General features: G+C 41.9%; 1 protein-coding gene across 11 annotated transcripts; it reads left to right on the top strand.

Annotated features, from left to right (window-relative positions):
* Nucleotides 1-37,035: 37,035 nt before the first annotated feature.
* On the top strand, nucleotides 37,036-133,905 carry adgrl2a (adhesion G protein-coupled receptor L2a). 11 transcript variants are annotated; one of them, XM_070960359.1, is made up of 27 exons: nucleotides 37,196-37,886; nucleotides 59,011-59,175; nucleotides 77,664-77,877; nucleotides 90,081-90,190; nucleotides 91,691-91,750; nucleotides 96,094-96,108; nucleotides 97,226-98,026; nucleotides 108,657-108,953; nucleotides 109,740-109,843; nucleotides 110,802-110,987; nucleotides 111,571-111,609; nucleotides 113,644-113,827; nucleotides 114,570-114,692; nucleotides 115,112-115,317; nucleotides 115,966-116,136; nucleotides 116,703-116,912; nucleotides 117,695-117,915; nucleotides 118,579-118,645; nucleotides 122,598-122,689; nucleotides 124,010-124,054; nucleotides 124,359-124,385; nucleotides 125,619-125,787; nucleotides 125,979-126,107; nucleotides 126,861-126,957; nucleotides 128,539-128,667; nucleotides 129,419-129,436; nucleotides 131,351-133,905. In XM_070960359.1, exons 2-27 carry the CDS (start codon nucleotides 59,100-59,102, stop codon nucleotides 132,196-132,198), a joined length of 4,638 nt encoding a protein of 1,545 aa, XP_070816460.1. In that variant the 5' UTR covers nucleotides 37,196-37,886; nucleotides 59,011-59,099; the 3' UTR covers nucleotides 132,199-133,905. The 11 variants fall into 11 exon arrangements, with proteins under 11 accessions (XP_070816464.1, XP_070816467.1, XP_070816466.1 ...); XM_070960360.1 differs by lacking the exon at nucleotides 91,691-91,750; XM_070960362.1 differs by lacking the exons at nucleotides 91,691-91,750; nucleotides 96,094-96,108 and having other exon boundaries at nucleotides 37,193-37,886.
* Nucleotides 133,906-144,179: the final 10,274 nt, after the last annotated feature.

The raw sequence follows: 144,179 nt of genomic DNA, 5'->3' as shown, positions 1-144,179 counted from the left end.
ATTAGTCATCCAGGGAGCGATTGGATTTGGTGGTAAACTCAAAATGCAGATCTATCTCACTCTCACAAGCAGAGATCAGGAGAGAGTATCAGTCAAGACTGAGCCGGTTTACTTTTCATTCAGGATTTGTTGCATTTTTGCGACTCAGAGAAATATCCTCCTTAGAGAAACACAGAGGGGATTTTCTTATTCAATTCATCAACAGGGGAAAAGATAGAAAAAAGAGAGAGACTAGACTTAAGATTGCAGCAGCTGAATGTAGAAGTGTACATTCTTCTATGAATACAAGGATCCTATTGCATGTGGTATGCTTACAAATGAAAAATATGGCCAGTGTGAATACAAGGAAACAGTTGCAGGACAAGAGCTCAACTCTCCCAACATTTCCAAGCAGTGTGTTAACAGAGGGAGTAGCTTGGATTGTTTAGTTTTACATTATGTAAGCAACACAGAAGCCCACAGTCACACACCAACTGTTCCCCAGAGCACTGCCATGTCAGACAAATGTGGCTTACTTTGGTGAGTCACTTTTATTCAGTGTACTGCTGCAGCTACCATACATTAGTCACAAATTCAGACCAGAAATGTTTTAGTCTATTCAGCGGGGTCAGTCGGCCACCAGGTTGTTGCAGAGTAGGACGTCGTATCAGCCGTCATGCAGAGCTGGTTTTAGTTGGTTAATGGAACTTTTTGGTTGGCTTTGGGGGCAAAATTAGCACAAACACAACTGTTTCTGTTCCATAAATTAGCATTTTTTTTTTTTAACAAAGAGAGCTAGGGAATGCATGCATCTGTGTCAGTGAATTTATGTCTATCTTTGAGATTTCTTTCATTTCACAGTCTATATATTCAAATAAATCTACTAATTTCAAAAATAAAAAAATGTCTAACATGGAATAAAAACATATTGATCAAATGCTTAAATATATTGTGTGGTTCCTTCTGTTGTTGCTTAAATTGAATGTTAGCCTCTACTACACATCAGCTGCTGAGTGACTACAATATGAATTATGCAGTTAATGATTAGTTAATTTAGACTTTATGCGGTGCATGCATGGGCAAAAAGTCAATGATAAAATAAACCAAATTCAGCAGGAGAATTGCAGAGAACAAAGGGGCAATGCTTAAATAGAAATGAAAAGGAAATTAAACACATTTTCCACCATCTGCTTTATTTTAGGGGTAAACAGCTTTTTTCTGCTTCTGTCATAAGGTTTGCATCAGCATGTCTAAGCAAATACAAATCCAGTCCTTACATTTATGTTAAAGCTGGATAAGAACACAGTATGCAGATCCAGATAGCTGAATAAGCTTAAGGTCTTTTCATATTTACATGTACACATAAGATGTGCATATAATAGGCAATGCAGAGATAATGGTGGATACATATCAATTTATTTCATTTCATTTCATGTAGCAGAATTTTTCACTGCAGGAAGTACTCAGATCATTTCCTTAAGTAAAAATAGCAATACCACAGTGTAGACATACTCTGTTAAAAGTCATAGTCATGCATTCAAAATTTTACTTAAGTAAAAGTGCAAAAGTATTAGCATCAGAATATACTTAAAGTAAAAGTACTCCTTATGCAGGATGCCATTTTAGAATAATACATACTTCATAAAATCACTGAATTATAATTATTGTTACATTAATGTGTTCATCAATTTAATGTTTAATACAAGGCTGTTTGTATTATTTTGCCAAGTGCTCATTAAAGTTTTATCTTTATCCATAATAATACATCAGATTCAATTTGTTGATTATATTTTGTGTTTTTAGTCCGACTCTGTAAAGTAATTAGTACCTAAATGTATCCAAAAAATAAGGTTGAGTAAAAAGTACAGCATTTGTACGGAGAAGAGGAAGCAAATAGCAAAAAAATTGAATTACTTAAGTAAAGTAAGTCAAAATTGTAGTTAAAGTATTTGATTAAATCTTCTTAGTTACTTTCCACCTTTGCCCCTGTAAGGGTCATATATTAATGATGTATTAATATGTAAGCAGCATTGTAATGTTTTACTTATCGAGGTGGACCTTACTTTAACCAGCTCACATGTTGTTCAAGTAACTAAAGCTGTCGGGTAAATGTAGTGGAGTAACAGTACAATCTCTATCTCCCTCTGAAACGTAGTGGAACTGAAATATGAAGTAGCAGAAATGGGAAACACTTAAGTACCTCAAATTAGTAGTTCAGTTGAGTACTTGAGTAAATTTCCACACCTGTTTTTTGTACTCATGGTGCTGACCTTTAGTAACACACCTCGGATCATGTTAAATACAGCTTGATCGTCTATGTGCAATACATGTTCCAAGGAGGTGAAATTTGATTGAATTTCTTTTATAACGGAACATAAAGTCAGTGTGAAGACATTAAACGACGTGATCATAAACAACGCTGGCCTCAAATCAGAACCAGTCAAAGAAAAAAGACAATGTTCTTCAAAGGCTTCTCAGGGAAAGATCCAAATGTGTTGTTCATTATTCATTTCCAGGAAAAGGCCAAAGAATTCATTTTACATTCTGAGGCTATGATAAACCGTATTAATGGATAAGCTGTCGAGGTACCATACTGTTTCTTAAGTTATTGCTGAAATATTCTTTCACATATTCTGTCAAACACAGGATTATATGACACAATAACGCAGACTTTGGTTAAAGTTTCCCATGATGAATAAGCTTTGTAGAATATGGTACCAGACCCCATACATGGATGTAATTAAACAAGGCCAAGTGATAGTGATAATGTATCATCCACTCGAGCTGAGGTCCTGGCTTCCTACGAACCAATGTTACCAGAGACAAATGACTTGCAGCAGTCGCCAGCGTCGCTTTTAACTTTGCATGGTGCAGACACAGGGAGGGAGTGTCTCCCTATCCGTGGTGGCCCAGCAAAGACAAATGGACAGTCATAATCCCCCCACTGGTGGAGAATGTGGTTTATTAGAATACGATACAGTGGATGTGGAATATTTTTCTTGCAGCGCGATTCAGTTTCCAGCTCGTTCCTCACCACACACAAGTCATACTTGACAGTTTTCACTTTTTTGGAGCGGCTTAGCCATCTTGGAGCTACTACCTTCAAAGTTAGATAAGTTGTCTGTCAAGGAGGAGAGTCTGAAATATATTATTACTGCCTGTTCGCTCCCCTGCTTGAGAAACTGAAATGTGCAGATATAAGTAGGGCACAACATTCTGCGTAATTAAGTTGGACAAAATGCACAGCGGGTTTAACTAAAGAGAAACGTGCAGTCCTAAGTGTCCTAAATTTAGAGACGCATTCTGCTGTCTATTGGCAAGAACTGTTTATTCAGTTACAGGATGCTCTGTTTGGGCCATGCATGCAGGAACTGCTGACACAAAGATTTATCTATTATTGCATATCATTACATGAATAAAATATGTGTATGATTACATGCAAAAGTTTGTTCAACCATTCTCCAATTTAGGTTTGTTGAGTTAGAGTGGAGGGAAATGGAGAGGGTTGGGTTTTGTCAATATCTTGAGAAGTAATAGGTTTGTGAGTTGTGTTAATAATGAATAGAGAAATTACAAAAAGTAGTTTTGTAATTTTTCAATAGAGAAACATGTTGCTCTGATCAAAACTTTCCCTCGAGTGGTCTGTTTACCGAGCCATGTTCTCTGTACACATGTAGTCCAAGAAATCCCAAAGAAAAAACCCCGTCATACTTGGTATACCTACACATGAGAACCTCACTGACTTCCATTCACTTCCTCATTGTGTCTCCCTCCTCCTCCTCCTTCTCCACTCCTTCAGCCTACAACCTCTACATTGTCATTCATGTTACTCCGACTCTTGGGGCTCTAAAACACGTTTGCTTTTATCTCATACACTCTGGTCATTTCCTTTAACACAGTAAAGACCTGCGGTGCTAAGAAAATCATTTATGGCTTCTTATGTCCTGTCCGGTCCTCCAGGGGTCCTGCACTGTCAGGGGAATGTAGATGAGCCCACCTCAGACCTCTTTTCGCCATTTTTTGATAGACCTGCAGATGGTTCTTCGCACAGAGACCCCCGATGGGACCTTTTATCCTTGTTCTAAAAATGAGCATCTAAGCTCTTGATCATAGGTTGTTCGGGAGAGGATGAGACTTCATTTCAACCCATCATGTTTCAGTCATTCCAGTTGCCCATAAGCAAAGTTTCACATTAAGGCATATTTGCTTCAATTGAAAGACATCATTCACCTGCTTTTTAATATCTAAATGTCACTGAGTTTGTATGGAGGTGAAAGTTTTCTGTGAGGAATTCACACACAAAAGATTTATGTTGTAATTACTTGAGCATAATTACCAGGGAAACAGTTAATCAGCATAAATTAACAAACCAAATAGTTTGAAACATGCACTGGAGGAATAAACATACTATCAATTATAATGAAAAACAAGAATTCAAGGTGCTCGAAAACTGCTTAAAATGTGTTTCTTCCACATTTTTCTGGAGAGGAAAGTAGAAAACTTATCAGCAAGCATATTGTGTTGAACTTTTTATGAATTTCTTTTCTTGGTATTACAGCACTTGTGCTTTTTTTGGATTGATGTTACTATGCTGTTGTGTCCTACGAGCACATTTTTTGCATTTTCATGGCATCCCCACAGCCAATACTCATTTTTAATCAACACCATGTTAAATATCTACAGTGATGCAATGCTTCCAACTTTTTAATGCATAAAATAGTAACTGTTATTTAACTTTTAACAGCTAATAAATGATGCTCTGTAAATACATACTCTTGGTGAAAGAAGTTGAGGCGTGAATGAGATATGAATACAGTTTTCATTTTGATATCCAATATTCAAGTCACTGATATTTTGGTCCCAGTTTCTTCATATTTTGAGCAAACTCTGTGCCCCAAACCTCCAATGGTTCCAGCATTTTAAGAGTGGAGGGAAACACCTGCCAGTCTGTCACAGGGTGAATGCATACACATTACCTCTCACACGTACAGGCAATTTAGAGCCTTCCGTCAACCTGAGCTGCATATCTCTGGACTGTAGGAGGAAACTGGTGCAGCCGCAGGAAATACACGAAAACACAGGGACAAACACATGAACCTTTTTGCTGCAAAGTGACAACGTACCACCGTGCCTCCCCCACTTGAAATCCAGACTAGTGTTATTCTTTTATAGCAACAGCAGCAGCAACAGCAGCAGCAGCTCCATAAGGCACAGTGACGCTCTGCGCACATTCAGTGGAGATGCAAATTATGGGATACATTAATGCTCTCTCAAAAAAAAAAAAAAAAGAGTTTTTACTCAACTATTACTGCTCAGTCAGTCATTTTGAAGCAGCAGTTAGGTAGAGACAAGTCGTAAAATGTCTTTTGTGATGATATAATCTCAAAGGTCCTCTTGCTATCTTTTTTTTTTTAACTTTCAGTTCCATCTCACAGGCTTCATCAGTGAATGGAAGCGTTGGCTTAGCTGTCATTGTTTGGTTATAATTGGTGAATTTCCCTCAAGGAAGACTAAAAGACATTTTCCCCATAGCATTCATACCCAACTACTTAAATAAGTCTATTTATTTATTTCTATTTTTCATATGTTAGGTTTTGTTTAATCTAAATAATTTAATTTCATATGGTGTATTGCTGTGCTTCAAATGAATGGAAGAAAGCTACAAGAAATGTATCTACTGTTTTCTCTGTTTTGTCGACTGCCTGGTGCTATAATCCAATACATCACAATGTTGCAGGATTACTGAATTTATCTTAAAGTAGGTCTTTGCATCCTTCCTTTGCAGATTACAGAATGATCTTGCGAGAGGGATTTAGGGAAATATTTGTAGATTATGATTAAATCCTGAATTGTAATACACAGGAAGAGGATGGGCAGGAAAATGTCGGTGTTTGGAGTTAGTAAGAACCTCAGTATTTTGTATACAGAGCTTAGGTGGCATTTCATTGTAAATCCGAATATTTAACATGTTAAAAAGATCACCGGCCTTTTTTTCTCTTGCAGAAAGAGTCATGACTGCCCCAAAATATGCTTAAGACGAGTTGATTGAAACTGAAAATTGAGGTAAAACGGTTTAAAGTTACTAAACACAGATGAAACATGACAACCAAGCACAGAATATCAGTTTTAGAATTGGTAATTCACTATTTTAGAATATTAAAGGTGCAAAAGCCTTTACTCAAGAAGTTGCAGTAAAGCCCGAAATTGTGGCTGAGCATGAGATTGGATTTCATTCAGCATAGATTTCCTCTCTGAGTCAGGTACTGTAGCATGGATCAGCCCCCTTCAGAGTACAGTTAACAAACTTCGTGTGTGGCAAGGGTTAGTGCTCATGAGCTCAGACAAGGTGCTGCTTGTAGTGCCTCCTAAAGGAGGCTGAGCGCTGCGGATTACAAGCAAGGCTAACATTTAGCTCCCACCCCATACAACATGACTCATAAGCTCTAAAGAGCTGCCGCATATGTTTGCATTGTAAGTCCATTTGTGATATGACAACATGACCTTTGGATTCAGACCCATCTGTTCTGCCTCAGATGTTTATATAAGAGTGAAGACGTGCTTTGTGTTGTGCACTGACTGGAGTTTTAGAAAACATACTCCACAAACAAACCATTTTTAATAAATGGCCTGATATGTTCATTTTCCCTGCAATGTTATGTAAGCATTTCTCTATGCTACACCATCTTGCCATGAATTAATCCCCTTCACTATGACCTTCAGTATAGCTGTGAAAGTATGACCATGTACGCAGTCAGAAAATACTTGTGATCCTATTTGCCTTTGTTCATTTTAAAGGACACCATTATTGGAACTTTCTTTCAAACCTGCATCAGGTAACCCTGACATGTTATCACTTTATAAAACTGATGAGGTGAATGTGTGAGCAAACACTTGCCTGTTTACACATCCAGCACAGAGCAACATGAGCATTCTTTTGGAGTCGTGTCTCTGGCCACCTGCGAATAGAAACCCAGGATTATTTCTCATTTGCAGGCATTCGTGCCTGCTGCTTTTTAGCTGTCATCAGCAACTCCCAAAAGTAGTTGACTACTTGATTAATTGTGGCGGATGTTTTTTTTTTTTTTTCCCCTCAAATGCAGCCATTAAATGGTAAACTCATATAGGAGGGACCACCCCTAGGGATAGGTGAAAAAGCAGAGTCCTCGATTGGCTCTGAGAAGCTAACAGCTACAGCCCCCAGCTGCATATCTGTTGTAGATGCATTGTCACAGCTGTCTTACTGCACCATGCTGAAACCACAGACAGTCTACAGCAATGCAGTGTCCACTAGTGGTTCAGATATTTGACTTCTCTGAACCCGCGTCTCCTTTACCTCCGTTTTGGTCTCCACCAGCTTTGTTTATGTCTCCAACAGAGAGTGATCGTGCTCCAATTTCTGAACATCTTCCTCATGCTTCTCTTTATTTAACGTGATGTGGGTCCAGCTCCATTTATTTTTAAATACACTTCAAAATGCTTCAGGTGTATTTAACATAGAACTCTGACTAATCCTCAAGTAATCTCCATCTATTCTTCCTCCATCACATGACTCATTTCACAAAGAAGTTCAGCAAATGAAAAGGGGCATTTTTCATTAAGCTACAATAAATCAATAAATTGCATAGTTCTTCTCTTCCTGTCTGGATGTCCACTGAGCCCCATGTGCTTTTTCAAATAAATTGCCCAAACAATAAAAACAAGAGACACACAACTATTCAAATTAGAATTATGGTCTCTATGGGCGAAGTGTAAAATTGCTTTCACCTCCTCTGTGTTGACCCGCAGGCTGGGTCATTACTGTAATTCCACTGTGAAAGTATTTTGCTGCAAATCAACTTATAAACTGTGGAAATTAACAAATCAGTGTAGGATGGTCGAATTTGTATGGAGAGTACAAAGAGTGTCTAAAATTTATGATAAATAAGGTGAAGCCAACAAATAATCCTGGAGAAAAAAAGAGTACAATCGCCTCAGTCTTACTGCTTGTTCCTGTTTACCTACAATATGTGTATCACATGACAAAGAACAGTAAATATTACATTTTTTAACATCAGTCATTCCAGATGTGCAATGGTCTGTGCTTCTCCTTTGTTTTGACATTTGACATAAAGACTACACAAATTAAAACCTAGTATATCACTCATTAGCACCATCAATCAAGGTGTAAAAAGGTTTAAATATACAACACTGCTGACATGTGGAACTAGCTGTTGACGTAGCTCAGATACATTAGGCCCCAAAACAAACTATTCCTTTGGAAATCATCTGTTAACGTCACGCCTTTGGCAAAAATGTCTTTGTATTTTGTGGGTCAGAGGGTGCTCCGCTGTTAAATCAATTGGTGACCATCATTATTCTTAACTACGCTATCGGGGAAAGCTATTTGTTCTTGCCAAATCCGTATATATTGCTCATAAACCACCGCACGTTTGTCTGAATGAAATTAGTGGGTTGAGTTTTGTAGTAAATGATCTCACATTTACTCCCTCATTTTCAGATTTGTTGGGATCCATCTGAGTTTGATATTGCCATAAAACCATGAAACAGTAGTTAACTTTCTCATTCCTTTTTTAGAGATGTTTTGAGTTTATGCTGCACACAAAATGGAGACAATAACAGTTAATCAGCCAGCGGCGAGTGCCTTCCACTGACAGACATTGCAACAACAGGTAGACAAGCAAACAAATCTGCAGGAGCCCATCCTGCTGTAACACTGCCTTGTCAGCTGGAGTCATCACAGTTTATGTGTAACGTTTATCTTACTGAGGAAACTGATAAGTGAATAAGTCTCAGGGGAACAGGTCCTCTGATAGTGTAAAGGAGTGGTAATGGTTTTGATGCCTCATTGGATAGTTTGTTTTTGGACAGGAAGTGCCGCCTCCTCCCCCACCCTGAAGAAATTTGACCTGGGTGGGTGGGTGGGGGGGGGGGGGGGGGGAGGTCAGCAGCTTGTCACAATTATCCTCCAGGTTCTTTTCCTTCCACATGGAGGAAAAAAAGAGCTGGTGTCTCCTTGAGCTATTACTCTGCTTTTGGCCAATCAGGAGTGTCACAGGAAGGGAAGAATCCAGTTGGCAAAACCTTTATCAGCCCATCAGCACCACTGCATGACATGGGAAGACAGCCAGACATTCTTCTCACAGGAGATCAGTTTCTTGGCTCAGCCTGTGTTTAAGTGGGTCCTCTGCCACTTCTCTGTTGCTGATAGTAACCCATTTGGCAGCCAGACATGACTCGGCTGCCTGGAGGAGGGCTGAGGTGGAAGCAATAAGCAAATCCAGTCACTGTTAACTTCTCTGCAGTCATTCTCGGAATGTTTTGAGAGCACTTAATTTACCATATAACTCGCATGGTTTCTCACAGTTTCTCCCTTTACATCTCTGTGAGAGATAAGGTACATGTCTCTGACCCAGACCCAGCTATTCATTTCAACAGTGATCAGATGGTGGATCATCCAGAAACCTGCACACCTGGTGTACGACGGGCTTCAGGGTGTGAGCCGATGGACACGGTGACAGGGTTCCTGCTTCTGCAGGGAGCTGTCGCTGCTCAGTCAGAGACCGGTATTTCAAAGAACAAAGACCATGTGAAGCCACATTTTTCTCTTCCATATTTCCAGGACCTGGGACTTGCTTGACTAACTTTGATGAAAGACTTGACTTTGACTTGATATTCATAACTCAAGACTTGGAGACAGATGTTTTGAAAGGACTTTTTATTAAATATTAGCATTTATGTTGAGAATTTACTTTTTGTTTTTGATTGGGTGATTTCTAGTGCAATACAAGCAATCCTGGCAACCCGACATTTAAAGCAGCTGAGGCCAGTGCATGAGGCAGCTGTCAGGGAGGGGGCTAGTCCAAAAATAATACAATTTGGATTCAAGGATTATGTTGATATATGAGGATGGTAGTAGGAAGAGTTCAGCAGTATGAGGATCTGCAGCTCAGAAACCTAATTGGCTGGTCAAACGTTAGCAAGAAGGCTAATGTTAAGGTGGAGCTATGTTAGACTTGGCTCTCATGTCATGCTATTGTACCTCTGCCTCTGCTGTTATTAGCTCCTTTGATACACCATGTCTGGTCTTCATGTCTATCTATTTCTCCAGTTTGAGTAAACAATGCGTCACGTAGGACTGTTCAGCCCTTTTAAACGTCAAATGATTTGAACTCGTGGCATTGTGGGAAGTAAATGAAACTCAGGAGACTATTTCAGTGCACCATTATCAGCACATTGTTGTGCTGTGGGCGTATCATAAAACGACTCATACAGCATACAGTCGGCCACCTCTTAAATACATCACGCAGCCAGATCAACCTTTGACCATGCTGTTCATGTGCGTAAGGCCATTTTAGTATTTTACCGGTTCCCAATGAATAAACAGCTGTTAAACACAGATTTGTCTCTATTTATGTTAATAGACAAGAAGAAGAAAATAAAGTGAACTTTATTTATCACAGCACACAGAGTTACAGGGAGGGAACTGTACATACCATGCAAGTGAAATTATCTTCTCCTCATTTATCCCATCCTGGAATGTCGTTCCTCCGCGGCAGACCAGGAGCGGTGGGCTGCCAGCCGACAGTGGCGCCCGGGGACCCAGTTCTCCTTCGTCACCATTGGTCAGGTGGTGATCTTCTTGCATGTTTTTTGTGAGGGTACATTTTTTATGGAGGATACCCCAGGTGAACACGGGGGGAACATGCAAACTCCACACAGAAAGGCCCCTTCCCTCAATCAGCAGGCACCGAAGGCATGGTGGAGGACACGCCCCCAGTGCCCACAGCGGGAATCGAACTGGGACCTTCTAGCTGTGAGGTGACAATGTTACCACTTGTGCCACCGTGCCACTAGTCATTATTCTATGGAGGCTTCTTAAAACATGTAAAGGCTGCATACTATATCTTCATTTACGATGTTAGATTAAAGATTATTAGTCATTGAAAACACACACTATATGGCCAGAAGAATGAACTCCCAAGCGTTCCGCCCATGTGTGCTCTCTCAAAGTAAGCCTGGCTGCGTCCTGTTTTTAAGGCATGGCTGGCTGTATGCTGCATGAGTTGCTTTATGCTACACCTACAGCGCAAGACTGTGGTGTCCTGACTTTCATTTATTTTCCCACAATGGTATGAGTTTGAATTCCATTGAAAAAAAAGTATGTTGTTCCATGTAAAAGGGCTGAATGACTGTTCTATGTGACACCTCTTCCCCCAAAGAGGAACAGAAGTATTAAGAAGCTTAATTAGAGGTAACATTCACAGAAAGAACAACTCGCCTTCTTCAACATATTTTGTAATAACAAGCAATTTTCAAAACAGGACTGCGTGTTGACACGTTTCCTCCAACGAGACTCCAAAGACAAATCATGTATGTTTTGACAACTACACAAAGAAGCATTCACAAGGACAGCTATGTATTCTCTTCCTGTTTTCAGTAGTCGCCGTAACTATGACAACCACCGACACATTTGGCACAAAGTCGCCGGTTAACAGGGTCACTTGTGAAACTGCAACACTGGCATGTTGCAAGTATGTAGCATGATGTTTTCCAACTTGCTCATGTCATCTACTTTTCCAGTGAACAGAGCCGAGTGTATGGCGACAACACTTTCTGTGGGTTTGCCTGATGTATGTAAATCAATGATTTGGTCTTACTAATACAGCTTATTTTGTGTATTTGTTTCTTAAAGTAACTAGTAGTAGTAAGTCGCCACGATTAATCTCGCGCCCTTGGGCAAATCTTGCAGGCCCGCTCTCCACCGTTCATTTTTGAGGCTTGTTATGAAGACATGATTCAAAGATGCGCTCGTCCCAGTATTAGAACGGGTGCTGGATCAAAGGAGCATCCATTAAAGTCCAGATATTTGATGTGCTGATCTATTTGTTTCAACTCTGCTTACCTTACTTATCACCACAAAATGTCCAATATCAGCAAAATTCATGAAGTGTAAACAGGCAGCAATAATTTTAGCTAATGTTCAAAATAAAACTCAACATTTTGTCATCACTGTCTTTAAACCGCTGGTGGAATGTAACTAAATACATTTACTCAAGTACTGCCCATAAGTACAAATTCAAGCTACATTTTATGCAACTTTACAGTTCTACCCCACTACATATAGAGGGAAATATTGCACTTTTTACTCCACTCCATTTGTCTAGTAGTTACTGTTCAGATTACAATTTTTCATACCTTCCTGTCTAGTAAAAACCATGTATCTCCACATGTGTTGATTTTGAATGTTTGTGACAAACTGAAGAATTAAGTGTTCCTTAATGGGTTGAGGACATCCACCGATTTAAAATCCCTCTTGGATTAGCTGGAAAATGCATCATCACGAAGCTGAAAACAAAGCTATTTTTCTGGGTTCAGTTGACTTGTTAGAGATATGTGCTTCTCACAGAACTTGATGCATTGCTGTAGATTAAACCACCCAGCAATATGTAAAGTAGTTAAAATTAGCTCATCCATGAACATCTACAGCAGTAAAATGCAACATGTGCATTAATGCAGCTTAATGTAAATCCAAAAACATCATATGTAATATTAAAACACTGACATTTTACTGCACGATGAGGAATTTTACTTTTCATACTTTGAGTCCATTCTGCTTATAATACTTAGGTACTTTTAAAGTAAATGATCTGAATATTTTGTCCACCTTTTAACTGATAGAAATGTGGAAACTGTAGTAGATCATCAGAACGTCATGTGACTTATGACTGACCTCAGCAATGACTCATCGTGATTCTCACCACGGTAGCTTGAGACTTACCTGTGACTTGCTCATGTGACTTCCACCTCTGCTCTTCACACATATGTACAATAGCATGTAAACCAATTATTATATCAATACGCTGATTTGAATTTTAATCAATTCACGACTTGCTCTGTAACGTATCAGCTTGATCACGGTTTCCTGAAGGCAGAGGTGACGACTTCATATTGCTTGTTCTTTCAACCAAGATGAGAAAACGCAAAGATATTTCATTTATTGTCACATCAATCAGGGACATAAAGCGAATCTTCACTATTGAAAGCTGGAAGGAGCAGAGAATGTTTGACATTTGTGCTTGAAAAATGATTTTAACAATGAATGGAATGCTCAGAATAGCAAATACATTTTCTGTTCATTAGCCAATCAATGAATCGACTGTCTTTAAGGTCTATTTTCAAGACAAGTCGCCAACTGAAAAGATGTATCGTGTAGGAGACATTTCAAACACACTTGAGTTTCTTGAAATGAGGTGAGTGAGATCGCTTCTGCCATCATACTGACATTTTCCTCTGAGATCTTTGCCAGTTCATAGCTAATGAGCCAACAAGAGATCAATAGTCATCTACTAAAAGTTTAAGTATTTCTGCAAGCTTTCTGTTCAATGAAGTGTGTCACACATAAAGCACATCATTCACTCTCTGATGAGGCCATGAGTATGCATGGCACAGTGCTCTGTCGTTCTTAATCAATTTAAATTTCTCAACTGCCCACGGTGTCATCATGGATGAGACATATGATGTGATATCTGTTCATCTAGTGCTAAATATATGATTGTCTGAGTTTTCTTTTGCCCAGTTCATGCACCATCTGTTCAGTGCACGCTTGGAAAAGGAGTAGGCCAGTGAATGAAATGATTGAAAATAGTGTGTGTGTGTGTGTGTGTGTGTGTGTGTGAGAGAGAGAGACTGCACTAACTTGCATACATGAGGACGGGGCCTGAGTCCTGGGGCCCAGGGCCACATCTTTTGTCAAGACACAGTCTTTGTGCTTGTTTGTGGCTTGTGTAAACTTCTTTTCACCATGAGCTTCAGCAGGATATGTCATGTCCAGAACCTGTTTGCTGGTTCAAAGCCTCAATCCAGCAAAGCACATCTCATTTTAATTTCCCCTTATTTTCAAGCATTGACCACTAATCAATAGAGTTTTACCATTTTTCATGGGAGCGGCAGCAGTTTCCTTTGAGGATGCAGGCGATGCATTCAGAAAATCAGCACTCTGTTTGTTTAACAATTTGTGGGCAGCCTCTGTTTATGTGCTCTTGTGTGAGTAAGGCAGCTGTTTGCTTCTGCGATCAGTCTGGATCAGTTTAGAGCAGCGGGTCCAGGCAACAATGAAGTTTAGAAAGCCGTCTTCGAGACAAATGCACCAGTCCAATGAATCCCAGCATACAAATGGCCAGCTCTGGCAAATAAGTGAATAACAATTACTTAAGAGGGAAAATAAAATTGGAGATTCATGAGACTTGGATTCAGGCTACTTCCTCCACCTTTCTCTACGTCAGCATCTCTCCTGGCTCCACTTAGCCACCTTCCTGTTGTTCCTCTGCCACTCTGCTGCAGCTCCAGTGCCATCCTGCATCCTGCCTCCTTCCACTTCTCTGTCAGAGAGGTAATTATAACCAGAGCGGTGGGAGAGAGTCAGTGCTGGAGGGTTCGCCTTAGACCTGCCCTCTGAATTGTGAGCCACACCACCTTTTCCGTGTCCATCTTCTGGGATGGCTGGCAGAGCTTAATAAATGACCTTGCCACCGGCCTTTCAGAAACCACGGCACAAACCGAAAGTGAAAGTGGCACTTTACAAGCTGACATTTGTCAGCGGCAGTCGAACGAATATTTCTCTGAGCATCGAGCCTAAACGTTGTAATTGGCTTGAGCAGTAAGTAATTCGTGAGATATGTTTTCAGCAACTGCTAAGCTGTCTTTGCTGTGGCGCTCTTCAATTTGATTTTGAGAGTGCGTCGATTGCGCTGATATTTCTCATTGGATGTGCTATTGATGTAAGTAAATACAAACTGAAATGCAATATTGTGCAGCTTTCCCCAAAAAGACCAACCGGAGAGTTGGAAAGAGCAAATGAACAAGCTTTCATTAGCTGGAGATGTGTAGGTGGAATTACCAATAAGTTATGCCATATGTTGTGTTTTCTAATAGCCATAGCTTGATTCATTGATATGATAATGCCACAAATTATTACTGTTTGCCTTGCCACTCAGGTAACTGAGGATGTTAATAACTTGCCATGCACTTTGTAGTACAACGAGCAAGGAGATCCATTCAACAATATTTACATTTTTTAATAAGCATTTTTGTGTGTAAACAATGTTTTTGGTCGCAGGCAACGTGTTGTACACAAACTCAGTGCTTCTGCTATTTGTAAGACATGTTTATCTAGAACATATGATCAGAATACAAACAGCACAATAACAGGAATAAAGAAAGCTAGCAGGGGAAATTATTGCTGCAACAAGCTGCGCAGTGGCCGATATATTTAATATTGTGCGAAAATGATGCTCTGTTTTGGTTACAGCAGTCGCAGGATTTAGTGACATAGCGAATTGGACGAAACCAAGCTAATAATTTTAAAGGTAAAATAATATTAAAGGCAGAGTCGGTGTTTTGTCATAATTAAATTATATTTGAGTAGTAAAATGAAACAGGAAGGAGGGGAATGTTTGCCTATTTCAACTTTAATTGAGGACAAAATCCATTCATTCTTGTCCCCACAGAACCAAGGTGCTATAATGTTCTGCTACTCTCATGACAAGTTTAGATCCAGGGCCTCTAGATCTTAAACCAATATACAGCTTATTAATAGAATTTATGTGCCATATACGTCTTCTCAGGGATGGGCTGCCTAATTATCCCACAAGCTGAATGATATTGGTGTGCTTTATTAATGTTCCACGGCATTGCCAGGGACAACCAATAAATACGGCACTGGGGATTCCACCAAATGAAATGGGAATATTTCAGTCTTTTAATGAAGCACTGTCAATGTGCACCACACCCTTATTTAAATGTGCACATGATCCTTCAAAGACATATTATACAAAGGATGGGTAAGTGATGGTAGCTGACTTGCTCTTTACAACCGGAGAGCTGCTTTGTGCCGCCTTGGGTCCTTCCTCAAAAGAAAAACAACAGCATTGCATACAGATAAGATTCGCCACATCTTTTTTATGATGATGATATTGTTCGCTAGGTGGACTTAATGAGCACCTCGGGGCCCTGGTATGACTTCACTGTGTTTTTCAGATTAACTAATCCCATTGGAATTAATGGGTAAAGTTTACATCACGGACATGGGCATTTACAGCATTGGGGCAAGACGTGAAAGTACCAACCATGGCTTCTCTCACCTTTCATTGGAACATAATGGAAAATCAAACATCATTATCAGCACATCGAGCCATAAAAGACAAATGTGTGTGTTACTGCTCACACTCTGTTTTCCTCAGTGTTTTATGTGCTCCCTTAGGAGGTGTTAAGGCCTGTTGCAGAACGGCCATAAATCCCAAACTTAGTCTTTTTTTTTTTTTTTTTATCGCAAAGGGAGGTTGCTGTCTGGCTGAAGATTGACCATGGCTCAGGGCTGGATAGAGACGTATATGACAGTCCCCACTGAGGACTGAAGGGACAGCGGTGTCTGATAAATGGCCTGCCTCCCTTCTTAATCACAAAGCACTCACACCAAGTGAGACACCAACAAAAGTAAGTGGGGTACTGCTAGGCCAGTCCAAGGTTCCCAATACACCTTTGGTAACACACTCTGACTTTTTGTGGTATATCAACGCAGGACCTGTTTCAAGACCGGGCTTGAAACAGGTCTTAGTCAGTTCAACTGGAAAATATTCAATGTTTTTCATACTGTAAACAAATCTTGTGAAAAGATCAAAGACAACTATGAATTGATGCTACGAACAAGTACTAGCCAAATCCTGGCGTAACTTGCCCCTCTGTGTCATAAGCCCACTTTTTTGTCTAAAAACTATTAAAAAAATAAAACGCATTGAGCCATGCTGCACTGATTCCTCGCGACGAACATGGTGGCTCCCTCTAAAGAGACACAATGCTTCTTCTTTTCAGGTGATTATACTCTAATGAAAACATGCTGATGAGGATTATATTCCATTTCTGACAATAGATTCCCCTAAATTCTGCAAACTGGACCTTTAAATAAAACTTTTTTTTTTTTTTTGCCTCTGTAGGGAGGAGTGGACCCACTGGTGAGTATTGAAATATGGACACGTAGTTGGTTTTGGTCTTTTCACAAGATTTGTTGATGTTAGGAAAATAGAAAATAACAGCAGTCTTACTCTAAACTAAAAGGCAAATATTTGGGTTTGTTGTTTGAACAAGAGATTTGAGCAAAATTTCACAAATACAAAATGCACGTTTCCTTAGTTCCTCCCCAAAATTGCAATGTATTTCCAAGAAAAGATTTTCAGTGCCTGATGTAAAAGTTATGTTATTTTGAGTCCCATTCAACATTTAATTGTAGAATGTAAATCCTAATAGAAAAAAGGTTTGTGTCAGTGGAAAAAGGTGACCCTGAATACATCCTTCACTGTCTGCACATTGATGAGTAGAAGGAAGCAAAATTGTCCTTCGGAGCCCGTTATTATTTGAGCAAGCTATTGCAATGCACGATGCACAGTGAGCCCAGAGCATGGCTTGCATTTGCTGTACACTCCACTGCAAAATGAGACTAGTCAAGCCCTAATGTAACCAGCAAAAGCTGGATAAAAATCTATACAAACTCAATTATGAATCAATTTGAGTTTGTGTCAGACAGTCTGGTGCCAACAGAGTGGATTTTTTATTAACTTATGGTCTGGGAAGAATGAAACACTTTTCATTTGTGTACTTCAGTATGTTGCTTCATGATTCAGAGGAAGGGTGTTCACACTTTGTCTTGGAGGGACTTGTCTTTCATGGTGGACCGGGTTGAGAGGCACAGCGTGTTGTGTCCTAACAGTGAAATCACAATGGTTTATTTTCAGTTTGTTCCTGCTCAAGATGGTCAGATTGTAAAGATGTGAGGAGATGGAGAGCCACTTCTTGCAAAGCAAAAGGTAGCTCAACGGTTGATTGAGCAATTAAAATTAAATCCCTCCCACACTGATTCATGTTACCATGTTGCTGTGGTGCGTTTGAGTTCAGATGGATTTTTACCCTGCACCCCACTGTCCTGCTCTTGCGTATCAAACTAGGTCACATGCTTGAATATTCATGATCCTCTATGACAACTTCCCGCTATTCCATGTCAAGACCTATGTTAATTCTGAGATTTGCACATTTGAGCCCACTTGAAACTCTTTAACTTCACTTCCTCAGATTTTGAGCGCTCTGAGAGCTGGTTTGACAACTGTAGACCCTCTGAAAAGAAAATATTGTGCTGCACAAGACTCCTGTAATATCACCAGTGCTTGGTGTCGTTATTTATTTGCTTTACTGGACATATGGCTGCCATTTTGGACGGTCATTCAGACTCCAGCTGTGATAGCCTGAGATGTTATTGATTTGAACAAGATAGCCAGGTGGCCAATGGGATTTCCAGAGAAGGCTGTTGTTTTGCACATTGATAGATTGTGCTCCAATTCTCATGTGTCACCAGAGAAATGACAGTTGAGACTTAAATATTCTGAAATGTAATGGCCAGTTAGACCCACGGCTCATCAACATTACAATCCGTCTGTCAGTCATTGTCCATCACATCATTATCATCAGCCAGTTGCTGTCTCTATTATATTGTAGCGTGCATGAGGGGACAAAGCATTCGTACATGCACACAAACACACACACACCCACAGGTCCCATTGGCTCCATTAAAAGTTGCCCTACAGTAGTTTGTCCTTTTTGGTCCCTAACTCATAGACCTGCCACTTGCTAGGAATACCTGGTCTGTCCCTTAAGGTCAATAAAGCACTGAAGAATTTCCCAACAGAAATGACAGCATTTTCTCCTGACACTTAAACCCACTGTGTGATGACCTCTCATTAGTAAGAAAGTGGGTCATATAGGATCTGGTAGTTATCAATTCTTGAGTGAGAAACGAAGTTGTGTATACTTCATCTTGGGAAATAAAACAACCCTCTTGGTAGCCATTTACTGTTTTGCTGCCAAGAGCAGCATCATTAATTGGAAATGGTGTGGAATGCTTGGCATGGTCCTTTTCTAACAAGTTGACTGAGAAGTGAGGATTTCACAGCCAAACTGTGGGTGCGCTCAGCACAGAAACAGTCGGGAGGAAGGCAACTGTGATGGCAACGTGCAATGTTAGATGAAAAAGAGGCAGCATTTTAAGAGGAAAGGTAGTTAGCAGAACCGTAATTCTACATACTGTACAACACCAAGGTGACTGGAAATATACTGTCCTGATGTTTTTTTTCCACTTCTCTCCATTGCTTTTCCTCTACCTGCTATATGCTGTTTTCACGTCTCGCTTTTTTCCCCAGTCTTTCAAAATTACAACCGCCCTGTTGATGTATCTTGAAGATGATTATCCACTGAGATTGGGCTTCTGTAGCTGAACATGCCCAGGGGAGCCTCATCACCCCCGCTGTAATGGACAAGAACAAAAGGAGTGGAGAGGGAAGGAGAGGAGAGAGGCAAGAATTCCACCGAGCTACAACAAAGAACACAGTCAAATCTTCAAAACCCCCCACCAAAACCACCTACCCACCCTCTTGCCGTCGACGGCAGCCGTTCAACCTGCTTGCCGTGAAGATTGCTCGATCCTCGTCTCACCCTGGGAGAGGGATATACTGAGGCATATTGATCATAGTCTGCTTACAGCTGTCATTAATTCAGACAACTCGGAGCTTAATGAGAAGTTTTATTCTGCCTCTCAGTTCCTTTGTTACTCACTTGCATTGGATGACCCCCCCAGCCCCCATCCTACTTAGTGTGACATAGATGCTGCCCCTCTCCACCTCCCCCTGCCAAATCCAACATTTAAAGATTTATCTCTTAAATGAGAACCTGTGGTAAACAGGCTAATCTGTTTGGCAGCACTCACGGTCATGGCTGAATAAAACATTTGACAACGCTAAGCCCCAGAATCTTCCTATCTCTCTCTGGCAAAAGGCCTCTCGCTGCCTCCCTTCAGGGCTCCTTCATTGTTAATCCTACCGATCGCATTCTTCTAGCTTTTTGCCGTGCTGCAGGGGTGTGGCCAGACTTTTGTTTCGTCTGACAGAGAGTTCATTATGTGATTGGCGAGGAGCTAATGCAATAACGCTCATCACGTGCCGCTACCAGGGCCAAGTCCAACCATTCAGGCAGCACTCTGTTCTTCTTCCTCTCCTCTCTCCTCCCTGTCTTGTGAAGGCAGCCTGCCACCTCTCCTGTGGTGACAGGTTCCCTCTGAGGTATTTAACCACTTGTCTCGCAAAACCCCTTTTAATTGAAATTACCCATTGGCTGATAAGCTTCTGGAGCCTTATCAGGGAGGAGATATAGTGGCTAGGGTCTTTCATGCTGGAAGGTTTTGCTTTGGCTTGCTCCTCTCGCTCTCTTCCAATCATCTCTCTCTGTCTTCAGTTCTCACCTATGGTCTGTCTCCTTCTTTCCCCAACGGATGATCTTTTATTTCTGTTTATTTATATCTGTTGCTCACTTTGTTTCACCACTTTTTTCCCAGGTTTGAAAGTTGCCCAGTCAAGCATCCTGTCCTGTCTCTTTGGTGATACAGGTGCTGTTGTTGTGGCCTCAGAGCGTGCAATATACTACATGATCCAGTAAGCACTGTGGTTTTTATCTGACATACACAGACCTATGAACCACTATGGCACGCCTACCCTGTTGTGAGCTGTCAGGAGTCACCGGTTAACAAAGCTAATGCTGCTCCAGCCAGACTCACCAGCCTTGTGTGTTTTCAAATCAAATAGCTTTGCAGTGGTGCCATCAGTCAGCACACATTCAGCTGGTTCAGGCACATTTTGCACTAACACAGAAGTACCATAATTAGGTCAGTAACAATCAGCTATTTAAATTCTGTCACAGTCAAAACTTGACAACCTCCCTCCCACACACACTACTTCTGAATCAGCTGCAGATTTTGTCTTTTTAAAAGGGACAGGGGAAATTTAATGATCATTTTGTATGAGACAACTCATACTCTCACTGTTTTTCTCAGTCAGCTTCTACTGGCTGAAACCATCTCTGTAGAATGATCTTGGACTGTGTCTCCTGGAGCATGCAGGCTTCCTTTGTATAACACTCAAAGAAGAATGATGTTATCAAGTCAAAGATTTCTACAGTGCGGTGGTTTGCCAATAGAAAAGCACATTAGTGTGGTTCAGTATCCACTTTCTCTGACTGCAGCAACAGCACACTGCACTTTTGAATGAGCTCCAACTCAGCAGGCAAAATTCAATATGAAAATGCAATCAGCATAAAGCAAGGTAAACAACCTCAGCTGTATCCTTACTTCTCCAAAGATGGCATGAATACATGCTCGGTAGGACGGGCTTATGAGCACACGGCTCAAAAGGCTGCTTGTATGTTTAACAAAGCACATCACAGCTACCTGGAAAGAGAGACTTAGGGATTTTTTTTTTCATAGTTAAATACCTCTCCTGCGAGTCAGTAAATAAACTTCAGCCTCTGCCCTGTTGAATATAATTTGAAGGCTATGGCCTGCTGAATATAATTTGATGAATACTTACTATGCTGAAACCCACATCACTCTTCAAGCATGACACAAATGAGCAATTCAGTGGTCATTTATAATGAAGAGGCTGTTTTTATCACAACTCTTGGTATGAACAAATCAATGTGACACCAGTGTTACATCTGAATAATTCATCAGCGGTTATTAGGCCCTTTCATTTACATGTACTAATTGGAACGACTGCTGCACACACGCCTGTATGATAATAGTTATGCTTAAGCTGTCAAGTGCATACAATGGCCGATAGATCTCTCATACTTTCTGCTTTGTATGTATGTGCTTAACTATTTGATTGCTGAAATGATGTGTCAAAGTAGGGGATGTTTGATTAGCAAGCAAGACATGGAAAATTGATCCACAAAGAGGATTTTCTCTCTCTCTCTCTGTTTTCTTTCAGAACATTAAATACAGGCTTAGTGGAGCTCGTTAAATCAACCTTATGACTACTCTTACAACTAATTGGTGTATTTCCAAATTAAAATATTAAACATTTTGATAAATGTAATATTGATGTAGAGCAATATATTTTTGCAAGTGTGGCCCTGTCTCCTAGAAAGACATTTATATAAAACCACTTTACAACAGCAAACACATTTTCGCAGAGACAAAATGGCTCTGAGACGACGTCTTCTATCAGCACAAGGAGGAAATGTTGCGAAATAACATATTTGCCAAGTTGCAAACTGTTGATGTTGAATACACTGTATCAGCAAAATGTTCACTGACTACATATTTTCATTTTTTTTCCCCTACAGTATCGGTCGTAGCTACTGAAGCAAGATTAAATGTTTTTCTGGTTATGTTAAGACACTCACAGCACTTGTTTAAGGGAAAAATGGATATATTGAAAAGTTGAAAAGAAACTTGAAGAAGTTATACAATACAATGCATCATGATAGATAAAGTCAGTTTATCCAATGTTTTCCAGATTGATCCTGTGACCCTCTGGAGGGGGCCCGACCCCTCGGTTGGGAAGCACTGACCTGAACTACCACTCGTGTGAGTTCATGCAGGACATAGAAATCATACGCCCCAGCGTGAGTCATTGTTTGTAATGAGTCACACCCCAGTCGCAGCCCATTCTCACAAAGCAGTCCATCTAAATGTGACTCCCTCCTCACTGATCCCTGCCACACCAATGCTGCCACACACACCACTGCAGCTGGCAAAGCATTGCCTCCAACACTGATGCATTAGAAAAAATCTAATATCATTTCTAATAATATATTAATCACCATTTTCTTTCACAGAACTACATAATACATTTTGCTGATAACAATTCTGCTCTTTTGCTTAACTGAGATTTCAAACGTTAGATGTTTACTTACAGAGGAGTATTTTTACTTCCTTACTTTTACTGAAGAAAAGGATCTGAATCTTTCCTCTACCACTGAACATATCACACCATACATAGATTCAGTATTTTCTACCTGCATGCATTCCAACAGATTAGCTTACAGCATAGTGGAAGCTGTAGTGGAAGAAGGTATTTTTGAGTGTGACCAACAAGCTAAATGAAAGCCTTGGGCATTCATATTTGCGATTTACTCAAGCATGTTGCGAAGAAACTAACACAACTACAGGGGTTTAGATGGTAAAACGGGCAGATTAAAAAAGCAGAGTAAAGAGTGGGAAAGAGAAGGAGCAATGTGCTGCAGATGGAGGCGAGTGTGGAAAAGTGCCAGCGCTCTGGACGGGCGTGACCTGAGAAACACCATGTGGAGGCGGAAGGGCCCGCTGGAGCCACCTGAGCCTCGACTCTGTCTGAAACAGGAGTGCTTCGTTGACAAGCCATCACTCAGAGACTTGGACGGGCCTTTCAGCAGACCCCTGTCCTCCCTGGCCCTTCTCCCCACGCCAGCCCCCTGACGCACACGCTCGAACCCTACACCGCAATGTGTGTCAGCACTGCCATTAGGGTAATTGCTGATTACATACACACTTGTCTCACCCAAGTCTTCCAGACGTGCGTCAATCCACAGCCAGGTTTTCTTACATTTGCTCGGAGAGAAGGTTATACAGAATGTTGACTTCTTACTTCTTTCATGGTGAAAATGGAGGATTTTTTTTATTTTTCTCTTCATGGGCAGAATTTGTTTTTGTGTAATGTGTGAGATATGACTGGCCAGACGTCGCAGGCGCAGGATGAAAACTCCCAGCAAATGCTTTCGTTTTGAGGCCTGCTGATGGATAAGTGGACAATGTGTCATGGACAGGTAGCTGTGAAAAATTGCCCCAGTTATGCCTGTAGACACTCAAGGTATCTGCGGAATTCAAAGTGGTGAAAGTCTTTGCAGGTTTTTGACAGTCTATCCTCCTTATTGGAGGTAATAATAGTATATATTAAACTTGTTGTTTTTTCTTTTCTTACTCGGGCTGTTACAGTCTGCAGTCTCTGAATTTGAACTGTCAAGGAATCGTCAACCATCCAATCATAAATCAATCTTGCTTTCACACCGCTAATGTCTAGTCAAATTACGGTTTTAATCATATCTGAATATTTTTCCTCTTTTAAAATGTTTAAATCAGAGCTCTGGCAGGCTCAGTGTAGAATGATGGGATTTAAATCATAACCAAAGAGCCCCTGTTCAATCAAACTCCAATGCCTCAGTCAATTTAGAGTGAAAAGAAAAGAACAGAAAACTTTGTCTGTCACAAAGTAACAGAAATTTTGCTTTGACAGGGCTGAATGATGAATAAACAATGCACATTTAAGCACACACACACGTTGAATAGGACAAAAAACAAAAAAAGACATTTTAGAGTAGCTTAGAGATACAAAAAAAAATCTTGTTTTTGTGATTGCACATGTGACCTTCCTGTTGCACAACACTCCCCTTTGATGGAGTCACATGACGGAGAACAGGTTTGCTCATGGGACTGAGGCAGCAGCCTCTTGCACTTGTCCAAAACATTGGTTTGAGCAGCTATTTTTTTTTTAAAAAAAGCTGGTGCAGTCGCGCTGATGAATATTTCAATTTGTATTTGGAGACTAAAATCAGCTCTCCTTGTTAAAAATGCATGATTTCATAACAGCTCCATGATAACAACATTAACCCATTCAAACAAAGGCTCACCTTTGCAATTACACCAATCAGGAGTGATATCAAAGGGAGGGCATGCTGATCTGGCCTTCTGCATTCAGGCAACGTCTCCGGTTTCTCTGTCATGTTGATTTCAGACGACCACACTTAGTTGCCTTCCAATGTGTTATTTATGGCTATTTGTGAACATCGCTTGAGCAGAAAATTGCTCCTGCCTCGTACCTGAGTGCTCGCCTCTGTGGTAAAGGCAAAAAGTGGCAGAGGTGGTGAGGGCAGAGGTATAGGCATGGTGGTTGAGGTCCTCCATCAGCACCAGGTGATGAGTTTATGTGTCCTCACTCCCCAGAGGCCCTGCAGCCATGACCTCCCATCCATCCCCTTGCACTCTTATTCATTTCACTTTCATAAGGACCAGTAATGACTTCCCTCCAATGAAAGGGAGAGAGGAGGAGGCTGAGACACTTGTTGGGGAGAAGTGGAATCTTCTTCCTGCAATGGCAATTGGTTGCGCTCTTAGAAAATGCTGCAAGGGGATATATAGCTATTACTGAGGTCACGTAGGACAGGAACAACAATCATTTTCACCTTCTCTTGCATGCACACTGCTTTATGCAGCTGGCATTCAAACAGATTGACACATGCCTAAACACACACATGCATGCACAGAGGCCGATAGCACGCACTTTCACAGCGGCTGATGGACCGATAGCTCTGTGCATTGTAATATGCTTGGGAGCCTGTACACGGATTAGCAGCTCATTTCAGTGGCTGCACTGTTGGCCTTCACAATCTCCCAGAGGAGGGAGACAGCTGTGTGGGGGTGCTGTTTAGAGAGCGGTTAGCAGTGTGTGTGTGTGTGTGTGTGTGTGTGTGTGTGTGTGTGTGTGTGTGTGTGTGTGTGTGTGTGTGTGTGTGTGTATGTGTATGCTGAGGGGGAGGGAGGGCACGGCGTATGCTTATCTGACACTAAGGGGCAAATTTGAGATGGTCCAATACCAGCTTAACCAATACACACCACTGCACTTAACTGGAACGGGACCAAGCAGCTGACTCCCACCTCTCAGGAGATGTCTTATCATATTGCTCCTCACTTTAAACAAACTGCAAGTTTGCGAGGATTTAGAAAGGCTTCGGCACAGACATGTGACGAAGCATGAACGCATGTGTCGGAGAGGATTTGCGATGATTAAAAAAAAAAAAGACCCTCAGAGATCCCAGTTAATTTTAAAGTAGGTTCCAGCTAATTCGAAAAGATAAACACAAACATTAGTGTCTTTTTTCAGCAAAGTAGTCAGGGCGCACAAGGCCCCGACTTTGTTGTGATAATTACTTGTGAAACCACTAACTTTAATTACATTTTGCCCAGACAAACCGCTCTGGTGACTTGTGGTGATGGGATCCAGGTGGGCCTTATTATGAAAATGCGAGAAAGGTCTTGAGTGACAAGGGGTCATGTGAAGATGTGCAAGTGTGAGCTCACACAAGCCTTGTCTGGAAAAAAACGGGAGGTATCTGCAGGCGCCTAAACACAAATAAATATTTAAGGGGGAGTTGGCTCCTCTGTCAACTGGAGGCTAGGTTTCTTGACTTATGGTTTCTGAAGTGACGAGGTGTGAATTCTCAGATTTGATGACCTGCACTTGAGCCTCTTTAGCTCTTCCTGCAGCCATTCTCTCTGTTTATGTAGCTTTTTCTGCAATATTTGTATGTTTTCATGGCTATTTTTAAAGCCATGCATTGGAGAAATACTGTTACAAAACTCCTCTGAAGAGACCTTAAGACAAGTTGACACCTTAACATGCCAACATGTTTTTAGCATTTACGGGCGAGGTTGTCACTGTTGCCCGTTGTATAAATGTTGAATCATAGTGACTTTGTTGTTACAGGTTAAGATTTCATGCCTGCTGGTGGGCTGCTTTCCGGAATCCTAAAACGTCAAGTGTCGGCTCCAAAGCAAACACCGCCGACTCCAGGACGGAAAGGAAAAAGGAAACAGAGAACAAATCCAGAGTTCAGCGCTCCAAAAAACCTCTAGCAGAGTAATACGCTATGGCATGAGGCAGGGACTCACTGCTCTGGTTATTTCCCAGACGCTCCAAGTGAAAAGTGAACAAAAAAGAAAAAAGATCCTCGCTAACTGATGTCACTGTTTGCAATTTTACGGACAAAGGAACCTTTTACTGTGTTGTATCCATTCTATTATGTCGGGCACTATGAACTGTTGTGGCATTTACATGAGAAATAGGAACGGTGGTGAGCCTGGGCTCCATCTCACAGTTAGTTGTCTCTCTAATCCAATCTAGCTCTATGGTGTTGGCATTGCAGTACCAAGGCTGCAACAGCAGGGGACTGCTTTGTGAAGAGAGGAAGGGTGTTATAGTTTTGAGACCCCCAAACCATGGAGAGGTCACTGGCTTTGCTTTTCTGGCTTCCTCTTACTGTGTCGACATGAGGCGTGAGATCGAGTGGGATTGTGATTTCAAAGGCAAGGGTAGCGTCGAATAACTTGAGATATCCAGTTGAGAAATAAGCACAGCAGTACTTTGTGCAGCAAGAAAGAAATTGTCCACTAACAAGAACATTTCCATCTAATGGACGAGTGGACTCCTATTCAAGCAAGACCTTCCTGTTTCTAATGCCTCTCAAACTTGTACACAAAACCCATAAATATTTACAAAGTCCTCCGAGACAAAGTTAAGACACAATTGCTTGCTGTCAGACCACCACCCATTGTAGTGCTCCCCCGCTCTGCAGCACATCTTCTGCCGAGGTTTTAATGTCTGCTGCTGGAGAGGTTTGAGAAGAGTCGCAGCTTCATTGTTCCGAACACAACAGCTGTGACTTAATGAATCCATTCCAAAGTGCTCACCCTTTGCCCAAGTCTGAGCTGCTTCCACTGCTGCCTCCTCATTGACCACATGACCATTGTCACCAAGGTATTCACTGGGTCTTAATGGTAAGACACACAAGAATGCAGCGGTGGCTGAGCCTTTGCCACCTCGCAGCGATGGTGGGAAAGCTCCTGAACTCAATTCCAACGGCTTATGTTTACCATGACAAACCAGTGACCTATGAGTTCACTCTAGTAATTTGGGGAAAACCTCCCACACACACACACACACACACACACACACACACACACACACACACACACACACACACACACACACACACACACACACACTCACTCACGCTCAGACATACTCACTCATCTCTCTCTCTGTCTACAGCTCCATTTAATCTGCCTTGCTGTGTTTCTGTCTCGGTATCCTAACAAGGACGTTTACAAAAAAAAAAAAGCATCTGTGTTTGTTACCTCATTTTTGAGAGCTAATAGTGTCTGAAATGGAGAATTCAGCATTCTGCTTCAACACGGACAAAATAACAAGGGTGAAATCCTTGGCTCTTTTTCTGTCAACAACATAATATCATTACCCGAAAAATGCACTAGTTTCTAACTGAAACCGGACCTCTGTGATCTTTCGTGGCTGCAGCTTGTGCTAAGCTGAAAAGGAGCGAGACATGAGATGTAGAACAAACCTGCAGCCTGGCAAGGGAAGTTGGGATGTTGCCATAGCAATTGAGATGAAATCCACAAGTAGTGTTTTAATTAAATCCAGCCTCTTTTGTAGATTTGACAGTGAGTAGCGTGGTGACAATAGGCGCCCATAATATTAAAAGTCCATCATTAGACAGTTCTTGTGGAACCATGCAAGTAAATTCATTTTACTCACACACTGAGGCGATTTGCCTGGACAGCTGGAAACAAGCTTTTTACAAATGAATTATTCACACAGATGTGGTGATCTTGGTTTGTAACGGAGTTGCAAAACAAAGCCTTTTACAACCATAAAGCCTTCTTACTGTCTTTTATTCCACATACACTTCAGATGAGTTATACTTACATTACAAGGTCTAATCGTGTTGAGTGTTTGGTTCCCGTTTATCCTTGAGGAGGGTAAGAGCGCCTGTCAGTCTGCCGCATATGCATACAAAGTGGTGTGCTTCTTTATTAAGGACTATACAAACAAGACTGTATTAAGAGCTGGGAGCACAGATGATGCTGAAGAGTCTGGAGTTACACACCCTTAACCCCAGGAATAACACAGCATGGAGCTGTCATTCGAGTCAGGTATCATTATCGCGGCAAGTCTTAGTTCTTAGAGAAGGCTGACAGCTTTATGATTTGAGATTCACTTGTGCTGTGAAGTAATTATAAAGGAGGGTAACACTGGAAACTCACGAATATGAAAAGTAGAGACCAGAAAGGGTATGAATCATGAAGTCCATACATTGAGTTACTGCATTCCAACCTTCTGAAATGATCTCTGCTTTGATTACACTGAATCCATATATGTCTGTAATCCTGCTGCATATACAGTGACAGATGCATGTCATGTCATATTTGTGGATTAATGAAAATCAATTACATGAACAGTATGCCTTGAATCTGTTCTGTTACCTCACAGCATGTTTAAAAGATTTCCATAATTACCTTTTTAAAGACATTTTAATTAATCTCAGCCCTTTTCTATCACTGAGATCATGTCATGAATTGAATTCCAGTCACGTGTCCTCTGTACTTACTCTGAATGAGCCGGGCCAAATGTCAGTGTTTTTGACTCTGGACATGAACCCCAGGGAGAAAAAGCTTGTTGGAAAAATCAGGCCGGCCAAATTCATGATAACCTTTCCCCCCCGAGGTGGTGCTGGAGAGGTACTCCTCCTCATCTCCTCTCACTCGTCTCCTGGACATGCCATGCAAAGTGAATGACATGATATTAAAGCACTTCCTCATCAAGATTGAAAGGCGTACATTCTTTTTTTGCCTTCAAGCAGTCAATTATTTGACAAGTACACATAATGAACAATGCAAGACTAGTCGGAATTTAATCAAAAGGCAGAGACAGGGGCCCAGTGCAGATGGGAAATGATTAACACAGTTAATCAAACATCCCAGCGTTAGGTTAAACATGGCAAGCCTATCCCATCATCTGCAAAAAAGATGGAATCCATTGCACATTTCCATTTTTCCATTTCCTTTTGCCTGTGGAACACTGACTGCATTTATAATGTTGACCCCTATTTGTTCTGCTCCTTTCATAAAGGTATTTATGTTAGTCCTGACATTTCTGACTAATTTCCTCTCTTTGGTGAACCTTAATGCAGACAAATTTGAGGTAGCTAACCTTAAAGAAATTGTCAAATACAGTCTAATCCAAATGGTATTTATGTAAAGGTTGTTTGATTCTTCTCTTCTCAGAGGGTTGCTATTGAGAGAACTTCTGACAAAACACCCACACAGAGTTTATAACACAAGCTCTCCAGAGAAATCCAATGCATCAAGCAGGTCAAAGCATAATAGGTGAGAAACCGTTCAGACACGGAGACATTTATCCTTGATCTATCGTTTTCCTTTTGCTTGAGACTGACAGAAACTCAGGGTCAACTTTGTCTGGTCGACCAAAACCTGTAATTTATCACTTTTTCACACTGGCAGCTGTTGCAGCTGTGATGTTATATACTCAAGTACAGCAAAATTCAACCTGCTGTACGTTTTTCCATTTTGGGCTTTTTACTTTTAATCAACTTTAATTCACATGGAAATATTGCAAGTTTTATATCACTGCATCCATTTCACACCTTAATTTACTTTATTACACTTCACAGATTTTACCTGAAACAAGATGACCTTAAAAAATTGACACACTATTACAGATGTAAAATAGTCTATTTGGATAACGTAGAGATAAGTAATAATAATTCAAAGACATACAATGCGACAGGAGTGAGTCCTCGCATGAGCTAGCATTGTTGCACTCTGAGTCCCCTCGCCTCGATCGAAGGGGACTTGAAGGGATTTTGGAGTAGGTTTTTGGTGAGATGCCTACAATAAGGTCCGTGTCCAACATGATTTTAAGAGATATTCCTCGTGTCTTAAAAAAGGTGGTTGCTAACAAGACGACAGAGGTCGTCGGGGACATCAAACGTCATTGAGCCAAACATGGAAACTCATCCACTCACAGGTTCACCTTCACAGCTGCAGTGTGCTTATGCTTGTACTCTTTCAAACTGCTCTAACTCAAGCTTTTCAACTTGTAGATTTAATGTTTCATAGTAAAGTGTGTCTGGTATAGTGGACTAGGATTGTAGTGGTGGTGACGGTAAAGTCGGTGTGGTTCATTTTAAACTCTTACAGAGCCTTTTTCCAGAGTAGACTCCGCACACTGGTGTATTTGGTCTATGTTGATTAATTAATGTCTGTTAAATTCCGGAGGTAGAGCTGTGTGCAGTGTGCTGTTTGGGGCATAAAAAGTTGAGACACATTAACAAATCGTAGAGATTTGAGTGATTGGCGCTGTCCTCTGCAGTGCTGAACTTGTGACAGTCTCATGTGCATCAATAGAAGTTTTTGCAAATCTTCACAATATCTCTTTATTTTTGCAGACTCGTAGTAAGTCTGAAACAACGACATTGTTCCTTTCCCACTTTACGATGCAACAGTAATTAGCCATGATTGCAAAGTATCTCTTGAGAAATTGGGACAGAACAATTTAGTTCATTGTCCTCAGAAATTGGAGTTGCCCTTCCTTTCCCTGTCTTTTCCCCCCATTGGATTCATGTGTTCTTCGGTGTACCGGGATGAGCACACCACTAATCAAGCAAACTATTTGATTGGCTTGGAAAGATTTCATTCGGACTAATTTGGCTTAATAAACAGTTGTGTCAAATGATTTGGATGGGTGCAATTCCAGACCTATTAACGGATGCATATTAAAGAATGTGCTTTTGGTCTTGGCAGTATTTACATACGACCTTGCACATTTGCAAAAGCCTTTGCTTCCTGAGGCGAGTGGCTGGAAACACACCTCTGAAAAAGTAATCAGCCCTCGAGAACAAGTTGTTTAGTCATATCTGCAAGTTTTGACAATTTGGAAACCTTCAAAGATTGTTGTTGACTTGGTAATATGTTTAAGCATCTACAGCAATAACCAGCATAAATTTGGCCATTTTTTATGCCTTGGTGAGCAGCCTCTGTATTTAGAACAGTAATGTTTTATGGAAATAAGCTATATGTATTTAAAACTTATAATTGTGTTCCTTTATACTGGCACAAAGCAGTTACTTTTAAATTAGTGGAATTAATCGGAATGCAAAATTGAAGGGAGGAATGTCTGTCCACAATGATGAATGCTTAAGTAAGATTTTGCTTCAATTAAAATTTCAGGCAATTATTCTAAAAGATTATTGACCTCTAAAGGGACTGGTGAGGTCACATATTTTCCTCTGTCTTTGCAGTATAGTATTCATCTTCATTAGAGAGAACAATTGAAGGCGTTTTCCTCTCATACTAGAGGGTATTAACACAGACAGATTATCCCCTGCACACTTCACTAATAAAGTTGATTTCTATTATTGTCTGTCCAGGTGAAGGCAGATTCTGAAGCACTGTCTTCCTCACACTGACCTGCTCCTCTTCATCGGTGCTTTTTAGACTTTTCTCTCCTCTCAGCAGGCATAAGAAGGTCATTTTTGTTATGGTGTCAAGATGAAGATCACTGTATCGTTGTTTTGTTATGTCAGTCATACTGAAACATTCAAATACTGTCGACAACGCTGATTTCAAAAAAGTTTGGATGCTGTGTAAAACATAAATAAAACAGAATGTGATCATTTGTGAAGCTTTTATATATATATATATATATATACACACACACACACACACACACACACACACTCAATTGAAAACAGTACAAAGACAATATATTTAATGTTTGACCTCATCAACTTCATTCATTTTTGTAAATGTCTGTTTATTCTGAATTTGATGCAGCAACATGTTTCAAACAAGTTTGGACAGGAGCAACTAAAGACTGGGAAAGATGTGGAATGCTCCAAAAACACCTGTTTGGATCGTTCCACAGGTAAACAGGCTCGTTGGTAACAGGTGATAGTATCATGATTGGGTATGAAAGGGGCATCCTGGAAAGGCTCAGTCGTTCACAAACAGATGGAGCGAGGTTCACCACTTTGTGAACACATGATTGTATGAAGGAGATTTATACATGAGCTCAGGAACACTTTGTACAATGTTTGCAAATGATTGCATTCTGTTTATTTGCTTTATACAAACCTCTTTCTGCAATCGGGGTTGTAGGTTCAGTGCAAGTTGATGCAAAACTCTTGAAAATATGTGTTAATGTTAGTGCATCGGATTGATGCATTATTGAAACTTGCATACCACATCGGGAGTCCGACATGTTTCTCAGTCGGAGACATACTCACTTTTAATCTGTGGGAAACAATTGAGGCATCACTATGAAACAAAAAAAAAAAATGTTCATTTATTATTTCAGAGTTCCTTGAAAGATGTGAAAAAATACCACAGATGTTCTCTGTTGCTGAACCACTCGAATTATAATGCATCAACTTGATAAAACTGTGATGACGTCGAACTTAACAGAAAACCTGTGGTTCCCAACGTGTCACAATCATGAATAAACGAAGCTGTCTTTCAACCCAGTCTTTTGGAAGTATACTGAGCATTCCCTTAGTTTACAGTGAACACGCCACAGAACGTCCACATTTACACAACACAGAGCACAACACGGCAAAGTGAAGCAAATTGGAACCGTTGGCCTCTGCTGAACCATATTACTGGTTACCATATATCATTTTTTATAGGTCAGAAGTGAAGCACATCTGTTTCCACTTGGCTACGTTTCCATACAAAACATTTGAATAGAGATTCTTCACCTGTATCTGTTGCTCCCCTGTGCTTGTTTAAACCAACACGTGTGTCATACATCAAAGCTCAGAGACTGTTTCGTACCAGTGTGTTTGTGAAGAGGTCTGATGAGAGAGCGCAGTCTAAAGAGCGCTACCATTCTTTAATGTTTACACCGTGACACAGTTTGCTTTAAATGATTTGTTTATGTAGTGTGGTCTTTTAACACTCAACTTATTTGACAGTTGTGCAAGCCAGAGCCCAACATGCCCACACCGGGCCTTGCTTTTTTCTAATTTGATCTCAAAGCCCCTCATGTGTTTGACTTCTTTTTAATTGCTTCCTGTCTGCTGGGTCAATTATAAGTCCTGGGCCCTTTTTAAAGGGGACTGACTATAGCAGCATTTTTGAACAGACGGAGTGATTGAATAACTGAAATCTGAGCAGAATGATGAGATCACTCACTGCGACTTGATTTGATAATATTTTACTTGGTGTGTCAGCTCACAGCGTACACATGTTGATTTACGTTCAGTCAGAGGCTGATTGCTTGGGATTCCTTTCTTAGGTCTGTTTAATGAAAAAAGCGGGAGAGACAAAGACAGTCTTACTCTTTAATCCATTATTGATTTTGGGTCGGGTGCACTCTAGTGTAAACACCCTCTTTGGTATTGTATTTAACACAAAATATGAGCCTTGAGAAAAATGCTCAAAAGATTAACCAGTCGTCAGTAAGCAAATTAAAAACACATAAAGACAGGTTTATATTAACATATGGTAATCCATTCATTTTTAATTAACCCCAACAGCAAAGTGAAGGCAGAATAATGCCTGTGTCAACCTGCACTTTCAGACACTTCTAAAAATAAAGGTGCTTGACGATAACGTGTTGTTTCCAAATTTCTGGCAGCGATTCATGAAATCTACCACCTTAAGATGTGACTTCAAAAGGAAATCTGTAATCTAACTGCTAAAGCCTGTTGAGTGAAGGCAGTATCCAGCTGTCCTCTCATGTCAAAATCCATATTTACAAGCAAGAGCAAAATTCCAGTAGAAGGCTTTTATTTATATATTATTCATGCGCCCATCAGCCACAGGTTGAAACTCAACACCCCGATCCATAACTTATAGAAAAGATGGAAGCATTTGAACGTCCAAAATGAACATTACGCACAATGAGAGCTCCGGTTTTTTAATAAGCATACACAAGCCAGAGATAAGCTCTGTGTCCAGCTCTACCAGTGATGAAACAGGGCAGCTCCTTGAGGTGCTGCAGAAGTGAGGTCAGAACTCCAAGCTGCACGGTTGCCCATGGCTACATAAATATTAACCGAGTCTCTGCTGTGTAGAGAGGCCTTCTTTGATTATGAGTCTGGTCCGAGAGTTTGATATCCAAGGAGACCACTAAAGCCAGCTTGACAAAATTGATGAGAGAATACCGGGAGAGTCGGTGTAGTTGTGATGTGGAGGAGTTTCACTTGGTTTTGAAGCAGATCAAGCTGCTGGATTTCATGCAAACGAAGCAGGGGAGGAAACATCACTAGCTCGCAGTTCTCATACTTGGAGCTTCACTTTGAACTTATGCTCCAGTGGTTGGGAGAGATGTGACGAGGGGAAAATAGGAAGTGCGACCCCTTTCAGTGTCCTAATGCTGAGTCTTTTGTCTGCACTTTGCACAGTACGATTTAGTAAACTGCACGCTGAAATCATGTTTAAATTAAATTACAGGAGCAGTTCACAACTTTTAGATTTTCAAATAAGAACAGCACGTGACGCAAGAAAACTCAGGCCAGAAGTGTTTAATGAAAAGAGTAAATAAAGAAGGTCAAAAATACTCGATGAACAAGTGATTGAGTGATCGAGCTTGGACGCGGCTTTGCTAATTGTGCTCTGGAGCATGCAACCTGGCCAAATCTCTGTCCGTCATTGGCAAAAGGAGGCTGGCTTGTTAGGGTCAGCAGCAGTCCTGTGACTGGTCATGTGTGCCTGAAATGTCAATCATGTGCAAATATTTTGGGAAGGAACCAATAAGCATTGTTAGGTTAACAATTGAAGGTTAAGAGGCAGGCTCAGTGCCACATGGGAAATGGGGAGACATGTTTGCTCTCACCATGGATGGCTGAGGTCCGTCTAAAGCATCTGCACTCAGCTGCTGTGAAAACAGGAAAAACGCCGCTGTTACATCTTTACTATCCTGCACCCACACGCTCATATCCTTCATATTTTGAAATGCTGGAAATTTCCGTCCTTGTTTTTCGCCTTCTGAACGCAGCATTTATCATGCACCATTTGGTGAGTGATTACGTGCAATATTGTGCTGCCTTTGCAAGATATGATTCTATCACAGTTTATCATAAACACTTGCACATAAACAGTTTACGTGGACCCGCTGTGACTCGTCAAAGGAACGACTGCACAAGCTGGGGTCACACATACAAGGTGGTCTGTCATAAGCAAAAGAGGCTTTAATTACTGTGTGATTGAAACTGATATCTCTGTCTTCACCTGTTTATTTCATCTGGTGGTGAATTTTACAGTCTGATGAATTATGTTCATTCATAAGAACAGCAATATAAGTCTAATGCCCTCTGTTGACAATCTCAGGAAGCAGATTCAAATGAATTCTTGCAAAATGGCAGTTTAAGCTGCTCAACACTGCAGCCACAGAGACACCACATGTGTTTTTAGTCTCAGCTTATAAATAAACATTTCCCCAGATATGGATGCCTGCCACTGGATGACCTTTTATTACATCTGTTTTCTCTTTTTGTCCCTCGCAAAAAAATGGCCATATTATTATGTAAAATTATGCTTATGAAAACATAAGTCTGCCCCTCTCCTGCGTTCACCTTCACCTGGCAAGCATGACTCAACTTCACATTTCCCCATAGTGGGTGAAAGACAGTTTTTATTGAAGCCAGGTGTGTACCCACGTCCTGCCTGATAATGTTTCTGGACAGAATTCCTCAACCAGATCATAACATGCTTCGACTCTTCACCAGATGCAGAATTAAACATGAAACAGTTGTGACCAGGCCTGTTTTGTTTATTTTTAAGATATTCTGATTTGAGGATAGAGGAAAATATGGAAAATAGCAGCTGCATTGAAAATTAGATTTCCCAACTTGGAGACATATTTCTTTTCACTTTTTTTGAAGAAAAAATTAAAATCATATATTACAACTCGGCTTCATTTTGAAAGCAAATGAGGAATTCTTGCACAGAATGAAGCGTAATCACCAGCATTGTACAGTGAATACCAAGTCTGGATCAGCAACGTCACTCTGCGGCTTACAGTAAAGAGTGCAGGGGTCAAAAGCCGACGCAGCCTGATAAAAAAAAATCCCCTGAATGGTGTCATGAATCATATAAAAAGAAAAGCACAGGGGGGGGGGGGGAACCACACACACTCACAGCTGAAGAGAGATTCTTGGTTTGAAAAACTGCTTGGCTCCACACACTCTTGGCTCTGCACGGCAGCAGCAGCAGCAGCAGCAACAGCCGCCTGACCACCACTGCCCGGGCCAGTGTGTTATCCTGAGGGGCCAGTTGTAGAGAGGGGGCTAGAAAAAGTCTATCTCTGCTTCCATGTTCCTTTTGATGCTTGGTAGTATTACAGTAGAATAAGTCCTCTGTCATTGGCTGAATAGGCTGGACTGCCTACTGTGACAGAGCGTGGGCCTCTCATGCCCAAAAGGAAGCCAGTGTTGCATCTCTAAGCAGAAAAAGAGGCCAAAAAAACGAGGAGGAGAAATATATTAATAACCTCCTTCCTGTTCACATGACGCAGTTGAATCTTCTCCTAAGTTAAAAAAAAAAAAAAAACTGAGCTGATTCCTGCCGGGCATGGTAATAAGTTGATGTGATTAGTCTCCTGCGCAGATGTAGACTCCGAGTCAGCGTGGATGTGGGAATCCATGCCGGGTTTTTAGTGGAGCCCTCCGCTCCGTCGGGCTCCTGCAGACGGCAGCCTGCTCTCCGCTGACTGCACTGGCGCTGCTGACTGGAAGCCCGCTCCGCGCTGCTTCCACCAAGTGTCTCAACACTGTGAGCGGGATCTTTTCCAGAGGCGAGCCGCTGAAACTTGTCCCAGTCTTCATAGTCTCACTCAGGAGGAGCCAGGGAAAGAGAGAGAGAGAGAAAGAGAGAGAGAGGTCGGCTGCCCGAGTAGCGGAGACTCTTCTCCCTCAACCCCCCCTTCCTCATCGTCAAGACACTGAAAGCCCCACTCTTGTCTGTCCCTCTCAGTCACTCCAGTCTCTGGGTCCCCGAGCTCCGCGTCTCCTCTTCTCGTTTGTTGTTGCCGCTGCGGCCGCTTCGGGAAGTGAAGGAGCCGAGACATAGATGAGCTGCTCAGAGGCGCGTTATCAGGTGTTGATGAGGCAGGACTGAGCGCGAGAGCAACACCTTCGCTTGCCATGGAAGTGTGTGTCCGGTGCAGGGGAATGTACGGGCTGAGAGGGGGACCCGCCGCTTGATCGCCAGCCTCTGTCCCAGATAAGGGGAGCATGCCTCAGACCTGCAGACTCTCTGTCTTCGCTGCAGAGGAGTTCCCACCAGACTGTCTTTCCACAATCTGACTTTTTTTTGTTGTTGTTTTTGTTTGTTTGTTTTTAAACAATCCACTTCCTGACTGTGTTCATTTCAGCCTGTTTGGCTCCACCGCTTTTCAAGAAAGGTAAGAGTGTTTATTTTCTCATCCACACTGTAAATCAGAGCCTGAGCAGCACTATTTTGACAAGTTGATGTGGAGTAGCAGCAACTTTTCCTCCTCTTCTCGGTCGCTTCACAGCCTTGCATTTGCTTTCAGGGCTCATTTGAATTAAAAACCAAGACATTACTCAAGTGTGGCAGTGTATTTTAGCTTCTTTTTTTTTAAGTAAAGCAAAGGGTCAGATTTGACTAGGAGGAACATAATTTGCTTTGAACAATGAATCAAGCGGGACACCTCATTTTGCATTGATTTAAATTGTCCGAGGGGTACCGTGGTTAATTGAAAAATGGTTAATCAAAACATAACCAGATGTGGATTGATTTGCTCGGCTGCCGAGTTTGGCTGAATGGAAACTATTAAAAAAAGTGGGGGAGCGACGCATTCATGTGAACCAGAACATGTAAAGCACCATTTAATGGGAATTTATGCCTCCAGAGTTGAAGTGCAGTTTGTTGGTGGTGCTGGTCACCAGGTTTTTTCTTTTTTTTTTTTTTTTTTTTTTTTTAAATTCACTGATGGTTTTTTTGGTTTGAATGGGGATTTGTACCGGGAGCTGTGACCTGAGAAGCGATGTCGGTGTGATTCTTGAGAGCATTCACAGGCTTAATCCATTATAATTGGGGCTTGTGCTATTTGTCCAAAAGAAAGAAAAGAAAAGAAAAACAGCCCAGCCTCGCCTACCAGTGTAATAATTAGTTTTGGCCAGAGAAGAGCCTGTGATGCAACGGGCAACAAGCGCAGGAAATGTCATGGAAATCAACCAAAGGGGGGAATAAAAATAAAAGCATGCATAAAAGAGGACAGATTTTGCTTCTTGGACTTAACTCAAACCCAGTCGGCGCAGAGAGGCAGTAAAATTAGATCCTCTTACTGCACATTTATTATTTAGGCCTACCGATTCCGAACGCGTCTTGTCAACCATGTGTTAAAGAGTAGGCAGCAGACGCGCACATGCGGCGCGGTGTGTGCCTGGCCCCGGCAGCACACAGCGGCCAGCCCGTGATGCATGGCAGCCTGGAGCAGAGCAGTAATCTCCAGTGATCGATCAGTGCATTGGGATAAATTTAGCTCCAGCTTTCAGAAGCACCACAGGTTTTTTTTTTTTTTTTTTGGTTTTGTTTTTAGGTTGTGCGTCTGATCTTAGGAAAGAGGGAGCTACGAATTCCTGCCTGGATGAGAGTCCATGAATGTGTCTCATTTCTGTGTTTGGTCTCTGATATCTCTGTGGAGTACATTCATCATAGCTGTCCATTAGAGGAATATACAGCTACCGTACGAGGTGACATTTGTCGAGCATGTAGTCAGAGGATCTTACACTACAGTCCTGGTTGAATACGCTCAACCTTCTCCGAGGCTATATTCTTGAGATGATAGAAAACAAGAGAATCAACCAAGTGTTTGGACGATGAAGTGGCTGCATCTCCCTCTTAATGTGCAACAAAGTGACATTCAGTTGAACACAAAAGCAGCCTGTTTATGAATAAGTATTGAGTTTTCAGGAATGTGTTCGAAATAAGCTAATGCACGCTTTTATCAGGCTGCAGGAGCTTCACTTCTTTATTCAAGCCTCTGTATTGGGGAACTCCATTTTCACATGTTTGTGCATCAAAAAAAATGTTTGAATTAATGCAAGTTCAAATTCCAGCTGTTTGGAAGGAACATATTAGCATATCAAAGTGGTCAGAGCCTGCACACAATGGGAGAGTCGTATTTTCTGCCACTGGTTTTTTGGCTGAGCCTGAAAGGCTTGAGAAGGAGTGTGTGAGCTGGTGCAGCTGAAAGACTTGTGTATCTTTCTTGTAAGTAGGTCCGTATGACATGTTGTGTATGGCATAATCTGACTGGCGTGTGCTTTCACACAACAGGGTAATTGTATAGTGACTCATAAAGTAGTGTAATGCTGGAGGGGGAGCATGGAGTTCATTTCACATGAAATTAAAAATTCTTAATTGCAAAGCGTTTTTTTTTTTTAATTTTTTTGAATTCTTAATTAATACAGAGCGAAATTTTAGATAATTGCTCGTCGTTTTTTTTCAGCATCTGTAAAAACAGGTGTGTCTGCTCTCGCTGGAAATAATAGAAACTACTTGTGAATGCGGCCGAAACAAGGAAAGTGTCTTCTCGGATGTCTCAGTGCTCCATGTCTTCAGTTCGAGCTTGCCATTACGAGCATTTTACCGTCGAATCCAGCGTGAGAGAGTACCTTTTTCAGTCTATAGCCTCGTTTAAGTGGAAGTGCGTCCGGTTTCAAAGAACTGCAGCTGCTCTTGATCTGCCAGAGCACCAGATTGCCCCTCTTTGCTTGTGCGTTCATGTCTACTCGCAGATCAATACAGCCCAGCACACTTCTATATCGGTTTTGGGGAGACAAAGTGCTGCATTTCACTCTATTCTCAAGTCTTTATGTCGCTCTATGGCTGCACACGAGACTGTTGTGACTCACTGAGTGTGAATGGGTGAGTGGGTGTGAACGCATCAAAATTTGTGAAATTACGGACTGTTGCTTCATTTTCTGCTGGCATATACCCCCCCTCCCCTTCCCAGAAGGAGCAGCTGAGGTTTTTTAGTATCTACAGATATTTGACTGGAGCATTAAAGAGATCATAACGCAGCTTTCATAGCCTCTCCACATTTTAAATCTCTAACAACAAGCCAGGCACTTCCACTCTGGCTTTATTAAGGTAATTTGTTATTGTTTTAATTCAATATAGACACACACACACTGACCAGTGACAGCATTTCCTCACTTTCTGTGTCGTGCGCTCTCACACGTCTGCTGTCTTTGTCTGAGCAGCGATTGGCGAGTCCATATGATTGATTTAAAGGTTGCATCGTGGCTGAATGGATAGTTTGTGCTAGCGTTACGCTGTAGGGATGTTGTGTTTTTACACGCTGAACGCCACCAAATTTAAGCTCATCTTCCTCTTTTTGTCCCGAGCATCGGCGTCTTTGTCGCCCAACAGTGTGTGAGGATCAAGGACCAATTTCAAGTTGCAGTTCTCACAAATGGTGTGTTAGCTACTCCATAGCAAAATCAAGCAAATGATGGATGTGGCGGATGCGTCAGAAGTAGAAGATTGCAGTGAGTTAAAGCATCTAGATTTACATCCCATTGCTTATTTGGCGTGTAAATTGTGGGTTTGTGTTTTCAGATGCAATCTTTTCTGTTGCTAAACCACCTACATGGAGCCATACTGTGCGGATAACTGCTCGCCATTAAAGGGAAGAAACAAGGCTGTAAAAGAAAGCTATGGCAAATTTGATGTAACGTGCAGGCCTTTGGTGGGCCAAAATACCTCCCCTTTCATGACTGATTTTATTTTACGATTGGCAATCAGTAAAATGCTGTGCGCCAGCGTGTTCTCCTCCCTGCCATTTTGTGAAACATTTGTTTCCACTTGCCAAAGGCCTCTGGTGCAGCGGGGGATTCGGTGCCCCTGAAATGGCAGGTGAAACTTTCTGCTTGCCTAAATAATTTCCTAGCAGAACATTACACAGCAAGGACATAGGCGGTGGAAAGTGAGGGTCAATTCAAACTCTGGTGACAAGAAACAACATGGATATTAGCCGATGGCTCTCACAAAGCTCTCTGTGCACTCGTTAAGTGGCAGCAACCCTGAGCTTATCTGGCATCTCTTTTTTTTTTTTTGCCTCACCCATTTTGTGTTTCTCTAAAAGGTATTTAGAAGGAGAGAAGTGCAAAGTGCAAAACAAAGCAGGGCAGTAAAACCTTGTCCTGTGGTCATAAAGTGATAGGGTGGAACATATTGACCTGGTTTCTAATCAGAACGTGTGCATTTTACATCCTGTTGAAATCATGACCTGTGTTTCAGATGAGATATGCTGTGTGCTATTATCACTGTGCGTGTGTCAGTACAAAAAAAAAAACTTTATCACAATTTATCCCTGTAGGCGTTTTCGAAATTATTTTACAGATTAAAATTAGAGCTATCACATCAAGTTTTTATCACTTGGGCAATTTTTAAGATAACAAGGAAATTACAAACACGTTTGTAATTATTGAAAAATGCTGTGATTATTTTCAAAATTGCGTTTTATGCATGATGAGTATTTTTTTGCTCTCATTTGATTTGCTGCGTTTATTCTTTTTCTAATTTACAGACTTAACATATACAGCATAAACAACACACACACACACACACACACACACACACACACACACACACACACACACACACACACACACACACACATGCGTTAGCTGACCCTGTCTCATTCTTTGTGCTATGTGAACAGGACTTGTCCTTATCTGTGCACAGCTGCAACACTATTTGGGAAAATATTCAATTTCTGTGTGACAGAGGAGAACCTGGGAGGCAAGGCTCTAAGCAAACAGCAGTTATTGCGGCTCTGCCATAGCAGCCGAGAGCAAGGCCTGGCTGGGAGAGAGGGGGGATCTGCGGACGTCTGCCAGGGGAAGGAGTAATGTCTCGGCTGGATTATAGGAGAGTGAAGCACATCCACACTTAAAAGCCCCTTTTCCAACAAGACAGGGCTGTTATTTAGGGATGGTGTGGGTAAACACACCAGAGCAATATATTTCCTCCATATAGGCTGCTGTTGCCCTTGACAATTGTGACTCATTGAAAGTGAGATAAGTTTTACTCCCCGTGCCTTTTTTTTCTTCTTCTTCTTTTTTTCAAAAATAATTTCACGTTGGTGATGTGGGCGTTCATCCCTACATTCAGACTGACATTATCCCAGCAAAGTGGAAAACTGGTAAGCAGTGTTCAACATTAGAATCTCGTTTTATTTTTGCAGAAATGTTCAAAAGAGAGTGATTTTTTTTTTTTTTTAATTCATGTTTTATTTTTTCCAGTGGTGTACTTCAGATGTTTCTGTGGGTGTCTATCAAATGCTTTACATACCTATTGTGCGGAGTACTATTTAGCAATTAAGTGAACTGTGATGCTCTTAACACAGCCTGTGATAGCATAAGTAGGAAGTTGCAGCGACCTCCTAAAACATAGAAAAAGCACCAATGGTATGTCGTCCAGTGGGTGCAAATGGAGCTGAGAGCAGTTTCTGATTCAGCATGAATCAATGTTTCGCTTGTTCTTCTTGCGTGTGTGCATACTGATGCACTGAGAGCGCTTTAATTCAGAAAACTACAGTAGACGCTCACCTGCATTGAGGTCTGTGTGTTGGAATGCAGTTTTCAAGGCAACGTGGATATTGGATGATCAAACACACCATACAGTAAAGTCGGTAGAAACATGGGAGTAAATGCACTTTAAAACACTTCACCTTCCAGATGCATATCACAGCTAATGCCTGTGCTCACTTTTTTAAGTGTATGCGCCGCCGCTTATTTAGCTCTATATGATTATTTGGTCGTCTGGTTGGTTTGGAAGTCTGAGGCTTTGATAAATGATATTTTATTGCACAGTATTTAGTTGGGGGTGTGTGGAAGCTTTGTTCTCCTAATGCAGTTGCCAAGTCAGATGGAGTTGAGCGTCTGGTCTGGGAGTTTCAGAGGAATATCACAGGCATGGTAAGTTGCTAAAAACTAAGCTAATCAACAAAATAATTGTCTGTTCAATTGCTACCATGCCAGAGACATCAAACACAGCCGAGGTTGAAAAAACAATCAAATTATCTCTTAATGATTGCTCACGCTGACAGATGAGTGCTTGCGAGTTGTTTTTGTTTGTGGGAAACATATGTGAGGAGGAATGAAGTTTGTGGTCGCTCTGTCATAAATTCAGCGCGCGTCTTCCTAACCTATACATAGATATCCATCATCACCTGTAATGAAAACAATTTTATCTTATTATGTGGTTTTTGGCACTGACACAGAGAGAGCTGTATTAGTTTATTAATTTCCTGCAGTTAATCACGAATCCTGCTGCTTTTATCCTCGCAGTGCCCTCCATGTGTGGTCCACAAAAAAATGTTTCTGTTTCCTCCACAGACTAAAGTTTGGCCCCTATGTCTGCTCTGCTCTCTCTCTCTCTCCCTCTCTCTCTCTCTCTCCCTCTCTCTCTCTCTCTCTCTCTCTCTCTTTCTCTCTGTCCCTCCCTCCCTCTCTCTCCCTGCTCTCTTTCTGTCTTTCTCTGCGTAGATAATGTCTCTGCAAATGATTTAACCGCCCTCGTTGAGGCTCCTTCCAGTAATTGAACAAGCAGAGACTGGGTGCTTTACAGGAAAACAATAGTCATATTATCTCAGATCTCCACTACTCTGAGATTCAACAAAACACTACCCTGGATTGGACTTTGCCGACTACTTCGATGGGTCTGAATTGAAGAAAGGAGCCAGGTTAGCTTTCTCTTCTCGAAAAAAAAAGAAAGTTACGGCAAAATGGATGCCATTCATTTTCTGTTGGCGCGGTTTATTGAAATTGTCGCATGATTGGAATGCATGTCTTACAAGATCCACCTGGGGGTGAAGTGCAGGCTTGGGTGGTGCTTGGTTGACTTAAGAGGCATGCGCAAGAGAGAAGCTTGGTAATAATTAATCAGAAATTCTTGTAGCAATAGTTAGGACAAAAAATGTGTGCTAGTTGTAGAATTATGTATCGTTAAAAGTGCGATGTTATAAATGAATATTTTTACATTTGTGCAGAATTTACACACAATGACTATTTCATTTATTTTTTATTATTTTTTTTTTTCCTCAGACAGACAAATCGCTTGACATGAAAATATGGCTCAAACGCCCCTGTTTCAATATGATTGCTTCAGGTTGGAATTTGTTTTGTTTTCTGGCAGAGCAGGGGGAGCTTTGATTGTGTTGTTGTGGAGCAGAATTGACCTTGTGTGTCAGAATGAGGTTTTTCTACGCCTTGTTTCATACAGAGCACTCTCAGACTGAAATGGCCTTAGGAGGAGCTGTTCTTGACAGAGATGCATTGTTTCAGGCAGCCAATAAACCACTGCACTGAGTGGCTACATCTGTGAACCTCATCTTGACTACAGTGTGGGGCTAGCAACAACACGGCAACTGTCACAGCTGCACCTGCTGCTGTCTCAGTACAGAGCCTCCCTCTCTGTTGCCCACAGAACCGCATCGCTCTTCTCTCCGTGACAAGCCAGAGGCAATGGTCTCTGCTTGGGTCAACTGGAGAGAAGCTTCTTGGGAAAACATTTGAAAACAGAGGACAAAATGTCAGTCCTGAAAAGAGATGTTAAAATAAAAAATTCTGCCCCGAGGGCCGGGATTTGGTTCCGTTGGAGCTTGGGTATAAAATTCCTGTCTGTAAAACATAGTGGGGTTTAAGAGTGCGGGCTCAGTAAAACGTGACCGCCACTTGAGCGTCCATTCTTCAGTGCATTTGTCCAGCTACAGTAACAGTCTGGGGTATGATATGACAGCAAGTTGTCTCTCCTTAATATTGTAAATGATGAACACAGATAAATGGAGCTGACTCCTCTGTACACACACACCGCCCTGCCTGTGTATTGAGGCCATTCAGAAGATGATCTGATCAGCTAAGAAGAGATTCAGGAGCATTAAAGGCTTTTAAATCTCATATGTGCTCATATTTGCTACGCTGCTGTTAAAAGTCACAAGGCTAGGATCTAGTATCGGAATAACATTAACGTTTTTGCACACGCATTATCTGGCTCAGTGAATACCTGAAAGCGAAAACAAGAGACAAGAAATATCTAGCAGAAAATGACTATTGGATCATCACGCTGTCTCAGAAAAAGATTATTGGAGGGGAACAATGCCGAGAGGATTTTCAGCCAGCAGAAGTGATGCAACATGTCCACTTTCCTGCCAAATTGAACTTAGGAGTGTGAAAAGCAATGCAGGGACACGAGGAGTGGGGCTGACGTGAATGCAGATAGTGTGGGATTAACACAGGGGAAGATTGAGCGACAGTGGCCGGTGACGTCTCTTTACAGCTTTGCTTGTACAGCTGTGCCAGGCCTGGCATTCACTGCTGCCTGTTGGATCCAACTCCTCCTCCACTGCCGGGGGGTTAGGTAATGAACATCTTAAATACTGCAGATAAGTTGAGCTCCTGAATGTGTGCGTGTGTGTGTGGATGGAGACATCAAATTATTAATGCATTTCTAATGAAAATTGGAATGCTTAATATTGACACCTCAGTGTGTGTCTTGATTTGATCTTTTTGGCATTTGCACAGGAAAAATACATATACAGGCTGCCCTAATAATTCATCATGCCTCCTTCTAAATGAGGTGTGAGGCGGCTCTGCTGGTGTGAATTCTGCTATAACTCACACATAGCCTGACTGCTTTATCCATTAGACCGACCTGTTTGTCTAATTCAGCGATGCAGTCCCGAGCAAAGCGGTTTTAGTAATTAAGTCGAGTGTGAGAACTGCAGCTTCTGCTTCACACCTGGCATGTTAACGCTGGACGCGAGACACATAGATGTGAAGAAGCAAGAAGAAATGGAATTAGCGACAAAATGGTAATCCGCTTGAGTAGATTCCGGCATATCGGGACAGCACATACATGCACACCCTATGCATGATCTGACGGCGGCAATTAAATAGTTGTTTTGGGTTAATATCAAGATTAGTTATTTTTAGTCTTAGTTTTTGAGTTGCTGGTCACCTTTCTATAAAAGTAATTCAAGAATTAAGTACCATTGTCTGCTATACCGATAATTTTTTAAATTATTAATTATTTAGCTGGAAAAAGCAGGAGTTTTTTCCCAGTGTAAAAACCCCTAATTTAGAAATACTAAGCCAAAAAAAAAAAGTATTTTATCTCCTCACTGTTCATCAGTTGTCATAATGATTTAAGGTGTTACATCCGGCGCTTCGCTGTGGCCCATCTACTGACGAAGGTCTGACTTGGACAGCGAAAGTGTAGTTGAAATTTGATTTAAACTAAAGTCAGGTTTCAGGTTTTACACACTGTTTTATGAAGCTGACTGCGACTATATAAAAACAGTCTATAAAACCTGACATTACTTTTTGAGGAGATAGAGATAGATGACACTGATTGGTCGTCATTGTCTAATTAACGAACTGCAGAAAAGTCCATCCATCCATCCATTTTCTATGCCGCTTATCCCTTTCGGGGTCGCGGGGGGCTGGAGCCTATCTCGGCGGGTGGGAGGCGGGGTACACCCTGGACCGGTCGCCAGCCGATACACACACATACACACAACCATTCACACTCACACTCACACCTAGGGGCCATTTAGAGTCACCAATCAATCTAATGAGCATGTTTTTGGTCTGTGGGAGGAAGCCGGAGTGCCCGGAGAGAACCCACGCATGCACGGGAAGAACATGCAAACTTCACACAGAAAGGCCCGACCCGGGAATCGAACCGGCGACCTTCTTGCTGTGAGGCACGCTGCACCACCGTGCAGCCCCCGCAGAAAAGTCAAATATCGCAAATGTAACATTGCGTTAATCCTAATCTGCATTGTACTTCTGTTTGCGCTCTCATAACAAACAACTGGGAGCAAAACATATGTTTTCGTCCTTATGAATCACTGTGATAAAAATCAAAGCAAGGTTAAATGATGACCAGACAGAAAGCTCTGAGCATGCTGCTCATTTTCACAAGTACTGCATCTGTGCCCGGCAACACACGTTTCATTTTTAGCCTCAACAGCCGCTGAACCAATGCCATGAGTGCTATTCTTTAGTAGTTGATGGAAATGGGAGAAAGCAGTGTAAAGAGGACAGTCAAATGGGGGGTCAGAAACGGGTGCATTTCTGTCATTGCAGTGGAGCCAGTGGCGTTTCTGTCATTCATCAGCCCGAGCTGATTACTAGTGAGTCTGGAGTGAGCTGACAGGATGCGGCTCCTGCAGCCATTACCATCAGAAATAGGTCTAGCGGGCCCGGGGGTAGGCGAGGAGCTGCAGCTCGAAGAGGCCGAGACCTGCCCAAAGGATGGAAAAGTTTGCCATGTTTTGCCCGATAAGGTCTATTCGGTGTAGATATTTAGCATGGCTTCAAAAGGTCTGCCGATGGTGAACCCCAGGGACCTTAGCTCTGTAAATAGTGGTGTTGCAATATAGCTACCAGAAACTGAAGCTGAGCCTAACAATCAGTCAGAGATGGTGAATGTTGCAGACGCTGCAACGCCTACTTACTTTACTGCAAGGGCCAAGAAAAGGGATGTTTTCTTCTCTCCCTCTCACCTGAAAAGGCTCGTAGGCTCCTGTGCAGAACGGAGGCAGTGTAGCAAAGGGGGGGTGTGTGCAGACATTACTCAGAGACAGTGCAAAAATATTCTGAAGTCGCTGCCACAAGACTCTCTCAGCTACATACTTGGTATTTAAACTTTAACAGAAGTTAAACATTTTTGCACCAAGGCAGAAATGTGTAATGATGCTTTCCTAACACGACTCATATAACTGGAGCATGCAGCGATAGCCCCAAACAAAAGTGCTAATTGACGCTGTGGATATTTTGGTGTAGAAAACATAGAAGGATGACAGAGATGGAAAATATTCAGAGGACAGGGCTGAATATTTATTAGCTAGACAAGAATTTCTCCTTTGAAGTTACAGTGTGTCTCTGCTTTAACCTGCGCTCGTTATTCACACACCTCCTTTTTTTTTTAAGTCACATCAGAGTAAACTTTGTGGAATGCAGGAGGGCCTTTCTCCTCTTATTTTTTAAATTATTAACATATGGATTTGTGTTTCGCAGTATCATAAACGCTTATCGGCTTTACGTGAATTTCTAGGTCACTCCTGGCCCGGTTGACAACAAAGTCTAAAAGTGGTTTTGTAATGAAGCATAGACCCAGTCTTGTCACACTTAACTAGCTGGTGCTCTTTCGTGTTTTGCAATGACTGATTTTCAAAAAGCGTGTGTGTGTGTGTGTGTGTGTGTGTGTGTGTGTGTGTGTGTGTGTGTGTGTGTGTGTGTGTGTGTGTGTGTGTGTGTGTGTGTGTGTGTGTGTGTTCGAGGAAGTGTCTTTTATCCAAGGCAGCAGACTGCACTGCAGTTTAGCATGACTGTATTAATTGTGTAAAATGCAAATCTCTGCTCATCTCATTCTCATGTGTCTCTTTTATGTTGTTTAACTACAGGTTTTGCACAAACTCAAGAATTGTTGTTTATGCTCACAGAAACTGCTCAGAGAACAATATATGATAAAGCTAGAAGGGCGTTCAGAGGGTGCTGACCTCCACCATATCAGCAGTCCACTTTTCTATGATATGCAAATCTGCAAGGGCAACCTCTCCACAGTCTGGACACATGTCCAGCAGTATTAGACTTTCACATGCGGATGTGAGAGAGGGAATACTTTCCGACCATATACTGGATTTTAAGATTTATTCCAGTAAGGCCAAAACTTGCGATGTTAACGAAAGTGAAAAATCACTTGTGTTTCCGCCCCGTGAGTTGGAGCCTCTCCTCAGTTTAGTGCGCTCTTCCTTGACCCGAGCTACACCCGTCCACCAATTTTCATGAAAATCGGGTTTGTAGTTTTTCTATAATCCCGCTTACAACCAGACAAACCAACAAACAAACAAACCAAGCCGAAAACATAACCTCCTTGGCAGAGGTAATAAACCAGCCATTTTAGTCAAATAACACATAATCTTTCATGTACACGGCTCAGTGCATTATGGCGCTCTGAATGCGGCGTAGTGTTGGAAACCACCTCGCAAAGATGCTTGTTGTTGTTCAGAGGAGAATTTTCCTCCTCAGCAAGAGCCCTTGTCCAAGTATTACCTTCTCTCCCAGCGTGGGACTTTGTTATCACACTCACTTCATATTCATAGTGAGTCTTATTCTCCTGTCATTATTTTGTATAACTTAGAGCTGTAGCAATTACACTTCAGTGGATTACCTATGCAGAGATACAGAGATTAAAATCTCTGCTTCATACTACCTCCAGCGCAGCGGTTCAAAGGTGCGACCTGTACGGCAATCCGCTATCGTTTGGCAGAGCATGAAATTGGTCAACCTTTCAGAGTTTGTTTGGGAATTTGAATCCCTTTGGTATTCAAAACAGGGGGACCTTATGACAGGGAGATAATTTCCTAGTGAATGTTTTATCGCAGCCCGCTTGACAGTCTCCTGTATCTGGCTGCTTTCTCTCTCCTTGTGTCTTTAGATTCCCTGACTTTGGTCCAGTTATTCACAGAGGAGAAAAAAAAGAGAAAGAAACCCCTGTTTGTCCCCCCTCCCCCTTTTGTTATCACAAAAGAGCAAACACATATTAAACATACACAAGGTGCAGAAGCAGTGATTGCTGTATCTGCTGTCCTACTGTGGGTGGCAGGGGACGATAACATAAGCCACAGATCCATTTACATAATTTTTTTAATCATGTCAAGCCTGAATCGTGGTCAGTTGGAAGCGGGGCATATTCCTGAAAAGACACATTTTTAACCATTACCGCTTCTGTCTCCTGTGGTATGCCATGTGTTTAGATTTGGGCGAAGGTGTCTGCATCTGCTGAATGTAAGCTAAATATTTGCTCGACAACATCTCTCACGTCTAAATTGAAGCTGAAACTTTCCTCGTCTTCAAAGGTCCACTCTCGCTTTCTCCCTCAGCCCCAAAGAGTCTGATCTATTGTACAGTGAGCGGGCAGGAGTGAGATCCTATAGCACCTAAGTTATTAAAAGAGGGGGCTGGAATGAGCCAATCTGGGCTTGTTTGCATCACAATCCCCTACACTGTGCTGATGTTATGCTAATGAACACTTTGGAGAAGGCTCAGCCCCAAAACTGTCCTCTCTCTTTCAGCTTTGGGGAGAGGGCAAGGAGGAGTGACACTGAAACTGCACAAGGAAATCCAATAATGCAGCCTGAAAATTCAAAGCAACTTAAAGCACTCCATTCTCTCACGTCGCTGCGTAGAAATGTGGCATTAGATGCTTCTTTTTATTTTTTTAATCACTGTATGTTGAGAATATGATTCACTTTATTGTGCAGCGGAGTGTTAAAAACATTTCTGAGCAGGGGCTAAATGTCTTTTAGATATTTTCTCTGTCTTTGGGAAAAAAAAAATAAAAATGGCAATATACCTTCATCAGGTTTAACAAGCACCATTACCTGTCAGGGCAGTGCTGAGTGAAGATTTAGGGCTGACAAGTGATTGCATTCAGGAAAGACTACACCCACTTCTTTTGTCTGCCTGACGAGACACAGTGCTATACCTTGTTTTAGGCTGACATACGCTGCTTCCCCTGTCTGACAAAGGCGTTCATGCCATCTTTTAGATTGAAAATAGATTCGGCAGCACTGGGATAGAAATGTGCTCTGATAAAGTAGGCTACAGTAGATCCACTCCACCGCTGAAATCATTTGTATAGTGTGTTATGGTATATCATGGTTCTGCTGCGAGGGGAAGGTGCTTGGGCTGTTTTCTATTTTAGTGAGGACAGATTATGCAGCCTCCCTTAATTTGGCTGTGTTTGTCCTTCCTCTGAGCCACAAAAAGGTTAAAAGCCTCAATTAGACACTGAGCCAAGGTCAGCCACATTATGTGCAACGTCTCTAATCTGAGAGAATTAGCACCCTTCAAAAATCAAAGTATCAACCACTCCAAGCCTGTGCATTTTTAAGATTTTATTTTGAGTAATTTTAAAAAATGCTCAAAGACGGAGCGTCTTCCATCGATGCTTTCTTGAACAAATATGTACCGAGAGAAAAATGCGACACATGCTCTACCGCACCGATGGGGTGAATCCAGGTAAAAGCTATCTTTAAGCCATTTTTAAATATACCAGTCACAAAGGAGGAGATGCAGCTCAACAAGCAAAGCAAACAAAGAGGAGAAGGATTGTAGAGCTTTTAGACAATTGAGATGTGGATTGTGCAAAATGTGCTGTGACTCAGTATCGGGATTGTATATTCGGTGTAAGCCAAGGATTTACTTAATGACACATCGCTCTTTCAAGGTGGAGTTAAAACATCTGCCCCCTGTTTTTTGGTCCCAACGATAATTACTTACTTTCTCTTTTGTTTCCCGTGGCTTAAATGAGTAAAGATGTGGATAAATGCCTTCTTTTGTTACTTGCTCTACTTCCATTTTAAATGTGGGCTCTGACAAGTCATCTTCTCCATTACCTTCTTCATGTTTTGTGTTGCTGCCCACTACCTTAAAAATTAATCATCCTGTTTAATAACGCCTCACGATCACAGTGCATTATTGATGGTGAGGTCCTTAATTGAAGGACGGAGCAGGATTTTTAACCATTCAGCTGCTCAATTTAAAGGGGGGGTGGCGGGTCACAAAAGCTGCTTACTGGTGCATATCCGAGCAAATACAGAACATTATTATCATGGACTAAAACCAGGCCGTCTGCATTCAAAAGGAGCTTGTCCCTTTTCTGCAAACACAGAAAATATATCAAATAAAATGCGTTACACAAGCTGCCGAAGTCAATTACACTTTTTCAGTGAATGTGACCCCATTGAGCAAATCTCTGATCTTCCTGCGTGACACTCAGTGGCTGTGTCTCGCTGTGAAGTGTGCAGTTGTTCGTGTTTTTGTCCCCGCTGCTTGACCTTGTCGAACCGCATCGCGTTATTTTATTTTTGCATGAACGCAACGATAATTGTAGTCGTGCTGAAATTGAGAAGATGAGTTTGAGAGAGTGTCTTGGCCAACTGCCGTACTCTGTTTGTATAATCCCTGATTTGTTTTGGACTCATTTAGCCATGGCAAACTGGATCACAACAAATGTTTCTTTTATGGCGTCCTAATGTGCTCTCTGGTAAAAGTATTCATGTGCACATATTAATTGGATTGGGCTTCTGGACAGGGGACTGTACGCTACATATTGCATGCACTCTGTGTATTCCAAGGTGAATCATGCTGTGTCAAGGACTTATTGGACTTGATTGGCAGGTACTATCACCATGAGATGCCCATATAATGGCAGGTCTCCCATTCCTGACCTTCCTATTTATCTTGCTGTATTAATGTCAGCCTATTAATTCCTAAGCGGAGGAACATTTGGCAAAGACACCGTTTAACGGCCTTGGCTGAATCATTCTTATCTCACCAGACCTGAAAGGAATAGTTTTGTGCTATCAGCAAGTGGAAATGACATTTTGAAATTTCATTTGAGATAATCCACTTCACTTCCCAGTAAAACATCAAAATTACAACTCAAAATGTATGGAACCTGTATTAAAACTTTGTTACCGTAGCAAATCATCTGGCTATAATCCATGTGGACAGACAGGTGTAGGTATCTTTCAGCACTAATAGGATTTTTGTTGCATTGCTAAAGTGATTATGAGGCTATGGAGTTAATATATATTCAGGCAGAGGGCAATACAGCACTCAGTGCCTGCGGACACAGTTTGAATAACATGTGAGGCTCATAAAAACCGTATTACATATTGACATTTTTAAATTGGGGGATATTCGCTGATAAACATGGCTGTCTCACATTAAAAACTACTCCACGAATAGATTTTTTTTTTTTTTTTTTTTTTTCATTTCATGAATTTGTTTTTGACAATGCTCCCATTTTTGCCTCCATAAATGTATTTATGAGTTGGAGCGTTCCAGGGTTTGGCTTGTGATTGCTTTATTTAGTAGCCCTATGTCCTGACCAGTGGGGAGTACTCTAATCGATTAATTGAGTGGCTCATAAAAATGATCAATGGTGCAGACACTAAGAGCAGTGAGCATGACAAGCCCCACGCTTATGTCACACGTTCTGGCTCTCTCTTGCGTACTTCTGTTATTGTCTGTGGAAGTGCGGCTTGCGTAAGAGCGAGGTAACGATTCATTTAATCCAAACATTACGATCCATAGATCCAAAAGCAATTGTTTTTATGTACTCTCCAATGATGAAATGGGTTGGGTGATGCCTGAAAATGATAAATAACTGCAATACAGTGTAAGTACAAGGGATGTGAAAAGATAGCCGACCTAATCAGTCATCTCCGGCCACAATAGCTTTGAATTATCTGCGATATTGTTGTTTGCTAATAATGTTCTGATAAAATGTTATATAACGACTTAACAGAGAAACCCCGCTCGAGCAGAAAAACCCTCATGCTTTGCTTTTGTTTTCCCCTCTCCCTCCTTAATCACCTACACCCCCCCCCCCATGAGCCGAGCCGTCCTGTTGCGCAGCATGCGTGTTTGACCTGGTATTTCACTGGCTGAGCCTCTGTCAGGGTCAGGGCCTGCTTTTGGGGCACGAGCAGTCGCACAGTGTTTGGTTGGGTGTCATTCAGCTCCTCTGGCCCTGTGCTGCACTCAATCATTCCCTCAGCAGAGGGGTCAGCCTCTGATTCCTCCCTGCCCCATATCTGACTCAGTGGGGCTCCAGACTCATCCCATCGCCAGCCCAATCTCTCCCCTCTGGACTGCAAATTTTCTGATTTACGCTTGCAAATTGTACATCTTCAGCAGTGTCAAAGTAGGAACACAATCTCTTTTGGGAATATATTTCCTCCACATCTGATGCTGAGTGTTCTGTGACTGAGCCCTGTGTCCCCAGGTATTTCAGTTTTTCCCTCAAAGTGGGTAAGAGAAACAGAGATAAGAGGAGTCTTATAGTATGTATGAATTCATGTATGAGGATGCTGTTGGGAAAACCCAATAGAAACCAAATGTGTTCCTCCTGCATTCAACATGTGGTGGTCTGTTGGTTCTCATTTACATTTCAGTGAATCTCCGGCCCCATATTTCCCTTCCTTTGCATCCCTCTGATGTTCCATGACAATTAACATCCCAACTCTTTCTTGAGGTTTGTTGAAAGCTCAGGGGCTAATTCAAGGGTCAAGCAAGACTTGCAAGCTGTCAATCTTTTATTGTAACTGGAGCCCCCCTCCCCCACCCTGGCTCTTTATTCTGGGCCCCCCCTCCATTCTCCCAGACCTCGTTTATAGAATGGCCCAACTCTTCTTCTATTCTCCTGTGGTCCTCTAACAGCTACAGAGGGACAACCGGGACCTTTGTCTAAGGAGCCCGGCATTCTTTCACATCTGCCTCTTGTTTTCAGACCCCCGCTGCATTCAAATTTCAAACTGTCCTTTTCAATCAACCCTCCTCCCCTCCCTTCTAATAACCCCCTTCCTCCTGGTTACTAAGCCTTTTTTCCTTAAGAAGGCCAACTGAGTTCCTGCAATTCACAGTTTCGTCACTCAGTTGTCCATTAGAGAGCGTTCTGTTGTACTGCGAGTATATCAAGTACACATATGTTTAAAGCCTCCGGGCCCACGCCCCTGTGGCTTCTCCATTTCTCAGAGTGCTTCAGCATCTGTCTGCAATGACTTCATATTTAGCCAAAACAGTGTGACGTCTGTTGACATTTTAGCAATCTGTGCTTAACAATCACTGAAAATTGCCTCGATCATTTGTCTCGTGCATTAGAAGCAGCCATGTTGACGATGACGCTCGTCCTCATCTGTCCATCCCCCGTGTGCACACCAAACCCCCCCCCCAGCACAAGATGCTCAGAGCTGTTCTGAGATCACACCCAAGTTTAGAGCTGTTTAGAAAAACAAAAAAAACAAAAACAAGTAAGGTATGATCACCAGTGGTTTCTGTTTCAAGGCGGAGAGAGAAAAGAAACCCCCAACTGAGAGGGGAGACCTCAGCACGTCTAATGAGGAGAGCGGCAGTCAGGCAGCCTCCCTCCAGTCTGCGCCTTTGGTGTCTGAGCATGTTAAACACTCACAGCATGATACAAAATATATTAAAGTATGGGACTGTTATCATCGATTTACAGAACACCCATCCCCATGTACTAGGGATCTACATTTTGCATTTTTTTTCATGGTAGGGGGTCTCGACTGCCTTGGAGGCAAAACTGTTTAAAGGCATTTTGTCTTTGTCTTCGCATTCTGACACAGGAGGTCTGTTGAGCATGCTGCCTCTTCTTTACACTAAGCAATGATGACAGGCAAGCAAGAATAATCATATTGATTCAACTCTGTTATCTCAGGCTGAGACTTATAATAGTTTGTTTACATATGTAAACACGAGCACCCGCTGCCACCAAAAGAGACACAAATATAGAGAAATGCATGCTCTTAACCTGCTCCAGATGTAATTAATGGTGCGCTCAGGTATATGGTAGTTAATCTGCAAAACTGAGGAATAAAATGCTGTCTTGAGTTTAGTTTTGGGCTTAAGGAGGCGATGCGGTGTGACAGGAGTCACAAGTGTTCTCCAGGTAGATTGAAACAAGTTTTGGGTAAAGCACTTAATCCACTGCATTAATCTGCTCAACTGTGATGAGAAAATCAGTGTGTTTATGTGTACTCTGATAATTCAATTACAGCCAGAGTAAGGCAATACCCCAATTATTGCAACTACCCTATAAAGACCTTAACCAGGTTATCTTGCGTGCGTCAAGGTCGTAAGCGGGGTAGACACAGCATCTGTCTTTGAAATTGCACTTGGCACGTCTGTGTTTTGATTCTGTGCACGCACCGCAGAGGTCACGGAGTGAACCAGATGCAAAGTGGGACTATATTTGATAAAAGAGTGACAAGGCTAGGGACGGTGGGAAAATAAAACTCATTTTTTTGAGTGACAGTGAAACGAATTTAATGCTACAACCAACACCTCAAGTGACAGAGCCTCAGTGGATCTGCTCTGTAAAATTTGATGTTAAAAACAATTATCGCCAAAGATGGCTCTCCATTTTCCTGCTGCGTTACTATTTCCTGCTGGCCTGCACATTCGTTTAGATATTGAACAGCTCATGTAACTTACTTCATTATTACTGGGCGAGCTGGGTTACTGTGAATCATGTAAACGCCTTAGTCCAACTGCTACTTTGGTCGAGTTTTAACAGTAAATCATTTTGTGCATGATAATATGATTGAATGGGATTATCATCACACATGTATATGTGTGTGTGATCCGAATATTGTCTGTCTTATTGTCTGTCTCTGAAGTGAACAAAACAGTGAGACTTTGTGCGCACAGATGAAGATCCTTAAGCCTTTTTGCTCACTGTGCAGCTTTATTGTGCAGACAATCTGCTTAAGGCCTCGTTATCCTGTGCGGACCTTCAGTGTAGGCTGATTATTTGTAGCCACTTACCTGATAAATTTAATTCGTGCCACATGCACTGATCAGCTAAAAGACAAGGGTTAGGGTTTTGCTGGAATCCAATATGTTTGGTCTCAGTGATCAACTTTCATTTGTCGAGCCTCATGACTGCACATTATTCCATTGAAACTAAACACGCTGGCTGTGTGTATTCTGCTCCTGTTAACCTCGTTTAAATGGCTCTAAAATTAGAGGTCTCAGGTGAGGCGTAATGTCATACTAGATGAGCTGATTATGGTAGGTTTAATTATAACTTTGTTGGTTAATGTGTGCGCTCCGCGTGTTTTCTCAGTGGCGAATGATTGCACTGTCTGAGATCTCAGACGAAATAGATCAAAGACTCTTCAGGCCGTGGGTATTCTCCAGTGTGGAGGAGCCAGCCGAAGCTGATTTGTGCAGCTCTGACTGTAGATGACAAACAGAATTCCTCACCGTCTTTTCACTGGAGTTCTCTTGTTAGCTGCTAGTATGATGGATAACATTCAGTCCCTTGAATCTTAACTAACAGTTGCAGGCTGTAAGCAGAGAAAAAGAAAATGCAATGTTGTTTTTGAATGTGCAAAAAAAGAAGACGAAAAACAGTTTCTAATGGGGCCCTATGTGCCTTGTTGCCAGAGCGATGCCATATCCCATGGTGAATGTGCTAATGGTTCATGGGAGTGAGAGGACTGAGCTTAGCCCAGCAGTGTAAACACACAGACAAAAGGGAGCCGTTAGTAGTGTGAAACGCATGCCTGGGCGCGCAGGTAGGCATTAGGTTTCACCCTACACAGCTCCAGCACTGTATCCATGACAGGGAGGAGGCCATTTGCTTTTGTAGCAAAACAGAGCAAAAACAAACATTCAAACAGACGAGCACTAGAGGGACAGGTATGGATGAGGTGGAGGGAGAGGAATTCTGGTTTGGAGAGATGTAAGGGAGAGGGAGGGGCTGGAGAGATAAGCTGGTTTGTGGTCAGTCACAGCGGAGAGAAGTGACCATTTGCTTGGTAGTGTTTGTTTATTTGTTTGTTTGGTGAGGGCGCGGGGGTGGAAAGAGTCACAAAATATCAGTCACATAGAAGCACTGTTACTGTTTAAGTTCTGCTTAAGTAGAAATGAAATGCCAGTGGTAGCAAACGCTGCTTAAATATCAGCATAATGTAGCTCATTTAAGTTGTATTCAAGTGAATGAGACTGAGTTTACCTGCATGGTTGCAAACCTTTTTCTACATTTTGTAAAGTATGTGATGCTGGATGTTGAATTTTCTGTGTAAATGTTCTAAAAATAACTTAATGTTAACATCAGTGTTTGACATAGTATGCTGTATACCCACCTCTTTTCTGGGTTTTTCCAGTGATTACTCAGACCCAAACCGAGCTAATGCAAACCAATGTGAGTGTAGCAGGATGAAAAGCTTTTAGGCTAATATTCATCAAGCTGTTATTGTGAATAAGTTGAGCATTTAATGTTATTTCCAGCTAATTGAACACTTCCACTATGCAGTTGTACACTTTTGATGCCCAGTCAAATTACAGTTGGTCAGTTCCTGATGCAACTTTTCTGCAAAGTTGAGTGATTTTTTTATTCTGTGTGGCTGATTTTAAATTTCAATTTGGATGGAGCTTTTGTTCCACAGTGGTGTGAGAAATCTCTCACACATCCCCACTGATATGCCACTTTGTTCTAAGGGAAAGCAGAAATCTTACGTAAGACTTAACAATGCTCAGAAAGATTTGAATATGTTCTTTGCACTCGGTGAAGAATATGTGATTTAACACAGGAACGATAAGGTTTACAACACGTGCCATTGGAGGGCCTTATCTGTTGGCCGGCCCCACCCTGCTCCACCTCCCTGCCAGTGAAATGGTTAGCAATCAGCTACCATTACGGGATTTCCCTTCTCAGGATTAATGACCTTCTGGGCTTATTTCAGTGGCTTACGTGGGTTTGTAGCATTTCACAGCTTAAGGTTTGTCCCATATTCTGCAGTGGAATGTACTGTAAATGCTGCATCAAGTGCCTGGTGAGAAGAGTGTGACACGGTGAATTCCTCTGTAAAATCACGCGGGGACAGAGCTCCCTCATGGAATAAATTTCATCCCTGAAATGAACGTCTCTCTTGGTCTGCTCCACAGGTGAGAGGATCAATGATGAGCATCTCTGAGACCGGTCGGCTTGGACTTTTTTAATCAGAACCTTTTAGTCACAACACAAACCAGGCGCCATGGCTTGCTCCCTGTGGAAACTACACACCTTCTGCTGGTTTCTCATCACACTCGCCCAAGTGCACTCCACAGAGGGTAAGTACATATGAAAGAGCTGTCTTTGCTTTCTCTGAAAACATACCGATTTGTTGTCATGCCGGGATTTTTATAGCATCTTTTGAGTGAGTATTGTTTCAGGTGCAGTGACAGCCAGCGCTGGAGAATATTGTTTTGCCATTGTCTTATTTAGGAATATAGCATGAGCAGTGAAATTGTGACTCAAGCCAAAGCTGCTCCTCTGAGTGCAGGCAGTGCTTGTGTAAGTAATGCAGTGCTGAGGACAGTGGGCGCAGGCGGATGGGGGATAATCTTGAGTGGTTTCATTAGTTGGTAAATTGTGATTTGTCTGAGATTTTCTGCTTGAAAGCGTCAGTTGTTCCCAGTGGCATCAGAGCTGGATCCATTTGTAAATTCCCCACTAAAATGTTCAGTCTCATGGCAGGCGCACGCAGATTTCACACCCCGAAAAATATAAAGCCTGAATGTGTTTTAATCATAGTGCGTTTAGCTTTGATTAAATCACTCTCAGCTGTATCGTAATTGCAAGATTTATGCACCAAATTCATTCCTCATAAACTGTATCCTTAACATGTTGGTGTTTAATTGCAAGAATCGAGGTGCATTATTTCAGATGTGTGATCACTGGAGTTAGAATAAACCAAAGTTGGCATCTCTTCAGTGCAATATATCAGAAGAGCCATGACAGATTTGGTTTGTTGGTGCCAACTGTTGAAGCTCCAGCCAACTGCTCACTTTACCTGCTTTATTGATTTTTAAAGAACTCAGTGATATAGGATTATTGATTTGACTTTGGAAGGTAATTATTTCTCAACGTGCTTAATTTACACTCTCGCAAAACGGAGTGCCATGATGCTTGTTACCATATGTGTTTCTCACAAATCATCTGGCTTGGATTGGATCTTTCATATAAGAAGAGTGAAATCTGAGGAGTGGGGCCTCTGTAGGCTTCAGTGGATTAAAGAAACCCAGAGGGTCACAGAAATCACTTAAAAGTGTCTGTATATGATCATATGTATTCCATATCTGTCAGCACCATCTGTCAAACCCCATACAAAGATAAGAGTTTGCAATTTCAAGGCCGAGGCGTATATATAAGTGCACCTATTTAGGGGGCAGGAAAGATCGTCACCACCCTAGAGAGTGTCTGTCTCCAGTTGTGGCACCTCTAGTTTCACCAGGTGCTCCAGAGAGATCAGCTGGCAGCGGTTGATAGGTTGGAAGCCAGTGAGGGATGTTAACTACTACAGTACGAACTCCTAATGGTTGGTTGGCGAGGGTGCATCTGCCAAAAGGGATGCGATCGGGAACCTTCACACATGCTGTGAGACTCCTTGCTGACAGGTGGCTGCATGTGATCAGGGGTGGCACATGGCAGTCTAAGCTCTCCCCAGGCAAACAGAGGGGGTAAGCAGTGACTGCAGTGTATGAGCAAGTGCTTCTTCCAAATCAAAGGAGAGAAAAGGAGGGAATGCAAAACAAAGGAATAAACCCATTTATTGATGACATTTGTCATTCATATTTTCCTCTCGTTGGTTCCCCTCCGCCCTCTCCTCCACCCCCCCCTTCCCATTTCCCATCTCAGCCGCAGAGATCAGCCCAGAAACAGTTCATTACAAACAATATCCCCAAGTAAACATGCTTCATTAAACTGCATCTACCCCTAATATCTTTTTAATGCATTTTTATAATTGAATTAAATGGGTTAGTGGAATGCTGTAAATAGTTTAAAGTTTGTTTTTTATTTCCCCCATGTTTTTTGTGTTTGAAGGAAGAGATACACAAGGCCAAGATTGAAAGTGTAGCTGTGGGGGATGGTGTTCCTCCTGTGACCTCCTTCTATGCAATGCATATCTCATCCTCCACATTTGATCGGTTGGACTCGTGTCCACATGTATACATGTCTGTGATCTGTATTTGCTCAGCTGGCTCACGACCGTTGCAAGCCTTTCATCTCCCCGCTTTCTTCACATCTTCAGCCTGAAAAATTGCTTGTATGCATGCAGTCAAGTGCATTCAGTGACTTCAGTTTCTGGAATTGATTGGGCTTATTATTTTAATTATGCCATACATATATATTTTAATAATGCCATATATATATATGTGTGTGTGTGTGGCATAGTTTAATACACTTCAAAGGAACCCTGAGGACAAGAGATTTCAAACTTAATGATATGGATGTGGAATTAACAATATCATATTCCACTGTGTTTTATTACAGTAGAAAATAAAAAAAACAGCGCCACACTGTTTACAGTCGCAGTACAACAGCTAACGCTATTAGTCATTTTGTTATAATACAGATATTTCTATTTACTGATTGTTTGACGATCTTGAAACATAAATTTGAGCCAGTGCTCTTGCAGTATGTATGTAATCCTACAAAAGCCCAGGAGGGCCGTGCTGTCACACTGATACTGTAATCAATATCAGTATCAATATGGATATCAGGTTTTTGGTTCTAAGATAGAACTCAACCACTTTTAAAGGGTCATCAAGTGTAAATGATGCAATTTGGCCTCAGTTTCTTTTAAGAGATGCCGATTTTACACATCATCACATCACTTCAGTTCGCTCATCACAGGGAGTAATTCTGCTGCAGCAGCAGTATCATGTCTGCTGCGGCTCTGGAGGAAGGTTTACAAACTCCAGAAAAAATAACTCACCTTGGGTTTGACACTTTTCTTTAACAGAAACTCTCAAAGACATGTTACACATTGCTATACCAGGGACTTAAAGACTGGGTATTTTGGCCTCTGCTGCTCCAGTGGTGACATTTTTCCTATTTATGGAAGAGAAATAGTGAATTGCTGGAGTGCCCCTTTGTACCTAATTACTTATGAGAAAAACCATAATCTTTTGAATATGCACCAGCTTTGTGAAGAGCTCTTTGTATGTCAGAGCTGTCAAAGTTACACTGAATACCCCAACACACCGTTTTATTTATTGAATAATTATTGAATAATTATTAACACAGATGACCATTTTAAGGGGGGTGAGACGGGTCAGGAAGTAAAAGACATCACTGTCTGTCCCTCTGATCAGTGTGCTTTACTCTGACCTGCTTTGATATTGTTTTGCATCAACACAAGTTTGCCCTCTGGCACTCACAGTGATCTTCTTTGAAGCAGCAGGTTTATTTCCTTTTGTCCTACTGGTGTCCTCTGCAGACGTCACCATAGCAACCCAGCAGAAATGAGGTGAAGGTGTAATTCATGAAGTAATAATGCTTTTTTTTTTTTTTTCAAAATGTAGAAACTGTGGCAATTTTCCCTTGCAACACATGGTCAAATTGGCTCACATGTCTTCCAGAATAATTTAGTCAACGCAGGTGAGGTTGAAAGGATTTGTCTGTATCAGTGACAGAAGAACAATTCACACCTAGCTCAGCCACGCGCTCTCTTCAAAGGCTTTCCCCAAGATTGTTAGAATTACAGTGAGACAGAATTAGAGAGCAGACTGAGGGCTCTGTGTCAAGATGTGGGGAGGGCAAGGACAGAGTGCCAGGCATACATCAGTGGAAAATGTGTCTCTGCTCCTTATTTCTCTGCTATTTGTCTGGTAGTTGAATCTCCCCCTATTGTGATCAGGTATACAGTTTTGAAACTATGTTGACATAGTAGATACTTGTAGTAGGAATTGTCTTTTTTTTCTGTGGCATTGCTGGTTTTTCGTTGCAGACTTTACAGGAAGTGAAAGGCCGTGGTCTATATAAGTACAATAAAAGCAAAGCTTTGTTAAGTAGGTCATGGGGATTTTATGTAAGACTGATTCAATAGCAATTTTTTCCTCCAGATTGCATTTTGTCATTCCCTTACTTCAAGGCCTGTGATGGCTTGAGAGGTTAAGCGAACATAAAGAGTGTCCCATGATATGAAAACCGCATTTCGGTGGCAAAACTTGTACGAACAGGTCTGACATGGAGAATTTCTGTTCCCAGCACACACCCTGAAACCACACTATTGTTTCCCCTCAAAAGCTTGAAATGTTTGAAGTACTTGAGATTTCTCAAGGGCAACAGGGAAGGGCACCTTCAAAAGTCATCTTTGTACCACGTGAAAGTGAAAGAGAAGAGACTTAAAGCCTTCATATGAAAGTGAATGGAGTGAAATAGACAATCAAGGTGTTCTGAAATGTAATTACTGGAAGTAAAAGCTGAGGGCTTAATGTGAGCCAGGACCTGCAAGAACAGGATCTAGCACCTCCCAGTTGCTGTGCCACCACCTATTTGCTCTGCGTAGCTTGTTCTTGTAACCATGAAAGCTAATTTATAGAACTTTTATATAACTTTTCTTTCTGGCCTGCCCTCATGCCACTCCTAACTACATCATGTCAGGCTGATTATGGTCATGGGCAGCATGTTAGTATCTAACTGGTAAAGTATACATCCAGATAAGCCTATTCTTCAGAGGCAAAGATACTGCAAGTGTTTGTTCTCACCGATAATCTGCTTTTCATTCTCTCCACCGCAGGCCTCTTCCTCAGTAGCTTTGCTTGTGTGTGTTATCTTAAATAGAAGAAATCAAAATACTGTCTGTCAATTAAGCACTTGCAGAACCACAAGCAGTAGGCCTACTCTTTTGAAGCACTAATTTGTGCCAGAGTTTTGTTGGTGGAAAAGAGGAGTCCCCCACTGCGTCGCCACCCCCCTGCTCCCTGACCACGTAATTTGGTATTTAAGGTGAGGCTGGCCCATAGCTAATTTGTTAATAGAAACAAATCATTTCATAGGTAATTATTTTATGAAACGCATATTAAGTTAGGTTTTTTTTTTACAGCTCCTCATATTGGAAACAGCTTTAACACAGTTCAGGCTACAGGGGTGAATTTTTCCTTTGTCTCATGTCTTTAGTAAACAACTTCTGTTGGTTTTGTCTTTCCGCCTCCTGCTTGATGTCATCCTGGTTGTTTGCGGCAGACTGTGGAATCTGGCTTCCCGTGGAGCCAGGCAGGCGTGGGTCCTGTGTACGAAGGCCCACCATGCTGTCATGTCTCTTTCATCGCCAGCCAGGCTTGGCCAATAAGGAGATAAGGAGACAATGACTGGGAGAGCAAGCAGTGGCAAGGTGTAACCACAGCCCCTGGGTCTCCTCCCTGCCGAGCACTTCAAATCCTCATTAGGATTTTCAGCAAAGGAAGGAGGGATTTTCTGGATTAGGGCTTTGTCACTGCTGGCTCCAGGTTGGTGTTTGTCATGCAAGAGCATGGCGGAGCTCTTGACATCTTGCCACCCTCCTCCCTTCCACCCAAACACAGAACCTCCCGTCACCTGGCTACTGAGGCAGTTAAAAGATGTTCCACTAACCCAAAATGTATGGAACTCATAATTATTACCTCTCTGCCCTTGCCAAAGGTTTTTAATACCGTTCTAGTGGCCTATGTTAGGGGTCTGTGGGTTTGGGCTGCTGCATCAGCATTGTTCTTAATGGTTATTTATGCACAGATAACCTTGGGGAAGCATCATTAGTTTGTTGTGTGCTGTCGCCGTCCATAACTCATGGTGAGATCTCGGCCGTGACACCAGCAGCAGTTCAGACAAGAGACATGAAGCCTTGTTTCAACTCCAATTACTCTCCTCCGTGTGTTAGTTATAGCAGGGGTCCTTTAAATGGTACAATATGGGGCTTTTTATCCCTCAGATTCTGGCTTCTTTCAAGTCTCCTGAGCTGTATGTTTAGCCCTTTATAAACCTAAGCAAAGAGTTTTTCTCTTGCAAGGATGCAGCTATTTGTTTAATTAAGGCATGAGTCTTGCGGACTTCTCACACAGAACAACAGGACTGTGTTTCTTGACATGGTGCTCAACCTCTAACATGGTCCTTAATTGGGTTTCAGACATGTCTAGGAGACTGGTTCAGCGTGACAGAGCATCAGACTTAGTGTGAAACCTACCTTCTCCCGTCATTCTCGGTACTGATCTTTGTGGATAATGGGCATTCGCACGGGTCCCACGAGGCCCTCGCTGGGTGGGATCTCAGGCACCCTACATTAGTCATCTACCCGCATGTCCCTATCTGACTTGGATTTTACCGTCATGCTTTGTCTCACTTTGTTCTTGCCCAGGTAGAAACATGTGGGCTCCTAACAAGTATATCCCAAACAATCTACAAAATATGTGCTGCTTATCCATCAAGTCTCCCCTCTGAATCCCAAAGACAGACAAAAACAAATATGACTTATCAATCCCCAGTGCAGTGGTCTATAACCAAAGACCTATTATTCATGGAACATTTATTGTTTTGTGCTTTTGTTCGTTGTCTCTGATCTGGCCGTGGCAGATGTGACTAGCAGTATGTGGGCATCTTTGTATAAGCAGGCTTCAATTTGTCAGAGATATGCTTCCCTTTTTAAAGTTGTCTTTTTGTTTGTGCTTGTGTTCTATATTTGTTACTTGTTGTGGTGCAATGAAAAAGTGGCTTTAACTCAGGTTCGCTGCAGGATTTGATTTCAAAGGTTCTGGTATATGTAGCTCAAAAGGCGTGTGTAGTGAGAAAATACCTAAAGCTGCCTGTATGATAAGAGAAATAGCGCAAGCTCTTTAGTTCTTTAATATTTTTATGTTGCTGGAGCCTGTGTAGTGGACATCAAGGACTGCAGACAGAGCTCACGCAAGTACTGCTGATGAAGTGCTGTCTGGGGCAGATGAGGAGAATGTTTTTGATTATCCGGCATAGATGGTATTTCAAACAGGAACCAGCATGTACACCTCCTGCCAGACAAATAAACCATCTCAGCTGGTCAGAGGGCAAGTGTAGCTTGGTTTCCTGTTTGCTACTGTAATACTGGGGAATTTTAAGGTGATTAGACTTCAGTGTTCGGGTCACATGGAGTTCAGCAGTATTCACTTGTTAGCCATAGAGGCCTGAGCTTTTTCTGGGAATTAAAGACTGATGCTGACTGATCAATGAACTGTTACTGTGAATGCTGTGCAATTTTCCTTAATATAGTGAATTATATGTATTTATCAGCGTGAGAAATTTAGTCCCACTGCACCTGATTTGAGCAACAAGAGCAACCGAGGAATGAATGCACTGAAGTGGTCTTATGAGAACAGCTTTTTACTGAAGCATTCCATATAAGCTGAAATACCAAATGTAAACAACAACAATCTGCAGGTGTTCAAGATGTATGTAATCACATTTCCATTGTGAGGATGCTGTTGGAAGACACATTCACCAAAGCACAGTGAAGTGTGTTTGTGGTTTTGATGTCTTGCAAGGAAAACTGATTGCAGAACGTGTAATGAGAGACTCTGTTAAGAGAACGTAATCCAAAGGCTCATGATTTCACAGATTTCACAGTTCACTCTCAAGAGTCAGATGCAAGATATTCCTGCTTGCCCTTAGCGGAATCCTCTTTGTCCTCTTGCTTTCAGTCCTGATTTAGAGCAGCTATAAATCCTGAAGAGGCTCCTGTAAACGAGGGGTGGTGAAGCTACGCCCATAAATATAAAGGATTTAGAACCAGGGCCTTTTGAAGGAACTCTGAGTGCCCATTTATGAAGCTTGTTAACTTACAGAGTTTCACTGGTACATTCAGTATTTTCCTCTTTTGTTCAAACTCCTTATAGACTTTTCTTCAAAGTGAAGCTCGTCCAAAACCTGCTTGACCAAAGGCAGGCTGATAAAATATGCTGTGAGTCAATTATGAAGTTGTTTTGGCTCATTTCCCCATTTTTGTTGGTCATCATTTAGAATGAAGAAGTCATGAAATGCTCTATTTGCTGTCGAACCTAACACGCATCAGGTCGGGCCATTTGCGCTCTGGCAGATAACTAAGACTTGGCAGCGTCTGACTCAGTTTTTGACCTTTTGAGTCATAATGACCCCTGAGTGCGTCCGTATGTCAAGGGCTTGGGCCTCTGCTCTTAAGCCCCCCCCTCTCAAGTAAATAATTGGCTGAAGAAAATAGTCACCACAGACAGATATTCCCCTGTGGGAACATTACAAATCAATATCAAATGAAATGATCAGTCCCTCCTAATATGTAAGGGTGTCTTTTATAGTACTAACAGCTCAGCTGGACCATTGCCTCTCGCTTAATAGTTCCTCTTGTACTCTAATTTTCATCACACACACACACACACACACACACACACACACACACACACACACACACACACACACACACAAACCCCCTCAAGTCCCCAAATTATTTTTAGATAGCCAACAAGCAATAATTAAGGCCGATAAGCATGAGAGACATCTGATAAATCCTGAAATGAGAACTTCAAAGTGCCCCTGCTGTGACGTGTGAGGGCTGGAAACAGATGGAGGAGTGAGAATGTTAGGAAGCAGGCTTAGTCTGTCGACTCGATTCAAATGAGGTTAATCCAAATCTGAAAGTTTCGAACAAAAAAATGTTGGGGGGGAACCTTCTTTTGAACATTATTACAATCATTTCACTGAAGGGGAAAAATACATATGAGATGGAAGGTCATCAAGATAATATTCAGCCTGTGGATTATAATGAATACCAGCCAATAAATCCTTGATGAATTGAAACAAGAGTAACATTCAATTTCAGCTTGGCCAGCTTTCTCTTCAAGTGTTATGAGATGGAATCCTTGAACCGCATGAAATCCAAAGATAATAGTCCCTTCAATTAAAAAAAAAAAGAAGAAAAAAATGCCTTCATCGAAAGATGAACAACCCAGATTCCAAAAATGTTGGGACGCTGTTTAAAGCATAAATAAAAGAGGATATGCTTGATTAAAAACCGTACAAAGACAATATATTTAATAAATATATGCTTATTCTGGATTTGATGCCCGTAACACATTAATTGGGACAGAAGCAACATAAGACTGGGAAAGTTGTGGAATGATCCAAAAACACCAGCTTGGATTATTCCACAGGTAAACAGGTTGACTGGAAACATTTATTCGTTGTAAACAGATACCAGGCTGGTCTGTTCATTCTGTGTTCAGATTACACACTTTCAGATTGCATGCAGGTGATATGCCAGTCTTTCCCTTTAAGTTTTGTGGGGAACAGATCCATAGTCAGGTGACCTTCATTGTCATGGTAACAAAAATGAACACATGGTTAACTTGAAGCAGTCGCACTTTGCTTAGGTTTAGGAAAAGATCATGATATGGGTTAAAATAAGTGCTTTAACTGCTGTATGTGATGCAAGTTAAATATGTTACATCTGTTGACTCACAGACGTACATTAAAACAAGTCAGCATTGAATTTTGGTTTCACACAGGACACAAACACTGCTCACCTGGGTGAAAGTCCTGCGTTTGTTTGACCCATCCGTCAACCCCAACCTCCATCCTATGTGGACTTTCTTACTCTTTACACCGCATCACCTTGTTTATGTGATATTTGGAAACATCTGCACTCCACAGAAGGATTGGTGGATCACTTGCACACAAAATTTGACATCTCTATGCACACTGCAAGCAATTTCAATGTGTAAATTTGTGTTGTCTGTATGCCGACTGAAGAGACTGGACTGGTTTCCCTTGTGTTGCATTCATCAGATAATTGCTCTGCAGGTGTGCAGAATCTGTGCATAACCTTGAGTGAGTCCAGTGAGGAGACAAAAGCCTCAGAGGCCAGTGTATGTAGTAAAATAGCATTGTGTCACATAACAATCTGCCTAACCTAGAAGGCAGCAGGTCTGCAGTCTAGTCTGAATAAGAGCTGCATAAAGAATTCAGCTGGAGCAGCAGTCGTGTCATCAGGGCATGACTACCCAGTTGGTCAGGGAATTTAAATGCCAGGTGGGGGTCAGTTGAAGCACTAGCTGAATAATGTGGCACAAATGCATACACATGAGAGCCGGGTCTCGGGAAGAGGAACCACTGCTGTGGGTTGCTTGAGGAAGTGCACTTTGGGAATGCAAACCAAGCAGATGGACTCTTCTCATTTGTGTGTACTGCCACTGGTGACCCATTGGGAAATGCTTCCTTATTGAATCGAGGAGCATCAAACGCTTCATTGGAGCAGAGAAGGAAGTCTGGGCTACCCAATGTATCCGAGTCCATTTTTTTTTTCCATCATTTGTAATGGAACCTGTGGAAATGGTGTAGACCAGAGGAAACACTGACAAACACATACACTCTGAAAGGCCTTTTGTGAAAATATAACTAGTCCTTATCATGTTTGAACTCATTGCATATCCTCTGAAATATTGCCACTGATAAGGCTGAGCAATGACGTCCTAAGAGCGTGCTGCTAAAAGGCACCATGACTCTTAGCAGTTCTCCTCAGGAATGACTCACACGATCAGTCCACTTCTAATCAAACAAAAAAATAAATAAATGTAAGGTCACAGCTCACATAACAGAAACAAAATCATTCTTTCTGTTTATTTCATAATTTAGTGTGAGGTCGAAGGATGTTAACTTCCCAAATTTTTTAAATTTACCTCAACGCTGTCATGATAAAATAGGCAAGGAGCCTTGTCCTATCCTTGATAATCTGAAAATGTATTGTAATTTAAGCCTCAAATCAACCAGTGACCATTTGAGTTCAGGACCATGGGACAAAATTTACAGTTTGATGGTCATTGCAGCCATTTCATTACCAGAAGATGTCCTTGCTTTTTTTGTGACCTAAAAAGCTCTCCCACACACACACATGCACACACACACACGCACGCACACCGCCTGGCCCCAGGGCTATCCGATACTAGACAGTGAGATGACTTTGTGTGCTTGTGCGAGTGCAGTCAGCCGACATGTGCAGATGATGTGAAGTCAATAATGCATTATGAAAAAAGGGGATTTATGACCTTGATGAGCCCCATAGAGCTTAATTAGGCCTTAAGGTTGATTTACATACAAGTGTACAAGGAATGTAATGGGGCTGTGTTTTCCTGCTGGTGCGGTGCATTTTCATTTCGTCTGCCTGCACCACTTGATGCCTTGTATCTTTTCAAATTGTTCTGGATTAGGAAAGAAAAACAGAAACCTTTCTTGGCTACCAGACTTTGCTAGTGTCCATGTTTTGTCAGAACACAGTAAAATCATCAAGTACTAAGCTGCAGGATCATATTTCTTTTCTGTGCAATGATGGCATTTCCTGTGCAGGCTTATGTGCCAGTTGGGGATGAGGAATAGAGTAAATGTAAAAAAAGTCTCTGACAGGGTAAATTTCTGCTTAAAGAAACCCACCTTAATACCCAAAGGGGGAAGTCTGGGAGTCTTTTTTTTCATGCCATCTATTCAGAGAGAAATGACAAGATCTTTTTCAGAGTCATGTACCTATATCAAAGATGCTCCTGATAGCCCCCCTGCTGTTGCTATGGAAGTAGCAGAGATGTAAATGAACTGGAGTGAATTGGATGGTGGAGAATACAAATGAGGTTGGAATGCTCGTTCCCCTGCTGCTCTTCGCCTCTTCTTCTCCCAATATCTTTCTCTGTTCCTGTCTCCCTCTCTCTGTGCAAGTAGATTTCAAAGACCTAACATTAGCCAGTGTTCTGCATATTTTGACACTACATAATGTAATAGGAATATTCTTCTTTTTAAGGGGGGGTGGCCTCAGATCTGTTTTACTTTTAAAATGATTATTTTTTAAGGCAAGACCACTGTGCCTTTGTGCAAATTCTTTTTTTTTTCTCAGTCCGGCACTGCAGCATCATACTGATGGATGGATGAAATAAGAACAGAAAAATCGATGTCTTTTCCCCGACAGAATAACTTTGGCCTGTCACTGATCATCTCTGATATAAATATGAGCTAAGATGTCGTGTCAGTGTGTTCTGGGCCACATAAGTCATAGTTTCAACATCGGTGGTCAAAGAGTTTAATAATCTACAGATGTTATGGGCTGAATTACAGAGGAGAAAAAACCTCTACATAAGCGACTGTCGTTTGCTGTCAGCCATGCCCAAAAAATGACATCAGCTTTCAACACACAAAAGGCGGGAAAAAAATAGAAACACAGCCTTGAGTTAAAGTTTACGCTAAGAAATTCAAAAGAATGTTAATATCTGTCAGACCAGTAGTGTAATTCTTTTTTTACAATGGCCACACATAGTCAGCAGTCTACCTCATACCCTGCTGTTTGCAGGATATATGCAATATTTTCTTTCTTCTCCTCCCCTGTGTGGACATGACTTCTTAAGAATACATGCTGTTGTAAAGGATATCTCTGGATTACAGAATCAGCACTGTGGGAAGAGTCTTGACTTAAAGGTTTCTTTTCCTTCATAGACTTCCTTTGCTTGTACCATGGAGAGGAGGGGTAAGGGGTGGGGTGGTAGAACCTGGAGGACTCAAGCTGTGTTTCCTGTGGCTCCAAGCTAATGCTATAGGCCATACTTTTCTTTCACCCCAAATCTCCCCAGCAAGCGACCTTGTCGGCTCAGGAGTGCAGAATAATGGCGGGCAGAGCGGAGATGCTAGCTCATTTACAAGCAGCTGTTTAGCTCTCGTCAGAACAGCGAGGAAAATCAAAGGGCTGCATTAACGGTAGAAGACAAGCGTCAGGAGCGTCCCCGTCACACTTCTTATTGGCTCTCGACAGAAAAATTATCTGGTTTCACATCAAAATAATCTGGAGACCTCTTTTGTGCTCTGGCCACAATGATGGCAGCATGAGTGGCTGAATAGGCCTTTTGATCAGCCTCTGCTTTGCCCCTGGACTAACTCTGGAAGCATGTGTAACTCAAGTTACAAAGGGTCATTTTAATTTGAAAACCATTTACTGGAAGCAAGATAGTCCTGATGAAAAGCAGAATAGTGCCTCTGTCATACGTGCTGCATAATCGGCGCTTGACAGTAGTGGAATAATTCTGTTTAATTGAATGCAGCTCAAGTTTGTTGCCCTCATTAAACATACAGTGGTCTCAGAAGCTACATTTTAGCGTTGTATACTCATGTTCATTCTGTCCATAGCATGTGCTTTAAGTCCCTGTGGGCTTGAACATGCTAATGTCTAGTTTCATGGGGACTATGTGGTAGAAGGTCCCCACTCGGCTGATGAAGATCCTAATGACTCCTCGTTTCTGTGAAATAGGAAGACATTTTGTTCATTACCTCTGCTTCATAACCTAGCAGATGGTCACTTTCCAATTGATTTGGCTCATCTGTGAAAAAAAAATGAATTAAAACATTACAGCACCAGAGAGACGGCGCATAATGGGTCCCCTTTACGTAGGGGAGTTTCTCACAGGTCTTCAGCTGCAGATTCTGTATGGGTCTAATGTAATCGCAAAGGTTACACATGGTAGTAAATGCCAGCCTGGGAAGCTTTAAATAGAGCTTCCTCATTGGTGCAATAAAGTGCTATAACCCATGGAAATAGAGGTCCTGTGCACCAATCAAAATCAATTACTGGCATGTGATAACAACATGTACAATAAGCACATGTCAAAAGGTTGAGTTATCATGTGCTTTAAAAAGAACAAAACAGCTATTTTCTTTTGGGAACAACAAGAAGCAACTCTAATTTCAACTTGTCGGTTGCAAAATATGCAGTATTTTCAAGATTTACAATTTAATTTCAGTCTGTGCAAAGGAAGAGCGCGGCCCCAACTCAGTACTTAGCTATTGTACAATGGCACTGATCATCGCTCAGTGCTTCCTACATTGCTGATGAAGAGGATTTGAAATGCTTTTCGAGTAGTGGTGGGTGACCAGAATGCCTGATTAGGAAGAGTGTCAGCAAGGCCACGATAAGGACCTGACCAGTAATGTCTCCGCTGCACCACGTTGCCATGGTCACAGGATTTAGCTTTCCACATGATATCGTGTGCCTCGATGCTTTGCCTCCTGGTGTTTAATTAGCGCAGAGAATGTAAAGCTTCTTCTTTTGAGTGGATTGATGGACATCCCTCCTTGCAGCCCTCGTATAGGTCTGGATGCACTATCACAATGAGAGTACATCAAAGCAAGTAAAATAGCATCTCATACTTTGAGGAGATGTCTGAAGTGTGTGCTCACAGGAGTGTGCGAGTTTTCCTTTTAGAGCAAGCGGTGCGTGCCTGTGTGACGACCTGAAATGAACACAACTAAAAATTGTTCTCAGTTGCTGTCATGTGGCTCCTTTTTTGCACCTGTGCATCAGTGATGTGCACAACTCATGGCGCCATTTTCCCATTGTCGAAGGCTCAGACGTGAAAAGTTCCTGAAACAACAAGTGCATTCAGCGGCTCCAATAAACTGTGAGAGTCCAAAGGAAACCGAATGTAGGTTTCTTAGGGTCCTTGTATATCAAATGTTGTACAGGTAGCAATCAGCACATTGATATTCCTGACAGTGTTTACCGTTACCATATGGAAAGTAAATACTTTTCATATCAGGCATTTCCTGAATAATTATGCTAATGACCCCATGAGCAAAATAATGATTACTTTTCAGGCTCATTTGAATAATGAAATATTTAGTTAAGTGAGACAGTAAGCATTGGATTTTGTTTATGTTAGATTCACTGTGATCACATTATTCTGTTGTAATTGCAGTGCATTGTCATGCCAGACCGTGATCGATGGTGTTTTGGCGTCTTCATAATGTCTGCATGAAAACAGAGGAAGGGCATTTATTTGAAGTAGTCGTCTAAACCGTCAGTTATACAATATCAAAGAACTTACAAAGCAAAACAATCATGCAAGGAGCAGATTTTTGATTTGTCATCACAGCAGCGTAAAGTGCTTTTTCTTTTGTTTGTTTTGACCACTGGATAAGTCACTATATCAACGTTGTAGTTGCAAATTATTTTGCTGGATCACACCGTGGTGTGTAATTTGTATTTCAGGAGGGGGGATTATCTGAGGAATCTCACTCTGACTAGAATAAAGAAGCTAGTGAACTGAACCAGAATGAAGAGTGTGCAAAGCATTCAAGAATACGACAGAGCATTGCTAACTTAACTGCATTAAGGACTTTCATCTATTGCATTGAAATTTGTTTGCAGGACTATTGGGTGTCCCCGTATTGATTTGTGTCACTCATCTCCCCGTGTACCGAAAATACCATCCGACACCAGAGTGAGAAAGTAGTCCAGCCTCAGGCCTAATCAATGGAGAGAGGCTTTTTGAGGTTGTTTACGACCATGCTTTTGGTCCATGATGCACAAACCCAGCTGGCGAATAGAGTGCGCTTAGAAGACGGCAATTTTGTTTGATTTCCAGAGAATTGAACACGAAAATGTACCATTATTACAGGGCCTGTCATCAGTGTGGTTGGAAAGTTGCTCGTGTATTTCAGTAGGAGTCTTACAGTATTTTTGAGCACACATTTATCTCCTCATTGCTCCAGCCTCTGTTTTTCTACTTAGGCAGAGAGACTGCATCAGTTCTAAATCATAAAGCCAGAAGTCGACTGCAAAGGCTCTGCAGAGTGATTTAAGTGTTATAGCAGTGTTCCTGGGACACAGAGCATCAGTGGGTTTGGCTGAGGATTTGGAGATCAAGCTCAGAGGTCTTGCACATGGCCAAGAAACCAGTTCACTTGCAGCCACAAAGTAGGCCAGTGAAAGGTATCGTATCCCACCCAGCCATACGTAACTGCTGCCCAATCGATCCCTGTGGCCTCTATAGGAAGACAAGCTGGGATATTGTACATGTCCTATAGTCCTATATGACCTGTAGTCTATACCATATGCAAAAAAAAAAAAAAAAATCAGATTCTGATCATTTTGACAAAGATATTTTTAACCTTTTTTTTTATTCAGGTTTCACTGAGAGGAAGCCTCCCTTTTTCAGAAAATCCCCTGATTTCATTCACACAGTTACACACATTCACATCTGGAAGCTGCCCAGTGCAACCAATCTCATCTGCTGGCCACCGAGCAGCTCCACTGGAAACGAGTCACGATAAGAGCCACAGTTTTAATGGGAATGGTCATCTTCGGTTTTCCTTTTCACAAAAACAAAAATCTAAAAATGATGATGATGTTATTTTTCCTGGGATCTGCACCAAACGAGCGTGCTCCCTCACATCTGAAGTATGAGCCGTAGATCGGGGCGTCTCTGTGACACCACAGTGCTCCGTGTTTGATTGTACACATTTCACCTTTGTCAAAAAAAATTATGCTTCCTGTGATTTGGATATTGCACTTGGACATACTTCGGTTCATACTTGTATTATTGTTCGTATCGTATTTATTTTAGCAGATTCATATATTCCCCTCACTGTTATTTATGCATGTGTACGTTACTCTTACTCCGCACTGCTTTTGCACTGGTCAGATGCTAAACTGCATTTCATTGTCTCAGTACTTGTACTCTGTGCAATGATAAGGATGAATCTAATCTAATAATATGTAATGTTCTTCTGCTTCTGTAGTGGTGTAGACTACATTTCCATTTCAGTTCCTTTCCTTATGTTTTTTTTAAAAGGCTTTTAAATATCTGTTGCACCATCTGTGGACGATGTGAAATCTGCACTTTTCTTTGGTAGGACTAAGTGGTGAGAGAAGCAGTAGATGTGTCTCCATTATACATCTGCCATTTTCAAGTTATGATATGAGTGTAAAATTGTAATATGGCATTGACTGATGTTTTACATAGGTTCTTATAGTTGCTACACATTGTACTGCTGACTTTTGATGGAGCTATGCTGGAGTGCACTGACATGAACTCGAGATTGGCTGTCAAGTCGTGTTCCTGACACACCGTGTTTTCATTTTTTTTTTCCACTTGGGCTTTTTCTCTCAAGCCAACATCTCTGATAAATTGTTTATCACCTTAAGCGTTTCTTTTTGACTCCAGAGAGAAAAGGGGCTGCAAAAATGAAATATAGCTGAAACCGATCATATTTGAAAGCCTTTCTTTTTCATGCCTATTGGTCACATGAGAAAGTTTGCTGTCAAAAAGAGCAAGTAGGGCAAAAAAGATTCTTCCCTGATGATTGTATGCTCCAAACAAATAAAGTGTTATAGAGGTTAGATAGGCCAGCTGCCCTCCTCCATACAGATATATCCTTTGTTTACCCCGAGCTCTTCACTGAGCACCTTAGAAGTCGTACTTTCACCTGATTGGTGCACAGAAGGAGGATCAGGCAATACAAACTGACATTTATCTTCCTTTGTAAAATACCACAGTAGTATTTCTTGGTGAGGGGCGCAATACAGAATGCTAATCCCCTGCCATTGTAGCATAGCATTTTAATCAGACAAAGATAATTGTATTGGTAGTTAATTGATGAAGCATCCAACAGGGTAAAATGAACTCAGCCTTTCCAGGCCAATTTAGCTGAGCTGAAGTCAGTGGTTTTAAGTTTAGTGTTGCCCTACACAGAACATTTCACAGGATGACTCGTTAAAAAAGTATTTTGTAATTATAAATAACTGCGCATATGGATCAATCTGACTTGTCCAGGAGCCAAACAAATTAGTGCATGAGTAAACGACATCTCTCTTTTTTCCCTTTCTTGTGTGACTGTGAACTAAACCTCATTAGAGTAACAGAGGCTTTGGAAACACTAACAACACAGCCATCAACCACCAACAACACCATTATTCAAAGAGGTGACAAAGTCACCACTGCATGCAAGGAAGCTGTGGTTGTTATTCAGTGCCACCAGTGGTTTAGTCAAAGTTCACAGAGGGGCGGCTGGCAATCTCTCTAAGCTCTGTGCCGCTGTCTCTAATGCTTGACATGTCACAGCCGTAGAAAGCAGCTCTAACCAAAAATATCCCGTATTTGGATTGATATAGTTTATTTATGTAGTTCAGATTTAGTTAAAGTATGGCTCTTGGCATTGTTCACATTTGCAGAGCACAAAGCCACAATATTGATTTCTTTTCCTATTTTCCTACCCCCTCACCCTCCCTGACACACACACAGACACACACACACACACACACACACACACACACACACACACACACACACGCGTTTCTTTTTTCTAACCTTCCAATAGCCCGTACTTCGATTGTCAGCACTGCAAAGTGGATTAAATTACACTCATGTTGTACAGATGCTCGTTGTAGTTTTTCATTTTGGATAGAAAAATGAGCTTTGCGAGTAAACCACAATTCTCTGGTGATATCCCTGCTGATGCCATATTGAAATGAAACACAGGACAGTCGTGGTGGGAGGCTGTTTAAAACACAAAAACACAATGCAAAACAAAATCTTAATGGAGTTACATTTTTTTGCCATCACATCAGCCGTCGGCTTTGGTTATTAGTGTTGTATCAATGTGCTTACTGTACACAGACGTCCGTGAGGGGTTACAGTGCTCCAGACATTTTAGCCGACAAACTACACTTTAATGACAATTATCGATTTTTTTTCTCAGGACCAGTTAGGCACTGGGATGACATACTAGCACCATTAGCTCACTGATGCGGTTTAGATCTGAAATGTTCACTCAATATACTGATGTATGTCAGGCCAGTGGTCCAATCCATGGCCCGCTATCCACAACAGCTACAGCCTTTTGATTAACACGCTCAAAAATGGTGCTTGTGTGTCTGTCCAGCTCATCCAGCACTGATTTCATGTATCTTCTGCCTTTCATGCCTTCCTCCTCTTCACCAGCTACACCTCTCCCTTCGATTTCCACTGATAGAGCTCATCCTGTCTCTCTTCTCCCTCAGGGTTTAGTCGAGCTGCCCTGCCATTTGGCTTAGTACGGAGAGAGCTGTCTTGTGAGGGTTACCCCATCGATCTGCGGTGTCCAGGAAGTGATGTCATAATGATTGAAAGTGCCAACTATGGCCGAACAGATGACAAGATCTGCGACGCTGACCCTTTCCAGATGGAGAACATCAACTGCTATCTTCCAGATGCCTACAAGATCATGTCACAAAGGTAAAAATGCAGACACTCTGCGCAGTACAAAAAAATATTCCAAAATGTGATAACTGCCAAAGTTACAGAACTCTGAGAAAATAATTGACAGGGCTCAATGGTAATGGTTGCCTTGTTGCCCTGAGCAACCAGATATGGACCACTGTCATCCATTTCATTTTGTCTGGTTGCCCCTCTTGGCATCCCTTTCTCCTGTGCTTAAAAAAATCCTCCACATCCGTTGCCTTTGGACTAAAATCTTCCGCCAGGCAGAATCACACGGCTGCCGCTGGATTGATTTACTCCATTGAAAAAAGTAAAACTGAATACAAGTGTGGAGATTTTAAAAAAAAAGTAAGAAAAAGGCAACAGTAGCTTGTCAGCATCAATAAACCTGCAAGACATTAGAAACTTCCATCAGAGTTTTTTTTTTTTTTTTTTTTTAAGAGAAATCAGTCAAGAGAGCACAGAAAAAAACACAATGGAGATCAAATTCACTGTAGAAAACATGAACAGAACAAAGTACATTTTCAACAACATTCTCAGAAAGTAAAAAGCTGTTTTCACTCTTTTCTCATTTGACACAACTGAAAAACTTGTGCTAACTAATTACTCTGTCTGTTGTAAATTACTCATATTAAATACATTACCTTGCAAGTGTGCACTCTAGATTAAGTATGCTAACATTCGTCTATCACGCTTTGTTTTGCCGTATTAGTGAAGCTGAGCCACTTGCTCTTAGCGAAATCCATGGTGTGTGTGTGTGTGTGTGTGTGTGTGTGTGTGTGTGTGTGTGTGTAGAGGTGTAGTACTCACAATGCGGGGACATAAATCTGTTTATACAGTCACATTGTGGGGACTCGTATTCATTATGGGGATTTTAATAAACATCAAATATTTAGTCTCCAGATCGAGTATCATTATTTACTTACACCTGACAGTTTAGTGCAAATTGTACTTCATTTGGAGCGTTTTCTCAGGCTGGAAAATAACTAAGTACATTTCCTCAAAAACTGTAGAGGTTTTTAGGTACTTGTGCTTTATTTGAGTTTTTCCATTATGCTGCTGATACTTTAACTCCACTACAATTTGCTGCCAGATGTTTGACTTTTTCCTAAAAATGTACGCTACAGTTATTCAACAGCTATAGACAAATAGTGAGGATCATATTTAGATTTTGCTTAATATTTTATTTTACTTAACATGTGACCAGTTCAGAAAATGTAATGCACTTTTATGCTCGATTAAATAATTACATAAAAGTTAGACATTTTCTCCATCTTCCCACCGACAACATTAAAGTGCTGTTTCATGTTAATGCATAAATTCTGAAATATAATAATGACATTTTATTTTGTTGATAAAACTTATTTGATTTGGCTCCAGTTTTGATTGCAGGACTTTAACTTGTAATGGAGTATTTTTTACAGTGTGGTATTGCTATTTTTACTTCAAGCTTAACATTAAGATGAACACTGCTTTCCTCACTGACATTCCCCTAACTTTACGATACTGCTCCTCTGTACTGGCCTTTGTTGAAGCCTGTTGGTTGGATTAAGGGCCGGCTATTTGCAGGGCCGACTTATGCACTGATCACTGACCACAGAGACGTCCTCTCATTTTAATGCCACAGTCTCCGTGGCTATCACTCATGTGCAAAGAAGGATGATTTAGTGTGGAAAACAAACCCACAGAGGTGCATGGACTTGAGCGCACACATGCAGCTCAGTAGGGTTCCAGTGGTAAAACCGTATGCAGGAGACCTTATACATGAGACCAGTTGTCACGTACGGATGCCAGCTGAGCCAAAGTGCACAGAATGGAATGACATATGAGTGCCACAGAGAGAGCTATTGGACGGTATGAGACCGTCAGCAACTTTGGCAAGCTGCCTTGGGAAATAAAAAAAAAATAATGAAATAAAACAGTAGAGCCCTTGTATTCAGGGGGTTTATTGTCAAGCCCTATTTGATGAAGTCAGATAGCTGACTCACATTGTCTGTCTTGAAAGGCTGCCGCCTGCATGCTCCCTGCTTGTGGCCCTGTGTATTATGCTGCCCTCAGCCCGGCTCGTACAAAAACAGTCCACTGAAGCACAAATACTGACCCAGCAGGAGCCACCTGACAACAAATCCCAAACAGCCTCGTCGAAAAACGCTCTCCACCGCCGTCTGTACAGGAGGTTCGCTCCTCATATGCATATCCTGAGAGTGCCAGAGGGTGCCAGTTCAGATCTTATTCTAAATGTGTTTTTAGCATTTCAATGTCACTGCCGAGCTATTGTATTCAGAGCAAAGAGAGAAATCTGTGCGTTCTAAGAAAAAGTGCTGTGATACAGACGCTGTCTCTCAGGTGCGTGGGTTCAAAAATCACACAAAAGCAGCCTCACAAGAGTTTACATCTGATGCGGCAGGAAGGAATCCAAAAGAGATCAACTGATGCGAAAAAAAGTGACTTGCATATATTTGCATAAAGTGCCACACAGATAATTTTTTTTTGTCAGCGTGCAAGTTTTTGTGAAATGCATCACCGTGTTAAGTGTGGCAGCAGATTCATGTTCTTATTTATGTGGAAATGAGCCGTACATTTAAAGATGCACACTTTAATTCCTATGTAGGCCTTTATCATAAAAGCAGTGTTTGTGTCATCAGCGCAGAAACTTAAAACAGTTCACTGTCATGAAAATAGATTCAAGGACAGCTTGACGACCGCCCGAGATTGCATATGGGACTAATTAGTGATTTTTTTTTTTTTTTTCATCTATCGTCCATTTATTTACAGGAGCGGACTAAAATGGGAAGCAAATGTAATGAAACAATGTCTCTGCTGCCAAAGATGATTATACTCAAACAAGAAGTGTGGTGAATTTTTTTCTTTCTTTTTTTGCCTATTTGGAATAAAATGTTTGTTTGCTAGGAGGTCTGAGCCCTTCACTTCTCCGCAAGTCAAAACTCCGGTCTGGCTCCTGCTGAGGCTCACCCAGCTGAAGTTTTCCATATGTGGGGCAACCCACTGTGTCTGGAAGGAACTTGTATTTTTCACTGTACAGCCTCTATCGGTAAAGAATTGAAGAGCCAAAAATATTTGTTGCCATAATTACCCTGGCCTACTAATTGAAGTGTGTGTGGAAAAAATTGCATTAGCACTTGTGTGGAAAACTGTGTTCACTTTTAAACATCCGAAATTGATGTGGTCCTGAAGTGTGGAGAATTGGATTGAGGCTTCGCTGAGTTTGATAGATCCTGTTGGCACTCCAAGTTGTTTTTATATCTGGCTGGCATATTATATTCATGAGCACAATGATTTTATGAAAATAGCCTTAGGACTGTTGTGGCTCAATTAGAACATTCAGCTGCAAGCAATTAGTCGACTCAAGTGGGTGATAATCTGTACAGGAATTTTTCACGTGGACACCTCCCCAGCAGATGTGAAACTGCATGGCAGTACAGTTTGAAATAATTAATTCATTGATAATAATATTCAGCGAGGTAATTTTTCATGTGCTTCTTTTCAGGATTTTTAGTTTTTACTAATTACATTTTTTTCACCCGCACTGATGATAATGATAATGATTGCAACCACAACACATTCTGGCCACGCAGATAACATCGACTAGATTAAGACTGCAATTCAGATTTTAATATTATATTGTGATAGGTTTAGCTGCACATGCACTAACCATCTGGTGCGTGGTTATTATTGATTTAAATCTGACTGCCTGTCCTTATCGCTGTAGCTTGAGGAGCAGTAAGACGACAATGACACATTTTGACTAATCATCTTCACAAAAAGAACATATTAAGATGTACAGTAGGAATAAGTGGCTTACATCTATTGATTTCTCTTTGACTAATGAGCTTCATTGTAAGTATTCGATAACAAGGTCATTGATTACTGTAACATAACATGGCCGGGTCCTGCCGTGCCTGTGGATCGTGGGTTTTCCGACGAGCGTATCATTGACAAGAATGATCAAAGCAGATAACTCTGTAACAGAGGACGTGGTAATTCATTAGCGGGATTAGCGGACGGCTGATTATCGTTGATAATCATCATGAAAGTGATCATTACCTTTCACAATTTGAAACTTTTTCTTATGTGAAGACGTGGCTTGAGTTAATAGGGTTGGTAACATCTGATTTGCTGTGTTGAAATGACCCTTTAATAGCAATAATCGCATGTGTTTTTCAAGTTCTTGTCAATAACTGTGAGGCAGTTCTGGAGTCTAAGCGATGCTGCTTACACTATTTATATCAGTGACAGGACTGCTTGCAAGGCTCTCCGAGGAGCTCCATTGTTGCCGCCTGACAGCACACTGCCTTGTTCTCCCTCTCTGTACATACAGTGTTAGTGTTTATTTAAAGCGCAGCAGATTAAGATTTCATAAAGATCCAGATTCAGCTCGAGCGTTTCACAGGGGTGTACACAAGTTCATGAGCCATGAAACTGCTCTCTACTCAAGGCTGTGCTGGTGATGATGTGCTAAATTAAAAAGTGTAGGAACACTCATCGGTGATCGTCATTCGCCAGACAACTGATCACACGAACAAATAACACTTGTGGAATTGAATAAGGTGAAGGAAAAACTTTTTTTGCATGTTAATATGAGAGGAAATGGGTGTTTGTAGGCTCACCTGCAAACATGTTATATCATGTTAGATTAGTAGTCGCACCGTATCTGCCCTGTGACTCTTACCAAGGCGGCTATCACTTTAACATTTCTGGGTGTCATTAGACCCGGGGTGTCAAGCTCAATCACTGAAGAAGCCATCCTAAAAAATTATAAATTAATGCACCGGCCAGATAAGGAGGGGCACAGCCAGCACTCTCCTCCGGGGGTGACCATGTCAGATCCAGTGATTCTACTGGGGTGGCAGAAAATAACCACTTCAAGTCAATAGAAAATGAAAATGTATAGAAAAGCAAAGCCCTGTGGACTCTCCTCTGATGTCCTGCCTCTCTGCACGGACAGAGGCAACTGGAAAATCATTTAAAAATACTATTTTTCAAATGCTAATGTCGAGTTATTTTTAAACCTGTGTTTCCATCTGCTTGCACTCCTCTTGACTGCTGTTGATTTTTTTAAGTGAGTGAGTGATTGATCGTTGACTTGTCAGAACGCTGTCTTTTTTTATATGGGTAACCATGGCAATGCCTCACACAGAGCACGCTCGTTCTGCTGTTTTCTAACACTGTAACATTTCCAGCAGGAGAGCGGCTTGGTTTAAAGCGCAGAGCGCTGCTGGGGATTGTAGTGCAGCATGTTGTTGACATTATGGAAATGAGCCAGTAGCCGATAACGAAAAATCTGAATCATCTGGCGGGCAGGAAGAAATTGTGCCCCATGGTCCTTGACTTGGACACATGTGTTACAGCAATTGTACAAAGTATTCAAAGTCTGAAAATGCTTAATTTTAGCATTATGTTTTCAAGGTTGGGAATATGCTCGAACGCATGCCTTGAAAAATGCTCGATTTTCAACATAATCTGACGTCATATGTGTTTGTTGCCTCCTGCGTTGAAATGAGACAGCATGAAGTAATCATGGTCAAAGTTAATTTGAACAGATTGTAAAATAAACAATGATAATATACAGCGAATGTTGCGGGTATAAAGGAATACTGTAACAGTAGATGTGATGGTAAAGGCGGCGACAGTCTGGAAATTTTTGGTTTAGGTACCTTGAAAGTGCTTGAAAAGTGCTTGAACAAGTATTAGACTGTAAGCAGTGTTGGCAGAACTGCTTTATAGTCATACTGGATTTTTGTAGGATGTTTGCATCAATATATTATAATGATAATGTACCTGTTTGTAAAACTCCAAACAAATTACTTTATCGTGATATATATCAGTGTCCCAGTATAAGATTCTGTTCTATGAAAATGATTCTCCATCCTTGTTTTTAAGTGGTACCCTTCAGAACTTACATTTAGTGAATATTAATCTGTCTTCGTATGTACAGTTTATGGATTTTCAGATGAGTCAGACATCAAAAATTTAACTTGAACAGTATACATGGCCCTTAAAAAGTCCTCACATGCTTGTTTTCATGTTTTATTCTTTCAGAATGAATTTAATTTGGCTCCTTACTTCTATCTTTCACATCAAAGTGAAACAGATCTCCATAAAGTCATCTGAATTAATTACAAATGTGATATACGAATGTAATATAATGCAAAATATGTGTTTGGATATGTATTCGCCCCTTTCATGTTAGTTTTTAACGTGCTCGTGGATGAGCCTCTGTATGCTTTGCTCATCTGGACGTTACATTTCTTCCTCATTCTTCTGCTCGGGCGTCAGGAGTGAACAACCTTTTTCAAGTTCAGCCACAGATTCTTGATCTGGACTCAGTCACTCCAGGACATCAGCATTGTTGTTCTTAAGCCATTCCTGTGTAGCTTGGACTTTACGCCTGAGTGTGCTGGGGTTGCATTCTGACATCTTATAAAGGTCACATTTAGAGCTGCAGTATGTCACAATTGTATTTCCATCGACTTGAGTGGCACGGCGATATACCTTTGCTGGTTTGAAAATCAATAGTTGAGATGGACGGATGTGAGTCAGACAGCCTTCCTCCAGCCTTGCCCCCACCCCACCCCCAATTGAGCACCATTGGCAGCTCCAGTAAATATAGCATAAACACAAACATATGATAGTAATTACAAGTTTTGCCCGGATATTGGGTCAGACCTCAAGTTGAAGACAGGATGCTAATGGTTAATTTCTAACGACCTATTTCCTGAAACATTATTGGGCCACCCCCTTAGAAAATGGTCTAAATATACCGATATTGGAGGTGATTATACATCTAGCATGTGTGCGTGCGTCTGTCTGTGTGTGTTGTGTCCTGCTTGCAACAGATTGTTTCTTTTGCTGCCATTTTGTGGCCCTGGAAATGATTAAATTTTTCAATGACCTGTCTGCTATCAACAGGCTTGCCTCTTGAGAGAGATGTCTGCCTTGATAATTGTGCCATGAACCTCATCAGCATTTCAGATGAAATGGAGCTAGACGGGTCACTTTGAGTTTAAGAGACACTAATTTGATTGAAATTCAAACTGGGAGCACCAGGAAGTAGACTGTGCCTTTTTCTGTAATGTGCTCCCCTCACTCATGTCGCTCTTCTCCTCCAGTTACACTGAGATTGTTTTTGCTACTGATGCTATTTTTTATTTTGTGAATTCCAAGTGGCTGCTTAGGCTTCCTCAGCTCTGTAGTGTGTTGAGGGATGGCAAATTGAGCAGCAGGACCAAAACAGCCTCAGATTCAGCAGTGCAGGAGCATGTCGCATATGTGCATCACATGACGTTTCACTTGAGCTTTAAATGGTTATGAGATACACGGATGTCTCCCACAGTCCATGAAGTTTTAGTTTAAAAGAAGATAAGATTCACATGATCTTTCCCCATAGAATATTTACATTGTGTTGGGCTACATTTTATTTACCAAACAGACTTTTTGCAAAAGCACCCCTTGGCTTGATGGACCAAGCCTTTTGCCTATATTATTATTTGAGACCAAAATAGATATTTGAGGGTTTAAAAATCCAATTGCTGCATGTTTATATTGCTCAGAGTTGTTTTTTCAAATCAACACACTCACGTAAACAAAAGGATGAGGTCAAGAAGTACAAGACCAGCAAGCGTCCTCTGCTTTGTAAATGTTTCTTAATTCACCCCAATTATCATATCTTTGGCATTTCTGCATGGCAAATGTGTTTCCTCTCGGCTGACATATCTGCTATATATATTATAAGATAATATTGACCAGCATGTCTGCTTCACTGAATGCATTCTACATTTGTTCATTATACTAAAAGTAGAGGGGTGCATATTAATAATAAATTATCAATAAAATATACAGAAAGCTTAAATTTACAGGGTTTAGAGGAGGGCACCGTGAGCAAAGGTGAGTTGCAAGCTTATGCTGATCTACCGAGCACAGCAGTGCGGATTAAAATGACATTGTATCTGCGCTTAAAGGGAGGAAAAGGATCTGAATTACAGTCTCCTATGAATTAGACAGACTTTAGATGTAAGTAATGCCTTTTACCGCATTTGTTAGTGGAAGTAGCGTTTTTCATACTCAAGGCAATTTATTATTCATTTAGCACATTATCTTCATGTCCTATTATTTCTCTGGCATGCTTTATGATGGCAGTGGAAAAGGTTAAATTGCATGTGGATACATGGTACCAGGAGTGCTATCAGTTACACCTTGTTGGCATCTTATCGCGCCCCTTCCCGCTGTCAGCAGGGAGTGCTCATTTTTAAAGGAGATTTGCATCAAATCCAAGCAGCATTTCCTATGACACTCTAATTGTACTGATGTCTGCCTCTCCCAAAAGGTCAGAGATGTGATGGGATTACATCTGAAATACTGCAGTGTGATTAACGGGCCGGTAGGCAAAATGGAGGCAATCGAAGCAGAAAGCGGCTCCATCTCCTTTTAGTTTTACTCTGACTACTTTTTTTTTTTTAAATGGATAATGAATCTGAAATAAAGTAACTGATGGATAGATGCAGCTTTGGGATTTTCGCTGGTGTGGACTCGTCACGTTCAGGGTTAAACTGCACGGTCCTTTGTTAAATCATGTCACAGATGTGTGACACAGATGTAAAATAATGCACTGTATGTTTTTCCTGATTTAAGATAATCCAGAATTATTACCAAACATCTGGATAATTTTCTTCCAAAAAAAAAAAAAAAAAAACTTGCTGCATTTTTGCCTCAAAAGTACCTCACATTAAGCTCCTTCTCCAGCTGGCTGATTGTTCTCTCTCCTACATTACAGGATAAAATAAATTAGTCCTCTTTCTACTTTACTAAAATCCTGTTGAGCAGTCAAGGTATTTATAGAAATAGAATGTTTCACTCTGGAGGAAAGTGGAGAAAAGCTTCCTTTGACTTAATATTCATTATGTACATGATTAATTACTATATAGCCTCAGACTATCAAAAGATAGTCAGAGATATCATATTTTACATGTATTTAATTAGTGTGCACTTTGAGACCTGTGCCCTGGCAGGCCTGAATGCTGAACTTTTTATGGGAGGAATTTCAATTACATGCTCTCTCTCAAATTGAGGGCTAGGACTATGCATGGAAGAAGTCATTAGGGCTTTTTCAATTGGTCTCAGGAGAAGCCCAAGGTTTCTCAGATGAGAAGGAATCACAGTCACACAATCCCGTGGATCTGGGCGCCCCTGCTCCACAGCTCTAAAATTAGGGCAATATATCAGAAAGAGCTATCAACACTTATGTCAACATTGTTTCGAAAGAAATATGAGAGTTTTTCTTCTCCGGTGCTTACGTGCTGTTGTTTAATACATTTGCCTGAGAAACGATGGCAGGTCTATGTCTCATTAATGTCATGAATTTTATTTTTGATATCATTCTGTTTCATATGCCTAATATAAACCAGGCATTCATTCGCTGGTCTCATCGGAATCTGTTAGATAAAGCACTGTAATTTATATTGCTCCAGCATGATATGCTTATGCATGAGCAAAGGGGACAGAATCATCAAAGTGACCATATAATATATGGAAAGTGCTGCAGAGTCATGAAATATTACCCACAAAATCAAGCGGCGTATTATGGGCTCAGCATGAGGTACATGTTTTAATTCCAAAACAGTAATTCATTTCCATAAAAACAAATACAATATGCTGATATTCTCATCTGTTATCACACGTGAAGGTCATTAATAAAGTCAAATTCCCCTTGAGACCTTCGCTAAACACAGATGCACACACACGCAGATATAGAGACAAATGTATCATATTGGCTCTGTGATATGATGTAATGCTTTAACATTGCCAAAAGCCCCCAAAAAAATCCTTTTATTTCTTTTGGTGAAATTAAAAAAGTGCTCTCTATCAAATGTATTTGAAGGGAAAAAGAAAGGTTAATTGGCTTACATGCTGATTGGGAGAAAATAGAACAGGAGGAAGAGAGCAATGAATTGCCTTTGTGCTTGGAAAAAAAAAAAAAAAGGTAATGGCTAATTCCATCCCCTGCCGTTATTGTGATTTACTGTGTGTTTTATTTGAACACAGGAACTGTTCATTGAAGTTGCTGAATAATTCGTTGTCGCAAACCATAATGCACTGCATGCTCACATGGTATGCAGCTAAAATGTGCTTGTTTTCCTTCTGAAGCCCAAACATCACCAATTTCCTGCCCCCCCCGTGTCTGTTCAGTGCTATACACCTCAACAGTAAGCAACCCTCCACTGTTCCACTGCGCTGCCCAATATTATATTAATAACATTTGGACACAGAGCAGTGATTACTTCAGCAGCCCAAAACAAAGGCAAAACCCAGAGCACAATGCAATGCAACCAGTAATACATTTTCCAATGATCTCCTGTAAATGGGCGCACTGGTCTGCGATAAGAAGAAACAAATATTATCTCTGGTCCCTGCTAAATCAGCAGAACAGAGTTATTGATCTGGCTCCTCGCATTGCCAATAGGATTTTAAGTCCCCGCGGCAGCAGAGACGCCTTGCTCGGGGTATTGATGTCATTATCATGATTTCAGTACAGCAAAAAGGTGGTCACCTGCAATTCCCCAGGCTTCAGAGCACACCACAGGCTCAATTAGAATGTCTGCTCTCCAGATGTTAAAGCCAGTGACCGAAATTAACTTTCAACACTGCTGTGAATGGCTGGTGAAATGAAAAACAAAATGTATACACGCACACATGCATACTTATCCCAAATGTTTCCAACAATGTCTGAAATCTGTACTCATATTCAAGGTGGCGCGGGTCATTTGTCAGTCTCCTCACCTCCCCTTTACCTCCTGTAGCTTCTATAACTTCCAGGGAAACTCAGGAAACACCAAATTGTACGTCAGAGAGTGAGGAAGGACCATGACTAAACATAACGTGAATAAAACTTTAATACACGATCTCGCCTGTGAACGTTTCCGCCTGAGTCGCTTCAGATAGATTTTCATCAGCGATGGTGGTTGTTTAACAATGACAACAACAACTCCCATGATCCCAAACGACGTCTTTTCTTTTCATTGTTTTGCATGTTTTATATTCGGCGCCTTTAGGTCTTCCGTGTGATATCCGATGCATGAGTATAGATCGTCTCTGTTCTCAGTCCCACATGTAAAAGATGTGCCATAAATTAAACACGTTTTCTGTCCACAGAACTCATTCAGATTTTTATTTCTATTTTTTTTTTTAAGATACTTCAATGAGTATTTTGGCATTTTTTGCTCTTCTGGGTCAAGAATTATAGAGGCTGGCGTAGAAATCATTAATGAGACCTTTGATGGCATTTTGGGTGCAAATTCAAGAGCCTCATCTAGCTACTCAGCATGTAGACCCATTCAGAGAAGGAGCAAGCTCAAATCAATAAGTCGGGACATTTGAGTGAAACACACAGACTTTGTTTATCCCGTGCAAATGCACCCCACGGAACACAGACGTGGGGGGTAAATTCCAAAATCGCATGAGGTCCCCATGCAATTGTGGAAAAGGCTTTATCCGTTTCCTCATATATTTGTTGCATTGATTTGTACCATTTATGTACATTTAGTTTAATTACAAGTTTAATTTTATTATAATGGCCAGACAGCAGCTACATGTAGAGCAGCATCACACACGTACAAGAGCCAGTTTGGATTTGATTTGATCGCGACTTGCAGGGAAGAAGAGATGGAGCATCAGACTGCGTGTAGCTGCAGTATTCACTGAATAAAAAAGAAATGTAACACACTGTTGTCCAGTTATTGAGACAGGTAATATGGCTTTATAGAAATGCTGCAGAGCCAGAGCCTGTGTTTTGCTTCATTAGCCTATACATACGCAGTCAAACAGATTATCTAAGCTCTTGAAAAAGACAGAATAGTACAGTGCACAAAGGACCTCAGTGACTCATACACATGGCAGAGAAGATGCAATAGGTGATCGCTGAGTGAAAAGCAGTGGCCCTGACTTTATTGCAAACTGATTAAATAGCAATTGCTTTGCGGTAACACCATTTTTTTTGCCGACTCTGTCACCCTCTTTGTTGGGAAACTTGAATATTCCCCAGCCTGAACATGAGTCAAGAACATTTGCTCGTGCTTTTATTCCCCACGCTTCACTTCTTTATGCATTTAATTGATCGTTTGCTTTGCTTGAAAAGGCTAGCGTGTATGTATTTAGGAGCAAATTTGCTAAATTTGTTTCTGTCTCTCTGTTTGTCCCCCGTTCAGATGCAACAATCGGACCCAGTGTATCGTGATCACGGGTTCAGATGTCTTCCCCGACCCCTGCCCAGGGACCTACAAGTACCTGGAGGTCCAGTATGAGTGTGTGCCCTACAGTAAGTACGACCCTCCTGTCATGAATTGAGAACTCTCCCTCCACCCTTCCCCGTCCATTCTCTGTGTCTCTCTTCTTCTGGGCCCTCTCTCTTCTCTCCTCTGTGTCACACCATATCCCGTCCCATTTCTTCCTCGTGCCTTGTCCAAACATTCCGCTCTCTTCACGTGCAACACCTTCCAGCACCCTTAACCGCTGTCTGTTCTTCCATCCGTGTCTCACCATGAACTTTTCATGAAATGTGACCTGTAAAACCCTTTGGTCCTCTTCTGTACTGCCTTTATTATTGATGTGCTCGCCGTGATTCCAGCGGATCAGCGAGCCTGGTTATGAGGTATCAGAGTAGAGGGAGGGTGGAGGAAGGAAGTCATGCTGACTCTCCATGATGGCAAGCGAGTGTTTCATTACTCAAGTCTTGTTCGGAGAAGTCTATCAGGCGCAAAACGCCGCTCACCTTGATGGCTTAATATACATCCATACAACAGGTGTTGGAAATGTGTTAACAGATGTTTCATTATGTAACAGACCAGAATGGCTCCACTCGTAAGTCAGCAAGCTAATATTTCATCCAAAGAGATAGTGTTAACATTTTGTCTGCTCCTTGGATGCTAAAATATTCATTGCCATTCAGCTCCCAAACAATCTTTAGATTGCACTTTGTCCTTTAAGCTGCCATGTTCATTTGCAATTTGTGAGAGAAATTCCCTCATGTAACCTTTACAAACTGATTAATGGCAAAGATTTAGATGAATTGCCAGAATCACTAATCAGGTTGAACTGAAATAATTGGAGTGGGAGTGATGGGCAGATTGGCCGATGTCTTCGGATATGTTTTAGTTTTGAAGGGAAATTAATATAGATAATGCACCTTTATTCTACAGTACATTTTTATATTTCTATGAAATACATATTTTACACAACACTTTTTTTTCTGCATTGCTCATTACCAGCATACCTGTCCGGGTTGTCTCCCTTAGTGTTGAATTAGAATGCATTAGTGAACATCATTAGGTGGTGAAGCTCATTACAACTTAAAGGTTAACCTCTCCAAGGCTTTGAGGACCTGTAATTAAAATTGGAATAAGCAAGAATGAGTATTTGAGTCCACCTTATTGAGCAAAACCAAATCCTGTAGCTTTTACCTTAAACGCCTTACTGCTTGTTTTTCCTTTGTTTTTTTCTTTTCTTTTCTGTTTTTTCTACTTGCCTCATAGTTAAGTGAAGTATTGATCCTATGTCTTGCTGTGTTACCTCAAACCTTAATAGCAGGATTAGCCTCAAGGTGCACTCATGTCCACCCACTGTTATGATTGTCTTTTGCCTCCTTCTTGCACCAAGGAAACAGTCAAGACCGCTGTAGTGTGGTGGAAAAACAAACTTCTGCCCAAGGACTCTCAGTCCTGACAAAGTCTGTCTTAACAAAAATTCGGAGCAGGTCCTCACTTCACTCTAAGCAGTTTCAAACATGCATGTCTGTAGCCCCGTCTTTTTGCTTCTCAAGGTCCATGCCCAACCAGAATAGGACCAAGAACACAGAATGTATCCTATCGCAACTGCCCCGGTAAGTGCTTAGTGTTCTCCCAGTCTGACCCAGTCCACACAAAGCCCAGTCCAGCCTTTCCCACTCAAGCCCTGTTGTAAACTGTGATAGATTGTGATTTACAGGCAAGTTCTGTGTTATGTTTCTTCCCTTTTACCAGTCCTCTGTTTCCTCTTCCCCAAAATAAAATCCATATAGCCCAGATCATTTTGTAGAGTCAAACTAACGCAGAGAAAGGCAATCATAGGGGAAGATTTACTGAGCTTTTCCTCACCAGAGCAAACCCTCACTACAGTTTTCAGATGGGATAGCAAATACCTCACTACAGTTTTCTAGTTTTCAGATGGGATAGATCATATGCCAAATACCACGATTTGTGATTAAAAACACTGCAGCAGTTCAGGAGCTTAGGATCGCCAGGATTTGCCGGGATACAAGACTTGAGAAGTTGTTTTGCAAGAAAACGTATTATTAAATCCCCATTAAGCTGATCAACGACGGGACCGCAGACAGTGTCCTCATTTTGACTTGTAGCTGCCGCCCCTTAAAGTCGATCGGTCCGTGAAATATAACCAGCAGTGTAATAATACAATATTACAAACAGTTGTTTTTTGCCTCTGTCACCGACTGAATGTAATGTGCTATCAAATTAATTCATTCTGTTGTCTAAGCCTCTGCATAATCACACAAACAATTTGGGATTTTTCACATCTGTGCAAGTGGCTTTTGCAACAACTTGCCTACATTTCCACCATTTTCATCCTTTTGGCTTCATAATTTGGTTCTTGTCATGAACTGCCCTCATTAGCAACATTATCTTCATGTTCCAGCCAAGGATGTAAATTTTGCCTTCACCTGGCACTGGATTGCCCTCTGAATTGGCTCTAGTAATTGCTCGAATCAGGCAACATAAAAAGCCAAGATGTGTGTTTTTTAAAGACCGCTCTGTGTGAGCTTTTTTGGAATAAAAAGAAAAAAGGTACCATTCCCATTGTACCCTTGCAAAACTGAAGATTCGTGCCAGTGGGCATAAACAGTCCTCAATGCTAATGTTTTCATTTTTCATCACATTCTAATGCCAGTAAACACCCCCCCCCCCCCCCCCCCCCCATGCAACAGTGATGGCCAGATTATCAAAATTGAAGTTAAGCTGCAACAGCACGATTTTTGGACCCCGTTTTTTTTTTTTTTGTGTGTGTGTTCAGTTTTCCTTCCTTATTTATTCAGCATAGTTTACACGATGCTTTAATTTACATTTACAATCACTGGAGCCACTAACAGAGCCTGCAGCCGACTGCAGACATCCATCCATATCCAGATGGACCACCTGATTATTGACAGTGATTATTAATAGTCGTTCTAATTTGATTAGTCATAGTTCAGAGACAGCAGGAATTTCCTAGAAAGTCTGTGACGTCTAGTAGAGAAAGTTTAGGGTCTTTGGGGAAAGTGTGGGTTGGGATGTGTCTCATGTTTGTTTGTTTTAATGTTGCTGTATTAAAAGTGACTGACTCTCTTCCCTTCCCCTGTGCAATCTGCAGGAAACCTCCTCGGCTATCTGACTCACTCTCTTCATCCACTGACTGATTACTGATCACACTGATTGCCATTTCTATTTTTACATTTCTACTAACGTCATCAGGTCTTCAGTCATGTGTTCTCTTTTTCTTTCCAGGTTTCTTTCACGCCACCTTTCTCTGTCCTCTTCTCGCCTCCTCTGTTGTATGCGGCTGAGGCGGCCTCTGAGTGCTCGACTGTTTGTGTAATTTGTAATTTGTTTGCCTCCCATCCGTGTTTGATCTCTTAGTTAGCTGCAACACATTTAAATTTTTTCTCCAGCCTGGCGTGCATTCGTTTATGGATCCATATAAATCTCTTGTTTCTACTTTTTCTTTTGTCTTTTTTTTTTTTCTGCCACTGAGGTCCAGGTCAGACTCAACAATTAAGACAAATTCAAATTCTAATATGAACCTGCACTAATTGGAGCTGGAGGGGTGCAGGATTCAAGGGGAACCTAATTTATGATTGCTCACATTATTCCATGGTGCAAACTGGCCCAAAATGTGTACAATTAGTATTTCAACGCTGATTCTCAGAGGCCCTCTGTGATTGAGCCTTTGTATTATGAATCCATCTGAGACCGAAGCCAAAAACCAATAGAAGTGTTGATCAAGGGCGAAAGAACTGACGCAAGCAGTCTGTAGTCAGGAGATTAACATCTCCACTAGTAAACAATTACTGTATTGATGAAAGAACAACTTTCAGATGACATCAAATAGCAATGTGCTGGATCAGTCCGCACTGATAGATATTACTTTTTAAGTGTCACAACAGCAAAGCAAGATAAACCGCGTTTCTATAATATAAACTGTTGCTTCAGTGCCGTGAAATAAGAATTGTTTGTTTAACGATATTTTTCTGTACACAGAGTAAGAGGAAGAATCTTTGAATGACTGAATACATTTTTCTACGGTTCCCGTCTTTGTCCCCTCACATTTTGTCCACAACTTGCTGATTGAACAGTGAGCAGTCTCAGCTGAAACGTCCCAGTTCGGAAAGACATGACTTGATCCGTCTTCTAGTCTGACCTCGGCTTTAGACTTCTCTGAAGAATCTTTGTAAACAAGTCATAAATGATTTTCAGTCTTGTTGTAATTAGAAATAAGCGGGTTCCTTTCTGCGCTTTAAGTCTTGTGATGTGTCCTTTAAGTCCGTCATTGACATCTCAGATTAATGGCCTGCGTAATGCGTCTTAGCACCGTTACCTTCAGAGTGCCTTGTTTGAATGTGCCCATGTTGGCCAATTTATAGCCGACTTGTATTGGAAAGCACAAAATAACTTAGCAAATTAAGTGCAGTGCTTTACTGTGGAATTAAGTACATTTCATCAGTGAGTGAACATAAGCTATATTAATGTATTGTGCTCCAGTGATTTACACTGATTACCTGCTTTCTTGAAAAGGCCACAATTATTATTTTTTTTCTTTATTCGTGGCTTCAGTTTTAAAGTGGTAAAGTAAGATCAGAGTGGCACGCAGGGGCTTTTGTTGGTATTAGTCTGGAGTTACAGGTCCTAAATGACAAAACGTCATATTTCTTGTATTCAAATATCTATTTTAAGTATATAGCAAAGAAGTATACAATACTCTATATTTAACTTTATTTATTAAAAAGAAGACATTTTTTTCTTTTCTGTGGATTTGGGCTTGGTTTATGGTGGTGGGTGGATTAACACAGACCATAGTTTGAAAGCAGCTTGGTTTTGGCTTTTCACCAAAACCAGAGTCATGTGGAGTGAAATTCTAATTAACATAAATAAAATGACACAATAAATGTCGCTTTACTGTAGTATCCACAGAGATGGCTTTGAGTCTCATAAAATGTTTTTATTAATCTAGAATTATGTGCACAATATTTGTAACTACAACTCTGATTTTAGAAAAGTTAGGACACTGTGTTGAACATAAATTAAAATTTAATTCAGTCATTTGAAAACAAACTGACAACAGTTTTACAAAGTGTTCCTGAGTCCATGTAGTAAAACATCCTTTATACAATCATGTGTTCACAAAGTGGTGAACCTCTCTCCATCCGTGCTTGTGAGTGACTGAGCCTTTCCAGGATGCCCCTTTCATATTAAATCATGATACTATCACCTGATACCTATGAACCTGTTTACCTGTGGAATGATCCAAACAAGTGTTTTTGGAGCATTCCACAACTTTCCCCGTCTTTAGTTGTTCCTGTCCCAACTTCTTTATAATGCGTTGCTGCATCAAATTCAGAATAAGCAGCTATTTCCAAAAATTAATGAAGTTGATGAGGTCAAACATTAAATATATTGACGTTGCAGTTTTCAAATGAGTTTACATCAATTGATTCACAACTGATCACATCCAGTTTTCACACAGTCCAACTTTTTTGGAATGAGAGTTGTAACAGGAGATCACTCTCTCAGATTTGCTCTCCTCAGTTTTCAGCCAAAATCAAAGATTTCTTTTACATCTGAATCAGAAGCGAGGCCACGAGTGAGAGCATGTACTCACAGGCAGTTGGCAGTCTGTCAAATATAAAATCCATCCTCCACTCTGCTATAAACCAGCTGTTATGATTGGTCATGATCACAAACCTGATCAGATCGTTCTCGGTGTTCTAATGAAACCCTTTTTCTAAGACAGGACCATGCGGCTGTGTGCCACCTCTCTGACAACTTTCCTGCTTTCTATAAATAGGTCTACCCATCTTTGTCCATGTCTCATAACGTGTTTCTGCATATGTAATCGTAGCGATGACAGTTAATTCATATTAATCTCTTTTTTTTCCCCTTGCACCCCTTTCATTCTCTCTTCCAACGCTTAAAATAGAAGTGGAGCAAAAAGGTAAATAACAGACACGATCCAAACCCTAGCTCCTTGTTTTGTGGCATCTGGCTGTAAAGTACCTATTTTCCCATGGTGGCCCCAACGAATGCATCACAGACGTTATCTTCAGAACCCCCCTACTGTAATTTAGCGGCCAGTGTAGTGCAACAAGGGAAGCGAGGCTGGACATAAAAAAGACAGCACACAAGCAGCCAGAAGATGTAAATGGGGGCATGTTGGCTGTAGTCCATAGGGGCTTCCTCTTCTCATTCTCCCTGGGTGCTTTTGCTACTCAGCAGAATCTCATATTGCCTGGCTTCCAAACCCTTTTCCATAGCATGCCATGGTAACAGTGTTTCTTGGCCCTTATTTCAAGCTATTGATTTCTACTGTCCCTTTTCTCTCAGAGCCCCCCCTGCCCCCCCTTCTCACTCTTCTCCCCATTATTCTCACCTGACCACTTGCTGCTCTTTTCGTTGTTGATTCTTATGCCTCCAATGCCTCAGAGCAACAACCAAAACACCTCCAGAGACCCATAATGAAAGTTTTTTAAATCTTAATGGTTGTGACATTTGCACCACTTCGTAATGACAGGCCTCTCAGGTATACACCGTAGAAATGGTGGTGTTTCTGAGACACACCAGTGTGCACACAAACATTCTGCAGACTCTGCTGACTCCTGCTCTGTCATAACCTTTCCCGTCTGTTGCCAAGTGACTTTAGTTGGCTGCATTTTTTTTGTTTACAGGACCAATTGTTTTGTTAAGTTTGGTTTCTGTTCTATTTCCCCTCATTTGTGTTCTACTCCCAACAGTAAATGTCTATGAGGCCAAGCTTCCTTTTGTTTCAGACTACTTAATATATTTAAACATTATGCTTAATAACTTTCCTATTCCTTTTTTTCTTTCTATGCACAAAACCAAAATCCTTATACTGCTTGTGAATATTGGCTATAGATGTTAGTTGTGTTTCGGCCACTCTGTAATGTGTGTCTGTCCCCACTCTTCGCGGACAACCTGTAAAACAAAATGAAGACATTAGAGATTATATGGATTTGACTGATTGTTTTGTATGGTTTTGTCTTTCACATGTTAACCTGTGTCTGTCTCTTATTCTACTCTTCTTCCATTACTAGTTTTTCTTTGTCCTGGGACTCTGAAAGCTGTCGGTGATCCTTCCTTTCTATTTGAAGCGGAGCAACAAGCTGGTGCCTGGTGCAAAGACCCACTGCAAGCCGGCGACAAAATCTACTTCATGCCTTGGACTCCCTATAGGACAGACACTCTCATTGAGTACTCCTCCCTGGACGACTTCCAAAATGCCCGGCAAACCATCACCTACAAGCTGCCCCACCGGGTGGATGGGACTGGATTTGTGGTCTACGACGGGGCCGTGTTTTTCAACAAGGAGCGTACCCGCAACATTGTGAAGTTTGACCTGCGGACTCGAATCAAAAGCGGCGAGGCGATCATCAACAATGCCAACTACCACGATACGTCGCCCTACAAGTGGGGTGGTAAAACAGACATTGACCTGGCAGTAGATGAGAATGGGCTGTGGGTGATCTACGCCACAGAGCAGAACAATGGCATGATGGTTATCAGCCAGTTGAACCCCTACACGCTACGTTTTGAGGCTACCTGGGACACGGCATATGATAAGCGCTCCGCCTCTAATGCCTTCATGGTTTGTGGAGTACTCTATGTGGTCCGCTCCACCTATGAAGACAATGAGAGTGAGGTCAGCAAGAGCCTGATTGATTATATTTACAATACCAAGCAGAACCGTGGGGAATACGTTGATATCCACTTTCCCAACCAGTACCAGTACATTGCAGCTGTGGATTACAATCCGCGAGATAACCAGCTCTATGTGTGGAATAATTTTTACATCCTGAGATACAATCTGGAGTTTGGCCCACCTGATCCAGCACATGGTAAGAGCCCAGTCCCCCCCAATCAATTCTTTTACAGGCAATATTGTTAAATTGCAGTGCTGAAATCGAGATTTCAGTTGCTGTCAAGTGCACTTTCATATTCCTGTAGTCCCCATCTATGTATTAAGTGTCACAGCTGACTGATTTTTAATTTAGAATCTAATATGTGCTAGATATGTTACGGAAGCTTTGGAGTGTAGGAAAGCATCTCGGGGGTGAAGTGAGTGGGGCTCTGTCGTAAACAACACCTCGAAGCCAGTTACCATATCATAAGGGATCAGTATCTAGGGGATTTGGGGAGGTTTACCATCCGGGCGTTCCCTGAGTCCCTGGTGCTAAGACTCGAGGGACCCCTGCTAGCATATCCCCTTTTTTTTAAAGAGAGACAGGGACAGAGAGATATATTCTCACTTCTGGAAACATACATGCCTGGACAGGTGCAAAGTCTGGCCTGGGGCAAGGTTAGATCATTCCCCAAGTGATGCTGAAACTCTAAATCTCCATTGGCCATTAAAAAAAAAAAAAAAAAAAAAACTTCACACTCTGTAGGTGGACTTAAGGATTCAAGTTTCTGCCTAAGAGAGAAATGGATGGTAAACACAAGGGAGAGGGATCAATCAGCCAGGGTCACATCAGCAGTGTATGTTTTTAATTTAGCTGTCAAGAGCTGAGGGAGGCTAGACTAGACCTGCGATCATCCTTACAATGAGAATATAATAACAGTAATTATCCTAATCCCCCTCCACACCCAGATTCCTAAGTCCACGTAATGCTTTACGCAGTCGCTGATGAGTCACAGAGGTCGAGCAACTTTTAGTCAGATTATCCGAGAGCTCAATATTTATTAATGCATTTGCTCGTCCGCTTTCGTATTGATAGGACATGGCCTAGGGCTGCTAAATTGGGTTGGGCCAGTGGAAATGGCTTCAATCCAGCCAAGCCAAGGCAAGCTTTACCACGACAAGGAACGTAGTCCAGGTTGCAAAGCAAAATTTATATGCGGAGGGGGCACTGAGTGGAATACGACCACTATCATAGGGAACGAGATGAAAAATGTTTTCTTTTTTCTAACTCTGAAGAGCATGCTTGAAGTTTCTGCACAGCCAGTGAGACAGATACTCAGGGATTTCTTTAATTAAACATTAACAACTGAAGAATATGCTCCAGTCAGAAGGTGTTTCCTCCCTTTAGAGAATTTAGACGAGCTGATTCGAAGCTGTGCCTTGCATCGCACACAGCGGCTGGAAAAGTGGTCATAATGACCTTTTCTGCTATCTAATAAGAATATTTCAGAGCGTGGCTTTACATGCCATTACATGTTTATGTACAGTAAAGTGATTATTTGGCAGTAAAGCAACAGCTTCCTCAACAGCCTTTATTTTCAGCTTAGCTGTTATGGATTCTTGGAAAAAAGCTGTGTATATACAGGCTGCACGCTCAATTGATTTATTCATTTTCTGAACGGACACTGATAGAGAAATCGGAGGCTTTAAAAGGATCCTGAAATAAGAGTGCATTACGGTTATTTGTGTTGTGCGCGTGTGTGTGAGAGAAACACACTTTACAAGTGTTTATTCACACAGTCAGACCTCCCCAAGCACCCAAAGGAACCCACTTCCTTTCCTCAAGATCACATTTAGAAACAAACACTACCTGACGTATGGTATTCGCTCCTCAGGGCTTCTGTATTCACACATCTTTATTTTAATGTCAACGAGGACCCGGTCCTCTCTTCCCGACAAATGAGACATGAGCCTGGCCCTGCTGCTGACTAATGTATGTTGAGTTGCAGTCGATGAGTGCAAGGGAGAATGGTCCAGGATGATCATCAAGATGTCAATAAACTTGTCCTCCCACATGGCTGATGTTGACACATAAATGATGGCACTTTTTCTGGCTGTCACTGGTTGCCCTCTCTGTGATATCTTGATGCCCGTTCCGACGCCTGCTTCACGAGGCACTGAAATAAGCGATCAGAGTGCCTCGTGGTGTTAAAAGTTGAAGGTACGCGTTTTGAGTAATGCTCAAAAATAAAAGGAGGAAAACGTAAAAATCAAAACACTGCGTCAGCTTTGCTCAAATCAAGCACATGTAAAAGCTCGACACATGCAGAAAGCATTGTTTATACAACAGAGCACGGCTGATTATTAATGTAGATGCTAGATGTGTTAATTGGTGGACATTTTTAAAGTCAAACTTCAAAAGGGAAAAAAAAAGATCTGCAGGTTTTTAATTCAACCACAGATTTTTCTTCCAGAGATTTTCAAAGCATGTACATGAGGATGAGTCAACGATATAATTGCGGAGGCGTGAGATTGATACTGTATGCGTTTGTCTCTGTACACTGCACATCCTGCCTCATTTTTTTTCATGTATTTTAAGTGCACAAACAACTCTGTCACATGATTCGCTCTGTCATGGAATGCAATCACATCATCATCACAAGTGATGTTCAGACGCTGTGTGGCAGACAGTTGGGTTCTTGTCAAGTCCAATAACACTGCTCGTGTCGAGGCAAGATCATCTCTTGTAGGATTATGGGGGAGTGGATGGGGTCACATCCAACAAGCAGCTCCACTGGAAGTGGACATTAAATGGGTCAGTAAGTCCGTCTCTTGGCTTTGACCAACAGCGCCATAATCCACTCATTTAACCATGGCTTCATGCCTGTCTTCCTTCTTGCATATAGGAGCTCATAAAAAGACATATTCCTTTGTCGCATCTTGTAAGTGAGATGATTAAATTGATTTAAATGAGGTATTCCCATAGAAAACTCATTATGCACCCATTTCTATGGACCTTTTATTCATGCCAAGCTCCAATATGTGGCCTCAAACCACTCAGTAAGCATATCAAAAGCTATTTTTTACCACAAGTATGCACAAACAGACTGTATTCACTGCCTCAATGGGACACAGGTGAGCCTCGGAAACCTTTTATTTATCCCTTGTTGCAAAATTAGATTCTGAATAACTTCCATATAAAAGCCCCCGGAGCTGCAGTTAACACCCACACAAATCAAGACCTCCTCTTTAATTGTTCAAATGTCAATACATTTGCATGCAGTTTCAATCTTTGCTGCATCCTCAAATTATACATTTGCAAGTGGGGATCATAAGGAAGGCAATGACCCAATTTGTTTGAAATTATAAGGTATGGCTCACTGACGCGACTTGCCAATTAGCTACAAAACTCTGCATGTGGTCACAACAATGCCCTGTAGTTTGTGTGTTATGAAAGTGCTTTACAATGCAAAAATCCTCAGCTGTTACAGATGTGTGTGAGTCACATGCATTAGCAGTCACCCCAGAGAGCCTACCTCTTATAGTCTGATGAATATACAGCTCTCTAATAAGCACCACTATGATTCATTCCTGTCTTCTGCAGTGCTTACATAGAGGTCAACTTGTGCGTGGCAACATTTAGAGAGAAAGCAGGGAAAGCAGAGAGAGATATAGATACTTTAAACTGCAGCATCGGCCATCTGAGGCGCTCTGGTAAAATGGCAGAGATGTCTGCCTCCTACATGCTCACCAGAGGTGCAGGAGCAGGGATCAGGATGTGTTAAAAACGGCCAATTTGTTTCTGTGAAAGGAGACGATATTGATGTGGAAATTCACCCTTTTTGTTTTTGTTTTTCCATCGTCCTGTCATATTCTCGCTGTTTCTCTCTCTGTCTGCTTCCATTTTATTGTCTCTCTCTTTCATTTCATCTCCTCCATCTCTACTGGATTCAGTCTTGTTGTTTCTGTCTGTCTTTCTCTTTTCGCTCGCCCCTCTCTCTGTCTTTTTTGATTTTTCTTTTACCCTCCTTCTGTCTGTGCTGCCAGTGTTCTTCTTAGTCCTCCTCCTCCATGATCATCCATGAGCTGTGCCCTACATATTTGGGTATTTGCATTTCTGTACGTGCGCGTCTGCACGTATATCCACACACATTCTGAAGTCAGACTAAAGCTTTGGTCAGACTGTTCAAATCATGCCCAATGAGGGCTGTGCACACTAAATGACAGGATTTAAGTAAATCCGTTGCTGTGCCTTCTGGGAAACTGTGCACGCACAAAAACAGGACAAAGACGGCCATCATGCACATCACGCACCACCCAGTTTTGTCATTTAGTTTATAATCGTGTTTACATTTAAGTGACATTATTCCACCGAAAGATTTTCCATGAAACCTATTTTGCCTCTGATTGGCTTTTTGCAAAGTGCAGCTGTGTGCTGCCACTGATGTAAACTACCGAGTGAAAAATGTTGTTCTTGCTGCAACATCTCTGTGGCTCTCTCTCGTGCTCTTTCCTGTCGACCTGAACTCCTGTTGGTTGTTGTCAGGATCACGCTGATGTTGACTGACTACACAAGCCAGAACCAGCTCAAATCAAACACCTCACTGTGCACAGCAATCTGCTGAAAACCGCCAGGAGTGTGTGTAGAAATCCCCCAAAGTGACCTACAACCTTAAACCAGTGTGTGGGTCGCAGTGATGGGTTAATTCAACAAGTCCTTTATTTTATTATAGCGCTCAAAGGTGTCCCTAAATCCCAGAATTTTGCCCAGCTTACTCATAATGTTTTGAGCCGGGCGAGCTGGGAAGAATTTCTGAGATGCTCGGGCACGACTGTGGAGTGTATCTTTAGCTAAAGGCCTCATTCTTCAGCGCTGGACTGCAGGATTTCCCTATATGCCACCTTCCATTCTTTATTCCTCCCATGTAGCTTTTTTAACCAGCGTTTTATGATATACTGTGACATTATTCTGTCTACACCGTGACCCTCAGGTCTCATTCTTGGTTACGATATAGGGTGAATTTAACTTGGGCAATAAAAGGGGGGAAATCCCACGGTGGGGATTTACAGTCTTGTTCACAATGTCTCTGGTTTTACATCGTGGGATAATACCTAAGCAGCCAGTGTCTGGTGGCAGCAGCGTCTGCTCAGGACACGAGACCAGGAGGTCACCTGTTTCCTCTGAAATCGGATCTTGATCTCTGCGGTTCCTCCTGCACCGAACATCATAACACACGAGGGCCAGTTGTTTCCAGACAAGGTAGAACATTTCACCCCTCATGCCCAAAACACACCTCGAGAGAATGTTTTCTCATGTTCCCAAGCTGCTAGTCACCACTGCCGCTGCACACAGTGCGGCCAAGTGATCTTCACTGTCAGCGAGCAAGTATGTGGGCAACAGCAAACCCGGGGTTATGATTTAAAATGTCACGAAGAGTTGTTTTACATAAAAGAGAGTGAGGACGGGGGGTGTGATTATGGTTACACTGAGCCCTATAGCCAAGGGGATCCACAGTCTCTTGTTTGATTACAGCCTGACTGTGAAACAAGGCGTATTAAAAGAATTATTACTCAGACATCACAATGGTCCCCCATCACTCCCTGACACACGCCTTTGAGGAGATTTATTTCACACAGGCCTGATTATTGTGTCGATGTGTGTCTGTGTTCCTCTAATCTGGTTCGCGTGCTTGCATGCTTATGTATGTGCATCTGTTTGGAAGTGTATCTGTATATGTGTGTGTGTACGAACACCTCTGAAACAGACACCCTCCTGTGTGCACGGCATTAAATATCAGTCTGCTCGGCACACTTTGAGTTAACGCTTGAAATTTGAGGCACGTACAGTACAGAGAAAGCTGCAAGGAGGGGGAAAAAAACTGTAGTCTGGCAGCTGCTGTGTCTGTTCTCTATACTTTGGTGTCATTCTGTGTGTGAGGGTGCATATGAGTGTGTACACGCGTTTCTAAGCGTGTATGTGTGCGAGTGTGGGAGTGCACTCTGCCTGCCTGTGTCCGTATGAATCAATGCATTTGTGTTGTGGGAAACAGAAATATTGGAGACAGCAGTAAATAACATAATCCAACTATTAGGTTTTGTTCCCTAAGACATGGACGTATACTGTACACACCCTCACAAGGACATGACTCATGGGAAATTATACGAATTTTCACTCAGCTTTCTTCATATTTACTGCTGATACACAAGCAATCACACGCCGTGTTCCCCTCCACAGCTACAAATGCAGCACAGAGTGAAAGACGTGTAATCCAATTTCCTTTGTGTATTATTGTTATTATTGGTAGATATCAAAATGCATCACAAACGTGTTATAAATCATCACACTATTTCATACTCAAGAACAGCTCCATTTCCATATGAACTTGCAGGAAAGGGTGCATCTAGAGAGGGCTGACTGAAATGCATGTTTGAAGCGGAGATATTTCAGCAGCTGCATTAGCAGGAAAAGCAATTTACACATTATTTTTTCATAGTTCAACGCCTTATTTCAATTAACCTGCACTCTGTGCCGAATGACTTGAAAGCTGATGGTTTACTCGTGTATTTTCCATCCACTAGATCCTCTTGGCCCCCTCTCAAAGACTGAGTGTGGGGCCCCTTCTGATGGCAGAAACAGACTTTGTTTGAGGTTCCACTGACTTGTTAACTTTTGCTGTTCCTCTTCCATTAGGAGGTGTTTACCACCCAGGAGCCACCTTTCATCATGTGCAAAACACACGGTTCTTTTACTTCAGCTCAGTCTCCCGCTAAAACACCATCACGAGATTGTTCCATGACGGAGCAGAGGATAGAAGAGGGGGACGAGTGAGATCTGATAATTCTTTTTAACTTTTTATGTGGCAAATTAGCTGAAACTAATGCTAAATGTGTGTTCCCTCACCATTTTTTGCCCACCTCCCTCGCAAGATAAACAGCACCTGGTAATGTGTATGAAACATTACCCTGATGAACAACCATGCGGTGCCTACTGAAAGTGAAGCCATTAAGCATAATATAAAAGACACACACGCTGTCGGTTTTCATTTGTCACCCCGGCATGACTACTGAGTCCTGCTAAAGTCTCATCTTGTCTCCTTGTGCGTGCGTGCGTGCGTGCGTGCGTGCGTGTGTTCCTGAGTGCTTATGTGACAAGCCGTCCTCCTCTCCTGGATTCCTGTCCCATTGTCTGCCTTCAGTCCCAGAACTATAACAGGACCACTGAGATACATATAAGTGCAACAATGCGTGGGCGTCAAATCACACAAAGAGGTTATGAATACGTCAGTCCCGACTATCGGCGGTACTTTGGAGAATATCGCTCCATGCACTCACACTCTATGACAGCTAATTGAAGGTTCCCCTTGGGCTGAGTGCAGCAGAGACATAATAATCAAGGATCCTGTCCTGGTTTCGCTATATAGCCCAAACATGGGATTTGCTGCTTTTGTCATAATCAAAGGAGTATTGCACAGGGAAGGTATTCAGCGGTGTCACAGCAGAAAGCAGAAAATGTTTGGTCCACGTTATGAATCACAAAAGCTATAGAAAAGACTGCTGCAGCACTACCAACAGATCAATACCCATCCCTCACAGTGACTGCTTATAAACTTATCCACTTAGACATCTCTGTGAAGAAGTGACTGCCTGAGCAGAGTGTCCATTTTAATACCTATGGGTTAATTCCTCTCAGCTTTCACTGGCTCAAATTAAACTGAGCTACGGCATAAAGGTAATAAGATTATTGTGTTGCTGGCAGGATTATGGGCTGACACGCTATGTACACAGGAACAGCAGCGGTCAGAGAGGCGCCATTGTTTATGCACGAGTCTCTGTGGGAAGATGGCATCCACATTAGCATCTTTTTCACTCGCAAAAGAGGATTAGTTTGTATCATAAACATGAAATGAGACCCCCCCAACAGGATTATTTTAGCCCTTTTGCTTGTGTCCTTTTCATAATATTTCTTGTTAATTAAGCTCTTTAATGTACAGCTGTATTCTATGGTGGTGCGCACTGAGAACAACCTTTTTTTTTAGCAATTCCAGCTGAGCTTTTATGTCTCATGCAGCACAGACACCGGCTCAGTGAATCCACCCCACGCCCTTTTCCAAAAGCTGAAGCCATCCAGTTTGCTTTGCGGCAATCTCTCTCCAATGGAACGCTTCAGGAAAGCCGAGCCCATTAGTTGGTATTAACCACTTCTAACATTAATTACCCCCACAGTTTCAACACTGATAGCAGGTAGCACTGAAGAAACGAAAGGAAAAAAAAAACTTCAAAGTGATTTATTTGTACATGTTGTAACTGGAGCATGGAGCTCAACATCCCAGCGAGTCATGACAAGCGGCCCTCTTGAGTGAGGTGTGTAAACAAGATACAGTTGTTAGTAGACATGCAGAAGGAATGTGCTTGGATTACGACGGATGTCTCTGTGATTTATTGGCTGGGGTTGGGAGCCCTTTATCTTAAATCATGGTGCCGAACAGGGATTCATTTTCATTTTATTTCTGTCTGGATTCTAAACTCCCCACCCATGCGGGGCTGGATCTTATCATTATCATCTTTCATAATTTGGAAGAGAGGAACCTATAAAGGGCCCCACAGTTTATTGGGAATCTTCTGGACATTTGCCAAGCAACCCTGACCCAGATGTTTAAAAAGAAACAATGATAATCATTTACAAACTATGCGGTCAAACACATTGATTTTCCTGAGACGGAACTGCGACGCTTCATGCTGCCGAGCGTAAACTTAACCATACATTAAGGTAAAAAGCATATTTTTGGTGTGTGTGTGTGAGACTATTGCTTTCACCTCTGTGAGTCCTGAAAAAAACAATGGTTATAGCAATAAAAGGGTATTGGTGCAGAATAGAGACGGGCATTTCTCCCAGCCAGTTAAATGCTAGTGCTGAAAGGACACTAAGCACAGGTTGTCTCTCAACCGCTGTGACAGGCCGTGCAGCCGAGAATTTCACTGTGTTGAGTAAAAGGATACAGGTGGGGGTGGAGGGACGAGAGAAGAGGAGGCTGAGGTGAAGCCAGCCAGCCAAATCTGCCTTCAGCTCAGTGTCAAAACAGCCAGTCAGCTGTGTACACCTTCATGTCGCCCGCTTGTGTGTGCGCGTGTGTTCGTGTGCATGGAGTTCTATACCCCCATCACCAGGAGGGAGCACACAGAGTCATCTCCTCTGGTCAATAGAGCCTAATTCGCCACAGGTAGCAGCCAACCTCAAAGGCGATTTCCCTTCAGCTCAACTGCGCTGAAGCCTCTCATCCACACCGTGGGGCCTATGGTGATAGTAGCAGTGGTGTGTGTGCGTGTTGGTGGGGGGGTTTGCTGCTATCAGCCGGACCCATTATCCAATGGAGGCAATAGATACGGAGGTGTTGCTGCCTGGGGCCTGGCTGCCTCTCCCCCAATCTACCGGAAGACAGAAACTGTCTTCTCATTCTCCAACTTGGCCCCATTGTTTCTGAATTTTCCTGTCATCGTCCTCCACGTGTGCCTCCACTTTCCACCGTCTCCCCCTCCCTCTCTCTCTCTCTCTCTCGAGTTCCCCCTTGTTCTGCCTCTGACTCCCTCCTCTTTTTAACTCTCTGTCTCTGCGATGTTTTCAGTACCGGTTGTACCACTGAGAACGTCTGTGCTCGGCTCAAGCAGTGTAACAGCACCTCTTCACATTCTCTGCATGCTCTACAGGCAGCCTAATGGAGGAAATCAAAGTACTCAAATACGATTAGATTCACTGTGCACATTGCATTCCAATCAGAGCTCTTTTCATTGATAAAGCTTATCCTTGTAAATTCAACCAACAAATACTTTTTTTAAGGGGGGGTCAAGCTTTCTTTTTGTACTTGGAGATGTGGAGCAGATTTATATGAAATAGTTAGTGTTTATCAACATTTCATCTATGAAACTCCCTCATGTTCGACTTCTATGAAATGTAATTACAGTGCTGCTCACACTTCTCTGGTGTATCACATGAAAAATGTCTTCGTAGTTTTTCCTTAGTGGCTCATGTTAAATGTAAGGAGCCCACTATTTTTTCCTTTCCCGGGACTGAAACATATTGTTTTTGCCTGGGGCATTGCATGAGTTACTGCACACCTGCTTTATCAGAGTATGAGTTGTAGCAAGAAACAACTGTAAAATGAATGCTCAGGCACCATAGTGACGCATACAGGTTCTGTGTTGCTCTAGTGAAATTTAATCAGCCATGCCACAAAATCTCCCAGGCACGAATGATTGCCAGGCAGGAGGATGTTACTGTAATTATTGTCTTGTTCGCTGCAGACTGAGTGCCTTGGATGAACCATAGTCAATGGGAAGGCAAATACGCTTGTTGCACAAAGCACTTAGCGGCAATTTACACAACAGGATACTTGGATGTATAAGCATTACAGCGTTGAACATGTTGAGAAAAAAAGTTAGGAGTCTTCTTTACAGAGGGGCAACTGTGAAGGTTTAGTGGTACATGAGGGCATCTGCCCGCCAGACGGCCAGTGTTTGAATACCTGCCAAAGTATGTTTAGCAAAATACTTGATATAGTCTATATTATGCGCCCCAGGTTTGCTACACTAATGAGCTGACCTCACACTGCAACTGCAGGTCAAGCTAGTCAAGTTAAAATCAATTTTATTTCCACAGCCCCATATTGCAAACTTCTATTTTTAAATTTTTATCCACAGACTGCATTCATTCCTGTTTTCATAAAGATAAATATGTGTCCCAGTGCGGATCCATAAATCATGGAAGAGCTAATGTTTTTCCCTCTGTGCTGCATACCATCACAAACAGTGCTCTGCAGAAACATAACACCTCTGTATCCTCTGTCTCTTCACAGCTCCGCCACTGTCAGAAGTCACCACGTCGCCTCAGCCTCAGAGAACTACAACCACTACCACAACAACCACTGTGCACTGGGGTGTGGCCAACACTACCACCACAACAGGGCTCAAGGAGGGCAGCAGGGGAGCACCCAAGCCGCCTCCTGTGATTCCGCAGACTACTTCCCCACCGCCCCTCGAGTCCTTCCCTTTACCTGAGCGCTTCTGCGAGGCCACCGAGAAAAGAGACATAACGTGGCCTCAGACCCAGAGGGGCATGCTCGTGGAGCGACCTTGCCCCAAGGGAACACGAGGTAAACAGGGCTACCACTCACCTCAGGGCCGCGCACTTGCTGCTTTCAATATGACCTGAGGCGTCCCAAGAGAGCATCCCTGAGTTTGTTAGATTCGTCTGATACTCGCGCACACAAGGACAGAGCACCGATTGTAGTATGTGAAGTATGTGTTCAGGGAATCGGCGAAGACAGTTTATAAAGGCGTTAAGTTTTGGTTGTGTCACTGCAGGTCGAAACATGATTTAGCAATCTGTAACGGCTGTGTCGCAGAGGAGCCGGCTCAGCTGTGTCTCCTGCAGCTTGTGTGGAGACGTGCATCCCTCATTTGATTGTGTGTGAAATCGCGTTAGCGCTCAGAGTTCATCAGCCACGGGGCTAATTAGGACTGGGAAAAAAATGCTCCCACTTTGTAGCAAAAACAGGAGCAAGCTGTTAAAAATATTTTCAGAAAATAATGTTGCAGAGACAGAATTGGTGAGTTTAAGATGTTTGGAGTTTACTGTATCCTACAGTGGCAGTTTCATTTGTCCTTTGACAGCATTCAGTCTTACCTGATTGGCATAGTGAGAAAACAAAATATCCTTCAGGGCTGACATTTCAGTGCGTGCACACCAGCAGACATCTTTGCCTTCATATTTGTATAAAAGATCTAAATTTGCATGTTTGTAAATTTCTTGTTTGTGAGCAGGTTCCTCTTATTATCTGCATCCTTGTCCTTTGTTGCCCTGTAAAGGACTTCATGGGAAAACAGATTTGATTTGACTTAATTGAACATGACTATTCTGTTTTTGTTTTCCCTGTCAGGCACAGCCTCTTATTTATGTGTCCTTTCCACTGGGGCCTGGCACCCGAAGGGCCCTGATCTCAGCAACTGTACCTCCCACTGGGTCAACCAAGTAGCCCAAAAGGTTTGTATGTGCTCTGCCTCACTGTTTTCCCTCTAAGCGGAATGTGCTTCTTCAAAACATAGGGGGGTAGACAAAATAATGGAAATACAGCCTTTCAAATGATTTCTATACTGATGTAACGTCATCTCAGTCCCAGAGATGGCAGCGAGGCTGGGTCAGGTTGGCTTGAAAGCTGCATTTGTCAGCTATAAAAGAGGTCTGGAAATGAGTGTTTTCCAAAAACAACTCAAAAAGTAAAGACTGTGAAGCTTTATATGTTAAGGAAAATTATGACATAGACACACTACAACAAAAAAGAGGTTTAGCATAAAGTCCAGACAGATATTTGACAGGCCGAGATTTGGTTTAATAGTATGTATATATTACCTTTGCCTCAGAGTTAAACGCCTTTTTAGATGAAATAATATTTTCTTTCACCTCTGTGCCAGAAATGTGTCCCAGAGATGTAAAAGCGGATAAAGCAACGCAGCTCTCATTGTACCTGTTTTTAATAATAATAATAATAATAATAATAGTAATACTTTATTTATATAGTACCTTTCCAAAACAAGGTTTACAAGGTGCTTTACTGAGTAAAAACAGCAAACAACAGGAACCATTAAAGTGTTAATCATAAAAACAATAAGATGAACAATAGCACCGTCAATAAAAGCAATAAAACAAAGTAATAAAACAAACTAAAAAATGAAAACAGTAAAAACAAATGGTGTGGGAAGCTAAGATAGAAGGATCACAGGAAGGCTGGACTATAAAACCCACCGTAACTTACCACACAGTAAAAAACTGCCACCATGGCAACTTCTCCTCCGTGAAGAAAACATTAAACCTCCGTTTCACAACTGGCATTTCAAGGACTCACTCATGTGTGATTTGATGTCAGAAGCCGAGCTGTAAAGAACTCTCCAACCCTGTCTTCTTGCATTCATGTGAACATTATTCACTGCCACCCCCCTCGCAGATCCGCAGCGGGGAAAATGCAGCAAACTTGGCCAACGAGTTAGCCAAGCACACCAAAGGCCCCATCTTTGCCGGGGACGTCAGCTCCTCGGTGCGCCTGATGGAGCAGCTGGTGGACATCCTGGATGCTCAGCTGCAGGAGCTCAGACCCAGCGAGAAGGATTCTGCAGGACGCAGCTTCAACAAGGTAACCGCATTCGGCAGAAAAATGCCTCCCTCGTGTCACTGAATGTACTACATTAAGGTAAATACTGAAGCCATTTTTCTCACCAACTCTCTCGTGCCGCACCGCACCGACACGATGAATGACAAATGCGTAAAGGAATACAGAGCTCCCCAGAATAATGCAGTAATATGTGCAGTGGTTGTTATTGTTTGTCACATGCATTCATTCTTTTCAAGTTGAGGGAAGCTGTGACAAAGACAAAACAAAGAGAGCAGTTATGTTCTTTCAGACTCCGACATCTAGCAGAGATCTGTGTTCATGGCAGGATTTGTGGTATTGGCCGTAATGTGGTATTTCTATGATGTGTCAGGGGGCTTTGAGAGGAAAATACAGCGTGTCGTAATATGTGAGTGAAAGCCTTTACTCTTCGACATCCAGGTAAACGGGGCAGCGTTGCCTGAGACAGTGCTGCAGGCGATGGGGAGTAGCTGTATCAGTCATTCAGTAGTTAGTTTGTCTCAGTAAAGGCTCCTACAAAGCTCATGAACTTGTGCAAATTATGTCTCTATTTTTTATCTGTTCTTTTTCTTTTCTAATAAAAAAGCTTCAAAAGCGAGAAAGGACATGCAGGGCATACATGAAGGTACTGGAGCAAAGCTTCTGCCCACTCTGCTTGCAGCCATCCCCTCCTCTTCCCCTGTGCTACTGTATACGCCCCGGCCACGTTCAACAGCATGTACCCTCTGCACTGTCGTGTACTCCCTCCTCCCTGTGCTTCCTGCTTTTTTGAGTAATTGCCTTACACACAGACACAATTGCACCCAAAGTGCTTTTTCTAACTCAAAGAGAAGTCATCTTCAATTACCGAGGTGGCGTCTTTACATGGATGTGTCTCTGTGTTTTTTTTTTCTCCCCCTCTATGCTTTGGCAGAGATTTTGTTTTTCATTCTGTTTTTCCCTATTGTGTGTTTTCTAAGCGTTTACTCAAGATTGCACGTCTGGATGCGTAACACCACGACTCAAACAAACATCCTGTTCTTACACTCCTCATTATTCATTTGCTGAAGGATTTAGCGCTTTGTTGCAATTTTTGCTTTTATATCAGAGATCCCTTCGATGTAAAACGCTGCTGAATATCACATCAAACACAGTTCACTTGTGATTTATTCAAACCTTTTATGTTTCTGCGGACCCTCACCTGACCTTTCACCGCATGTTAAATAAAATTTGTGCTTCTTGTTTCACAAAGACATAGGTTTTAGGTCATAGAAGTCATTTAGTTCATAAATTAAAGGTACGAATATTCAGCTCTTTGTGGTTAATAGGGTTAGCCAGGTCAAACCGTTTTTTTCCCCTCTTTTTCCTCGAATGCTATCCAGTTGGGTTCATACCTCAAAGTATTTTGGCCATATATATCCCTCAACCATTAGGGAGATCAGTGTCCTCCACTTGCCACCAAAGTCACCCCCCTCAATCCAGATCTCTCCTCCGGGAGGGTATTAAAATGGATCGAGCTAATTAGCCAGTCAACGGCCGTGAGCTCGTAAAAAGAAAGGAAGGAAAGGGAAAAAAATACATGTATGTAGTCACACAACTCCCCAAAAATGTGACATCATCATTTTCTTTTTTTAATGTCACAACATTGAGATTTGAAGCCAAAGGTAGCGACAGTGTTATAGAAGTTGCATCAACGTAAATGACAGCATTCATTTGACTAATGACAGCATAAGAGGATGTGGAGCTTTGAGTCAGCAGTATCTGACATCTGCCATAGTTCATGCAACATCACTCCAGCAGCCCCCCGCCCTCTCCACCAGCCGTCACCGGCATTGATTACCTGATTAGACACATTGATTTGATTATTTCCTGAAGAAAACCCAGCGTCGTCTAGCTCCTACGCCCAATTTATCCGCTGTCTGCCCGGAGCTGTTCAGGTGGCAGAAAGTGTGCGGATGGAAAATATTTTTGTGAAGGAAACAGTTCATTTAAACAACTTAACATTTTTAAAATTTTTTTTTTTTTTGCACACATTTGCTTTGCCCATTTTTCAGTGCTTTTTGCAGCGTGACTTAATGCCTTTTTGCACAGTTAAGTATTTGCACTTGATTTCAAGTTGACTGCAGGTCAAAAGTTGAAGAAAAAGAAAGTTTCTACAAGCCGGACACACGCTGATCTTTGCAATTAGAGAATTTTAATTGAGGACAGCTTTTGGTACTTTGATCAGGCCATCTCTTAATATCCTGCTATTGGACAGACCTGATAGGCTCAATACACTGTGACCCTCAGTGTCTGCCCTGATGCAACGTCCTTGAAAGAGAAACTGAATCTGCACCATCCTCAATAACGCTCCTGTTCTTCCCTCCCTCTGCAGTTTGTCCTTCATGATCAATATGATTGCAAAAATGATGTCTTTGTTATTCACTAAATGCCTGTATGAATTGATCTTGTCATATATACCATCAAATATGAATTTCCTTTTAGCCCCTTTTTTTTCTCCCCGCGCTCATTGTAATCCTCACAGATGTGATGCTTCAGCACAGCATTTGATCCATTTCATTTCAGTGTCTGCATGTCACCGTTTTATGCCTGAAAACAAAGTCGTTTTTCAGAGTTGCTCAAGTGTGCACGTTTTTGTGTTGCGCGCTCATTTTTTGTCTGTTTGTCTGGTTCGACACAGGCCATCGTGGACACAGTAGATAACCTTCTCCGACCGGAGGCCTTGAAGTCCTGGCAGGACATGAACAGCACGGAGCAGACGCACGCAGCCACCATGTTACTAGATACCCTGGAGGAAGGGGCCTTTGTCCTTGCTGACAACCTCATGGAACCCGCCATTGTCAAAGTTCCTGCAGACAACATAAGTAAGTAAAACAAGAGTTTGTGGTAAGCAAATGACAAGCGTTGTGGATTGATGCGAGCTCAGTTAATTTGATTACTTTCAATTCATTGGGAGAGTAACTCTTGTGATAGGAAAACAAGGCCGCCACATAAAAAAGGACTTTGTTTTCATAATAAGCGTTTAAACCTCGGGGGAACAGAAAAAACGACGCATATTAGGTTTAACGAGTCGCTTACTGACAAAGTGATGAATATCGAACAATTAAATAGACTGGATTCTCTGATTGCGCACGCTTAGTTTATAAATGTGTGCGTCTAGACCTTGTAACTCTATACATTAATGTGAACATTAGCCTGCTGTGGAGTCAGAAAAAGTGCATTGTTTATCCTCAGCCTCTTCCACTCATTTTCTTCTGCTGTTAGACCGTATAAGGAAGGCCTCTCCTTCGTCTGCTCTGTTGTTTTATTCATATTAGTAAGAGTCTCACTGGGCTGAAATGATCACTTTGTGATTGACGGTTTTATTGTGCAGCTCCCTGCCACAAAGATTTAGTGGTCGAGTCGTTGATGCGTCCTTTGGTCTGTGCCAACATTTCAGTTTGTGTCGAAATGTCAGGAACAAAGCTGTGGAGTCAGTCTGCTCCTCTGCTTCCTTTTAATGCCCTGACATCTAAGTCAAACAGTCTGAAATGACCAGCATCTCATTCTCTTGTCCTTTCATCTTTCCTCTCTAACCCGTCCTTCTGCCTTTTCTGCATATGGCAGTCCTGGATGTGTATGTACTGAGCACGGACGGCCAGGTCCAGGACTTTAAATTTCCGCAATCCAGCAAGGACGGTATCTCAATCCAGCTGTCGGCCAACACCGTCAAGCTCAACAGTCGCAATGGTAAGCTACGAGAAACGTGGTCAAGATGGTTCTGTGAACTCCAAGAGCAATGGAGTGCTTATTCAGCGTGTGAGGAACTGGGAAATCTAAGTGTGCGTGTTTGACTTTTGCTCCCAGTCAAAAAGCAAAGGCTCTCTGTGTATTAGTGTCAGAGCCCAACAAAGGAGTTTATCTCAAAAACCTCAAGCTCTGTGACTTTGGCTGAAAAACGAGAGGCCACTTCTCTTATTCTTGCAGCTCCTTTGTTGAATATTTTAAATTGAACTACACTGAAAAAAAACTGGAGTCTTTCTCTGCGTATTTTGTCACCACAGCTTTTTTTTCTCCGAACGTTTTCTGAATTCTTCTGAGAGCTTGATTATTTTTTTTATTTTTTTCCCCCATCTCCCGACTGTCTGTCTCCATCTTTCGCTCTCCAGGAGTTGCCAAGCTGGTTTTCGTCCTCTACAAAAACCTGAGCCAGTTCCTCAGCGCAGAAAACGCCACCATCAAGATGGCCAACGAGGCTTACGGCCGCAACGTGTCGGTGGCTGTCAACTCTGACATCATCGCTGCCTCAATCAACAAAGAGTCCAGCCGTGTATTCATTAATGACCCGGTGATTTTTACCCTGAAGCACACTGATGTGAGTCTCCCTGCTGGAGTGAATGGAGAGGTCATATTAAAAACACCAGGAGGGAACATCCAGAGTAGACAGAGATCTGCTATTTGAATTGTAAATGTCTGGCTAGGTCACTCGCCAGTTTATTTAAGTCATTGAACATCAAATTAAAGGAGTCTTTAGAACCTAAGTGAATTCTTAATGAAAACTAATTCTTTAATCAACATTGGGATATAAATGATACCCATTTTCTTTTATAGTGGGGGAAATTAACTCCTAGATTAGCCGTACAATCTAGGATGAAATTACTGGAGCACCAATTATCTTTCGTCTTTTAAAGTTGTCACTAGAGTTCCCAGAGGGCCGTGCGTGCCTCCATTCTTTATCAGAGAAATTGTGCAATTCCAAAGACATGCTGTCAAACAATTATGCCTCTCTGTTATTAAGGCCTCATATACCCGACTATGCTTCGGTTGATTTGGCAAGCATGTTCCAAATGAGATGCAACATATGAATTGCTTCATAAGAGCTGTGAAGTGAAAAATCCTCATCCATATCAGTGCAGAAAAATACTTTGTATGAGTAGGGGGTAAATGGCCTCTGTTCTACATGTACTTCAATTTCAGGCAGTCAATTATTTGGACACTTAACCATATCTCTTGTTATCTGCAGATGGAGCGCTACTTCAACTCCAATTGCTCCTTCTGGAATTACTCTGAGAGGAGTATGATGGGCTACTGGTCCACCCAAGGCTGCAAACTCCTGGACTCCAATAAAACACACACCACCTGCTCCTGCAACCATCTCACCAACTTTGCCATCCTCATGGCCCACCGTGAAATAGTACGCCCCCTCCATTTTTTTATGCATCCAACTGAGCGCTCTTTCAAACTCGCCTGTAGCATTTAGGATTTCTTTTCCATCGTAAGCAAACCCAAAACCTCAAACCTTCCTGTTTCTGGGTTTAAATGATGATTATAGCCATCACAGTGAGGTTTAGAGAGAAGTTTCTCCATCAGCTATTTCATTCTGTAAAACTCTTCTCTTTGACACACTTCAGTTCTGCACCTGAGCAAACTAGAGCCGTTTCCTAAAAATGACAAAAATGTAAAGACTTAAATTAATGTTCTGTGGCTCAATTTGTTCGAAATTAATAAATTAATTAAGAGGCCCGAAGAGGTGAAAGTATCCAGTACTTCACAAGAACATAGATGAGAGGAAAAGTCAGACTAAATTTTAAAAAAAAAAAAAACATAATTCTATGTAAGAGAAAGTGTTTTTGTCCATTTAATCATTTTGTGGCCCTCACAGAAACACTGAATAATCAAACATTCCTCACAGAGCTGAAGGAAAAGCATGCCACCTTTAAAGCATTTTGTAATTCGCCGCTCGTCTTTTGTTCCTTCCAGGATAAAGGCATAGTGCACGACCTGCTCCTGACTGTCATCACTCGGGTCGGGATCGTGGTGTCCCTCGTCTGCCTCAGCATCAGCATCTTCACCTTCTGCTTCTTCCGGGGCCTGCAGAGCGATCGCAACACCATCCACAAAAACTTGTGCATCAATCTCTTCATCGCAGAGTTAATATTCCTAATCGGCATCGATATGACGGAACCCAGGGTAAGCCGGAACGATTGAACCCCATTGATTTGGTTTTGATTCATTCCTGCTCACTTTATCTCCGCTCACCCCCAAAACAAAACAAAAGACCCTTTCAGAGTAAAATGGATGAGACTTAGAGCATTGTTTGTTTCTAACCTTCTCTGCTTGTCCCTGACATGACATGAGTGGGACAGCACCATTAATATAGATTACTAAGGAGCCGTGTCTTCCACTTGACGGCTCTTTTTTCCTCTTTCACTCACAGCCACAGTTGCCATGGCAGAGCCTGCATCCATACCGTTTTTTTTTTTTTTTTTACATTCTTTCACCCTACATTTTCCCTCCAATCTCTAGCAGCACAAAAACATTTTTTTCCACATACAGCTGGGAATCAAAGGCTCAAATGCTGAGCGAGATGATTAAATCTACTGACTCTAACCTTACAATCGGAATGCCATTTAAATTTCTATCGTGCTGATGGAAAGTTAAACCTGTGCATAGTCAGAGCCCATGTGGTGAATGAATATTCATTACCCCTTTCCAGCAGTTTCACTGATATGTGTTCCACTGAATGGGTGGGGCAGCAGTGGTGAATGTCATCTTTTCAGTGGATTTTAATAAAAGATGGGCTGTATGATATACAATTTTCAATAAAGAAAGTGCTATGGAGATACCTCTTGTCATGCTTAAATCATTTTTGTACCTCAGGTTAATCTAGAAGGCTCTCTTTTTATTAACGCTGTGATCATATTGTTTATTCTTGCTTCTCCTTGAGTGTTCTTTGCTTGTGTGAATCTTAGATCGGATGTGCCATCATCGCTGGGATCCTCCACTTCTTCTTCCTGGCCTCCTTCTCCTGGATGTGTCTTGAGGGGGTCCAGCTGTACCTCATGCTCGTGGAAGTCTTTGAGAGCGAATACTCAAGGAAAAAGTACTACTACGTGTCTGGTTACCTCTTCCCTGCCATCGTGGTCGGTGTCTCCGCAGCTATCGACTACAGCAGCTATGGGACCGACAAAGCGTAAGTGCAGCTTTCTGAACAAGCCCTTGGAAATGCAGAGCAGACACGCTGGATGCTACACTGTGTGGGCTTACCTGCTGTGTCTGTCTGTGGCAGCTTTTGAAAAGAAATCTACTCATCATTTCTGCCAGCGCCTTATGTGCCTCTCTGGAGACTACGGCAAAAACATTTGAGCTCCTTTTGCCAGGGATGGCGAAAGGAGCTGTTCAATTTTTCATGTCATTTGAAAGTGGCTGACAGGCTCAACACTGTGGTTTCGGGGGGTGGGGGGCCCGGGGGGTGCGCAGCTACATTAAAGCCTTTCTGCTTAAAGACCCTCCTGTGACCTCTTGTTTGTAAATGCTCTCTTAAAGAGAAGAGCACTGTGAAGAAAAAGCCTTTTACATAGATTAATGGCTATATCACAGCTAAGACCCAGCTATCAAGAGGGGCTGCGAGGGGTCTTCTCTCTGTTCTGTGCATGTGTATTAATGTTCAGCCTGTGAAAGGAGCATTTGATCGCACTCCAAGTTAAATATTGACTGGAAATTACACAAAGTCACCAGCCCAAGTAACCAAAAATTGATGTCTTTCCATTAATATTTGGCTGGAGGAATATGAAGATTGATACTGTTTTTGTAACGTCTGCTGCCTCCGAGCTGAAGAGTGTGTTTCTTGTCATAGGTGCTGGCTAAGTGTGGACAATCATTTCATATGGAGTTTTATAGGACCTGTCACCTTTATCATCATGGTAAGCTGTTTTATTTTTCTTTGAATACTGAGACTGTCAGAGTGAGGAAGGTACTGAGAGGCTGAGATGAAGGAGGGAGATAAAGGAAGTGCGATGGTTGAACTGAAGGGAAAGTCAGCCGGATTTTTGCTCCGCAGTCTCCTCGGTGATGACAGGTTAATTTTGCGCCACGGACAGATTTCGAGGCATCTGACGATTCTCCCTGCCTCTCACCACCTGACAAGGATCAGGATTTGATAGTGTACTTTAACCTCACATTTACACAACTCCCATGAAGTCCCACATGACGGATGTTGCCTAATGGGCCTTCGAGTTCCACTTCTTATGATAAAAGAACAAAAACAGATTAAAAATGGCCTCGAGGTGTGCATTTTGCAGCACGTAGTGTAAGATTTTTCAGCTTCTTTTTGCCTCCTCTGCATCCTGTGTGTGTGTGTGTGTGTGTGTGTGTGTGTGTGTGTGTGTGTGTGCCTGTGCCTGTGCCTTCCTTTAGTAAATAGCAGCTGACAGTGCTGGAGAGACGAAGAAAAGCAAAGGCACCTCTCTGTTTGGTCAAGGACCGTCAGGGTGAAGGACATATAGCATATCATAGTGACATATGTCCCACTGAAGCATGCAATTATTTACTGGTCATGACATTATTATCTCCCGCTCCATCAGAGAGGCTCAGAAGAATGAGACCTTAGGGAGTCTTGCCTCCCTGTGCAAAAAAAAAAAAAAAAAAAGGAAAGGAAAGGAGGAAATAGCAGGTGGTATTCCTCAGATATTTCCCCTCAGCCCACCACACCATGTATTGCTTTGCCCTCGTGCACACCAAGGGATGAGGAAGCTCTGCAAACTTGTCTTGCTGCTGTGCAGGGAGGATGGCTGGTATTTGTTCAGCACTGTGTTCATTATCCAGCATAATGGTTAGTACTGTATCTACAGATGCAGTGACCTCTGTTGAACATCAAACTGACACTGAAAATATACTGTAGAGAGGGGGCACCCGTGTCAAATTCCAGCGAGGCTCTGTGCACCATTGGCAGACCGCTAGGAGCTTTCAGAGTAAAGATATAGTACATCTCTTTGTCTGTGTGGTAACAGAATAAATAAAAGACGAATGTGCTCACTGGACTGCATTTCACAGTTTTCTCAAAGAGAGACATTGCCACTCGATGTAGCATTTAAAAATGGAGGAGGAAGTGTGCAGAGGACCTGGCAGTGGTCTGTGTCGGATTGAAATGTCTTCAGTAAATTGTGAAATGTTTCTTTTTTGTTTTCATTGATTTTTTTTTCCCTCTTATTTTTTTCGGCTCGGCACCCGCTTTGAATGTGTGAGCTTATAATTGAGGAAAAGCTAACACGGTGTTAAAACAAATATATATTTCTCCCTGTCTCAGCAAATGCTCTGTCAGCCACACAGGAATATGTTTCCTTTCCCTAAATTGGACCCTCATTGTTTTCTGATCGTGTGTTGCTTCTATTATGATTTGCATGAAAAATGCGTTCTGCAGTGGAAATGATGATCAGGATCCCGGCGGTGATGACCGAGGAGATAGAATCATGACCCTGTGAGGAGCTAATGTATTGTAGCAGAGCTAATGTGTGACAGGAATGAGGTTTCACAGCGCTGCTCTCAGGCATCGCGCACTGCTCCTCTGGTTCTGTGCAACAATTGACTCAAAAAGACAAAGTACTGTGGAAAGGGGCATCTCAGGGGAGCGTGCAGGAGCAAGGTTTGTCTACACCATCCGTGACCCTTGGTTTCTCTACAAATTGGCTTTGTCCTTGTCAATGAGGGAGAGAGAAAGGAGGAGAAAAGGCACATAAGCAAGAGAAAAAGGAGAGAAAGCAGCACTGCTTTGGCTCAGGTCTGGATCCCCCCACCACCCAAACCATGTTTGTGCCAACTAACATTGGTTTTAACAGAAGGTGGTCTCGCTTTTTTCTCATCCTGTTGTTTCCTCTCCCCCTTTTCTTGCTTTTCCTGTTTTTTTGTTTTTTTGCTCCTGGTTGAAATGGGCCCTAAATACTGACTGAAAACAAAAGCTAGTGGAAGGCATTTAGATCCCTGTTCTTAGGCAGAGGTTGCCCTGTCTCTGGGCACAGGGGGTATTAGCTCCATGAAAGGGGAACATGGAAGTAATGAGTGGTGGGGGGGAGCCATTAGTATGCTTGAGATAGCTTCAACACGAGGCCTCTTGGATCATGACACGTCGCAAGCAGTTCTTATCATCTGGACAGCTCCATCTGCACCTTTAATATTTTATCCCCAGCAGTTCATTTGGAGTTCAGTGTGTACACACACAGTCCACTTCAGAAAAAAGCTTTCTCCTCAGTCCCAGTGTGGCGAGGTGCTTCTGCATGGCTTGCAGTGATGATTCAGAGACAGAGTGAAGGATGGAGGCAAGACAGCACGGCTCTAGAAAAGGGGGGATCCCCCCAGGAAGGGCTGCGAAAGCATGTCGGTGGGGGTGGGAACATGTGCCGTGCTGCTAGGTTACTTTAAAGTACTGTGTCCCTCTCCTGTGTCTCATTGGATCCATGTCACCACTAGAAAAAAAGTCTGCGCCCCCCCCACCACCACCACCACCGTCTGACTCATGCAGGCAGTTGATAGATATAATAGCTGATAGCTTCGAAACAAAACACAGCTTCAGCGCCGTCTCTGATATAAAAGAAGGTTTGCGATTCAGGATTTTTTTCCCCCAGTCGTCCCTCTCTTTTAGTGCCTGGGTTATTGTGAGTGGCTCCATGAGTTGATTGCATGTGGAGGAGTGATGTATTGATCACAGGCAGTCTTTTGATAGCACTGTGCACCAGAACGCGGAGAATCCCTGTTCAAGGGTGGATGGCCGTGGTCTGAGTCCAGCTCACAAAGGTCATTCATCCATTTCATGCCCTCATACTGCCAAAGCGTCTCCCTTTTTGTCTTGTATATGTTTTGCCATTGTATGGGTAAAACAATTACACTGAAATGTTCTGTTTATAAGGCTCACCTTGAAAAAAAGCCTTTTGTTATTGCAAATGTATGTTCTTGTTTTCCTTTTACACCCATGCCAATGACACAGTAGCTTATTATACTGTATTTGTCTGCTGTATTTTTGCATTTCTCTCCTCCTCTGATACGCGCTATTGGAGGCACACATTTCAATTTTTCTTTCTTCGATATTCCTTGACATTATTTATACATGCCTGGCTTGCAGTACAAACGCAGTCTGGTTCCTCTGCTGTGTGAGTGCATGTACATGCTGTGTCAGGGACTAGTTTGCCCCAGAATAAATGTTTTTGAAGTAAATTATTTGGAGCGGCTCCTCGCTGGCCCATCCAGCCTTTGTGTCTCTAAATCACAGTATTGATTTTTAAGGTACCGAATAAATGCGCACATAGTATTCTTGTCTCAACCTGATATGTGCCACTGGCTCCCTTAAGATTTAATACATTAAAACAAGCAAGCAAACGCCGTCTCCCTCCATTTCTCTTGCTCTCTCTTTCTTTTCATGTGTCCACACACAAAAATCGAACAAAATATACCTTGTTCCCTCAAGCCTTTTGGAGCTGATCATACCTTATAATATTTCACTATGTGCATAAAATGATATGCAGTTGTTTTGTACAACAAGGGGGTCTCTTATTTCTCCTGCTACTTTTCATTCCCTTCTGACTTTGCCAGTCTGCTGTTGTGTGGCTGCTTCTTTCTTTTCTTTTTTTTTCCTTCACTGTGATGGATTTTAATGCATTTCCATGCTCTTATTGATATAGAATGACACTAAATTTGGCGCCAGTCGGCCCATCTGAGCCCGGCTGGAACGATAGATGTTTATTGGATTAGTCTGTGGACATGCAGAGAACTGAAGGCTCTCCTCTTTTAATACTTATAGACAAATTAACAGTTTTTTTTCTCTCTGTCTGCTGTGTCTTGAGTCATACATCTTCATGTATTAACGCTGCCATTACTCTGTTTTGACAGCTCAATCTCATCTTCCTGGTCATCACAATGTACAAAATGGTGAAGCACTCCACCACCCTGAAACCAGACTCGAGCCGACTGGAGAATATAAAGTAAGTAAAGGGTCATATGCTGAACTCCAGCATTCTCCTGCTTATCAGCAATATAACATTGGTGCTATTCTGCCATTACTCCCATGAAAAATAAGGCTCTTTTACTCTCGAGGTAATATTTTTTTTCATTTTTATTTGATAATGTTTCCTGGGAAACGCATTACACCCTCACCTCCGAGCCTGACTTCAGTACTTGACTACCATGTTTCTTAGCTATTTTTTCTGGCGGTTTTTGAAATGATCCAGATCAGATGGAACATCTTCATTGTTTTTGACTTGGTTACCCAGTTTTTCAGTGAGACTTTTGGCACGACTCAGCCGTCATGATGACTACGCAGACTTCATGAGTCGTCTTTTTGTCCTTTGTTGTTTTGCTCCGAGCCACCGGCCGCAGAATTGCACTGGCATGACACACATCACTCCAAGGCTGCGACTTTACTGTGCACTGTTAGCTCTGCTAGGGTGGGGTACAGAGTAACAGCTACCATGTGTGTTTGTTGCTGGAACATGTCAAACCTTTTTTTTTTATAGATCCCAGAAAAGAAAAAAAAATTCCTTCCCTACACAACCGCCACCACCCCGACCACCACCACCCCCTTCTAGTTCAGGCTGTCAGACTCGCCTCAACATTTATGACGTGTTGTGCTTTGGGAAGGAAAGCAGTGTTTTCTGAAGCACTAATTGTTTTGGGAGTTTATTTTTTTATTTTTTGCACTTATGCAAAAAACAATATTTATTGCTGTTTGCTGCGGGCTGGATTTCAGGGCCTCTTCCATTTGGGGTTGTCTGGTTTTGTTGCCCCATGTCAGTTTGCACCATTTTTTTTATTTTTTTTTTCCGTATTTCAGCTTCTGCTCTGCGGAGGAGCGGCACTGCTATTTTCATCCTGTGTTTGTTATTTTTCATTTTTTCCTTAATGAATGTGTGCAACATTACAGCACCGCAATCAGGAAGAACAGTCAGAAAAGGGCTTATTTAGACTTCTCAGTTTATTTGAGATAGACTACTACCTTATCAAGGAAACCACAACAGAACACATTTACCGAACATGGGGGCACGTGGTGAGATTGGTGTTCACTTGTGTGTGGATGTAATGATTTCCTCTTGAGCTTGTTTATACTGCAGAAATACGCTGTGTATTAGTAGCTGTTTCCTTGTGGTCTTTCTCTGTGTGTGTTTTTTTGTGCCAAAGTTTAGTCTGAAAGTCAGCTTGGCACCAGTGTCATTGCATGTTGCATGTGAAGGCAAAGTTAACGCACACCCTCTCCTTTCTCTTCTGCTGTCATTCTCTCCCTCTCTCTGTTCTGCGATCCACACCAGTAATTATCGCGTTTGTGACGGCTACTATAATACAGATTTGCCTGGGTAAGATTTTACTGTACACCTCCGACAATTTCTGCCCGCACAACACCACCCACGCATTGCAGTGGCATAAAATTCAACCACAGACAATGTGCTCTGACCAAATGCTTTACACAGAATTTTGTAATTGAATCATCAACAGCAAAACATAAAACTCTCAGTTCTTGTGAGACACTTAATTTCATTGCCTCTCGTGATTTCCCCTGGATCAAAGTTGAAGATATCTTACTCAAATGCCGACTAACCCACGCTGTTTTGCGCTCTGATCTAATTGTGTTTCTCTCTTCCTGCTTATCATGCTCTCTAGCTATGAAGATAATAAACGGTTTATCAAGTAAGAACATGTTGCCCAGTAGTCTTCTCCTCAGCTTGTAGTTTATTCTCTCCTCGTTTATTCTTTCTTTCTTTTCTTTCACCGGCCCATCCTCTTCCAAACTGCAGCTTCAAAGCTACTCATCCACTGTCCTTGTGACTGTTCACTTCCACTTCATGTCCATCATCTTGAAATCCAGTGTTGTTGTTGTGTGTTTGAGCGCTGAACTGTGACCGCTGCTGGTGTCTGAAGGCTCCACAGGACCTTCACACATGAAGCGGGGGAATCTACTTTTTCCCTTGAACTCTTTCCACATCTGCCTACAACCCCAAAAGTTGTTTCCAAAAAAGCAAGGGCGCTGTGTAAAACATAAATTAAACTGAATGTGATCATTTGCTAATCCTTTCTGACATGTACTCAAATGAAAAAAAGTACAAAGACAATATATTTAATGTTCTACCTCATCAGCTTCATTGATTTTTGTAGATATCTGCTTATTCTGAATTTGATGCAGCAACACGTTTCAAACATGTTGGGACAGGAGCAACTAAAGACTGGGAAAGATGTGGAATGCTCCAAAAACACCTGTTTGGAACATTCCACAGGTAAACAGGCTCATTGGTAACAGGTGATGGTATCATGATTGGGTATGAAAGGGGCATCCTGGAAAGGCTGTCGTTCGCAAGCAAGTACATGAGCTCAGGAACAGTTTAGAAAAGTATTGTCAGTAAACACAGTTTGTTGGATTGGTTGCATTCTGTTTTCATCTACGTTTCACACAGCCTCCCAACTTCGTTTTAAATCAGGGTTGTAGTTCTCCAGTTCTGATAACACACTCACAAATTAAATATTTAGCACACGATCGTGCTAAATGCTTTTTGAGCTTATTTTTAAACATGCTGTGCTTTCTGAACGTGCTGTTCTGTATGTCCTAACACATTAAAAGTTATTTACAGAAGACCAGATTAAGGTTTTGCTTCCTTCTTGCCTGTTTGATGGCAGGACCTGCAGTTTGGGCTGAGAGTGTGTGGATGGAGGGGTGGGGACAGCGGGGAAAGGGGTTGTGAGAGCGTCATAGGTGTTGTTCGTCATTTTATTGTTTTCCTCTCACCTGGTTTACAGCCTTTTTCCTAGTTTTTCATAGTTATGGTGATTGCAAATCCCACTCATCACACTCTCAGGTCACTAAATGCCTCTAACGTCCGATTTGTCCTCTGTTTTTGTTTCGTTTTGTTTTTTTATGTTGTCCTTCAGATCCTGGGTCATGGGTGCCTTCGCTTTGCTGTGTCTGCTGGGTCTCACGTGGTCCTTCGGTCTCTTCTTCATCAATGAGGCCTCGATTGTCATGGCGTACCTCTTCACCATATTCAACACCTTCCAAGGAATGTTTATCTTCATCTTCCACTGCCTCCTCCAGAAAAAAGTAAGTTTCTTGTCATTCTCAGTGTTCAAAGACAGCCGTCTTTCCTTCAAGGTGAAACACTCCTGAATTTCAATGGGCCTTTACACCAGCACGAAGAATTCACACACTGATATAAAGAACAAACACCGCTTGCCTCAAGATCTTGGCTAAGTCCACAATGTACGTAAATACGAGGCTGTTTGCTCATGCAGGTCCGCAAAGAGTACAGCAAGTGCTTCCGCCACACGTACTGCTGCGGAGGGCTGCCCACCGAGAGCTCACACGGTTCTGCAAAGACTTCCACCACACGGACCAGCGCTCGCTACTCCTCTGGTACACAGGTAGACCAGCCGCTTCGTACAGTCAAAGACCCCCCAAGTGTCAAAAACAGAGAAGAACACGGTGCTTCTTGCGTGCACACACACAATCGTGCCGCTCATTTGCATTGTTAACACCCCCCAAAGTTTAAACAACTGCTCATGAGAATCTACTTTCACCACGAGCATGTAGGTACGGCTCCAAAAAAAATGCACACCATGCATTTCAGTTTCAGAGGCCGGTCAAGAGACACCAACATTATGCCACATTTTACAAGCAGCATCTGCTGTACTGCATGAGTACCTTTCTTCTGTTCTCCCCCCTTTAGCACTTGCTTTTATCTTTTTTCTCACTAACGTCATGTGCATGGGAAATAGTACTGCGCTGTTTAAAGAGCATTGCAAGCACATTTTACAATGGGGAAAGCCAAAATTGCAAACAACCAAAAAAAAAGCACATTTGCTTTATTCCTTTCTTATTAAAGGCTAATAGGCCTGATTAGACAATAGCTCCAGATGTACTGTGCTTATAGAGAAACACCCCTATCATACTTAAACCTCCAGCCTAATTCAAGGTGCTCATGACTGGAGCTGAAGTCGTTCAAAAGCTGACTTATGTAAAATTCGCATTATTACCACCTTACCCTCACTGCAATCCTGGCAGGCATGTGAGGAGCGATAGTCAGTAGTATGTACTTAGAAAATAAATGAAAGTTGATCTGAAAGGTGAGCGGGCTTGTTTAAAGTCCTAATGACTGTCCCTTGTTGACCTGACAGAGTCGTATCAGGAGAATGTGGAATGACACCGTAAGAAAGCAATCTGAGTCCTCCTTTATCTCAGGTGACATCAACAGCACCTCCACCCTTAACCAAGGTCAGTTCACACCTCATTTCTCTCCACATGCACACCTATGCACACATTTCATCATCCAGCTAAAAATACCTACTTCAAGTTCCAATGATCCCACACCGCCAAAGAGGATCCTACTCTGCTAATCGTAATGAATGCCTTCAGCTTGAAAAGACACAGCAGTACAGTAAAAAAGAGAAAGGAGGGAGAAAGACAGAGGCCTTTAGTCTAGTCTCTCTGTTCTGCCAGCGAAGGATTACAAAAATCCGTCCTCAAACACTGTGCGCTATCATTCTGGCCGGCAACGTCACTCTCAAATTAGGGCAAGGCTAGAAGAACGTTTTTTTTATTTATTGAAGAGCGGGCTGTCTAAAGTTCATATCCAGACTCTGGGGAAACATAGACAAAACTAAAAACTGAGTCATGCAACGACACGCAGAGAGGCCATTTGTTGCCTGGCACATAAGGTGACCTCTGTTACTTTACAGGGGGATTTATGAGGGAGGGAGGGCAAAAACTGTCATTTATTATTTAGCTTGAGCACAAATATGATGATGAGAAGATGATGTTCAACTCTGGCTGACCCGGAGTGCTTAGTGTGTTGTTAGGCTTTCTGCTGCCTCTGAAATGGCTTTCCAAGCATGCGAAGGAAAAGAGGGTTTACACTGATGTAGTTTAACTTCGCTCCCTCCTCTGCCCTCCTCTGCCGCTGCCGCTCTTTGCCTCCTCTTTCTTTTTTGCTGTCAATTCCCACAAGGTGAAGCATTATACGCAGGGCTATGAAGCACATTTTGACTTGCTGATAAATCAGCAACAATACAGATCGGGACTTTTTTCCTAGACTACCGTACCGGAGATGTTAATGTAAAGGTCGGATATTGATCACTCCGGGGTGTAGTAGCCTAGTTACCCTGTAGAGTCAGTGCACTAAAGGAGGGCTCTATCTCCCGGAAGCACTTCCCTGTCATTAAAAACATCCCTGGAGACCTCCCAACATGACAGATGGCATTTAACACAGGTGATAAATGGCAGTGGAAATACCTCAGATCCTTAAAACACACTGCAAGCTGTGGGAAAAAAAACTCAAAGGAAGATGAGGTTTGGAAGGAAATTTGAGTCTTAAGTAATGATTTTGATATCAAAACTTGAAAGGATTCTGCTCTTTGTCTTAGGGGAGATTTTATATTTGGACGTGCTTCAAACAGTAAAACATCCCAATCACAGAGATGCCAGGTGCTATTTTTGAAAAATGGTATTTGTTCAAAATAAGTAATGACTTGTGAAAAGCACTGATGACAGGATGCAATAATGAGCTTAGCGGGTCTAAAATCGGTTTATAAAATAATGGGTTATGAATGATTTACGACACACAGCATTAGCATTAGCTTGAAAGGTGAAGAAACCTGCTCGCTAAAGCTGTAAAACGCGAGGACGGCCTGCAGAAGCCGCGCCCGGACGCCACCTCTCAGACTTCACTCTGCACTCTAAATCACATGCCTCAAAAGACACACTTGCTGAAACTGTTTCTCTTCTTCATGAAACTTTCAATCACTGTCGGCTGACTGCGCCAAACTTATCTGCTCCTCTTCTGTCTTACCACTCCAGGAATGAGCGGGAATTATCTACTAACAAATCCTCTTCTTCGACCACAAGGCACTAACAACCCTTATAACACCTTACTGGCTGAGACAGTCGTATGTAACACCCCCACGGCTCCAGTGTTTAACTCGCCAGGTGTGCTTGCTTAATTCTTTCACCTGCATTCAGGTTTTTCTGCTCTTTCTTCTTTCTCTTTGTCTCTCCAGTTGAGTCTACAACAGGCCAAATGAAAAGCAGGATGTTCTGCAGTATCGCCTTTCCTTCTGAATCATTGTCTCTCAAATACTTGATACAGTACGTGTGGGTGTGTCGCACATGGACTTCATACATACCTGTGTGTCTGTGCGTGAACCCGCGCACGTCTTCATGTAGCACAGAGATGTTTGTGGTTCGTCTCGACCCACCGACTGTGCTCTCTTATTTCTCTTATCCGAGCTCTGAGCGGGACATAATGATTAAGATGGGAAAGAGATACTGCATGTTCTGCCTTGCGATAATGTAAACAGTGGTGTAGACCTGAAGCTGTAGTTTAAACTGCATGATTGTTAAGATTGATGCTCATGAGTTTATCAGGAGGTTTTGTTTTTGGTGTATTTTAGTGGGAGCTTTCCCCTTAAAACGTGTTAAACTGCAAGCAAAATCTGTGCTACTTTACACAGATCTGCTTAATGCAACATTTGCATTAAGTTGTCTATGTATAGATATATTTGGTAATAGCTGATACGCTTAAAAACCTATAAAAAATCACTATATCTCAATTGCACATGGCATTTAAGCATATATCACACTGTTAAGACTCTGCTGTGATTATGTGTGCTCTTCTATTTTGAAACTGAAATGGCATCTTTTGTCATGTTTTGTGCTTTTCCCCTGTGCTTCCCTCTAGTGACCTACAGAGAGACAAGTATGGGAGTAAAACTTAACTTTGCCTATCAAATGTAAATTTTTTTCAGCATGCTTATTAAAAACAACCAAAACCCTGGCACAATCACTGGTTTTACTTTAGGCCATTAACACACACTCAGTGAGCAAGTGGTTCACAAAATTATCCACCCAAATTCCACTCTAATCTGAAAAGAAATAAAGGATTTCTTTAGCCATTTCAAGTAATCTTCAGAATCTGACAGCTTTATCGCAAATGCCCATTACTCTGCTTCTCTCTCTTCTGCTTAATTTGTGATTTTAACCAACCAAAGATGTGTTGCTTTTCTCTGGCAGAAAGGAGCATTTATCAGAGAGTTTTCTTTTTTTCTTTCTTTTCTTTTCTTTTCTTTTCTTTTCTTTTCTTTTCTTTTCTTTTCTTTTCTTTTCTCCCTAATGTCTGTCCTCTTGTGGCATTCGGCAGTCTCAGTGTCCAGTAGTATTCCCCTCACACCTTTCCAGACCACACCTGTCTGGACACCAAATTGCCTCCTAGCAGGCGTAAACACATGGATGTCATGGCAGCAGCTGTTTCATTTTCCCATGCTCCCTTTTTTCCAGAACTCTCTTGTCGTTCCCCCTCATTTTGAATAGCAACTGCACCTTTAACATGCCTCCAACAATCACAAATGACTCCCATTTTTATTTCTCGACAAGGACAAATATATCCCATTAGTCTTCATCTTAATTTGTTACATCTGTTGTTCTGCGGGGAGGCACGTCAGCCACAGCAGAGCACATTTTTCCTTTATCTCGTCTCTCAATCATGCCATAACTAATATTTATCCTTTTGGCTGCTGTTTTCCATGACCTCCATGCTTTGAGAAATTCCTAACATGACTGCGTCTGACCTCTGCAGCGGCTGTGTTATTCTTGAGCTGTTCTGCTAGTGACCGGGGTCTCACTGGGAACTGTCACTGTGACGGATGCCAAGTGCTGGGCTGCGGGCAAGCTCTGACCTTTGCCAGCTTTGGGTGCACAAGCTGCCCACTAATGGACAGAAAGTGTACCAACGCAAAAAAAAAAAGGAAAAAAAAAAGTAAAAATAGCTGCAAAAATAGCTGTTGGCATTTAATTAATAAACGTAAAAGCTATTTAATGCTTGTTTATTTCATTTGCTGAACCCTTGCTCTTGCTAAGTTGCAGTTAAGACTTTTACTTTATGTTTTGTTGTTCTTTTGAGTGATTCTTCTCCATGTTACAATAAATCATTTTACTTTCTTTTGTACATCAGCTGCTCTTAGACCAGATAGCCTGAGCAGACAGACATGATGTGAGTTGTCTAAAGTGAGTCTTTTCACCTGCTGTGTGTGGTGATGGTGGAGTGCTGCTTGTGGGCTCCCCTTGTAGTGAGAACAAAGATGGCTGTCCCATGTTGATACATGACTACTTTCCCTTTCTGTCTGTGTCATCTTTTCCCATCTCTGTCCTTTTCTTTCCCTTGGCACAACCAACCTATTAGTTGCTAGAAAACCTGTAAGTGTTGTAGCTTGCCCGTTTGTGGCTTCATACTCGTGGACATCTACTTTTGCCCGGTGTGTTGTGATGGTGATTACTGTTTCAGTTTGTTTTTTTAATGTTGTTTGGGATCTTTTTCATTGCTTTGTCACTTTTGTGGCAGACTAAAATGCACAGTGCTTGCTTATTATGAAGCAACTTTCAAAAGGGAAAGTCAAAATGTATTTGTGAGAAAGTAAAATGATTTCTCATTGCAAATAATGCATGCTCATGTACTGTATGTTAAGGGTTGTGCCTAACTAACGGATTTACGGCATGGCTTAATTTGACTTGAGTCCTTTATGTGAAACTGCATCCTAAACAGCATTAAACTTTCTTTATTTTACAGTTGCTGGTGTTGACTAATGTAAAATCCCCTCACGTGTTCCTCTCTTTCCAGGGCACTCACTGAACAATGCGGTGAGGGATACGAGTGCAATGGATACTCTACCGCTAAATGGTAACTTTAACAATAGCTACTCACTCCGCAATGGGGACTTTGGCGACAGTGTGCAGGTAGTAGACTGCGGCCTCAGTCTGGACGATGCTGCCTTCGAGAAAATGATCATCTCCGAGCTAGTACACAATAACCTGCGTGCCTGTAACAAAAGCCACCAACAGCAACAGCAGCAGCACCCCAGTTTACATCATCCGCCCCACCACCAGCAGCCCCCGCAGTACCACCATCACCACCACGCGGAGCGGGCTCCGCCCAAGGTGACAGTGGTAGGCGGCAGCAGCAGCGAAGACGACGCTATCGTCGCTGACGCTTCGTCTTTGGTGCATGTGGATGACACGGTGGGCCTCGAGCTGCACCATCAGCAGGAGCTGGAGGCACCACTCATCCCCCAACGGACTCACTCGCTTCTGTACGCACCCCAGAAGAAGGTGAGGACCGATGGGGGAGTTGAAACCTTTGTCAGCCAGCTGACACCCACCAACCCCGACGATAATCTACAGTCCCCAAACAGAGACTCCTTGTACACTAGTATGCCTAATCTGAGGGACTCTCCATACCCCGAGAGCAGCCCCGAAGTGGTGGAGGACCTGTCCCCCTCCAAGAGGAGTGAGAATGAGGACGTTTACTACAAGAGCATGCCTAACTTAGGGTCTGGCCACCAGCTCCAAGCCTATTACCAGATAGGCAGAGGGAGCAGCGACGGTTACATTATTCCTATCACCACAGAGGGCTGCATCCCTGAAGGCGATGTACGGGAAGGACAGATGCAGTTAGTGACAAGCCTTTAAATGTATTTAAATCATCCCCAAACCTCTTCCTGCCCTTGTGTAGCCCTGACCTCTCGGAGGACACACTCGTGAAGGGAAGGAAGTGTTTGATTTATTTTTTAAGAGAGCCTAGAAGCCCCGTCATACACACTCGCCATTTACAAACCCTCCTCCTCCAGCTGCATCGCCATCTCCTCCTCCCCAAACATGCCACTCTATTACCCTCCCTGCAGACCAACAGACTTGGTGCACAGCGATGCAGTGCAAAGTTTCAATGAGACTGTACATAAAAAGCAGAGTCGAATTTCAATTTCAAGAGACAAGCCAACTATGTATTTAAATGTGCTGCTGCTGTTGAATAATTGAGAAAAATTTAAGGTACGAAAATTAAAAAAAAGACAAAAAAAAAAGAAAAGAAACATTACTGGCTACATCAGATCAGAATTTCCTGGTTAAAAGGTTGTACATACACTCCCCAACATCCTCGTTGAAGCCTGTTTTTTTATTGTAAACAAAACAACACGCCTGGACCAGGACATGGACTCTGTTTGTAAAATGTTCCTGATCAGACTGTTAGAAAAGGAATATAAGGTCCTGGTTGCCCAGAGTCTCCATCACCATGAAGTTTGGATTGTATAACCACTAGCAATCAAGCCCCTGGCCTTATATTTTCTCAACTGTACATTGAACTGTTGTCAAGGAAAATGGCTAAAATATATATTTTGTTGTATTGCTAGTGTAAAATAAAAAATCATGGGAAACCGTAAATATGAAGAAACCTTTTAATTGCAAAATTTAACGTTTGAGAGACTATTGTGTAGAAGTTGCACATATGTTATACGGTGTGTTTATGGTTCCAACACTTCATTCATGGTAGTATGTTTGAACGTAATGGCTTGTGAAAACAAAGGAGGATTCAACAAATTACAAAGATGCATTATCACTTGTGAACAGTGTTTTTTTGCTTATTGAGTTCATTGATATCGCCCATTGAAATATGTCTCTTTGATTTTGCCAAAGTATCATTACTTTAGTAGAATGGGAATGCAGAAACCCAGTTAAAGCGATTTATGCATTGCACAGTTTTTTTGTGTAATTCTGAATGAAATAGATCTTTTTAACAGTCATGGCAGAGTAATGGGCACGCGCAAATGACCGACTTTTGACAATAAAGTTTATCATAAATGTAGTTCTTCCGCCTGGGTTTGGACATTTTATTTATTGAAAAATAAATGGGAAATGTGTGAATATTTTCCAGCACTGGTATACATGCTGTACTGTAGCTCATGTTTTCTATGTAAACATGTTACCAAGGGGCTCATCACTTAAGACTGATGTAAAGTTCAACACTTGTTTAACAAATAAAATAAATGTGAGATTTTTTGTCAAATGCCAGTTGCTTTTTAATGGTTTGTGTTTTTGGTACTATTTGAGAAAACAGGTCTTAATTATTTTGCTATGGACAAAATACACTTTTGACTCAGGTTATAAGTAAGTTCCGAGCACCTTGAACGCTAAATTGGCGGAGTTGTTTTCTGGGGGATTTATTTGCTTTTTGTTCTGCTTTATATTCTTCCATCGCTGCAGAGTAGAGAGAACTCATTTCACCGTATGTGTTAGAGAAGCCAAATCTTTCCATGTGATTCAAAGATGAGAAACTCAGGTAGGAAAATTGCATTGTAAATGTTCCTCTGTGTGGTTGTAACACTAATAAAGGTTCAAAAATGACACTGGTTCACAGCATTGTCCACTTAGTATATTATTGAATGAACACTAGTCCTGGCACCATTAAAAAGGCCTGCGCTACAGATCATGTAAGACGTTGGCTTTAATTCCATGTGGGAGTGGAAACATGTCCGTGGACCTAACAAGGGGTCAATGTTACACTTGGCTGCAGATGTAGAAATATATTACACATAATATGTCCGAGTATGACACATATTTGGACTAATTAATGTCTGCTGCTGCTGCTGAAGCCCACAGTCAGTTCTTGTACAGTTTATGCCTCAGGTAGTGCTAATTTACGAAGCATTTTAATATAACACCATTTGAGGCGGAGTGACAGCTCTCAGCAGGGTAGCTGGAAATTGCACTGTCTACCATTTGGCATTGAAGGAAATGACTCAGAACTTAGCAAAAACCCGCTTTATGTCAGAGCTGGTGCACATAATGCTGTGTGGGCTGTGTGTTGTTTTGACTTTTTCCACAATTATGTGACATTTTGTGCAATTATCTGAGGCTACAAATTGTCGTAGAAGAATTATGTTCTTTTTTTGTGATCTCTTGCACAGACCCCTTAAATGTCAGTTAGGAATCAAGCGTTGAGGTGATTGTTGACTGCTGGAAATGGCAAACATAATGACGTGCATAATAATTGGAGAGAAAAAATCATATTGATTTCCATCCTGCATTGTCAAGCGTACGGCATCATTTTATCTCTATGAGAGCCCAGAGGTTTCAATATGTAATGTTTTTTTTAAAGAAGAATCCTTTTCTAATAATTAAGAAATAGACAGCAAGAAACTGTGCTGTGAATTCCAACAAGAGTAATTACAAAGAGAGAATTCATGCTTAATAACCTGAGAAGGCTCATCTCACGCCTACAGAGGGAAAACCTGCTTTTATGTGTCCAGAATGCTGTGTTCAACTTGTCAAATTTCACTGCAGTAAACACTCAATGTCTGGTCATCAAACGTTCACATCTAAATTCTAACCTGAGTTTGTCTTTGTTCGTTGATTTTGAAGGGAAACACATTGCATCATTTAAAACCGCATTAGCCGCTTCTCACCAGCGCTCTGTTTTTCCCCGAAAAAGAAAAGACAACCTCTTTCATTTTAGATTCTGCCTAAATTGTAAAATAGAAACTCCACATTAACATTAAGTAGGTAGCTGCTCTCCTCAAATGCAGACAAACAAAGAGTTGCCAGCCCTTTGCTCTCCCCTCTCAAGCTACAGTTTGTTTATCCTAACACAGTGACCTCAGACGTGGACAAACTCGACTCGTAAGCAGGTTTATTTTCATTATTAAGGGCAGGGAAATCTGATCTTGGATTGGCTATTTGTCTGACAGGGAATGTGGCCTGGGCACCCTCCAGCTTTGCGTGTGGCCCTCTCACCACACCAGAGCCTCTCTAATTTCCCGTCTTTTGCTCAGGGAGAGACTTGCCCTTTGTCAAACATTGATTCAGAAGTAGGCCAGGAGCCGAGGGGCTGCGTGCTCGGTTGCTCCCACAGAGGAGCCGGTCGGTCCCTGGAAGCCGAGGTAGAGAATACTGTCAGCAGAATCGGGGGGGAAGCTGCTAAAGACGGATGAGCTATTGACTTAACAGAGGCATGAGACTAATGTGCGACCAAACATGGATATTTATGATTGTCGAGTCAGAGGTAATTTTCAGGATCTGACGAATTTCCGTTGGATCTGATGCAATGGCATGAAAGAGATTTTGCTGTTGATGAAAGACTTTATATGAGTGTGTATTTCTTCCAAGTCCCAGACTGCACTGCACATCCCAAATGTGTGTGTCCTCTGTGGGAGTAGGGACGCCACTAAGGGGGGGCAACCCTCCCTCACATATGCATAATATGTTTCTCAGGTGGAGGCCAATTATTGACCCCCAACCCCTCCACCACTACCTATATCCCACTGCAAAAAATTTCCTGACGCCCATCTTGGCCACCCGTATGCCACTGATTGGGAGACAAAAAACAATGATACTTCTCTTAAAAGTTTTTTGTTTTTGTTACAGAGATTTAATGAACTATTAGTCAGTTTAAGATCAACTGTGACAAGTTTCATCAACTTGAGTTAAGTAATAATTATGTGCATATCATCACCACTTTCCCAACTTTTTGATTCTACATCCCCATATTAACAAATAAAAAATTAATGTCCATATATTTTGTAGGCCTCCAGCTTGAATAATTCAATGATTTTGCTCAGAAATGAAGAGGACTGAGGCCATTTTTGCATGTCTACATTCATTCATTGTTGAAAGTTCAGTTTAAGAAGTTCCATTTCAAACCCTCTGGGATTTCTGTGAGGTTATCAATAGTGGCTGCAATAGCTACTGCTGCAGTAACTCCTGTGAGCGGAAAACACTGTGCCAATTATAGATGCCATCAACGTGGATGAAAGCGATTGTGTACAAGCAAAGGAAAACCTCTCAAGCCACAAACACTAACTGGCAGCGCAAAAGTAACTTCCCAAACTCTTGAAGTCAAAGGGGACCCTTTAACTGCTCACTCTTTTCTTCCCCCAGCCTCTTTTGTCCTGTCCCCAACTTCAAATGTGCAGATTTGCGGCCCATGGGCGACTTAGATCCGGTCCCGTCGAGGTGAAAAATCCAATTAACCTGCAGCTCCAGCTGCCTTCGTTATAATTCCCTCCCATAATTATGAAATTACCAGATGCAGGATTTCAAATGAAAAAAGGATGAGAGCGACTGGCTCAGAAATAAAGATGAAATAAACCATTCCCTGCCAGTATACAGAGTTCCAATTTACCTCAAGGGGGAACAGCTAATTCTAATGACTGGGTTTGAAGGTGAGACCCGCAAAAGCCCTTGTAATCAGAATAAGAAATATCCTAACAAAAACACGAGGATGGTCGGATCTTGAAATAGCCCATTGAGATTAACAGATAGACTCTTGCATGATATGCATTTAGACTTTTGAAGACACTGTATAAATGCACCACATAAGGATAGACTACTCATAGAAATGTATCAAACAGCAGCACTGTGAGCGCTTTGGGATCTCTGGTGGCTGCCGCTTAGGAGGACTGTGAGTATGAATCCCTTTATTTTAGAGGTCAAGATGAAATTTAAAAGAAAAACAACATTATCCAGCTCCTTCAGCTCTAATAATAATAATACAGTGAGCAGCAGTGAGATACAGTATTTTGTTTGAATTAAACTATTTCAGCATTTGACATGAATCATGACTGTTGCTGTCTGCATCAGCACCGAGACAAATAAACTCACAAAACAACACATTTTACATGTCACCCATTCATCCCCAGCCTTTTCTGTTTTTCACAGATACTGTGTCTAACCTTGCCTTTGGTGCAGGCCCTTTCATCTCAAACTCAACCAGATTTGAGCCACAGGCTGACTAAATGTTAGAAACCTGAGCTACAGTAGCACACTGAGTCACTGATTCCTCTGCTATTTACTCGGGGTTGGCAAACACAAAAATTATTTATTCAAATCATCCTGTAAGACAAACACATTTTCATCTCGTGGCTAATTGAGATACACGATGATGCAAACGCTTGCACCATCTGACAGGATAGAAACTGAAAATATTTAGAGAATTTAAAGACCTGCTCAACTCGCCCATGATTTTTAGATCCAATAATTAGTCAGACTTAATCGTTTAAATTCTCCCCTTCTGTCAGATATGATTTATGGATGCGTTTTTCATATTTCTAATGCATGCAGCACATTACACATCAGAAACACCCAGCAGTGTTATAGTATAACACCATTTTCTTATGTAATGGTATGAGTTATCACATTGTTTCTCAGTAAACAGGGACAATATATTCTCATCTGCGGTCCCTTCGCAGCAGAGAGACAGTCGTCTGATAAACTCATTGGCACTTGCTGGAGGGAAGCCTCGAGCAATAACAACGGGGTCTCCTGCCATGCACAAGCTTCTGCGGGCCAGTATAGATAACTCCCACTCATGCTACACCTACTGTATGCTGAGACTCATGCAAACTCATCCATTATGCTGCTGTATCACACAGCATCAGGATCAGAAGGAACATATAAAAACTTAGCCTGCGCTGCTTGCTTCATGAGGTTCCATCCTTAGACTCAAGGCGCCGATGCTATTGTAATAAATATGAGGAAAAAACACTCAAATTGGACTTGGTCGGCAATCTGTAAGATCTACGCTTGAGATATATGAACAGAGCTTATCAGGACGCAACAGTAGGCCGTTACCTTTCCTCATGGCAAGAAGTGATTGTTCCATCTGCCGAATAGATGAAACACAAGAGTGACTGTCCTGTGTCTGAAAAATCAAAGGCTCAAGAATCAATGTGCATCCATCAGTGGCCATTTCTCCTATCAAAGAAACTCTGAGCAAGGTTATAGTGAATTTTATGTGAACGAAGCAACCACACTGTAGAGTTCTGACTACCAGCCACTGCCCGCTGTTTTCTTTCTCCTCCGAGATGGAAGAAAAAGTCCTTGTTTGAAGGTCACATTCTAAATTTAAAGCATCGGGGAAGCACAGATCAGATTTTCACTGCTCTCTCCAGCACATCTTCTCCGGGTTTTAGGCAGACAGAAGAGAATTAATAACATGTAAAACCTGCTTATATGCTGTTGGAACAAATCAATAATTATTCGAAGTTCGAAAGTGTTCCTCCATGAAGAAAACACTCAGAGCTGCACGCTAGCATAATGTAAGACTCTAATGAAATGTAACTTATTTATGAATTGTAACAGTTGGTGGAATCTATATGTAAAAATATGCATTAGAGTTCCTATTTAATATTATGAAGGCATCAAGATGTATTGATTTAACTTTGGCCACGTCTCATTGAAACACCTTGCCTGGGAACCGCAATCATTTGCAGTGGGACATAAACGGGATCCATAAAGCCGGCAAGTCCAGCACTGTGTTTATAATTGATAAGCAGAGGGAAAACAGTTGTAACCTTGAGTACAGATGTGCATTGCAACTGAATATTGACTCAGAGTTTCCTTGCTGGTGGCGAAGGTGGAAGGAGGCTATGAAGACAAGATGTGAAATATATTATGAATGTCTCTGTTGGACTGTAGCTTCTCATTAAGATTCAGAAGGGCCTTTGCAGAGGAACCTTGTCATGCTAATCCTGGCCAAGTGGTCCCACAGGGTACCGGCAACTGTGAGCAAGCATACATCTCAAGGAACACTTTTTCTCTGTGATCTTTGTCATATTACTTTCATTGCCTTTGTGTTGTCATTGTCCTATTTGTATAGTAGTTTGTCTTAGTCAAATAATTGGTTAAGACACTAAAATGCACAGCTTGCTCCACTTCTCTTCTCAGGTAACAGAGGGCAGAAACACAGAGGATCATCCATAGAAGCAGATGTTCTTCTTCTGTTTAGTTTAGCAGCGACTCAACAGTTGATAAAAACAGCTCGTCTTGTTCATGAAATACTTTGGGTTCAGCTCACCTTTTTTTTTTATTAATGAATAATCATTTAATTCACATGCTCAAACATTATGTTACCTCTGCCTCCAGCAATAACACAGAAACAGATGAACCCATCTGAGGAGACTAAGAGAGGAAGACACAGCATGCTGTATAATTTAATGTCTACTGAACTGCAGGTCAGTTTCAATATAGCATGAGTGAAGTGTTGTGAGATCTAATCTGATTTCATTTTATTAAAATGAGAATGCATTTCAAGGAATCAATTGCACTTTTTTGATTCATATCAGCAGTTTATTTCACCCATGGCCAGCAGCATCAGCATGCAGCACCGCTTTGTTGGCTGTAAATATGCGTTTGATTGAAGGTGTGCAAATTTGATTTAAATAACCAATTTGGAAAATACAGAAACAAGAAGCAACTTTAAATAAGGATTGAATACTGCTCATGTACAATAGGATGGTGGATTAAGAGTTTGCCACGGAGTGTTCCTGTACTCTGAAGCAAATTTGACATGTCTTCCTAAGTATGATGGTGTTCAACAATATAATTGTAAGCTAAATCATCCTGAAAATGTGACAGTAAAACCTTATTTCCGGAGTGGTGGGACAGTGCTTCTGAAGTGCAGGGCCATTGTTTCATTGTGAGAGGAAAGCCCTGAAATCAATCCACAGTACATTTCTTGTCTGATGAGATTACTGGCATGACCTTTAAAGCCTCCTCTTTAAACTTTTTATGTCTGATGTCTTACAAATGACAATAAGATGTCTTGCCAATCATGTAAATTACATCTCAGATTCAATGGATCACATTGCAGAGAGTGAGAGGGGAAAAGCATTATGTTGACTGAAAAAGGGAGGACAAGCAATTAATGATATCCGAGCCGGGGTTTCGTATCTCCAGCAATCAAAAATAGATTTAAATGATCAGATGGGTCTAATGTCAGGCATGCTTCCGCCTTCCCAGGCATTTCTCTGTTGAGAGTAAATTGCTTTGAGCTTATTTGTGATAATCATAGTATTGACACTCAGTGCTATGAATTGTGCCTATTACATGTTCTTGCAGAAGCCCTGAAAATAGACATTTAATTTGAATGTATTTCAATAGTGTTGAGTGTAATGGATTTTTGTAGCGCTGCTGCCTGATTGATTAGTTTCACCCTGTATGTTCAGCACAAGTCTGGCCACCGCCGTGGATGTCCTTCTTGGGAAAGCATTTTAATGACAGACTGTGGCCTTACTTTGCACTTCAGTGCATAAGCCTACAGTGCAGCGCAACCATTATGGTAAGCGCTCATTGTGCTGTCTGTCTTGTGGGGACCTACAATATTTCCTCCCTGCACACACACTGTTGCATTAAAGCAGAGCCAGGGGGATCCAAACAGATGTTGAATGGTTGTTTTGTCTTGACTACGTCGAGTGCTTTTCAGCTTGAAGGTGATATCAAGTAGGAGCCACATTACGACTCACTTTGATGTTATGGCTTACAGCTGTGGCAGGCAGATCGGGGATATTAGATCTTCAGTAGATATTTGGATAGAGGGTGGCCATATTTTTCTGTTTGAAAGTCTGTTGCTTCAATGCAACTTGAGAGACACTAAGTTTGAAATCAGGCATCCAAATCTCGACTGTAGGTCATGTTAAAGGGGTTAATTGAGGCAAAGCATAAAGAAAAGACTAACAAACAGCTCTTTAGCTCAGTAGGCACGCAGGGTGAAGCACCTACATTCCAGAGGCCACAGAGGCCAAAATCCAGATGCTGTTACTGCCCACACTGAAAGGTGTTTTGGTGTGAAAGTAATGACTGATGGGCATATAGACTGGTCACAAGGTAAGTGCAAACTGCGCTTTAAATGGGGGTAGTTTCGTCGCACAAGTTGCTGACACCATGTTGAGATTTGTTCTGGTTTGGAAAAGCGAAGCCACTCACATTAGTATTCATGGGGCAGCTCCAGTACCTCCAGGGTTTGTCTTTATGTGGCCAGTGTGCCAGCAGCATCGGAGGACAACAAGATGCAGAGAATCACAAGTTGAACTGAGGCCACAGCCAAAGTATCAACATGTGTCATCTGGATAGAAGTGTCAATTTAAGTGTGCCGCCTGCAATGTGCTGTGCCTTGAGCTGCACTCCTTGCATTAATTTCCTGTTGTCTGAGTTCAAAGTGTTTGTCACCCAGTGTCAGTCACATCGCCGGTTTCTCTCTCGCCGCTCGGGGACCTAACCGCGGTTGCAGGAAATGTTGTTTTCCCTTAATAGTACACTGGGTCACTTGGTCGATAGTGGCAGAGGTCCGCTGGGGTCAGGGCGGCTGAGAGGGGTGCCCACTGTCACCACTGCATGAGAAAACGCTCAGAGGATTTACGGCTAGACTCTGAATGCGCTCGGAGGAAGCAAAGATGTAGAGACGGATGAGTGAGGGAGGAGGTAAAAGCAGTCAAGTCCAACAGCATTTTTTCTCTGCAGGATTTCTCACTCTGCTGTGATCAATACATAATGAGCGCAAGGCTGGTGGACAAACTAGACGCTGGACAAAACAAAGGTCCACTTGATTCAAACAGCACTGCAGAGTAACCAGACCCTCTGTTCATATTTGCACAGAGGCATTAATCAACAGTGGATAGACTACTCTGAATAATAAGCAAGGTGATTATAAAGCATTGAAATGCCGCTCTTGCTCATGGTTCTTGGCATGAGCTGGTTTACAGGCCACTTGTTGGCTGAAAGTGATATAACAACACCAATTGTGAAACACAATAGTAAATCAGTGAGCAATCAGTGTGTTTTATTTACTTTAAATTTTGCACCTTCCACGAAAAACATGATTTGATTAATGGCTTCATTTAGCATCTGTGAGGACTCACTCAGAAACGAAGCTAAAGATGCTCGTGTTTGATTCCGTGTGTGCTGAATTTTAACTTAATCGGCAAATTTAAACTGCTGTGCCATTCACTTAGATTTTTTTTTTTCTAAATAAATTTCTCGAGTGTGCTGCTGAATTGCACATCAGTGATATCTCAGATCCAAAAATGGATTTTTTTGACATAATGTTTTAGCAGCATCACACTACCCTGCAAACTATGATTATCATTGCATGAATTATGAACTATGTTATTTTCTTAAGTACTCATTGTGTACGTGATTTCACGCCTGGCATTACTGATAAAAAGGAGTCTCTTCCTGCTGTTATTCACTCTAATAAAAGTGTTTTTTCCCCAGTTGTCACTGAAAAATTTCTTCACAGTTGACTGTCAATATTATGAATTTTTGTGCATTCACCTTTACCCAACAGCTGTCCCCACACCTCATTTTATCTTTAAACACCCAGTGCAAGCTGATTCACGGTGGAGCTAACAAACACTCAATAAAAACCCAGCAAACTCCAAACGATTTAGTGTACTTTAGTGTGCTGTGCAACACAAACCTGCCAGCAAAACAAAAAGCACTGACACATAATGTCTACATAATTGGCACTGATTTGTAATATGACACCTTTCAGTGCTAGTTGCTATTTGACAATGGGCATGATAATGAAAAGGTATCTTTTTAGCACATCCTGTAATTAACCTCATGAATATATATTGGTTTGCTAGTTTTTCCAGCATCTTAGATTTTTCACCTTTGCATCTAATCAACACCCTCAGCAGCAACTCAATGTTATTAAGCCACAACCCAGTAAAAGAAACTGCTGACTTATCCTTTCCCAGTCAGACCACATTTCTCTGCATACAAAAACAACTTTTTATAACGAGTAAGCCAAATCTCTCCAGATAAAGTTGACGAACAGAGACAGTGTCATTCTCAAAGTTCTTTGACGTCTCATACTGACTGACAATGATCGTTTAAAATCCGCCTCACGGGATTGCGGCGCTCCAAGTAATGGAGATAAGTACTAATTGGGGTCATGTGCTCCATGCTTAATTCCCCAGCCTTTACAATATCATGTACATGGTATCATGAGTCTGCTCCGAGTCAATCTGGGGAAGGCATTACATCATTTAGAAAAAGTTGACAGCAGTCATTTCATATTAGAACAGCCGCGTCGTGTGCAAGCCACTTGTCCGTCTTAGAAATGTTTGCAAGTGAAAGTATTAGTAGGGATTAGGAAATTAATCTTGTCGCAGTGCAAGCAGGTGGCAGGGCGCTCCCACAGCTTATTCCTAGAAAATTTAAACTGGTCATAGTGGATTAAAAGAAAATTTAGACATTACAGGCCTAATTCAGTGTTTCAGTGTTCTTGGCACACAACCTCATCTTCCTGTCTTTCCTGTCCATTTTTCATGTGATGCACAATTTGTATAATGAGCATTTACTTTAGACAAGAGGAGCAAAAGTCTGCATGTTCGTGAATCCACCCGTCTCTGGAGTAAGAGCTCACTCACTGTTGTCTTGGAAACTCTTCGTGTTTTATTTTGTACATTTCAAGTTGACACTTCTGGAGGGGAGAGAATTATCAATACCTGGCACCGAAAAATGTTCTGACCAACGGGGGCAAATACTTACAACATCTCAGCTGTAGGAGATTAATGCAGAGGCTGACTAATATGACTAATATCAAAGTTGGCTGCGTTTGTGTTCATGAGCAATGAGTTTAAAGATCAACAGAGTGAGAACATTTTGTGTTCACACACAAAGCTGCACAGTGAAGAAGAGCCAGAATATGCAATTCTGACCTCTTACAGTTACTGAGAAAAATACAGTTCAATTACAGTTACTAATCAGATTGGCGACAATTAGAAAGGGGTTGCATTCAAGTATATTCTTTTCAGTAAAAAGCTTATGTGTTGAAAATAAATTTAATTCTGTTGCTCTGCATTGTTTCATTCTTTTTTGAGTGCAACACCATGAAG

This window comes from Chaetodon trifascialis, chromosome 4 (assembly GCF_039877785.1).
Source record: "Chaetodon trifascialis isolate fChaTrf1 chromosome 4, fChaTrf1.hap1, whole genome shotgun sequence".
Taxonomy (NCBI): Eukaryota; Metazoa; Chordata; class Actinopteri; order Chaetodontiformes; family Chaetodontidae; genus Chaetodon; species Chaetodon trifascialis.
The sequence above is the reverse complement of the archived record's forward strand: the minus strand, read 5'-3'. Positions and strand labels throughout refer to the sequence as shown.

What these genes read in the sequence shown, in the direction of transcription:
- adgrl2a (XM_070960359.1), top strand. Translation starts at nt 59,100, where the DNA reads ATGGCTTGCTCCCTGTGGAAACTACACACCTTCTGCTGGTTTCTCATC. An exon ending in CCAAGTGCACTCCACAGAGG is followed by an intron (nt 59,176 to 77,663) that starts GTAAGTACATAT and finishes CTTCTCCCTCAG; the next exon opens with GGTTTAGTCGAGCTGCCCTG. An exon ending in AGCCGACTGGAGAATATAAA is followed by an intron (nt 122,690 to 124,009) that starts GTAAGTAAAGGG and finishes GATCCACACCAG; the next exon opens with TAATTATCGCGTTTGTGACG.